This window comes from Vulpes lagopus, chromosome 8 (assembly GCF_018345385.1).
Source record: "Vulpes lagopus strain Blue_001 chromosome 8, ASM1834538v1, whole genome shotgun sequence".
In the NCBI taxonomy this organism is placed as follows: Eukaryota; Metazoa; Chordata; class Mammalia; order Carnivora; family Canidae; genus Vulpes; species Vulpes lagopus.
In genome coordinates this window covers 114,219,030-114,363,208 of record NC_054831.1, presented here as the reverse complement: position 1 = coordinate 114,363,208, position 144,179 = coordinate 114,219,030, and the positions used below count along the sequence as shown (strand labels likewise).

General features: G+C 41.5%; 2 protein-coding genes and 2 pseudogenes across 4 annotated transcripts; 3 read left to right on the top strand and 1 right to left on the bottom strand.

Annotated features, from left to right (window-relative positions):
• Positions 1–17,698: 17,698 nt before the first annotated feature.
• On the bottom strand, positions 17,699–20,778 carry LOC121497799 (annotated as a pseudogene).
• A 21,911-nt stretch (positions 20,779–42,689) lies between these two features.
• CNEP1R1 (CTD nuclear envelope phosphatase 1 regulatory subunit 1) lies at positions 42,690–62,416 on the top strand. Of its 2 annotated transcripts, XR_005989615.1 has the most exons (7): positions 42,690–42,818; positions 43,905–43,976; positions 47,089–47,162; positions 51,307–51,416; positions 51,542–51,596; positions 57,074–57,296; positions 62,203–62,416. XR_005989615.1 is itself a non-coding variant. In XM_041768113.1 (6 exons), exons 1-6 carry the CDS (start codon positions 42,794–42,796, stop codon positions 57,113–57,115), a joined length of 378 nt encoding a protein of 125 aa, XP_041624047.1. In that variant the 5' UTR covers positions 42,690–42,793; the 3' UTR covers positions 57,116–58,440. The 2 variants fall into 2 exon arrangements, 1 of the variants encoding a protein (XP_041624047.1); XM_041768113.1 differs by lacking the exon at positions 62,203–62,416 and having other exon boundaries at positions 57,074–58,440.
• A 4,405-nt stretch (positions 62,417–66,821) lies between these two features.
• On the top strand, positions 66,822–68,040 carry LOC121496465 (annotated as a pseudogene).
• Positions 68,041–76,286: 8,246 nt separating this feature from the next.
• On the top strand, positions 76,287–118,077 carry HEATR3 (HEAT repeat containing 3). 2 transcript variants are annotated; one of them, XM_041768048.1, is made up of 15 exons: positions 76,287–76,444; positions 76,563–76,735; positions 78,413–78,500; positions 80,715–80,827; positions 82,803–82,912; positions 85,918–86,058; positions 88,391–88,668; positions 94,043–94,133; positions 94,247–94,404; positions 94,682–94,764; positions 95,689–95,825; positions 102,922–103,010; positions 109,035–109,178; positions 113,045–113,221; positions 116,902–118,077. In XM_041768048.1, the coding sequence occupies exons 1-15, from the start codon at positions 76,307–76,309 to the stop codon at positions 117,022–117,024; spliced, it is 2,043 nt and encodes a 680-aa protein (XP_041623982.1). In that variant the 5' UTR covers positions 76,287–76,306; the 3' UTR covers positions 117,025–118,077. The 2 variants fall into 2 exon arrangements, with proteins under 2 accessions (XP_041623982.1, XP_041623983.1); XM_041768049.1 differs by lacking the exons at positions 76,287–76,444; positions 76,563–76,735; positions 78,413–78,500; positions 80,715–80,827; positions 82,803–82,912 and adding an exon at positions 82,149–82,568.
• The last annotated feature ends 26,102 nt before the right edge of the window (positions 118,078–144,179 follow it).

Genomic DNA, 144,179 nt, shown 5'->3' with positions numbered 1-144,179 from the left:
ATAAAAAAAAAATCTTTATAAATAAATAGATTTGTAAATCTTATAATGATAAACAACTTGTGTTCAGTACATATAAGGAACTCTTACAATTCATTAATAAAAAGAAAAATAACCGAATTTTAAAATGAGCAAAAGATTTGTTTTTTTAAAGATTTTATTTAATGAGATGCTTGGGTGGCTCAGCAGTTGAACGCCTGCCTTTGGCCCAGGGTGTGATCCTCGAGACCTGAGATCGAGTCCTACATCTCCCTGCATGGAGCCTGCTTTTCCCTCTGCCTGGGTCTCTCATGAATGAATAAACAAAATCTTATAAAAAAAAAAAAAAAAGAAGAAGAAGAAGAGAAGAAAGAAAGAAACAAACAAACAAACAAGATTTGGCAGCTGGGTGAGAGATCTACTTATCTTGTAGCTGCCCAAGACACACCTTGTATCTTAAGTTCTTTTGCTTACTATACCTGTCACTTACCAATCTGGAGTGGCTCACCTTTCTTTGGTCTCTCTCTACCCTCAACCTGTTTCAGATTATAGCGAGAAACTCCAAAGGAGCTTACAAACCAACATTTATATAATTATGTTCCATTTATATGAAATATACAGAAAGTGTGAATTCATGAAAAAAAGAAAAAAACAGAAAGATCACTGGTTGCCTAGGGTGGACTGGGAAGTGAATGAAAATGGGCATGGGGCATCTTTCTGGTGTCACAGAAATCCTCTAAAATGACTGTGGTAATGGTATTATGTAAATTTACTAAAAATCATTAAATTTTGGGCAGCCCTGGTGGCTCAGCAGTTTAGCACTGCCTTCAGCCCAGGGCCTGATCCTGGAGACCCGGGATCGAGTCCCACATCGGGCTCCCTACATGGAGCCTGCTTCTCCCTCTGCCTGTCTCTGCCTTTCTCTCTCTCTGTGTCTCTCATGAATAAATAAATAAAATCTTAAAAAAAAATCATTAAATTTAAAATGAGCAAATTATGTGATATGTAAATTCTATATCTCAATAAGCTGTTTTTAAAAGGTGAGCTCAGACTTCTGGGTTGGACAGTGAGGGACAATTTGGTCAGATAGGTGTTCTGCCATAAATAAAATTTCCATAAACTAAACAAGTGAAATCTACAATTTCTAGATTTTACTCCAATAGGATTAAAACACCGCACATGAAAACCACAGAACAGGGATCCCTGGGTGGTGCAGCGGTTTGGCACCTGTCTTTGGCCCAGGGCACGATCCTGGAGACCCAGGATCGAATCCCGCGTCGGGCTCCCGGTGCATGGAGCCTGCTTCTCCCTCTGCCTTTCTCTCTCTCTGTGTGACTATCATAAATAAATAAAAAATTTTTAAAAAAAAGAAAGAAAGAAAAGAAAACCACAGAACAGGATGGTCGTGATAGCCTTTGCAACTCCTTAGAAGTATAACAAAAAAATTCTATAGCTGTCAATTGACAAATATGTAAGGAGGAAACAAATTTTCCCACCAGGAGCTCCTGAACAGGGTCATACCACAGGTCAGCCTTGCCACGGGAACTAGCAAAATAAAACCTCACCCTAGGAACTACCCACACTAGTGGGTAGTGAGAACGCAATGGCGTTGTCAACACTTAACTAAGACCAGAATTAGAAAACCAGCACTGAATTGCAGGTAGCCTCTTTTTTTTTTTAAATTTTTATTTATTTATTTCTGATACTCACACAAAGAGAGAGAGACAGAGGGAGAGAGGCAGAGACACAGGCAGAGGGAGAAGCAGGCTCCACGCACCGGGAGCCCAACGTGGGATTCGATCCCGGGTCTACAGGATCGCGCCCTGGGCCAAAGGCAGCCGCCAAAACCGCTGCGCCACCCAGGGATCCCTGCAGGTAGCCTCTTGTCTGCTCTTATTCCTCCATTATGGCCTAGCCAAGGCAGCAGGCATTTACCTTGCAAAATAGGTAGCTTCTTGGACCCTACTGCCCCCTAGGACTGGGACAAAGTTGAAATACAGAGATGACCCCAAAAAACGAACGAACCAACCAAAAAACCCAGAAATCTCAGTTTGGAGCTTTCAAGATTCAATTCCTTCATGAGTCGCATTTTTTAAATTCAAGTTTATTTAAGTATTGTCTACACCCAAAGCAGGGGCTCAAACTCAGAATCCCTGAGGTCGAGTCACATGCTCCTCCTACTGACCCAGCCAGGCACCTTTCCTTCAAGAGTAACACTAAGCTTAACTGATTTTTTTCCCAGACACTGAGCTCCCCAAATAAGACCCAACCATGCCAGACCCGCTCCAATGCGCCTTTCGGACTGAAGGCGCAACCCTGATCACCCCTGTACTCCCAGCCCGGGCAACCCTGGCTTCAGACTCCCCCACTCAGGCAACCAGCTTGGTGCAGGGAATACAGGGCGAGCAAGTGAGCGCGCTGCCCTGCCCTCCCGGGAATAATCTATTAACCACGAACATTATGGGATCCCTGGGTGGCTCAGCGGTTGGGAGCCTGCCTTCAGCCCAGGGCGTCATCCTGGGGTCCCGGGATCGAGTCCCACACGGGGCTCCCTGCATGGAGCCTGCTTCTCCCTCTGCTGTGTCTCTCATGAATAAGTAAATAAAATCTTAAAAAAAAAAATTAACCAAACATTAAACAGCCAAAAACGGTTATTAAATAATCCCTGAAGCAAACTTACAACTACATATGGTAACGGGCAGGGGAAGCGGAGGCGCTTTGGAAATGGTGCGACAGGAGACTGTGTCTGCTCTAAATCTTTATCCATATTAACTCATTTAATCATCAAAAGACCCTATACGGTAAGTTCTAGGATTATCCCACTTGGGGGATGAGAAAATGTGGGCACAGAGAGGTCAGGGGTCGCGCCCGGGGTCACCCCGCCCGGCGGTGGCCCGCCCAGGCGCACGCGCGGCCCGACTCGAGACGCCTGAGGTAATCACCTAATCTGCCCGTCGGTAAATCCCGGAGGGAAGAGTGAAGCCGGGGCAGGGCCGGCGCAGGGAGCGCCCTGCTGTCGGGCAGGACGGGCAGGGAGGCTGCGAGCGACGCGGGAGAGGCCGCTGGGGCGGCCCGGCACGTCCCACAGCAACGCGGCTGGCCCACCTGCCGCTTCTCAACTGGGCAAACTGAGGACCCTGAGGAGCCGGAACGCAGGTTCTGAGGCACCGGCCCCCCTCAGCCCCCCTCAGCCCTCCTTGCCGGAGGTGGTCAGCGGCACAGGGAAGCACCGAGGCGGGGCCCAGCCCCTGCCCTCGGCGCGAGGCACTCACCTGGCCTGACCAAGGCGGACAGCCGCGGCCCCTCAGGCGGCCTCTCAGACAGCCTCTCGCGCCTCCTCTCCAGCCTCTCCGATCCCACCTTGCCCTGCGCGCCTGCAGCCCCGCCCCCCGCAGGCCCCGCCCCCCGCAGGCCCCGCCCACAGCGCCCACAGCGCCCCTGCCGGCTGGGAGGCCGCGAGGCGCAGGCTCGCTAACTGACTTCCAGGCCCTTCTTGTGGCGTTTCCCCTTTCCTCCCTCCCTCCCTGGCTTTTCCTTTGTCTTTCAGGTTTTCAGTCACACAGTCATTCTAGTGCTCATTCTTACACTTAATAATTATGTGTGTGCCAAAAACAACAGCAACAACCCCCCCAAAAAACAACAATTAAGTGTGTGCCAGAAACTGGTCGCAGGATAAAGCAGAGAAGACACAATGCCTGTGCCCGCCAGCTTCCATTCTAGAAGAGGACAACAGAGGAGTGGCTTTCCAGCCTTGTTACTCCCAGCCCCCGTTGCGACACCTCCCTTTCCAGGACACTTACACACACACACACACACACACCTAAAACTCAAGCTCAGGCTTCATGGAGCAATACTTACCCAGGAGATTGGCAGCTCCTCAAAAGACAACCAGAAAAACTTGTGACCAAGCACAATTAACTCTGTAAGGCTTGCTGCAGTAATGGAAAACGCTAACCTTGACAATCCCGGTAGGATCTCGGGATGGAGGGACAAGGAAAGGAAATTGTGAGGTTCAGGGGGTCCCTGGGTGGCTCAGTGGTTTGGCGCCTGCCTTTGGCCCAGAGCGCGATCCTGGAGTCCCGGGATCGAGTCCCGCGTCGGGCTCCTGGCGTGGAGCCTGCTTCTCCCTCTGCCTGTGTCTCCGCTTCTCTCTATCATGAATAAATAAATAAAAAATCTTAAGAAAGGAATTGTCAGGTTTTACATGGTCGGGGGAAGAATTAGGGACTGGAGCCAGGCAGCGCCAGGTTTGAGAGTGCTTTAACATGAAGCGCTCCCGGGCGAGGTTCCCAGGCTCGAGGGAAGTCGCGCCCAGGAGTTTCCATACCTGTGCGAGTAAAAAAAAAAAAAAAGGTGCTTAGGGACATAAGGTTTTTGTGATAGGGTGAAGCAGGGTGCATGCTCTTGTTTTTGGCTGATTCTGGTGTTTTTCCTCTTTTAGGCGGGTCTCGGTAGGTCGTGAGTTGTTTGTGGCTTGAGGAGTTCCAGGAACTTATCCGGAGTGACATCTAGTGGAAGGGTGACCCCACCTATTAGCCTTAGGTCACCCATTTTGGAGAGGCCCTACCTCCGTCTGCCCAACAGAAATGTATATAGGGTCGGAGTCTGGGCTTGGGTAGTTCAAGCAGGTCTTTCAAGATAAGAAGTGATTGGGAGTCTGTGAGACCTAACAGGCAAGAAAGATGTTATCAAGAAAGCGGAAAATTTGAATTTTAAAAGGACATTTTTAGTTCCTTAAGTGTATTGGCTATCAATGAGTTTAAAAGGCTATAGAACTTCCTCTTTAGTAATATAGCTTCTTCTTGTTCTTGTTCTTCTTCTTTATTTTTTAAAGTAGGCTCCAGGGCTTTTTAGGTGGCTCAGTGGTTGAGCAACTGCTTTTGGCTCAGGGGATGATCCTGGGGCCCCAGGATCAAGTCCTACATCGGGCCCCCATGGGAGCCTACTTCTCCCTCTGCCTATGTCTCTGCCTCTCTATGTGTGTCTCTTGTGAAAAGAAATAAATAAAATCTTTAAAATACATAAATAAAGTAGGTTCCACACTCAGCACAGAGCCCAACATGTAGCTCAAACTCATAACCTCAAGATCAAGACCTGGGCAAAGATGGAGAGTCAGACTCCCAACCAACTGAGCCACCCTATAGTAAGGCACCCTGAGGCGCCCTATAGTAAGTAGCTTTAATAAATAACATCCTTCAAATTTTAAAGAAATGTTAAATGTAATTTCCTTGATATTTATGTACTAAATAAATTATATATTATAAATTTTGAAATACTTTTAAAAGATTTTATTTATTTATTTGAGAGACAGAGACAGAGAGAGAGCAAGTACATAAGCAGGGGGGAGGGGTGGAGTGAGGGGTGGAGCATGTGGGGCTCCATCCCAGGACCCTGAGCAGGATGCAGACACAACCAAATGAGCTACCCAGGCACCCCTACATTCTGAATTATTTTTAAAAACAGGGATTGTTTGGGATTGGGCAAACGTCTTGGAGTAAATTTTAGGATTAGTGAATACAAGGCAAGGATCTTAAAGCAAGTCTCAGTAAGTAAAATTGCTATTTGACAGGAATGTGTTTTCCTAGATGAGTAATCTCAATGAGATTCCTAGTTCAAGAGCCCATCCTGCAAACTGTCCAGAAAAATAGGTCTGAACAAATTCCTAAACCAAACAATTATTGATTTATAGCCTTATCTTACTGAGCACAGCATCATTTTTGCTGTATTCTACAGGTCAAAGCAATAGCAAAGAGCTCCCAGACTCAAGGAAAGGGGAACAGACCACATCTCTTGATGTTAGGAATATCAAAGAGCGTAACCATCTTAAATCCTCCACATTTGAGGGCACCTGGCTGGCTCAGTAGGTAGAACACGTGACCCTTGATCTTGAGGTTGTGAGTTCAAGCCCCATACTGGGTGTAGAGATTACATAAAAAATAAAATCTTAAAAAAAAAAAAATCCTCCACATTTGGATGATGTAGAAAATAAGGAGTCCCTTCTTCTGAGCTAAAGAAAGAAGAGGAATACAGGAGAGGCAACCCAGGTGGATTGGCTGATCATAGCCAATTAAACTTTCCTCCTGGCAGGGAAACCTAAATATAACTTTTCTTGTACTCTCTAGTGCCAACCTGGGGTCTCAAAGTTGGGCCCAATTTCCCCAAACACATTTTCCTTTTATGCAAACCACATCATAACATGAATTAAGCTGGTGTTCCTTAGGTCTTTGACTGTATCAACTTCCAAAAAAGTCATTTTCCCCCATGTTTTTGTCTCTGAAAAAGTGTTTTACCTGTTTTGGCTAGGAAATGGGAAATATTAGAAAGTAACCAGCGTATACAGCAGAATAGAAATATGCATAGTGATCGATTTTCTCTGAAGATTGGGTATTGAGTGAGCCATTTGTAACCAGCTATAATGTCATACTCAGAAAAAAAATAAATAAACCTTAAAAAAAGGTTAACATAAAAGCAATTTTCCATCTTCATATTATAGTAAATGGGCAGAGAATGAAGAGCAACATGACTAGAATAAACCAAAGATTTGAAGAGCAAAACCAGAAAGACAAGGTGGAAAGTACTCTTCATTTCATCTACTTGGTCTGATGGCTTGGAGTAGCTATTTTTCTTCTCATACTGTTTGCTTTTAGAGGAACCTGAGAATCTTCTAATTATAGCTCAATTGTCAAAGGGTAATGAATTGATAACAAAATGTGATAGATACATACAGTGGAATATTTTTTAAAAGATTTTATTTATTCATTTGAGAGAGACAGAGAGATCACAGGCAGGGGGAGGAATAGGAGAGGGAGAAGCAGATTCCTCACTGAGCTGGGAGACTGACGGAGGTTTCAAACTCTAGATCTGGACATCATGACATGAGCCAAAAGCAGACGGTCAACCATCTGAGCTACTCAGGCACCCCCATATAGTGGAATATTATTCAGCCTTCAAAGGGAAGGAAATTCTGACATATTCTGCACAACCATGACAATGTGGATGAACCTTGAGGACCAAATGTTAAGTGAAATCAGTCATTCACAAAAGGGCAAATACTATTTGATTCCACTGACATGAGGTACTTAAAGTCAAAATCATGGAGACTGAAAGTAGAATAGTGATCACCAGGAGCTGGGGAGGGCAGAGAGTTAGTGTTTAATGGATAGAGTTTTAGTTTCTCAAGATGAAAAGTATTCTGGAGATGGATGGTGATGATGGTTACACAACTATGTGAATGTACTTAATGCACCAGAATTGTACAATTTAAAAATAGTTATAAAGTATTAAAGAGTCTCTCCCTTTTATCTTCAATTAATTCATCTTTCTTGCTTTTGTGTCAGGCTAAGATCCTAATCTATATTCACAGGAAATTGTCTGCAGAACATCAAACATCTAGCAGCAATGTCCACAATAGCCAAACTGTTAGGAGCCTCGGTGTCCATCAAAAGATAAATGGATAAAGAAGATGTGGTCTATGTATACAATGGAATATTACTCAGCCATTAGAAACGACAAATACCCACCATTTGCTTCAACGAGGATGGAACTGGAGGGTATTACGCTGAGTGAAATAAGTCAATTGGAGAAAGACAAACATTATATGGTCTCATTCATTTGGGGAATATAAATAATAGTGAAAGGGAATAGAGGGGAAGGGAGAAGAAATGGGTAGGAAATATCAGAAAGGGAGACAGAACATGAGAGAGTCCTAACTCTGGGAAACAAACTAGGGGTGGTGGAAGGGGAGGGGGGGTGGGGGTGACTTAGGGGGACACTTGTCGGGATGAGCACTGGATGTTATTCTGTATGTTGGCAAATTGAACACCAATAAAAAATAAATTTATTATTAAAAAAAAAAAGAACACCAATCATCTGCAGCTTCACTAACCCCCTTTCGCTCCCTATGCAATTTGAGATCTTTTAGGTCATCTTCAAGGGTGTGAAAATTAATAAAAGGAAATATCACTAAAATAAAGCCAGGAGGCCAGAAGGGGGAGCTCTTATGCCATACCACTTGATGTCAATCACAGGAAGAATGATCAATCACAGACCCCAACAGAATAGTCACAAGGAAGAATCATCAATTTATAGGCCCCCAAAAGAAAAGACGTTCACTGCATCACCTACAAGAAATCAACAGCTCCAGCAACTCAGCCAATGAGAAACATCATCACCCTGAAATCTTGCTCTTCTCCAGTGGATTTTTGTTCAAAACAAATCCTCCTAGTTTCTTCCTTCTTCATAAAATAACATTTCTCATTCCTTTATTTGTTGTACTAGCTAGCTATGGTTTTTACTGTAGCCTGCCTGTCCAGAATGGCAATTTTTTGTGATTCCCAAGTAAAACCATATTTGTTGGTAAAATAACTGTTTAAGGACATTACATGGTGTCATAAGTGGGATCTGGAGAGGACACCACCCCACCCCCAACTCCAAGGATGGTGAGCAAACAGGTGCTGGTACCTAGAGAGCCCATTGAGCCCACTGCTTTCCTGCCCATCCTGGAGTCTGAGTGAGTAAGTCTCTCCTGAATTGCTAAGTCTACTCTCTGCGTTTTGAGCTCCCTGGCCTTTATTTGGGATCTATTTGAAGGCTCTGTCTTTTCTGAGAGTACTCGTTTGGCCTTTAGTCTGACTCCATTTTGGAATTGTACTGTTCCTATCAGAACTGTGCTGGCCTTTGGCCTGATTCCTTTTGGAAGTGGGCCATTCCTATTAAAGTAGCAGTTTAGGAATTTTTCTTTTCACTCTAGAGAAAAACCTCTAAGGGGCACCTGACTGATTCAATCAGTAGAACATGCAATTCTTGATCTCAGGGTTGTGAGTTCGAAACCCACGGGGGATGTAGAGAATACTTAAAAAAACCAACTCAACTGTAAGAAATGGGGTTCCAGTCATCAAAATGTTTTGAGGCATCCCCCTTCTGGATTCCAGCCAGTTTTATGTTTAAAAACTGTGATCCTTCAAAAAAAATAAAAATAAAAATAAAAAATAAATAAAAATAAAAATAAAAATAAAAATAAAAATAAAAACTGTAAAAAAATAAAAATAAAAATAAAAAAATAAAATAAAAAATAAAAACTGTGATCCCGGGGTGCCTGGATGGCTCAGTCAGTTAAGCACCTGCCTTCCACTCAGGTCATGATCTCAGGTCCTGGAATTGAGTCCTGTGTTGGGCTCCCTGCTCAGTGGGGAGCCTGCTTCTCCCTCTCTCTCTGCCATTCCTCCTGCTTGTGCTCTCTGGCTCTCTCTCCCTTTCTGTCAAATAGATAAAACCTTTAAAAAGGAAAATAAACCAATCAACTTTATAAAAAAAACAAAAACAAAACTGTGGTCCCTCGTACACATTTCTAAGCAAATGGACCGACTTAACCAAAAATAATTTCAAACGCCGATGCCCATTATAGGGAAATTTCAATCTGGACGAACTTATTTTTCTCCAAACCGAATTGGACAGCCACAGGTTTAAAGTTGTCAAAGCCGAATGGGATGCCTATTTTGATTGGTATTTTGAAGCTTCCAAACGTCATCAGGAATCTAAAATTGCCTCTCTGCTAAATACAATTTCTAGACTAAGTGAGGCGAACAATTAGGAAGAGAAAAAGGCTTCTGGGGGACAAACAAATCCCAAATTTCTTATGTTCCCTGGACTAAAGCTGTATTGTGAGCCATAGTTAAAGAGTTTCCTAAAGTGACTGAGGACCCCCATAGGTTTGCTGAAGAATTTAACACAGTTATTCAAACTTACCAACCCGGTTTCTCAGATTTATATCACTTAGCCCACATGCTTGCCAGTGACAGCCAAGCCAAACATTGGATGAAATTTGCCCATGGGAGCATGCTAAATGGGATTTAGAAAAACAAACCCCTAACTTTTTGGCAAAATACTAAAAACACATGCTGAAAACCTCTACTGAACAATTGCAGTAGCTTTCTCTAAACCTGTTGACTGGAACAAAATTCAAACTTGCACACAAAAATCTGAGGAACCTGTTCATGACTATTATACATCAGATTATTTTCAAAGAAAATTCTGGTCTTCCTTTAGATGTTGAATCCACTTGGGTAAGCCTTTAGCCCCATATTTATTAATGGGCTGAGCCAGGAAATTTCTTTTTGTTGAAGGACAGGGGGAAATGTGAATCTGTGTCCACTCCAGATTGAGTTAATTTGGCAAACCGGCTCACCTGCATGCTAGATAAGTCACCTAAAAAGAGAGACCACTAAAATTCTGAATTTTTAACTCCGGCAAATAGAAGTCCCTAAACAAAACTGCAAAACCTCATGATCTCTGCTGTTATTGCAAAAAGCCAGAACATTGGAAAAAAGACTGTTACCAACTTATGGTGCCATCAGCCCTCCAGCTAGCCTTACCAGTGGCCTCCTAATTCCCAATGATGGGGCTCCAGGGAACTATAGAGGATTTTCCCAATCCTCCCTCTTACTCAGGTTGAAGAAAAAAGTATTCGGATTAGGAATGAATCTCTCTGTGTCCTTATTGATACCAGAGCTACACACGCAGTGCTTAACCCCACTGCTATACAGCAAGCCCTGCCTCAGAATATTAAAATATTTCAAATAGTAGGGGTCTCTAATAAACTTCAACCCTGAATCTATTACCCCTCCTTTTTTAAAGATTATATTTATTTATTCATGAGAAACAGAGAGAGAGAGAGAGAGAGAGAGAGAGAGAGACATAGAGGAAGAAGCAGGCTTCCTGTGGGGAGCATGTTGTGGGACTCAATCCCAGGACCCCAGGATCACAACCTGAGCCTAAGGCAGACATTCAACCATTGAGGGAACCCAGGCACCTCTGAACCTATTCCCTTTTGATTAGGCTGCTTAAATTACCCATCCTTTTCTCCTTAGTTCCTTTTTCCCTATTTTTTTTGGACAGAGATTTCTTAGAAAAATATCATGGTAGGGGATGCCTGGGTGGCTCAGCATTTGAGCATCTGTCTGCCTTTGGTTCAGGGCGTGATCCAGGAGTCCCAGGATCAAGTCTCACATTGGGCTCCCTGCTTGGAGCCTGCTTCTCCTTCTGCCTAGGTCTCTGCCTTCCTCTCAGTGTGTCTGTCATGTTTAAATAAATAAAATCTTAAAAAAAAAAAAAAGAAAAATATCATGGCAGAATTTATTTCTCCCAAAAGGGGGAAATAATTCTAGAAACTGACAGAAATAATTCTAGAGAGATGCCTAGGTGGCTCAGCGGTTGAGCATCTGCCTTTGGCCCAGGAGTCCCAAGATCGAGTCTCACATTGGGCTCCCTGCATGGAGCCTGCTTCTCCCTCTGCCTGTGTCTCTGCCTCTCTCTTTCTCATGAATAGATAAAAAGAAATCTTAAAAAAAAAAAAAAAGAAAAAGAAAGAATTCTAGAAATTTTATTACTAGAAATTCTAGTAATCAAAATAGCCAAGTAGGTGAATTAAAGGATGCTTCAACATTTTTTTATTTGCTCTATCTCTGACAGCACTATACTCGAGTGGGAGACACTGATCATGTGTCTTTACCGGATAAGCTACGATTCTCTTTATGGGAAAAATATCAACTGCTCTTGGTAGAATCCACAGTGTATCTCCCATAGATCATTCAAAACCTCTTCTAGAACTAGTCAATACTCCATATTAAATAAAGAAGCCTTTCACAGTACCAAGCCCATAGTAGAGGATTACAAGATTCAGCGTCCCATTATTCTCTGCATTCATCCCTGTAACATCCCTATTTTACCCGTGAGAAACCCCAATGACTGGGGATGAAGTTTTGTCCAGGACTTCCAAGTAATAAATGACATAGTTATCCTGTGGCATCTCCGTGTTCCTAACCCCCACCTGCTACTGTTATCTTTCCCACTGAAAACATTTTTTTTTTTTTACTGTAATTGATCTACACAGGGCATTTTTTAGTATTCCAGTTGGTTAAGTAGAGTCAGTCTCTTTTTGCTTTCACCTGGGAAGAACAGCAATACATCTGCACAGTGATATCTCAAGGTTTCAGAGTCCTTACTTTTCACAAATCTTTTTTTTTTTTTTAAGATTTTTAGAATGCATTTCTTTGACAGAGAGAAAGAGAGAGCACAAGCAGGGGGAGCAGCAGAGAAGGAGAAGCAGGCTCCCCACCGAGCAGGGAGCCTGATCCCAGGATCCTGGGATCTTGACCTGAGTGGAAGGCAGATACTTAACTGACTGAGTCACTGCAGGCATCCCTTTTCACAAATCTTACAAGCTAATCTGCATGACATAAAATTTTCTGCAGCCTCTATTTTGTGCAATGCATAAACTGCTTCTCTGTTCCACTTTTCGAACCTCTGCACCAGAAGACAGCATCCACCTGTTAAACTTTTGGCCTTGGGGCCCCTGGGTGGCTCAGTTAGTTAAGCATCTGACTCTTGATTTCAGCTGGTCAGGATCTTGGAGTCATGAGATCAAGCCCTGTGTTGGGCTCCATGCTCAGCAGGGAGTCTACTTCTTTCCCTCTCCAACTCCCCCTGCTCATGCTCAGGCGCTCTCTCTAAAATAAATAAATAAATAAATGAAAATGGGATGCCTGAGTGGCTCAGTGGTTGAGTGTCTGCCTTCTGCTCAGGGCACGATCCTGGGGTCCTGAATGGAGTCCTTCATCTGGGTCCCCACAGGGAGCCTGCTTCTCCCTCTGCCTACGTGTCTGCCTCTCTCTCTGTGTGTCTCTCATGAATAAATAAATAATATCTTATAAGTAAATAAGTGCTTGGCTTTAAAAATCACATAAAATCTCCAAGGAAAAATTGAAGTTTGCTCAAGCTTATTTTCTTTTTCTTTTTCTTTTTTTTTTCAAGCTCATTTTCAACAATTAGGGCACCTGATTTCAAAACAAAGGTTACATTTGGAGACAGGTAGATCTCATGGTATCCTGAACTTCCTTACACCTAAAACTAAGCACTAATTATGAGGTTCTCTGGGACTAGCTGGCTACTGTAGAAACTAGATTCCAAACTTTTTTTATGGCTCAAGTTTTCTACACTTTACTAAGAAACAGCAAACCTGACCCCGTTATTTAGAAAGACCGGGATGACATAGCTTTGAGGGACTTTTTTTTTTTTTTTTGGTAATACTTAATTTATTTATTCATGACAGAGAGAGACATAGGCAGAGGGAGAAGCAGACTCCACACAAAGAGTCTGATGTAGGACTCAATCCCAGGACTCCGGGATCACGCCCTGAGCCAAAGGCTGACACTCAAAAAAAAAAAAAAAAAAAAAAAAGTCTGACACTCAACCATGAGCCACCCAGATGTCCCAGCTTTTGGGGACTTTAAAGAAAAGTCTAATTAAAGCCCCCTGCCCTTGGACATCCTCTCAGCTCCTATTTCCTTTTCTTTTTTAAAAGATTATACTTATTTATTCATGAGAGACACACAGAGAGAGGCAGAGACATAGGCAGAGAGAGAAGTAGGCTCCCCAGGGAGCCCAATGTGGGACTCAATCCCAGGACCTGAGGATCACACCCTGAGCCAAAGGCAGACGCTCAACCACTGAGCTACCCAGGCATCCCTCCTATTTCCTTTTCATATGTGAAAGGAAAGGACATGTCCTTGGGGGTGCTCATGCAAAAAACCGTGAGACCATCATCAATCCATAGGGCATTATAGCCAAGAACTGCATCCTGGGGCTCAGGGACATACCCCTTGCCTCAGAACCATTCCTGCCACTGTCCTCTTAGTTAAGGTGACTGAAGAAATTGCCATGGAACCCCTTTTAACTATCTTTGCACCCCCTGTAGGAGAAGCCCTCCTACATTCTCATCACTCAACACTTTGCAGCCAGTCACCTCACCTCCTAAGACATCTTCCTACTAACTCCTCCTCCTATAACTCTTCTTGCAGCAATGACCTCCACCCTACTATTCTACTCCCCTCCTCCACAGATAAGACCCTTCATGATTGCTTAATGCTGACAGTTCACAATTTGCCTCCCCATGACAATATATAGAAAATCCCTCTAGCCACTGCAGATTCTTCATGGTTTACTGATGGATCTTTTTTGTTTAAGATTTTATTTTTAAGTAATCGCACCACCCAGCGTGGGGCTCGAACTCACAGCCCCGCGATCAAGAGTTGTCATGTGTTGCACTGACTTGAGCCAGCCAGGCGCCCCATGATGAGTCTTATTTAAAGGAAGAAAATGCTAAATATTGTGCTGGGCCTGCTATTCCAACTTTTTCTGATGTCATTGAGGCAGTATATTTGCCTTTGGCTGCATCAGCCAATGGACTGTGATATGCCTTCAAACTTGTACCTCAGACAAAAATAAAACCACAGATGATTATACTGATAGTTGATATCCCTTTGGGGTAGCTCATCACCTGGGAATGGTATGGAAATTGAGGTTTCCTTACTTCCAATGAGAATAAAATTTAAAATGGCTCCTATATCCAAAATTTATAAGATGCCATCATTTTGCAGATACCATAATTTTGCAGGCTGCTCTGGCTATTATTAACTCTCCTTGGTGTTGTACATGTAACTCCCTGGAGGCCAAACGAAACCACCCCACTGATATATCCAGCCAAAATTCTGCTCTCATGGAAACCAATAGTCAAACCTCTGTCAGGGTCCAGAGGGATGTTCTCTCAAGTGACAATTTGAAAAAATTGGCAAAGGCACTCAACAATTGGCCCCAGAAAAGGAAAAACAATATTGGAAATCCAATAAATGCTGGTTTAATAAAAAGAGTGAACTCTGGTTTGGAGTTCTTTTAGGTCACCAGATGGTCTGCAGGTGTGCTCAGGCTTTGGTGCTTTCTTTAAATGTGCCATGCAAATCCAAGAGTCTAGTCCCAGGAATTTACCATTCCAGCCCTTCCAAAAATTCTAAAACGCCCACTACTGACTACTGTATGTGCATTAAACCACTGGTCCACTGACAAAATGATAGCATTCCTCAACCAGTAATGATGGAGAAATATTAATAAGGTTGCAAAAAGTGTCCACTTCTCTTGTCCCACCTGTCCAAAGTCTAATCCAAGGAAATCTCTTCAATCTGCACCCAAACACGTTGAACTGCCAGTGGCCCATTCGAGGTTTGTCAAATCAGTTTCATACAGCTATTCCCACCTTGTGGAAATAAATGTTTCAGTCATTGGTCCAAAGTTTCACCTGTAAATGGGCCATGGCTGCTTCTGTGGATAAAATTCTGTTAGGGCAGCCCTGGTGGCTCAGCGGTTTAGCGCCACTTTCAGCCCAGGGTATGATCCTGGAGACCTGGGATCAACTCCCAAGTCGGGCTCCCTGCATGGAGCCTGATTCTCCCTCTGCCTGTGTCTCTGCCTCTCTCTGTGTGTGTGTGTGTCTTTCATAAGTAAATAAAGTCTTAAAAAAAATTAAAAAAGTAAAATTCTATTAAAAAAGACTATATTTAACTGCGAAACCCCTCTTGCACTTCATAGTGATCAGGGAATTCGTTTCCTGTGAATTCATCCATAGTGATCAGGGGATTCAGGTGCTTCAATAAATCTGTGTTGTTCAGCCACTCTTACAATACTTTCACTGTACATACCATCCTTAATCCTCAAGTTCAGTTGAATGTGCTACTGGCACTGCTAACACTCAATTAGCAAAATTTGTAGAAATTCTCCAAATACTTTGGCAAAAGCATTGCTGTTGGTCCTTCTAAATCTCAGATCCACCTTTTTTGGAACTCACAGAGTCTCATCCTTTGAGACAGTCACAGGACGCCCAATGCACTTGGTCCCTGCCTCCTTTGAGCCACAGCTGATAAAAGATACACTTCAATAGTGTCAAGGCCTAATTGCTTTTTATAAAATAACCATGCTGGGGTGCCTAACTGGCTCAGTTGGTAGCACATGCAATTTTTTTTTTTTTTAGTAGCTTCCACACCCAGCATGGAGCCCCATGCGGGGCTTGAACTCATAACCCTGAGATCAAGACCTAAGAGTCAAACACTTAACTGACTGAGCCACCCAGGCACTCCTAGAGCATGCAACATTTGATCTCAGGATTAGGGAGCCCATTTAAAAAAAAATGTTTTGACAGAACAGTCTTTTTACAGCACGTGCTCAGTAAATGGAGATCTTAAAGCATCGTATCTTGCAATCTGAAGATTTTATCTATTAAAAAGGCACCTCCAAAAGACTGTCTTCCACTTCAGTGTCAAGGCCCCATCAGGTACGGCTAACCAATCCTTGTGTCAACAAATTCCAGGGACTAGACTCTTGGATTTGCATGGCACATTTAAAGAAAGCACCAAAGCCTGAGCAGACCTGCAGACCATCTGGTGACCTAAAGTAGTTTTCCCAGAATTGAAGATATTTGATCATGGGGGCACCTGTCTGGCTCAGTTGGTGGAGTATACCACTCTTAATCTTGGGGTCTGGAGTTTGAGATCCACGTTGGGGATAGAGGTAACTTGAAAAAATAAAATCTTCAAAAATGAAGACATCTGAGAAGATGACATATGACAAGATAATTTTCCCAAAATGTCAAGAGCAGAGTAGTTACAAAGTTTAGGATTCAAAGAAATCTGTCTTTTTCATCTGGACTATTAACTGATTCTGGGTTTTGTTTGTTTGTTGATTTGTTTTAAGATTTCATTTATTTATTTGAGAGACAGAGAGAGCACGAGTTGGGGACAGAGAGGAGCAGCGGGAGAGGGAGAAGCCGACTTGCTGCTGAGCATGGAGCCTGATGATCCCAGGACCTTGAGATCATGACCTGAGCCAAAGGCACCCTCTGATTCTGGGTTCTTATCTAAATTCATAATTTCTAAATTTACAACTTTGTAGGCTATATTTTTGATGACACATTTGATTCTAAACAGTTATTTTGAAATAACAATACTGTTAAATGTCTTTGAAGTTTTGATGTTTTACAAAAAGTTCATCAGCTATTACTTCATGTTTATACCTGCACTATATCTTCCTAAATGCACTCACTTAATTATTTTTGTGTGCTTTTACAGTACCCACTATTCTACTTTCATGGCTGCTTTAAACAGGGACTTCTAGGAGATCTGCCTGGAGTCAGAGGGAGAACTTTTCCCCTCTAAGTCAGGAAAAATGTCAATAAATATTTTCAATTGGCTACTTTCAGACCCTGGGTCTTGGCTTAGAACCATCATAAAATTAGGAATTGTAATTACTTTGTGGGGGGGGGGGGCGGGTTGTGGGTTTTTTTATGTAATTACTTTTAATTCTGTACATATTGCCTCTCAAACTTCTATAAAAACTGATGTACCCAAGAAGATTATCTCCAATGCTTACGATCTTGATAAATATGGACAATATATAAATAAGTGCCTGAGTTCTCCCTCCTACCCCTCCTTGTTGCACAAATATGACAGTAGGTTATTTTTTTTCATTTATGTACTTTTGTTTGCTAAAGTTTATAACAGTATACTAAAACTAAATTTTAGAGACACTAGATATCATTAGTTTGAATACCATTAGCTTATTATAAAAGAGAGACATGAAAATTATTTACATGGGGGATCGCTGGGTGGCTCAGTGGTTTAGCGCCTGCCTTTGGCCCAGAGCGCATTCCTGGGGTCCCGGGTTTGAGTCCCACATCGGGCTCCTGGCATGGAGCCTGCTTCTCCCTCCTCCTGTGTCTCTGTCTCTCTCTCTATGTCTATCATAAATAAATAAAATCTTTTGAAAAAAAATTATTTACATGATGAAAGATTTCATAACTTCACTGAAATAGGCAGCTTCATTTCATGCTATTTTAATAATGATTTCAGTCCACATACTTCCCGAGAATGTTACCATCTCTAAGATGGTAGAAATAATCCTTGTCATCTAGAACTACTTTGGTGCCTCCATATTCTGGGGGAAGAACATTTATCCCCTACTTTCACACTAACTGGTTCAACCTCTCCACCCTTTCCTTTAGAACCTAATCCAACAGCTACTACTGTTGCTTGCAACACTTTTCCTTGAGATTTTTCTGGAAGCGTAATACCTCCTTTGGTTACAATTTCAGATGCACTCCTTTCAACTAAAGCTCAAAGAGGGGAAGAAACTTCCTAAACGCCTGCCCTGCCAGGACTCTGGCCGCTGCAGTCTGACCCTGCTCTGGAGCAAAGAGTGACAGGTTCCTAATCTGTACAATTTCCCTCCAGAACGGACATGACACCCAAGAAAGGCCCTTCCTGGCACCACAGGACAAAAGGCCAATTAAGAAAACATGACTCTTGGGACAGCCCGGGTGGCTCAGTGGTTTAGCGCTGCCTTCACCCTAGGGCGTGATCCTGGTGACCCGAGATCGAGTCCCACATGGAGCCTGCTTCTCCCTCCTCCTGTATCTCTGCCTCTCTCTCTCTGTGTCTATCATAAATAAATAAATAAAATCTTTAAAAGAAAAGAAAACATGACTCTTGATCAGTGAAAAATCTTGACTAAAAAGGGGAAATGTGAAAATTAATAAAGGGACCCCTCACTAAAATAAATTCATGAGGCCAGAAGGGGGAGCCATACCACGCAGTGTCAACTACGGAAAGCATCATTAAGCCCCCAAAAGAAAAAGACACACATTGCATCTCCATCAAGAAATTACCCCAGCAACTCGGCCATTGAGAAACTATCATTACCTTTAACTTGTGCTTTTCTCCAACGGATTTTCACTCAAAACAACAAATTTCAACTTTCTCCTTCTCCATGAAATAATATTTCTCTCCTTTGTTTATTGGGCTAACTGATGGTTTTTGCTGTAGTTTGCCCTGAAATGCAATTCTCTGCTATTCCCAAATAAATCCATTTTTGCTAGTTAAATCATTGGCCATTTCAATTTTTAAGACAACAGGGCTTTCCTACTGTCACTTTTTTAAAACAATATGTTTTATTTATTTATTCATGAGAAACACACACAAACAGAAGGCAGAGACACAGGCAGATGGGGAAGCAGGCTCCACGCAGGGAACCGACGTGGGACTCGATCCCCAGTCTCCAGGATCACGCCCTGGGCCACTGAGCCACCCAGGCTGCTCACCTACTATCACTTTTTAATCAAATTTTTGCAGTCAAGCACCTAACCAACACATGAACCAATTGGTATAGATCTAGGGGTGCCCGGCTGGCTCAGTCAGTGAAGCATGTGACTCTTGATTTAAGGGTTGTATGTCTGAGCCCCACATTGGATGTACAGATCACTTAAAAATAAAATTTTAGGGCAGCCCGCGTGGCTCAGCGGTTTGGCAACGCCTTCGGCCCAGGATGTGATCCTGGAGACCCGGGATCGAGTCCCGGGTCGGGTTTCCTGAATGGAGCCTGCTTCTCCCTCTGCCTGTGTCTCTGCCTCTCTCTCTGTGTCTCTCATGAATAAATAAATAAAATCTTAAAAATAAATAAATTAAATAAATGAAATTTTAAAGGGGCACCTGGGTGGCACAGTTAGGCATCTGACTCCTGGTTTTGGCTCTGGTTGTAATATTGAGCCCCACGTTGGGCTCCGTGCTCAGCGCAGAGGACTCTCTCTCCCTTCACCCCTACCCCCGACTAAAATAAATAAATAAATCTTAATAATAAATAAAAAATGAAATCTTAAAAAAATTTTAATACAGATCTGAAAGTCTTGGACTATATGGCACCAATATAGTTTTCTTTTTCTTTTTGTAACTTTAACCTTCTATTCCTCCAGCACTTTGAATACAACTGTATCCTTTAGTGTGAGTTTTTAAAATATTATTTTTAATTGTAGTAAAATATACATGATATAAAATGTACCACAGTTGTTTTTTTTTTTTTTTTTTAAATTTTTATTCATTTATGATAGGAACACAGTGAGAAAGAGAGAGGCAGAGACACAGGCAGAGGGAGAAGCAGGCTCCATGCACCGGGAGCCTGATGTGGGATTCGATCCCGGATCTCCAGGATCGCGCCCTGGGCCAAAGGCAGGCGCCAAACCGCTGCGCCACCCAGGGATCCCCTGTACCACAGTTTTTAAGTGTATAGTTCTGGCCCATTAAGTGTGTAACCACCACCATTATCCAGAATACTTTCCTTCTTATAAAGCTAAAACTTTATACCCACTAAATACTGAGACCCCATTTGCCCCCATCCCTGCCGCCTCTGGCAATCACTGTTCTACCTTCTGATTATACGGATTTGATACTCTTAAGTATTTCATATAAGTGCAATCATACAGTCTTTTTGTGACTGGCTAATTTTATTTAGAATAATATATTCAAGATTCATCCATATTATAGCATGTGTAAGAATTTTCTTCTTTTTTTTTTATTTTTAGATTTTATTTATTTATTCATGAGAGACAGAGAGAGAGAGAGAGGCAGAGACACAGGCAGAGGGAGAAGGAGGCTCAATGCAGGAAGCCCGATGTGGGACTCAATCCCGGGCAGGATCACGCCCTGGGCCGAAGGTAGGTGCTAAACCACTGAGCCACAGGGATCCCCGAATTTTCTTTTTAAGGCTGAGTAATACTTCACTGTGTGTAATGGACTGAATGTTTGTGTTTCCCTTGCCCTGGCCAATTCATGTGTGAAGCCCTAACCACCACTGTAGTGGTTATTTGGAGATGGGGCATTTAAGAGGGTAATTAAGTTAAATGAGGTCATAGGGTGAGGCCCTGATCCTATAGGATTAACGTCCTTATAAGACATATCAGAGGGATCCCTGGGTGGCGCAGGGGTTTGGCGCTCCCACGTCGGGCTCCTGGTGCATGGAGTCTGCCTCTCTCTCTGTGACTATCATTAAAAAAAAAAAAAAAGACATATCAGAGAGCTCACTTTCTCTTTCCTAGCTCCTACCCACCCACCTTTTTCCTAGTGCTATGTGCACGTGAACACCGAAGAAAGGCCACATGAGGACATAGTGATAAGGCAACTGTCTGAAAGAGAGTTTTTGTTTGTTTGTTTGCTTAATTATTTATTTATTCATGAGAAACACAGAGAGGAGAGAGAGAGAGAGTCAGAGACACAGGCAGAGGGAGAAGCAGGCTCCACACAGGGAGCCCGAGGTGGGACTCGATCCTGGGTCTCCAGGATCATGCCCTGGGCCAAAGGTGGCATTAAACCACTGAGCCACCCGGGCTGCCCTGGAAGAGAGTTCTTATCAGGAACAAAATTGTCTGGAGCATGAGAGCAGACTAATCAGACCCATGTCCATCCTCTTTACTATGAACTTTCTTTTATAGACTCTCACAATAAAAAGTGATATAAGAGATAGTAATCTGGGCACCTGACTGGCTCAGTGGGAAGAGCATGTGACTCTTGAACTCAGAGTTGTGAGCTGGAGCCCCATGTTGGGTTGAAAAATTACTTAAAGGGGGCCTGAAGAAAAAAAAATTACTTAAAAAAATAAAACTTTAAAAAGAGAGAGAGAGAGTAATCACACGGCAATGTTGTAATAAGGAAGCTTTCCACAAAAGAGAAAAAGTTTCAAATCTGATCACATCATCAGAGATTCCTAAAATGGCTCCCATAAGGAAATAGAATGATCCAATGGAAAAAAAAAAAAAAAAAAGACAAGCTCAACATTTAGGAACTCAAAAAGAGAAATCAGGTCCATTGTCCATTGTGAGACATACCTGACCATCAATGTGGCAGAGATCTTATAGGAGTACACTGTTTCCTGGTTGCAAACCTAAAATTGCCATTGAGGAGGTCTCAGTAGATTTTGGTAGAACCTCCAGAATTATTGAAAGTCAGCTCCTGAAAAGATCAGCAGAAAATCTGTTGATCAAGCACAGCTAAATGTATTGTGAGAGATGATACCAGCTTGATAGTCTTAGCAGTGTCTCAGTACGGGGTGGACAAGAAAAAATATGTATGTGCCTTGGGGTTATGAGCTCCAGTGATTCAAGGCAAGACTTTCAAAGGAGGAACTGATTGCGACATGGCAAAATTCAGAAATGAAAGTTTAGGATTGCTAACCACACGAGGTGGAGATTTGGGAGGGAGTTGTGTAAGTATTGATGGATGAGTGAGCTATTGGCCCACGTGAACAAACTATCTGACCAGACAAATGGACTTCTAGGGATTTCTTGAAGCAAACGGTGGGGTTCTTTATTAGTTTACAACCTTATCTTCTTTTTTTTTTTCCTTTTTTTCCTTTTTTTTTTCTTTCTTTTTTTTTTTTTTATTTATGATAGTCACAGAGAGAGAGAGAGAGAGAGGCAGAGACACAGGCGGAGGGAGAAGCAGGCTCCATGCACCAGAAGCCTGATGTGGGATTCGATCCCGGGTCTCCAGGATCGCGCCCTGGGCCAAAGGCAGGCGCCAAACCGCTGCGCCACCCAGGGATCCCTAACCTTATCTTCTTGATCAAGCTTTTCCAGCAACAATAAACCATGTGGCCTCAATTCTCAGTCTTGATACTCAAGCCATACAGATGTAGGGGATTTTAGCTTTCACCTTGATTATATGTGATAGATACCAATATATTCTATTTTATTTTGTCATTTGTTTTTTAAATTTCTACTCAAAAAAATTTTTTTTCTAAAGGTTTCATTTATTTAACAGAGAGAGAACAAGCACAAGCAGACAGAGCGGCAGGCAGAGTGAGACGGAGAAGCAGACTCCCTTCTGAGCAGGGAGTCCCATGCGAGACCATGACCTGAGCTGAAGGCAGATGCTCAACCAACTGAGCCACCCAGGTGCCCCTCTACTCAAATTTTTTTATTGCTGGGCCAAACCCACTACATTCCATAACTCATAGTGGGTTATAACCAGTTACAAAGCATCAATAAGCTAGATAGAACATTTCATTCTGTAAGCACTCTGGAAAAAAAGAGGATATTATGATAAAGTGTGTAGTGGGTTAACAGCACACCCCCAAATTTATGCCTACCTAGAAACTCTGAATGTGACCCTATTTGAAAAAGTGTCAGGGTGCCCAGGTGGCTCAGTCAGTTAAGCATCTGCCTTTGGCTCAGGTCATAATCCCGGGGGTCCTGATAACAGCCATAGCCAATGAATACCAAGGATAGCCAGCAGCCCCCAGAAGCAAGCAAAGACGTGGGAGAGATTCTCCCTCAGAGTCTCCAGAAGGAAGCAATCCTGCCAATACCTTGATTTTGGACTTCTAGCTCCAGAACCATGAAAAAATAAATTGCTGTGGTTTGAACTTATTCAAGTTTGTGATAATTTGTTATAGGAGCCCTAGGAAATGAAGAGAGATATTATAGATGGACAGGAAGACTTTTCTGAGGAAGTAACTCTTCAGCAGAGTTTTGGAAGAAAAGTTGTCAGTCTTTTGAAGGATGATGGAAGAGATACAGATAAAGAGAACACGAAATGCAATAGGTCTGAGGCTGGACCGGCTTAACATGTGCCGGGAGCTAACAGAAGGCCCAGTGCACCTTGGGGACAGAGAGAACTCTTGCGGTGAAGAAGAGCAGAATGTGAGGAAAGAGCATTTAACAGGAGAACTTGGCCTAATCCAGGTCAGGGGTAGAGGTCAAGGTGTGTAGAGGAACAGCTAAGAATGAGCATTGTGGGGAAGAAGTGAATTCCAGCATGTGTAAGGGCCCTGAAGCAGAAAAAGCAGAGATTTGGAGGAACACATACTCAGCATGATTTTCCCTAGACCAGACTCAAACATGCCCAAACCCACCCTCAAATACTACTGAAGAGGGCCTGCGTCTCTGTTAGGTTGACTGGTGATGCGGGTGACAAAGAATTACGCCAAGAGTAGAGCAACAAGTGAGACAGAGTTTATTCACTCTTCAAGAGAGGAGAGGGGCCCAGCCATCTTAGAAAACTGTCAGGCTGGGCCTTTTAAGGGTGTGAGAAGGTTACAGCTGCACCCACAGTGGGGTGTAGGAGGTGTGGGGAGGGGGATCGATTCCTGGCAGGGGAGAGCCGGAGATGGCAGTTTTTAAAGAGGCTCTGTCCAGGATGTGGGTTGTGGTCAGGCTAGAGAAGAATATGTTTTGTAGTTGGGGCCTATTTCCCAAGAATGTAGGGCACCCTAACCTAGAAAAATAAAGAGGACCAAGTGCAGACACCTGTTGAGTCTTGCCTGTAAGTATGGCAGAGCGGGCTTTGAATAGATTCCTTTCAATCTCTTACTCTGTAACTTTTTAGGAGCTCAACATGGCAGTATTTACCTGGCAACATTTAAATGGTTCATATTCCTTGAAACAGCAGTTACGTTGCTAGGAATCTAGTTCATATAAAAGTTTATATGAGAGGTGCCTGGCTGGCTCAATCAGTAGAGCATGCGACTCTTGATCTCAGGGTTGTGAGTTCCAGCCCTGTGTTGGATGTAAGGATAACACACCTGGGTGGCTCCGTTGGTTAAGCATCTACCTTGGGCTTGAGTCATAATTCCAGGGTCGAGACCTGTGTGGCTGGGAGTAGGGGTAGGTGTTCCTGCTCAGCAGGGAGTCTGCTTCTCCCTCTCCCTCTGCTCCTGCTCTCTCTCTCATTCACTCTATCTCTAATAAATAAAAGAAAATATTTAACAAGAACAGAAAAAGGAGGTGCCTGTGTGCTCAGTTGGTTAAGCATTTGTTCACTTCAGCTCAGGTCATGATTTCAGGATTGTGAGATCAAGCCCCATGTTGGGCTCACACACTGGGCATGGAACCTGCTGTGGGTTGTGGTCAGGCTAGAGAAGAATATGTTTTGTAGTTGAGGCCTACTTCCCAAGGATGTAGGGCACCCAAACCTAGAAAAATAAAGAGTTAGGACCAAGTGCAGACACCTGTGAGTCTTGCATGTAAATATGGCAGTATTTCTCTTTCTCTCCCTCTACTCTCCACCACATGGCAATTTAAGAAAAAAGTTAATGTGAAATATATAAAGATATATACATGTGTATATAAGTATGTAGATAATAAACCAAATTAATCATCACATTCATGAACATATATCTCATTTATGTTTATATATATGTTTATATATATGTATGTGTATATAAGATATATGTTCATGAATGCGATGGTTAATTTTCTGTATCAACTTGGCTGGACCAAGGTGCCCAAATTCTTGATCAAACATGATAAAATTAACATTTAAATTTATGGGCTTGGGTCACCTGGGTGGTTCAGTCAGTTGAGCATCTGCCTTTGGCTCTGGTCGTGATCCCAGAGTTCTGGGATCAAATCTTGCATCCAGCTACCTGCTCAGTAGGGAGTCTGCTTCTCCCTCTGCCTCTCTCCCTGCTTGTGCTCTCTCTCTCACTCTGTCTCTCAAAGAATAAATAAAATATTTTTCTTTTTTCATTCATGAGAGACACAGAGGGAGAGAGAAAGAGAGATATAGAGACAGAGAGGTAGAAGCAGGCTCCCCACAAGGAGCCCCATGTGGGACTTGATCCTTACCCCCTGGATCACGTCCCGAGCCAAAGGCAGATGCCCAATCACTGAGTCACCCAGGCATCCTCATAAATAAAATCTTAAAAAAAAATAAAATTGGCGGGGGGGACGCCTGGGTGGCTCAGCAGTTAAGCATCTACCTTTGGCTCAGGGCATGATCCTGTAGTCCTGGGATCAAATCCTGAATCGGGCTCCCTGCATGGAGCCTGCTCTACCTATGTCTCTACCTCTCTCTCTGTCTCTCATGATTAAATAAATAAAACCTTTAAAAAAAATGAATAAATAAATAAATAAATTCATGGGCTTTTAGTAAGGCAGATTGCTTTCCATAATGTGAGTGGCCTTCACCATACCTACAGTTGAAGCCCAGAATAAAACAAAAAAGCTGGCCTCCTCTAAGCAGGAAGGAGTTACACTAGCAGATGACCTTTAGACTTACTGCAACATCAGCTCTACTACCCAACCTGATGGCCTGCCCTGCAGATTTGGGTCTTGCCAGCCTCCATAATCACATGAGCCAATTCCTTAAAATAAACCTCTCTATATACGCATATTCTGTTGGTTCTGTTTTTCTGGAAAACTCTGACTAATACAATGCACATTCACTTGAGCCTTGTTTATAATAAAGAGCAATTTCAACAGACTAAATATCCACCAATTGGGAGCTAGATAGTATCTATCTGAACTGAAATGGAAAGATTTCCATGTCATATTTTTATTTCTTTTTTATTTTTTTAAAGATTTTCTTTATGTATTCATGAGAGACAAACAGAGAGAGGCAGAGACACATGCAGAAGGAGAAACAGGTCCTCCCCCCCACCAGCAGAAAGCCCCATGTGGACTTGATCAGGATCACGCCCCGAGCTGAAGACAGAGGCTCAACCACTAAGCCACCCAGGGGTCCCTCCAGGTCATATTTTTAAATCAAGAAAGCATTTTACACAACAACTAATAAAGTATGATTCTATCCATTATTGTAAAAAAGAAAAATAGACCTGTGTATGTATAAATGGATCTGGTATACATGCAAAACTGTATAAGTAGATAGAAAAGATCATAAAGGCAGGAGCACCTGGGTGGCTCACCTGGTTAAGTGTCTGCCTTCGGCGCAGGACATGATCCCAGGGTCCCAGGATCGAGCCCCAAATCAGGCTCCCTGCTCAACATGGAGCCTGCTTCTCCCTCTCTCTCTCTGCTGCTCCCCCAGCTTGCATCCTTTCTCTCTGTCAGATAAATAAATAAAATCTAAAAAAAAAAAAAAAAAAAAAAAAAAAAAGAATCTATAATGATAGTTACCAAACTAGCAATAAATAGTGGTCACCTTGGAGATGAGGCATGGGTTTGAAGAAGGGGTGGTAAAAAGAAGCTTAAATGTATATTTCTCTTATTTCTGTATCATTTGAAGCTTTGACAACTATAATGTATTCCATATTACATTAGTGACGTGATTTTTAGAACCTATAACCATCAAAGTCTATACTCTACTACTTTTCTTTTTAAAGTAAACTATAAGCCCAGCATGGAGCTTAAACCCAGGACCCCAAGACCAAGATCAAGAGTTGCACGGTCTACCTGACTGAGGCAGCCAGCTGCCCCCTCTACTACTTTAGTAAAACCCAGCCCATTTTTACTACTTACGTCCTTTATTTGGCTTTCTTTCTGCTTTCCAAACTATAGGATAAAAGACCCTCTCTCCTTTCCTCTCTTCTTTCTTTTGGTTCTTAGACAAACATTTATTGAGTATGTATTATGTGCTCAACAGTGCACCAGATGCCATAGTGAACTAAAAAGCCAATGTCTTTTTAGTGATCTTGCAGGCTGTTAAAGAAACCAGACATCAGACAGACAGACAGACAGACAGATAGACAAATTGAACCAAGCAACTGCCAAAGACAATAGATTTAGAAGAGAAAACATGGCACTCTCTGTTTCAGTTATGAAAGGGCATAACTGAATGATTTTGAGCAGGATGTTCACAAAAGGTCGCTATAGATATTTGAGCTGGATGTTAGCCAGGCAGTGGGTGTGGAGAGTGGGGCAATAGGAAGCCTTCCCAGGAGAAGGTAAACAGTGACTGCCTATTGCAACTTCCCCAAAGTAAGCAAGAAGAACTGACCAGAAGCTCATGACACTGGCCAGTTTGGGTGAAGGTGCCAGTTTTAAAAGATAAAATTGAAGAGACAGACACAGACAGGTCCAGGTTGTGTATATTCAGGTAAGGAATTTGGGCTTTCTTTCAAGGACAATAGAAAGCCATTATCAAGTTAAAACCAGAGAAAGGAGATCTGATTTACATTTTAAAAAACCCTCTCTTGGGGCAGCCCAGGGCACGATCCTGGAGACCCTGGATTGGTCCGCATGGGGCTCCCCACATGGAGCCTGCTTGTGTCTCTGCCTCTATCTCTCTCTCTCTCTGTCATGAATAAATAAATAAAATCGTAAAAAAAAAAAACAAAACCCTCTCTTAAATCTACACTATGGAGAAAAGACAAATCGTTATTGAAGGATACTAAAGATGATCTAAATAAGTGGAGAGCTAGCAGAATAGAACCCAGAAATAAACCCATGCATATATGGCCAATTAATTTACGACAAAAGAACCAAAATGTACAATGGAGAAAGAATGGTCTCTTCATGAAATGGTGTTGGGAAAACTGGACAGCCACATCCAAAAGAAAGAAACTGGATCACTATTTTACACCATGCAAAAATCAACTCAAAATGGATTAAAGGTTTGAATGCAAGACTTGAAACCATAAGACTCCTAGGAGAAAACATAAGGAGTAAAGTCCTTGACATCAGTCTTGGCAATGATTTTTTGGGAGTTAGTGCCAAAAGCTAAGGCAACAAAAGCCAAAAAAACAAGTGTGGCTACATCAAACTAAAATCTTCTGTACAGCAAAGAAAAACATCAACAAAATGGAAAGGCAACCTATGAAGTGGGAGAAAATATTTGCAAATCATATATCTGATAAGAGTTAATATCCGAAATATGTAAAGAACTCGCACAACTCAATGGAAAATAATCTGTTTAAAAAGTGGTTAGAGGGGCATGTGGGTGGCTCAGTCAGATAAGCATCCGACTCTTGATCTCAGCTCAGGTCTCGATCTCAAGGTCATGAATTTGAACTCTGTGTTGGGCTCCACACTGGGCATGGAACCTACTTAATTAAGAAAAAAAAAGTAGGTAGAACTGGGCACCTGGCTGGCTCAGTCAAAAGGGCATGCGACTGCGACTCTTGATCTCAGGGTCATGAATTAGAGCCTCACATTGAGTGTAAAAATTACTAGATAAATGGGTAGAGGATCTGAATAGACATTTTTCCAAAGAGACATACAGATGGGCAACACTTACATGGAAAGATGCTTAACATCACTAATCTGGGAAATGCAAATCAAAACTGCAATGAAATATCACCTCATATCCATGAGAATGGCTGGTATCAACTGAATATTGAGGATATGGGGAAGATATGGGGAAAAGGAAACTCTTATGCACGACTGGTGGGAATGTAAATTGGTGAAGCCCCTATGGAGGATGGTATGGAGGTTCCTCAAAAAATTAAAAATAGGAGAGATGCCTGGGTTTTTCAGTCAGTTGGGCTTCTAAATCTTGGTTTCAGCTCAGGTCATGATATCATGGTCGTGGGATGCAGCCCCATGCCCATGTTAGGTTCCACATTCAGCAGGGACTCTGTTTGGGATTCTGTCCCTTTGCCTCTCCCTCTGCCTCTCTCCTTGCTCATGCTCTGTCTCTATAAAATAAGTAAATAAAATCCTTTTTTAAAAAAATTTAAAATAGGTGTACATGGCTGGATCAGTTTGTAGAGCATGAAACTCCTGCAGTAGTGAGTTCAAGCCTCACATTGGATACAGAGCTTACTTAAAAAAAATTTTTTTTAAAGATTTTATTTATTTATTCATGAGAGACAGAGAGAGGCAGAGACATAGGTAGAGGGAGAAGCAGGCTCCTTGCAGGGAGCCCGATGTGGCACTTGATCCCAGAACTCCAGGATCACTCTCTGAGCTAAAGGCAGATGCTCAACTCCTGAGTCACCCAGGCGTCCCTAAAAAAAATTTTTTTTAAATAGAACTATCAGAGGCGCCTGGATGGCTCAGTTCGTTGAGTGTCCAACTGTTGGTTTTAGCTCTAGTTATGATCTGAGTCTGGGATTAAGCCCCACATTGGGCTCCATGCTCAGCACGGAGTCAACTTGAATTTCTCTCTCCCTCTGCCCCATCTTCCTGCTCACTCTCTATCTCCCTCCAGAACAAATTTTAAAATCTTTTTTAAAAGTAGAATTACCGGGATCCCTGGGTGGCTCAAGCCCATCTGTATGTCTCTTTGGAAAAATGTCTATTCAGATCCTCTACCCATTTATCTAGTAATTTTTACACTCAATGTGAGGCTCTAATTCATGACCCTGAGATCAAGAGTCGCAGTCGCATGCCCTTTTGACTGAGCCAGCCAGGTGCCCAGTTCTACTTACTTTTTTTGTGACAAATTGTCACAAATCTCCAAAAAGCCTTCCCATATTTATTGAAAAAAATATTCATATAAGTAGACCCACACAATTCAAATCTCGGTTGTTCAAAAGGTCAATTGTGTACACACGCACAAACACACACACACAATGGAATATTATCCAGCCACAACAAAAGAAGTAAATTTTACTCCTTGTGATAAACTCATACAAAAAATAGATTTAGTGGTTGCCAGAGATAGGGAGCAGGAAAAGTGCAAAATGGGTCAAGGTGGGGGAATGGAATCTACAGTATAGTGACTATAGTTAACAATATTGTATTGTGTACTTGAAAGTTGATGAGAGAATTAATCTTAAAATTCTTGTCACAAGAAAAACAGAACTTGAAACTCTACATGGTGATATATATTAACTGAACTTAATGTAGCAATCATTTCACAACACGTACATATATTAAATCATTATATTGTACTCATAAAACTAATGTTATTATATTTCAATCAAAAACTGGAGAGCTTGGGGTTCCTGGGTGACTTGGTCTGTTAAGTGCCTGCCTTAGGCTCAGGTCATGATCCCAGAATCCTGGCATGGAGCCCCACATTGGGCTCCCTGCTCAGTGGGGAGCCTGCTTCTCCTTCTGCCTGCTGTTCCCATGCTTGTGCTCTCTCTCTCTCTGTCATATAAATAAATAAAATATTATTTTGAAAATAAATAATTTTTTAAGCATTCAGAAGGAAATGCTCTCCATCCTCTTGCTTTACTGATTATTGATTGATTTTTTAAACAAATATTTTATTTATTTATTCATGAGAGACATACACAGAGGGAGGGGCAGGTGCAGAGACACAGGCAGAGAGAGAAGCAGGCTCCATGCAGGGAGCCTAACATGGGATTCCATCCCAGGTCTCCAGAATCAGGGTCTCCAGGTCTCCTCCCTGGGCTGAAGGCAGCACTAAACCGCTGAGCCACCCAGGCTGCCCTGATTGATTCATTTAAAGTAAACTATGTTCAACATAAGACTCAAGCTCATGACCCAACTAAGGACCTGGAGATTAAGAATCATATGTTCTGCTGACTGACTCAGCCAGGAACCCTATATCAATTTCTTTTTAAAATATGAAATAGACGGGGATTGCTGGGTGGCTTAGCGGTATAGAGCCTGCCCTTGGCCCAGGGCGTGAACCTGGAGACCCCGGATGGAGTCCTGCGTTGGGCTCCCTACATGGAGCCTGCTTCTCCCTCTGCCTGTCTCTGCCTCTCTCTCTCTCTCTCTCTCTGAATGAATAAATAAATAAATCTTTAAAATAAAATAGAATAGGGATCCCCGATTGGAGCAGCGGTTTGGCGCCTGCCTTTGGCCCAGGGCGCGATCCTGGAGACCCGAGATCGAATCCCACGTCGGGCTCCCGGTGCATGGAGCCTGCTTCTCCCTCTGCCTGTGTCTCTGCCTCTCTCTCTCTCTCTCTCTCTCTCTCTCCCCGTGTGTGACTACCATAAATAAATAAAAATTTAAAAAAATAATAATAAATAAAATAAAATAAAATAAAATAAAATAAAATAAAATAAAATAAAAATTTTAAAATATATATATAGGGCAAGCCCAGGTAGCTCAACGGTTTAGCGCCACCTTCAGCCCAGGGTGTGATCCTGGAGACCTGGGATCGAGTCCCACATCGGGGTCTCTGCATGGAGCCTGCTTCTCCCTCTGCCTGTGCCCCCCCCCCCTTCTCATGAATAAATAAAAAAATCTTAAAAAAAATAAAAAAATATATATATATATGAAATAGAGGGGAGATTGGGTGGTTCAGTCAGTTAAACATATGCCTTCGGTTAAGTGTCCGAGTTTGGTTAAGTATCCGACTTTTGATTTAGGCTCAGGTCAGGATCCCAGTGTCCTGAGATGGAGTCCTGCATAGGGTACCCTGCTCAGGGGGGAGCCTGCTTCTCCATCTCCCTCTGCTTGCATGCCCTCTTTCTGTCAAATAAACAAAATCTTTAAAAATCAATTAACTAATTAAAGTGAAATAGAGTAGTATAGAAAATGCCAAGGTGCCTCCCCAAAAGTCAAGATAAATATATGTGTGCGTAATGGGTCAGGACATAAACACAAAGAGGAATATAAGGGCAAAAATGAAGGCCACTACTCACAAGAAACCCTTATAGGAGTGCACCAAGAGACATGTAGAAGTACTGTTCAAAATAGGAATAAGAAAAAATAAAATAAAATAAATAGGAATAAGAGAAAAGATACAGTAGCGATCAAAATGTCTATCAGTAGTAATAAGAATAAAAAAATAATGGATCTTACCTTGGATTACTAAATAGCAACAGAAATGACTGTCTCGTAGCCATATACATCGACACAAATGAATCTTAGAATTAGGACTAGGAAATAAGCAAACCAATTTGCGAAGGAGTACTCACAAGTTGATCCTATATTTGTAAAATTTACAAACAAAAGCAAGTAATAAATTGCTCAAGAATACACACACATATATATGGTAAAACTATAAAAGAAACAAGGATGGGGTGCCTGGCTGGGTCAGTCGGAAGAGCACGCAACTCTTGATCTCAGTTCAAGAGCCCAAGTTTGGGTAGAGATTACATAGATGATAGATAGATAGATAGATAGATAGATAGATAGATAGATAGATAATAGATAAAAGAAAGCAAGGGAATAGTTTCAAGCCAACAATTTTTTTTAAAAGGCCAAGTTCCCAGTAGTGTTGAGGACACTCAGGACATCAAAGAATTTGGGACTGTTCCCTTTCCTAGGTAGGGAGGTAGGCCCACAGAGATTGTTTTGTTGCCACGCTTCTTAACCTCCACATGCAGTTCTTTTAAATGTCTGTACATATCAAACATTTTGTCGTTTTTAGAGAGAAAAGTGGTCTCTTGGAGTGCACTAAGTGATGTGGGAAACAAAAGCAGAGGAAAATTTATTGAATTTCCTTCCCGCCTACAGCCCGTTGACACGCCCTTGGAACAGGCAGAGTGGTCTTCCTCGAGGGGCTCAACTACCTCCGCCCCGATACCGTGGGGCGGCGGGATCAAGGGGGACGGATCGAGGGGGACGGCTCCAGGGGCACCAACAAAATGGCGGCCGGCCCGCCATCTTGTCACCTTCGCCTCGGGACCTTCCCGCCACTAGCGGACCCGCAAGGACACGTCATCGTGGGAAAACAGGGCCTAGGCAGGAAACGGAAACCGAGCCTTACCCAACCCCGAACCACAGGCAGACATCAGCAGCTATCGCCCTCTCCCCGCGCCACCCTGCCCTTCCCCGTAGAAGCCGGCCTGTGTTCCCCGGGCGACTCCCCCGTCTCACTCCCTTGGGGGCCCAGAACCTCGCCGGAGAGCGCTTCCGTCAGAAGCTCGCCTCATCCACCTCTGCCTGGCCTCTCTATCTCACTTCACCGACCGGATCGAACCTGACATTGATACTTTGCTAGGGGCAAAAGGAGATCTTAGCCCACCCCCTAGGACCCTGTAAATGTACTTTAACACACACACAAAAATTCCTTTCAAAACTTCCTTTATCTCTACCCTCCCCAAGATATATGTTGCAATCATCCCCCAAGCATATGATCCATCGATATACATCTCGTGACTCAGATTTTATTGGACAGTAATAAATGACCAACAATAGCTAGTCCCCTCAAGGCCCTGGAAACTTTGCTCCCAAAATTCCTTACAGACTCACACTATTCCCTAACCCCCTCCCAACTTGAAAGTATATAATGGGCCACTTCTCGTGACCCCGGTGCAGCTCTTTCTGCCCACGGGTCCTGTCCCGATGCTTTAGTAAAACCACCTTTTTTCACCAAAGAACTCTCATGAATTGTTACATGGCCGTCAGCTTAGAACCCTAACATCTTTCCTATATTACTAAGGAGAATGGCCAGAGGTAGGAGAGTTCCAGAGGGAAAGAGGTGGGTAGGCAGTAGATTGGAGCCATTCCAATCGTCTCTCTGAGAAATGACAGCGGTGTGGCAATGCAAGAAGACAGATTTGAAAGGTATTTTGGAGGTAGAATGGACTTGCTGTTGGGGTATCCATAAGGAACGAAGAAAAGGGAAAATCAGTAATGACTAGCCAATGGAACGGACTCCAAACAACAGGCCCTTGCAGAGGTAGAAACTTGATATCGGATGGCACTGCCCAGGTAGATCAACAGGGAAAGAGGATGGGCCACGACTAAATGGCGCTTGGAACAACTGGTAGACCACATAAAAATGAAGAGACATTGGATAGGTTTCTGAACAGGTTAAAGATTAGCAGGATAGGCAAAACTTGAGAATATTTAGAAGAAAAAGTGAACGGTTCTAAGATCCATTCTGAAGAATGGAAATAAGGGAAAAGAAAGAGCATGAACAACTCCTAGATTTCCGGCTTAAGTAACTGGATGGATAATGAAAATATTGCTAGCTAACATTTCCATAGCACTTACTATGAACCAGGGCGGGACTTCTCTAAGCATTTTTGCATGCTTTCTTCATGCTCAGCGCTTATGCTAATCCTGTAATAGAGTTTTCTTATTGTTGTTCACATTTATTTTTTTTTAAGATTTTATTTATCTATTCATGAGAGACACAGAGAGAGGCAGAGACACAGGCAGTGGGAGAAGCAGGCTCCTTGAGGGGAGGCCGATGCAGGACTCGATCCCCAGGCCCCGGGACCATGACCTGAGCCAAAGGCAGAGGCTCAACCACTGAGCGCCCCAGGCGTCCCTGTTATTAACATTTAAAGAGGAAAAACAGAGGCACAGGAAGCTTAGGTAACTTACCTGACTCACGCGGCGGGTTAGTGGCACAGTACTGATTGGCTGCAAAAACTCTGTCCAAGGAAGAGTGACAAAACCCGTGTGTAAAGCTTAGCCTGCAGAGTTTTCCCTAAAAGTACTACTTGAAAGAAGCCGAATTCTTCTCAGGGCATTCAACCTCGGAGGCAGGGTTCCCAGGATTTCCTGTACCCACCTCCACTCACCTTCCCAGGAGGGCGTGCATGCTAATGGGTGCAACGAAAAGGAGGAGTGTTATGTTAAAAAAAAAAAAAAAAAAAAAAGTCCCTGAAAATCCCAATCACAGACTACCCCCTCTCTGAGTGGCTAACCGTTCCTAGAATGCTCTGACTTGGCATCACTTAACTTTCTTTTTTCGTAGCTAACAAAGCTATCAAATATAATGTGGCAATAGTGTTTATTTTCTAACTGTGGTAAAATACACCATTTAAGCCATATTTGAGTATACAAATGAGTGGCATTAGGTACACTCACATTGTGAGCAGACATCAAGCTTCATTCACACTTAATGCGTCTTGAGGTTTTGATATGTGCCAGGCAACTATCCTAGGCACTGAAGGACAAACCAGATCTTCACCTGGGTGCAGCTCATATTCTAGTTAAAGACAAACAATAAACATGAAATTAATAAATATGTGAATGTGATTGTACCAAGTATTGACAGGTGCAAGGAAGAGAACAAGATGGGGCAATAATCACAGTTGCTATGAACATTTACTATGTTTCAGCAGTGATATGAGGCATGAGCAAGGGGTATCCCATTGTATCCCCCACTCCAGCCCTTTGGAAATAACCTCTGCTCCATTTTGTGGGGGAAAAAGTAAAGCACAAAGAGCTTCACATTCCTCAATGAATAAGTAAGAAGAGGTGGGGAGCAAGACAATTATGGTAAAACCTGGAGGGATCCAAGGCCTCTTTAAGGAGGAAACATTGAGCTGAAGCCAATGTGCAAGAGCAACCCAAGGGCAAAATGGTTCCAAAGAGAGGAAATAGCAAGTGCAAAGGTCCTGAGACACGCATGCCTCTCAAGGAACAACAAAGAGCCTACGTGATTGGAGCCAAATAAACCAGAAAGAAGTGAAGGAATGGGGGAGGGGACAGAGGTGGCCGAGAGTCTGGTGAGAAGGAGTCACAGAGGCTGTCAGAGTCAGAGCCCCGGAGCCTTGAGAGTGATCAATTGTTCTGGGTTTGGCCCAGGACCAGTTGGTCCCCTTAGTAAGTAAACATTATTCAAATTTATGCTAAGTGCAAAGGAAAGCAATGGAACATTTTACTTAAGGGAGGGACAGGACTTCTCTGGCTACAGGCAGAAGGAAGATTAGCAGGACACAAGGCAGGAGAAAGGAAGACAGTTGAGAGGATCTTGCAATCTTCCAGGCGAGGGTGGCCTGGACTTGGGCCTCAGAGGTAGAGGTGAGAAGTGAGAAAATTTGGGATACAGTTTGGAAAAAAAGTGATGGGACTTGATGGATGGGTTTAAGGAGTGTTGGGGGAGGGGAAAGGAGAGCCATCAAAGGCGACCCACAGATTCATGGCTCAATACCCGGTGAATGCTGGGCCATTTACTAAAAGGGTGGAGATGGATAAACAGCAAGTTTGGGAAAGATTCAAGATTAGTGCATGTCCTCCGAGAGGCCTCTCTAGCCCCCAGATTGAGACAGCGAGGAAGGGAGGCTCCAAAGAACCTGGATGCCCATTCCCTTGCTCTGCGACTGTGGTTTTCCTCTCTAGCAATCTCCCGAAAGCTCACTTTACAAAAGAAAGGTCTATCTCCAGCCACTCTGAATTACAATGGGGCAAGGCCCTAGGCGGGGAAAGATGGGGCTGGGGGGGGGGTTGGCAATCAGGGAACCTTATTATTTTTTTATTAAAGATTTTATTTTTAAATGATTCCTATAACCCTAAGATCAAAAGTCGCAAACTCAACTGACTGAGCCAGCCCGGTGCCCTGAAGGCACCTTATTTGAAATGGGGCACCTCGGAAGCCTCCTAAAAAACAAGGCTCATTAAATCCATCCTACATTCCTGGCTTTCTTGTCTTGTGCAGATTTCTGTTAAGAATGAAGGACTGTTTTGGATAAAAGCAGTTTGGCTCGTGTTGGTTTTCTCCGGGATTTGCATTGAAAAAGGAAGTAAGTAAGGTTTCTGGCACAAACGAAGTGTGATCTCGCTGATTGGTTTTACCGTAAAGACCGGTTTTGGCAGAGTCAACAGTGAAGAATGTTTATAAATTAAATAAGCTCAAAAAAATAAAAAATAAAAAAATTAAATAAGCTCAATCAGTTCCTTCTGATGAAAATATATTTAAGGTATGCCCTAAGATAAAAGCTTTTTTACTTTTTAAAAACTATTAGCAAAAACAATAGCCAAGATGTATTTAAATTTACTGACCTCGCAATGTGTCCCAATTGTTTTTTAGTGTATTGGGTTAAATAAGTTGTCTCTAAGTGAAAGAGGACCACAGAAAATTAGTTCTCAGTTGATAACTCTTTACCAAAGCCTTTTTGATACATTTTCCAGAAACTGAGGAGGTAAGAGGGTCTAAGGACAGAGTAAGAAATCCTTTTGTGAAAAAGGAAGTTGCTACAGTCCGAGGAAAGATCTAATCTAATGAGAGAGCAGTAAAATATTTTTTGATGATAGTTTGTTATGTTTTTTAGTTTTAATTTAAATTTTATTTAAGTTATCTCTACACCTAAAGTAGGGCTCAAACTCATGACTCCGAGATTAAGAGTCGCATGCTCCTCCAATTGAGCCAGCCAAGCACCTGTTTTTATTTCTTAAGTCTTGATAAAATACACATACAATTACCATCTTGACCATTTGAAAGTATACAGATCAGTGGCATTAAGAACATTGACACTGTTGTGTAACTACTGCCTCTATGCATCTCTAGATATTTTCTGCCTCTATAAATTGGACTACTCTAGGTACCTTGTGTAAGTGGAACCATATAATATTTGTCTTTGTGTAACTGGCTTATTTCAGTTAGTGTGAAGTCATCAAGTTTCACCCATCAGAATTTCCTTCCTTTTTAATGTTGATTGATATTCCAAGTATATACAGTATTTTGCTCACCCTTTCATTTGTCCATGGACACCTGAATCATTTCTACCTTCTGGCTATCTTGCATCATTTTTAAAAATTATTTTATTTATTTATTTGAGAGAGAGAGAGTGCACGCAAGAGAGGATCAGAAGGAGAGGGACAAGGAGACTCGATGCTGAACACAGAGCCCTATGCGGGCTTGGTTCCACAACCTTGAGGTCACCACCTGATCCAAAATCATGAGTTGAATGCTTAACTGACTGAGCCACCCAGGCGCCTCAATTGTGAATCTTTTTTTTTTTTTTTTGAGGAATTGCCATACTGTTCTCCATAGCAACTGCACCATTTCCTCTTCTTTATAAAAATATTTTATTTATTTATTTATGTATTTATTTATTTATTTATTTATTTAACAGAGAAAGAGAGAGAGCACAAGCAGGGAGAGCTGCAGGCAGAGGGAGAGGGAGAAGCAGGCTCTCTGCTGAGTAGGGAGCCTGGTGCAAAGATCCATCCCAGGTTCATGACCTGAGACGAAGGCAGAGGCTTAACCTACTGAACGACCCAGGTGCCCCGCAACTGCACCATTTCTATTCCCACCAACAAGGGTTCCAATTTCTCTATGTCCTCAGCCACAGTTATTTGTTTAAATAATAGCAGGCGCTGGAGGTGGGAATGGAGCGGGGTTGATAATAGGATACAAATGTCTGGTTATAGGATGTATGAGTCCTGGGGACCTGATGTACACAGCGTGGCAATCATTTTTTTTTTAATTTTTTATTTATTTATGATAGGCACACAGTGAGAGAGAGAGGCAGAGACACAGGCAGAGGGAGAAGCAGGCTCCATGCACCGGGAGCCCGACGTGGGACTCGATCCCGGGTCTCCAGGATCGTGCCCTGGGCCAAAGGCAGGCGCTAAACCGCTGTGCCACCCAGGGATCCCGGCAATCATTTTTTTTAAGAGTTTATTTATATGTTTTGTTTTAGATTTTATTTATTTATTCATGAGAGACACAGAGAGAGAGAGAGAGAGAGGCAGAGACATAGGCAGAGGGAGAAGCAGACTCCATGCAGGGAGCCTGACGTGGGACTTGATCCTGGGACTCCAGGATCATGCCCTGGGCAAAAGGCAGGCGCCAAACCGCTAAGCCACCCAGGGATCCCCCTGGAGATAGATTTTTGAAATTCTATCTATAAATCCAGGTTATATGGTGGTTTGGACCAGAGTGGTTGCGGTAGAAGTAGTGAGAAGCTGTTAAAGTTTAAATATATGTTGAGGGCAGAGCCAACGAGGTTTGCTGTGATCTGATGTACCATGTAGAAGAAGAGAGAGAGAAAGGTCAATAATAACTCCAGTTACAGGTTTGGAATTGATCACTTCAACAGCTCTTCTATGAACTCATCTCTGAAATGAGTTTGATGTATATCCTTGGGCTCCAAGCTGTTGTATTATTATAGGTTTTTAAGTTGCACTCCTGAACTATAAAAGGTGTAGTGCCAGACCCCCTAGTAAAATAAAACAAACTTCAGCTGTTGTACTGGACATCCCTCTTCAGAGTGGATCTTCATCTCCTCAGTGATGATTTCAGAGTCTGGTGTTTTATCTTCTGTTTTACACTGAACTCTACCCTTACAGAGGGCAGGAGTTGGTTGTAGATATCTTTGCATTCCCAGTTTATGTTTTATTTTACTTTCAGGCCTGTTCAGCCTGAACATGTATTCCTTTTTTTTTTTTTTTGAACATGTATTCCTAAAGTACTTGTTGACTATCTTCTTGCCAAATCTCATCGATAAGATGTTTTTACAAATCTATACTCTTTTGTCTCCCCAGTACCTTGGGTTCCCAATATCTTAACCTGACTATGAGGTCCATTTTCCTCTTTTCCTCCTATACTGCCTCCTAGCCCCTATAATCCATACATGTAGATGCCAGTGTTGAGCTAGAATGTGCACCCTTTCAAAGACACGTTTCACACTTACTTGAGTACAGTTGCAAATGAAAGAGGAGAAGGAGAACCCAGGAGACAGTCTTTGGTCTTCTTTCTGTTGTCCCAAGCTCTTGCCTCTTGTCAGGCAAGCAAAAGACCTGCAATTCGAAGGTCTCTTTTTCTTTTCTCTTTTTTTCTAAGATTATTTAAGCAATCGCTACACCCAACATGGAGCTCGAACTCACAACTCAAGATTCAGAGTTACATGGCTACAACCCCGACACAGTAGTATTTGTGCCAATTTCTGGTTGGAATGGTGACAACATGCTAGAGCCAAGTGCTAACATGCCTTGGTTCAAGGGATGGAAAGTCACCCGTAAAGATGGGAATACCAGCGGAACCACACTGCTTGAAGCCCTGGATTGCATTCTGCCACCAACTCGTCCAACTGATAAGCCCTTGCGTCTTCCTCTCCAAGACGTCTACAAAATTGGTGGTATTGGTACTGTACCAGTGGGTTGAGTGGAGACTGGTGTTCTTAAGCCTAGTATGGTGGTCACCTTTGCTCCAGTCAAGTTACAACTGAAGTAAAGTCTGTTGAAATGCACCATGAAGCTTTGAGTGAGGCTCTTCCTGGGGACAATGTGGGCTTCAATGTCAAGAACGTATCTGTCAAAGATGTTCGTTGTGGCAACGTGGCTGGTGACAGCAAAAATGACCCACCAATGGAAGCAGCTGGCTTCACAGCTCAGGTGATTATCCTGAACCATCCAGGCTGAATCAGTGCTGGATATGCACCTGTGCTGGATTGTCACACAGCTCACATTGCTTGCAAGTTTGCTGAGCTGAAGGAAAAGATAGATCGTCGTTCTGGAAAGAAGCTGGAAGATGGTCCCAAGTTCTTGAACTCTGGGGATGCTGCCATTGTTGATATGGTTCCTGGCAAACCTATGTGTGTTGAGAGCTTCTCTGACTATCCTCCTCTGGCCGTTTTGCTGTTCGTGACACAAGACAGACGGTTGCTGTGGGTGTCATCAACGCAGTGGACAAGAAGGCAGCTGGAGCTGGCAAAGTCACCAAGTCTGCCCAGAAAGCTTAGAAGGCTAAATGAATATTATCCCCAATACCTGCCACCCCAGTCTTAATCAGTGGTGGAAGAACGGTCTCAGAACTGTTTGTGTCAATTGGCCATTTAAGTTTAATAGTAAAAGACTGGTTAATGATAACAATGCATCGTAAAACCTTCAGAAGGAAAGGAGAATGTTTTGTGGACCATTTTGTGTGTGTGTGTGTGTGTGTGTGGCAGTTTTAAGTTATTAGTTTTTAAAATCAGTATTTTTTAATGGAAGCAACTTGACCAAAAATCTGTCACAGAATTTTGAGACCCATTAAAACAAAAGTTTAATGAGAAAAAAAAAAAAAAAGATTGAGAGTTACAAGCTCCACCCACTGAGTCAACCAACCTCCCAAATGGTCTCTTTTGAAGTCAACTTCACAAAGCTCCCACTTATCACTTATCAAAGTTTTGTACTGTCTTATTCATCAGTCTGCCTCACACCTTAACTTCCAAGGATCTTACCCAAGAAAGCCTATAATATAACAGAATACCAACCATTTTCTAAGCGCTGCTGGATGCCAAAGGAAAACATGATGAACAAGACTGAGAGATGGAAAAAGTGGAGCATTGAGCAAGAAGTGAAAATGGATAGTTTGACTTTAGTGTTAAATTTATTATTTATTTCTCCCTTTAGCTCACTGTGTGGCATGACTTAGTTCCTTCATACAACTATCTTTATCTGAAAACAATTACTTATTTGCATGTTATTTTTTTATTAAAGATTTTATTTATTTATTAGAGACACAGCAAATAAGAGAGAGAGAGAGAGAGGCAGAGACACAAGCAGGCCCCACACAGGGAGCCTGATGCTGGATTCGATCCTGGGTCTCTAGGATCACACCCCAGGCTGAAGGCGGCGCTAAACCGCTAAGCCACCGGGCTACCCGCCTGTTATTTTTTTTAAAAGTAAACTCTAGGGATCCCTGGGTGGCGCAGTGGTTTAGCGCCTGCCTTTGGCCCAGGGCGCGATCCTGGAGACCCGGGATCGAATCCCACATCAGGCTCCCAGTGCATGGAGCCTGCTTCTCCCTCTGCCTATGTCTCTGCCTCTCTCTCTCCCTCTCTCTGTGACTATCATAAGTAAATAAAAAAAAAAAAAAAAAACTCTATACCTACCACCATGTTGGAGCTCAGGACCCCAAGATCAAGAGTCACATTGCTAAATAAATAAATAAATAAATAAATAAATAAATAAAAAGAGTCGCATTACTTATTTTCATGTTTATCGCCTGCTGCAATAGGATGGGAATCTCCTCTATCTTGCTTATAACTGTATCCTGATAAAATACAGTGCCTAGAACATCATGCAATAGTTTTTTTTTTTTTTGCAATAAATAGTAGTATGAATGAATGAATGAATGACCATAAGGAAATGAACAAGAAGCATTTTAACTATAAATGTAGTTAATACGTTGCAGATTTTTTTTTCAAGTTCTAGGTATTTGGGCTCATACTTTGCCTTCTTTATGATTTATGAAAGTTGGTAACTTTCAGAAAGTTGGGTAATGTGAGAAAAAAGTAACCAAGGGAGGAATGCCTATTTAAGGATTGGGTTATTTATTTTATTATTTTGTTTTATTTATTTAATTTATTTATTATTTATTTTTATTTATTTATTTATTTTGGAGTTGGGTTAATAAGGAAGGAAAGAGGTACTCTAACCTAAATCCATTATTTGGCTTCTAGTTAGTTCTGTATCCTCTTGAGTCCTGGAGGAGAGAGCTAGCTCGTTCATTTCTCTGTTCCGCGTCAACAACCCGAACACTGCCCGGAAGGTGAAGGGCGCTCAATAAATATCTGAAGAATCAAAGAACCAGGCAGGAAAACTAAGAATGGACTGACGAGCGAGCTGGCTCGGAGAGGCTGCAGTTCCTCCCCGAGGCAGGAGGCGGCGCCAGCGTTACAGCAGCCCGGCCGCCGGCAGTTCTTGGTCCCTCCGGCTGACCGTCCGACGCCGGGCCCCGAGGCCGGTGCATGGAGCTAGCCAATAGGAGCTCGTCTTAGTTGCGGGGTCGGGCAGAGATGCCCAATGAGCGTAGCGGGTGTAAGCAAGGGGCGGCGCGACGCGGAGGGGCGGAGGGAAGCGGTTAGAGGTGGGAGTTGGCGCTGCGGGCCGGGCGGGGGCCGCGGAGCTGCGATGCGGACGGGGCCGCGGCAGTGACCGGAGCTGCCGCCCGACATGAACTCGCTGGAGCAGGCGGAAGGTACGGTGGGCCTCCTGGGTGGCCCGGGCGCTTCCCGGAAGCTGGAGGGGCTCCGGAGGGGTTGGAGTCGCGGAGACCCCGCCCCGGGGAGAGGAGGCCGCGAAGGATGGGCCGGGGGCCGCGGGGAGGCGGGCGGGGGCCGGGGGACCGGGGGGAGGCGGGAGGGCCGGGGGAGGCGGGCCGGGGGCCGGGGGCCTCGAAGGATGGGCTGGGGGGCCGGGCGCCGCGGGGAGGCGGGCGGGCGCGAAGGGTGTGCCGGGGGGCCGGGGCCCGGGGGGAGGCGGGCCGGGGTCAGCGGGGAGGCGGGCGGGCGGGCCGGACGTGGGTGGGCGCCCGGGAGCCCCTCGCGACGCCTACGTTTGCTTTTTATTCATTAGCCAGCGTCTTGCGTTTTGCGCTTTTGCGTGGCCGTCGTTTGCTTGATTTTATTGCGGTGACCCCGGGAGTTGCACCGTCGTTCCTGCTGCGGCTTCTGGTCAGCCGCCGCGTCACGGCCGTGCGATCGGGCTCCTGAAGTTAGAAGGCGCGACCGCGGGATGGTGGCCCCGCCCGTCGGCAGGTCCCGGCGCCGCCGCGGCCACCTGTGACCTGCGGGGGGGTGGGGCGCCTTTCCGCAGCCCCCCGCAGCCGCGTGGGAAATGCAGAAGGACCCGACACCCGGCACAGCCCCTAAGTAAAACCGGGCGCTAGAACTCGGAACGGCAGACCCCGTCGGACTCCGCCGTCAGGGCAGACGTCGTGCTAACGGACAGCTCTGGGCCCCCGCAGGGTCACTCGACCTGGCTGGGCTCCTTTTGTGGCACCCCCAGGGTGCTGGCTCTCGGCGCTGCCGCGGCCGGTCCACGCGGCACGTTACGAAGCTCCTAAAAGCGGAGCAGTTTCCTTATAGGCGAAATTGGAGTCAAAGAAACCTGATGGTTTCGTCCCGTACTCAGAGCTGTCCTAGGAAGCGAAGTAGACAGTGCAGAGAAACGTGTGAGCTGCTGTGTGAAGACCTGAAGCAGTTAGAGTATATCTGAAACGTCATCTTAAGAGATTCAAACTAGTCAGAGGGGCTAATTGGAAAATTGAAATCTTTTTACCTAGATCTCAAGGCTTTTGAGAGAAGACTTACAGAATATATTCACTGTTTGCAACCTGCCACTGGACGTTGGAGAAGTAAGTTCTTGAATGTTTTTTCTTTTTTCTCCCCCAGGGAAAATAAACCCACAATTGGCACTTTTATCCCTGCCTAACAATGATTTGCTTTTGTGTAAGAGTTTTGACTAACAAATGCTTTACTAAACCATGAGATTTCCTTTGTTTTAACGGTTTTAAATTTATTTGACTTTGTAAACAATGCATCCTAAAGAAAAAAATTTTTTTTAAGATTTTATTTTTAAGTAATTTCTACACCCAATGTGGCGTTCGAACACACAGCCTTGAGATCAAGAGTCAAAGGCTCTACGGCCTGAGCCAGCCAGGCACCCCCACCAAAGAAATCTTTAGGAAAAGGAACGGCCCATGCTAAAAGAACATATATTTTGTATGGTTGGGTTTTCATTTTTCCATTAAAATATATACAGTTTTTTAATTAAATATTACATATTGATAAATGACATGTGATTTCAGGAACTTGTTTAGCAGTTTTGTTTTGTTTTCAAAAGATTTTATTTATTTATTCATGAGACACACAGAGAGAGAGAGAGAGAGAGAGAGAGAGGTAGAGACACAGGCAGAGGGAGAAGCAGGTTCCATGCAAGGAGCCTGACGCAGGACTCCATCCTGGGTGCCCAGGATCAGGCCCTGGGCTGAAGATGGCGCTAAACCGCTGAGCCACACAGGCTGTCCTGCTTAGCAATTTTTAAATTTGCCTACAAACTTTTGAAATAAAGTTCTGTTAAGGAAAATCATATTTTTTTTCCCAAAGGTTTTTATTAGAGAAGGAGAGAGAGAGCGCGGGCACCAGTGAGAGAGCAGAAGCAGAGGGAGAATCAGGCTCCCTGCTGAGCAGAGACCTGAGATGCTGGGCTTGATCCCAAGACCCTGAGATCATGACCTGAGCAAAAGGCAACTACTTAACTGACTGAGCCACCCTGGTGCCCCAAGGAAAATCCTATTTAACATATACCTGCCAAGGTTATGAAATTACCCTTGGTCGATTTTAGTAGAGCATGATTGTATTGCTTTGCAGTATATCGTAGAAAACAAATTCACGTTATAACTGTCTATTCAAAATGTCGTGACTACTATAAAATATGATTTGAAAGAATTGAGATGATTGCTCAGTGGAAATACTTAGGAAATGCAAGTGATGACCTTAGCGAACAAAATGTTTTGCTAACTTGTGTTGGGACCAGTCTTAGTTTCTTGGATGTGTATGATTGAACTTCTTGTCAAAAGAGAAGTACAACAGCACATGTTGAATACGTACTTTATTTCACAGTATAATTCAGTTTGTGGGACCAAAGAGCACTATTGAAGTTAGGAACTTTTTTCTGTGTCAGGATTTTTTGTGATATTTTTCTTAGATCTATCTGCAAAGTTTCATTCATATGCTCTGAGAATTCTGATATGTCAGAATTTACAAAGAGTGATTTTTTTCAGATACCTTGGTTTAGGGAAGAATCCTCCCAAAACCTTATTTCACTACTACTTGAAAATCTTTTAAAATGATCCAGTGGTATCTCATAAAATATAAGACAGTGAATTTACTTTACTTTTTCTGTGATTCATGGTCTCAGTGGTTACATATAAATCAGCTTGGTTAATGTACCAATCAAAAGTATGTGTATGAGGTCCCTTCCAGTGAGTTTGAGTTTGATTTTGCTTCATTTTTCAAAAGAACAGTCTGTGTAGTGCATTGCTTATTGGAAACACAGCTTTATGAGAAATTGAGTTTAATCTGAGCTGAGAATGTAATTTTAAAATTTTGATTGTGTACTTAAATACCTAAAATGAGATTGTTTTCCTGTGATTTGCCTCTTCTAAAAGAATATCACTAGGACTTCTAGGTTAAGTTGCTTTTTGAATCTTGATCTTTATGTTTTAAAACTGTATGTGTCCTAACTGAAGGACAGTAACTTAATACCCAGAATGTTAACTAGGACTTGGTGCCCCTTTATTATTTTCTAGTAGTACCATTTATTACCTTTTTAAAAATTTTTTTAAGATTTTATTTATTTATTTGAGAGGGAGAGTGAGCAAGGTAGAGAGAGCACAAGTGGGGTGGGGGAGCAGAGGGAGAAGAAGGCTTCTCGCTGAGCAGGAAGCTTGATGCAATGCAGGGCTCAATCCCAGGACCCTGAAATCATACCTGAGCTGAAGGCAGACAGATGCTTAACTGACTGAGCCATCCAGGCACTCCTAAGATTTTACTTTTTTTTTTTTTTTTTTTTTTTTTTAAGATTTTATTTATTTATTCGGGAGAGACCGAGAGAGGGAGAGGCAGAGACACAGGCAGAGGGAGAAGCAGGCTCCATGCAGGGAGCCCGACACTGGACTCGATCCTGGGTCTCCAGGATCATGCCCTGGGCTGAAGGCAGCACTAAACCACTGAGCTGTCCAGATTTTACTTTTTAAGTAATTTATACCCAGCATGGGGCTCAGACCTACAACCCTGAGATCAAGAGTCACACGCTTCACCAACTAAGTCAACCAGGTGCCTCTATACCATTCATTCTTATGTTTTGCTTAGGATCTATTTAGAATTCTTAAAATAATTCTAGCTTAGTGGGGAGAAAAACTTTACTGAGCTCTACTGTCAGATTTCTACCCTGATCTTCCTTTAAGTCTCTGAAGAAAATCTGGTACTCCACATTCCTGATCACACCAACGGATGTTTAACTCAATGCAAGCAGTTGTCTTCCAGCAAAATCCTCTAGTCAGACAGTGCGTTCATAAAAGAGTCTTTGTTTGGTTTGTTTACAGTAGAAAATGAGAGGTGTTTTTTTGTTTGTTTTTTGTTTTTGTTTTTTAATTTAAATTTACAAGATCTGCAAAATCAGCACAAAGCCATCCAAAGTTCCTACGGCTTTTGATTTCATAAATCTTGGTAAGTTCTGACTGAAGTAATAATAGGGACAATATCATCCTCAATTACTGAGGTTCACAGTATTTAAAGAGAATTCCCGAAGGTCATACAGCAAGTTTCTTAATTCCTCAGTCGAATGCATTTTCCATTTAATAAAGTGCTGCATCCTTTGGCTGTCATTTATTAGGAACTGGTGGTATTAGTATAAATTTATTAACAGCTTATTTCCTTACTAATTTCGTGTTTATCTTTCATCAGTGCTTCTTATAGTGGTATCTGTCTGTACAGCTACTGGTGCCTGGAACTGGTTAATAGATCCCGAGACACAAAAGGTAGAAGTTTTGATTTAAAATCTTTAATGGATTAAATGAGATAATGTAGCAGTGCTTTGTTCATTGTAAAGTATTACTCAGATGCTTCCTATTATTACTAGTAGTGATATTGAACAGTATATTAAATATATGCTTTATATTAATTTGATTAAGAAAAACTTTGGCCACTGTAGATAAGTATCTTTTACAAGGAAAAATGCGTGAGAAATAACACTATGCTACTTCACATTCATTTCTGAACTTTTTGCATATCATTTTACATATGCCATAGTCACACATTTTTACCTATTTCAGTGTAAACATTGTCTTTATTCTCCTTTGTCCATTTAGTATCGTGTGTGCCAGCTTTAGAAAATTGTAAAATACCATTTTCTTCTAAGACTAATTTTTGGTAGGACCTTTCTTTATCCCACAAAGCATTTGAGATGACTTTGCGGGAGACCTATGATAAAATAGCAAAATATTAATGTAATAAAAAGTCAAGATGGTGGATAAGAGACAATTAGACTAGAGGGTCAAAAACAGGAAGGAAACTGGGTCACAGACAAGGCCATGTGGGACACCACACTTGCCCAAACTGAGTTATAAATTAGTCTCTGAGTTACCTGATCAATAAAGTCACCGTTCCATGGTTTTTCTACTTTGTGAAAAGAACACATGTATGAGTTCCATAAGCTAGCAAAGGTTTTGTTCTCCACATTTATCTCAAAAAAATTTCCTGCCTGAAATTTAATATAGGAAACACTAAGAGATCTCCCATTGGGCACTGTACAAGAACATCCCTATACCAAATGCAATAAAAAATTTCATAATGTTATTTCTCGAAGCATCCTTTGATGAAATCTGATAGCATGTTTTTCAGAATTCTACTTCTTTCTACTAACTTGTGCCTTAATTTCAAACTGAGGTGTTTGTTTGTTTTATTAGAGAAACAGTAGTCTCTAATTTTTCAGTGAAGTTTTTTCCCTTGGTGCAGCTTTATTTAGGTAATAATAATAATAATGTCATTTTCTTAAATCTTAAACCCACATCCTTTTTAAAACTGTAATTAGGTAGACTATTTCCAGTAGCTTTATTTATAACTTGTTAGGTTATACAGAAGAAAAACCTAATAGCAAAGCTTTTGTCAGCAGTCCAAATGGCATTTCAGGCAGCCAGGGATTTATTTAGCATGTAGTCTCCCTGACTTAATCCATTGGGGTGGAGCTATAAAAGAATAGGAGGTAGGGGAATTTGGTGATGGAATTTTGCATTAATAGAAGAGTTTTTATGGCAGATAGGAAACTCTCTTGTGTGTTGATTTATAAAAGTCTGATCTTAGGGCTGTGCTTGGTACTCATCTTCAGGGGAAGAGTAAGGAGGCTGGCGAGAAGATTGAAAAGGTCTATCTTGGGAAATGAATCTGACTTCTAATTGGGAAAAATATAAGCTGATTTCAGCTAGTTGAGATCTTAATAAAACACAGAATTAAATGTAATTTGAAATAGGCCCAAAACTCTGTAGTTAATGTAATTTTCTAAATTAGGTGAGAATATAACTATTAGCCTAAGGGTTAGCTCTTTATTTCAGTATTTAATAACCTCAAAGCTGATAGGGGTTTTAAACAGCAATTGTTTCTGTAGCAAGAGTTGCAGACTCAAAAGCCAGTGCATGATGACTATCTGGAAGAACCCAAGGAGAGAAGCAACAGAGCAAACTGGAAAGCACATGAATGCCTGATCTAAAGGGGGGAAACTGATACCTAGATGTAGTTGATTATTGCCATGGAGGAAAGAAGGCTGATGTTGACGGATCTAATTAAAATTAACACATAAGACACTATATGTGCTTACACTGTGCAGGCCATGTGAAATCTAGCTGGCCTTTGGGAATTAAAGGTTTAAGAAGACATTCCTCTGGAATATTAACTTTTTTTTCAGAATTTCATCCTTCAGGGAGCTTCTTCCCTCCTGATGTTTTCAGCCTCTCGTTTCTTCATTTGACAAATTTATTTAACCGATAGCATGCTGGGCTAGCTACCTGGTGCTTTTTATAAGTTTAGCTCTCAGTCTTGAAATATGTACACATCTCTTGGTATGAGAGTGGAGTATCGATGCCTCTGGCTTAATTCTGTTGCTCTCATTTAGTTCCTGGTCCATCTGATTTCTTTTTCCAGACTCTAAACATCATCTCTCCTTCAGTCTACAGTTCTGTTCCCCAGCCTTCAGTGCCCATTCTTGTTCCAGTCCTGGATCCTGGACCCTTATCTCCACCATATTCATGTTGTCTTGTTTCTTGCCATCATCTGATTATGCCCAGATCTGAAATCAGTTCTTTGTTTCTCTTAAACACTCTTTTTTCCTTTTCTTTTTTTTTCTTTTTTTAAGATTTATTTATTTGTTTTAGAGAAAGAAAGAGATGAGCAGGGGAAGGGGCAGAGGGAGAGAGAGAATCTGAAGCAGACACACCACTGAGCACGTGGAGCTCGATCTCACAACCCTGAGAATATGACCCGAGCTGTAACTAAGAGTCAGACACTTGACTGAGTGAGCCACCAGCACCCCCTTTTAAGTAATCTCTGTACCCCATGTGGGCTCAAACAACCCCAAGATCAAGAGCCACATGCTCTTCTGACTGAGCCACCCAGGTACCCCTAAACCCTCGTTCTTTTTTTTTTTTTTTTAATTTTTTTTTTTTTTTATTTATGATAGTCACAGAGAGAGAGAGAGGCAGAGACACAGGCGGAGGGAGAAGCAGGCTCCATGCACCGGGAGCCCGATGTGGGATTCGATCCCGGGTCTCCAGGATCGCGCCCTGGGCCAAAGGCAGGCGCCAAACCGCTGCGCCACCCAGGGATCCCACCCTCGTTCTTTATAGATAGCTACTAATCATCTTTCCCTGCTTGAGTGTCATCTGGCCATTTAAATTTCAATAGCTTTGGGCAGCCCGGGTGGCTCAGCAGTTTAGGTGATTCTGGAGACCCGGGATCGAGTCCCACATCGGGCTCCCTGCATGGAGCCTGCTTCTCCCTCTGCCTGTGTCTCTGCCCCTCTCTCTCTCTCCTCTCTGTGTTTCTCATGAATAAATAAATAAAATTTTTTAAAAATAAAAATAAAATAAAAAATAAATTTCAGTAGCTTCAAAACCACTCATTTTTTGCTCCCACAGAGAGGGAAGGAGGGATGAGTCTCCACATAAGAGGAGAGAAGGAATATGGTAGCGTCTATGCAGATGCAGCAGGAGATGGTTAGATTGGGACCAGGCTATGAATGGCAGAGTCTACCCAATTCTCATAAAGAAGCTTTTTAACAGGGAGAGTAACTAGATCACTTTTGTGTATTCATTGACTTCAGATCAGAGACCTCCTTCATCTGCACTCATTCAACAGTATTGGTTGAGCACCTATGTTTGCCAAGCACTGTTTCAGATGTTGGGAAAACAGTGATGCACATGACAGCATCTCTACTGTTGTGGAACTTAATCTTGTGCTTTTATATATGTATGTATGTATGTATGTAATCTTTACGCCCAACGTGGGGCTTCAGCTCACAACCCTGAGATCAAGAGATATATTCTACCAACTGAGCTGGCCAGACACCCCAATCCTGTACTTTGTTTTAAGTTTTATTTTTGTTTTGTTTTGTTTTGTTTTTTTACTAGTCTCTATACTCAAAATCAGTCTTGAGCTCAAAACCCCGAGATCAGGAGTCACACATTCCGTTGAGCCAGTCAGGTGTCCTAGTCTTGTGCTTTTTAAATTGCTTCTTATCAGGAAGGGTTCAGTAAATATTTTTGGTAGGATGTTTTGATTTTTTTTTTTAATTTTAAAAATTTTTATTTAAATTCAGTTTGTCAACATATAGTAAGTATAACATCCAGTCTTCATCTCATGTGCCCTTTGGTTTTTGATTATAAGAATGAATTTGTAATGGTTCAACTCTTTGGAATGAATAGAGGGAACATTGCTATATTATTTTGCTACATTAAAGATATGAAACATTTCTATTTTTATGACACAGCTAAACAACTGGGATTGTTTTAAATTATTCAAATCTTCATATTTCAGATGATCCAAATGTTACATATATTTATGCACAAGTGGGGAGGTAAGAATTAGTATTCTGAGATTTTAAACATTTTTATGTTTCAAACTCTTCTTTTCCAGGTGTCTTTCTTCACATCATTATGGAATCACCCGTTTTTCACCATTAGCTGTATCACTCTAATAGGCTTGTTCTTTGCTGGAATACACAAGAGGGTTGTTGCACCATCAATGTATCCTTTATCAGAATTGACTTTTATTCTCTGAGTAAAATTAAAGCACCTTCTTGATCATCTAGATGTTGTTTTAAAAGCTTATTCTTCATATGATAAATTTTCCTTTGACCACGTTTTTTCAGTATAGCTGCTCGATGTCGAACTGTATTAGCAGAATACAATATGTCTTGTGATGATGTGAGTATTGCTTATATTAGAAAATTATACATGTGCATGAAAGGACTGAAATCTTTTGGCTTAAATAAAGCAGACTTTGATAAGTTACATGGATTAATAGTGGAAATATTCTTATAGCATTGATCCTAATACCCATGTTTACATCTCAGAAATTGAGGTGCATCTAATAATCTGTAGTATCATACAGTTCAACTGATAGAGTTGACTGTAATTTTTTTTTTAAGTAAGCTCTATGCCCAATGTGGGGCTTGAACTCATGAACCTGAGATTAAGTCATATGTTCTACCACTGAGCCAGCCAGGTCCCATTTTGATCTTTCCTAATGATATAAAATCATAACGTGTGTTATGATTGAAGTCATCTTAAACTATATATAGAGTGGTCATTATTGGCTAAAAATGGCTTGTTGGGTGTTGGATTTGTAAACTCTAATGGTACTCTGTATGTAGGATTTTATTTTATTTTTGTTTTTTTAAAGATTTTATTCATTTATTCATGAGAGACACACACACACACACACAGAGAGAGAGAGAGAGGCAGAGAGAGCAGCAGAGGGAGATGTAGACTCCAAGCAGGAAGCCCGATGTGGGACTCAATCCTGGGACTCTGGGATGATACCGTGAGTCAAAGGCAGATGCTCAACTGCTGAGCCACCCAGGCGTCCCTAGGATTTACAAACTGACCGTGTTTTTAAAATTAATAACATATAGGCATTTTAAGATAAGAGTATGTCACAGATTTGATTTGCTTATTTATAAAGGTATTTTTACCTTCAGTTAAAAAAACTATTAAATAACACCTAGTTTAGAAAACTAGAATAAAGAGCAAAAAAAAAAAAAAAAGATACTAAGTCAGGGGGCCCCTGGATCAGTGAAGAGAATAAAGACTAAACACTTTGATTTTTTTTTTTTTTTTTTTTTAAGATTTTATTTATTCATGAGAGGTAGAGATACAGGCAGAGGGAGAAGCAGGCTCCATGCAGGGAGCCTGTCATGAGACTTAATCCTGGGACTACAGGATCGCGCCCTGGGCCAAAGGCAGGTGCCAAACCGCTGAGCCACCCAGGGATTCCCCCCCCCCCCCCACCCCGGTCCCATGAAGTCTTAAATATATTTAAAAAGACAACTCATCCCATAATTAAAGCATTAGAAGAAAATACAAATGAATATGTATTCTGTTGTTTTTTTTTTTTTTTAATTTATTTATTTATTAGAGTGGCACATGCACACACATTAGTCAGGGGAGTGGTACAGGGAGTGAGAAACCCAAGCAGAGTCCTTGCTGAGTGTGGAGTCCCAACACAGGGCTGGAGATCACAACCCCAATCAAAACCAGGAAGTGGACGTTCAACCCACTGCACCACCCAGGTGCCCCAAGGTGTAGATCTTGGGGTAGAAAAGCTCCTTTTTAAGACCCAAAACAAAAACACTGCCATGGAAGAGTTTGGATACCTTTAATTGAACCAATATTTGAAAACTTTGTACACCAAAAGGCAAGAAAGTGAGCACTGATGAGAAGTATTTGTGTGGCATCTGGCTGGCTGCCTCAGTCAAAGAACATGTGATTCTTAATCTCAGGGTTATGAGTTCGAGCCTCACATTGGGTGTAGATATTACTGGAAAAAAATTTTTTTAAAGAAGAAGAAAATATTTCTAAGATGTCTAACAAAGGATAGAAACCAGACCTACTTAAAATTTTTTTAAAATAGTAAATTTGAAAAGTGGGAGGGCAGCCCGGGTGGCTCAGTGGTTTAGCGTCACTTTCAGCCCAGGTCGTGATCCTGGAGACCTGGGATCGAGTTCCAAGTCAGGCTCCCTGCATGGAACCTGTTTCTCCCTCTGCCTGTGTCTCTGCACCCCTCCCCCCCCATATCTCTCAGGAATAAATAAATAAAATCTTTAAAAAAAAAAAAGTGGGAAAAGTAAATCTTAACATAGATGTGGGAAAGCAAATAGCCTCATTTGTAATTGGGGAAATGCACAATAAAACTGAATTTCCGTTTGTCTTACCTATCTGTCCCTGACATAAGTTAAAACTTCAGTACAGTGGGACACCTGGTTGGCTCAACGGTTGAGTGTCTGCCTTCAGCGTAATCCTGGAGTTTGGGGATTGAGTACTGCATTAGGCTCCCTGTGGGGAGACTGCTTTTCCCTCTGCCTGTGTCTCTGCTTCTCTCTGTGTCTCTCATGAATAAATAGATAAACCTTTAAAAAAGAAAACTTCAGTACGATGGTGGAGTAGCACTCCCATGCTCTACTTGATGAGAATATATTGCCATGTTGGAAAGCAGTTTTCATCATTCTTATAAAACGAAAATTTGGCATGCCTCGTAACCTAACCATTCTACTTCTCCCCATCTACCTTTGGTACCCCTACCTTTGGTGGGAACCATCACATTTCACATAAGGAGGCAGGTATGAGGTAGTAAGTTGCAACATTCTTGGTAGTAGGGAAAAAATGGAAACAGGTTTTAGGTTTCTCAACAGGGACATGGTAAAATAAGCTTTGTATAGCCACATCATAAGAAACTATGGTAAATCTATAAATTTGGACGTGCAAGGATCTTTCAAGACATAATGTTAGGTACAAGAAGGAAATTATTAAACAATACACTCAATTTGGTATCTTTTTTAAAAGATTTTTTTCCCCAGTACTGTTTTCTTTTTAATTCCAGTATAGTTAACTAATATACAATGTTATATTAGTTTCAGGTGTACCATATAGTGATTCAGCAGTTCTGTACATCATCCCATGCTCATCATAACAAGTGTACCCCCCCGGCCCCATCACCTATTTCACCACACCACCACTGTCCCCCACCACCTCCCCACTAGTAACCATCAGTTTGTTTTCCATAATTAAGGGCCTGTTTCTTAATTTATCTTTTTTTCTTCCTTTGCTTTTTTTTTTTTTTTTTTAAGATTTTATTCATTTGAAAGAGAGAGAGCGCACAAGTGAGGTGAGAGGCAGAGGGAGAAGCAGACTCCCCACTGAGCAGGGAACCCAGTGCGGGGCTTGATCCTAAAACTCATGATCATGACTTGAGCCGAAGGCAGATGCTTAACCAACTGAACCACCCAAACGCCCCTGTTTTTTTCTTAAATGGCACAATGAGTGAAACTCTACAGTATTTATCTATTTCTTTTTGGCTTAGCATTATAGTCTCTAGCTCCATCTATGTTGTTGTAAATGGCAAGATTTCATTCTTTTTTAAATCTAAATAATATTCCATTGTGTTTATATATGTATATATGTGTGTTTTTTATGGATGTATATATATATATCTTCTTTATCCATAAAAAAGTTTTAATTATGAAAATTTCCAAACAAAAAAATAAAGAGTATAATGAATACCCACTGGGCAGTGTCAACAATAATCAGCTCATGGCCATTCTTATTTCATGTGCACCCCTGCCCACTTTTCCTCCATTAGATTTTTTTTTTTAATTTTTATTTATTTATGATAGTCACACAGAGAGAGAGAGAGAGGCAGAAACACAGGCAGAGGGAGAAGCAGGCTCCATGCACCGGGAGCCCGACGTGGGATTCGATCCCGGGTCTCCAGGATCGTGCCCTGGGCCAAAGGCAGGCGCCAAACCGCTGCGCCACCCAGGGATCCCCATTAGATTATTTTGAAACAAATCCCAAGTGGTATGTTTTACCCTCATATTTTAGCACATTAGAAATACCAGATTTTTTTTTTTTTTTTTTTTTAAGATTTATTGATTTATTTGAGAGAATACAGGGAAGAAAGGCAACAGGAAAGGGAGAGGATCTCACTCAGACTCCCTATGAGCACGGAGCCTGACACAAGTTCTTTTTATTATTTGTATATGGGAATGTAAATCTATAGAACACAATCTGGAAGGATTCATGCTAAAACTGGTTTCTTCTTTAAGAGGGCTAGAATTTGAGATAGATGGAAAGGATTTTAACTTATCTATATTTGAAAATTGTTTTAATTTTTTGTTTATTTTTTTAAGTAATCCTATACCCAACGTGGAGCTTGAAGAAGTCATATGCTTCACTGGCTGAGCCAGGCAGGCACCCTCATATTTGATTTTTTTTAAAGATTTTTATTTATTTATGAGAGACAGAGACACAGGAAGAGGGAGAAGCAGGCTCCCCATAGGGAGCCTGATGTGTGATTTGATCCCCTGACCCTGGGATCACACCCTGAGCCACTCAGGCATCCCTAGTTTTTTAATAATGAGATTACATTAATATCATATTTATGTAGTTTAATTTTAAAATAGATTAAAACCATGGATAAAACAAATGGGGTCTATTCATACAGTGAAATATTGTATATTTTATATCAAAATAACAGTATAAAATAGTACAAATTACTGAAACATAGTAACAGATGAATGGCAGAATTACATTGAGTGAAAGAAGTAGATGCCAAAGAACACACTCTGATTCCATTTGTTTAAAGACCACAGACAGGCAAAATTTTTGGGAAATGGTTATGTCTGCATAAGGAGTGGGGCTGCCATTGACCAAAAAAGGGCCTGGAAGGACTTTCTGGGTGGTGGCTGTGAGTGTATATTGTGTGTATATTAAGATTTTTGCCTAGTTAACATATAGGCACAGGGAGAGGCAGAGGGAGAGAATCTCAAGCAGGCTGGGCACCGAGCACAGAGCCTGATGTGGGCTCAATATTGTGACCTGTGTCAGAATTAAGAGTATGACATTTAACTGACTGAGCCACTCAGGCAGTGGGTGTATATATTTCTTAAAACTTGTTAAACTGTATGCAAGGGTTAGCATCTTACTGTATTTAAATTATACCTTAATAAAACAGTGAAAAAAAAAATAGCATCAAAGTTCTACCTGCATATCAAGGAATTACCAAAAAGAAGAAGTCCCCTGAACAGCAGTGTATAAGCATCAGTGTTCACTCCAGTCATTTGTTTACATTTTTATCTGAAAGTAAAAATTTAGTGTTGGTAAAGGAAAAATGTTTAGGGACACCTGGGTGGCTCAGCGGTTAAGCACCTGCCTTTGGTCCAGGGCGTGATCCTGGAGTCCCAGGATTGAGTCCCATATCGGGCTCCTTGCATGGAGCCTGCTTCTGCCTCTCTCACTCTCTGTGTCTCTCATGAATAAATAAATAAGATCTTTTAAAAAAAAAAAAAAAAAGGAAAAATGTTTATGCGCGAGTACGTTTATTTTATAAACTTCATTTGGCAAGGAGCATAGATTGGTTTATATACATTGGATTGATTGCCTGATTTATAGGGAAGCCAGTGGACCGGGGAGTTCATCAAATACATTGTTTTAAAGTAATGAAGATTTTCGAAAGAAAGCTCCACACAAAACTTTGAGAACATAACTGTTAATTGCTTAATCTTGATTGAATATAGAGAGGTGTTCTGGTACCTTTTAAGTGCACTTCAAAGTTTATGGATAAGTGGTGATTTTTTTAATGGAACTGATTACTGAAAAAAAATTTTTTTTCCCCATTTTTACAGACAGGAAAACTCATTTTGAAACCCAGGCCTCATGTTCAGTGACAATCTGCACTCATTATTATGGGACCTAAAACAGCCTTTCTTCAAATAAGTGATACAGCAAAAAGCCATAAAGGATTCCTTTTACAGTTGGATATATGAAGGTCACAGCAACAACTGACAAGAAGTGTGCAATATTTACTCAGATGATCTTGATGATGATGACTCACGTCCTCCATGCTTGGTACCTTTGATTATCTGTGTTACAGTATTAGTGTCACTTTAGTACTTCAGACCCTGCAGAGACTTTTGCAGATGAAGTATGTCTGTATGTTACTAAGTTAAACTTAGAAACAGAACCTCATCCAGTTTTTATAACGTATTTTTGCAAACTACTGTAAATAGCAAATCAATGCCAATGTCAAAGAGGGAAGCATTATGTGGACATTGTTCTGCACCAGTATCTTATGAGCATCTGTTTGCCATCCCCACGGCTCTTCAAAACCAGCTATCACACGTAGCTGTGCCTTTCATTCTCACACCCCTCTGTTTTAATCATAATGCAAGAAAAACATCGGATTGGGCATAAACTGAGGAAGACTCGTCTCCATTAAGAAATTATAAGTAAGAAATTATAGATGTTCTGAGAAACCATTTTTGTTAAACCGGATAGTGAACTTCAGCCACTCTTGTGGTAAATGTTTCCAGTTGGTTGTTTTCCTTCAATGCTAAATATACTTTATATTTTCAAAATAATTTTAAGAACACTGCAAAGGCTTCTGAATATATAAGTTTAGTTATAAATTATGTGATGTCTGGGAATTTGATAGTCCTTGTTTTAGATAATTGGATCTTATGCCGTGGTGGACGTGCTGTTACACTAGTGTTGCACGGGTGTAGTTGATCAGCCGATCCATCACGGGGGTGACTTGGGAGCGGCGCCCCAAACCAGAGTCTACAATTCTCACTGTTCCGAGAGTGTTAATGACATACTGTGTATGCATCTTAGCCACCTGTACTATAATTGCCCTTAATCTTAAACTATTGGGATCGCTGTAAATATTTTAAAGAACTGGAGGTGCCTTTTACCTGTTTATTAGAAGATTTTGAAAAGGTTTAAATTATTTCATGAGCAGTCTTTTAAATTCCACTTAACATAAAACTGAAAATTCACTCACAGGACAAAAACTTTTTAACAAGGCTACCATTTAACTTAACTGTGTTCATCTTGGCTTTCCCATCTATAAGATTTTATTCTTGAAACTGCAGCAATAAGACCCTCTGCTCCTACAAAGTCATCAGAGGGTATTCTATATACTCGGCACTGTTTGATTTTCTGTAAATTTTGTAGGTAAATATGTGCATAAAAATAAATACTTTATATATAATTAGTGATCGGGCTTTTTTCCTTTATTCATGCAAAGTCTAACGCTTAAAAATGTTAAAAACATACCGCGTGTGTCAGAAACAGCCTCGTTCCAAATGAGAAATCTTTAACTCTGTCTAGTAGAGCAAGTAGCAATTGTAGATATCAGTTTATTAAGCTATGATTACCTTTAATAGTCCTACTCATCGTTGTGTGATGACATTTGCCTCCTAATCAGGAAATGCAGGTTTCCTCCATTGTGCTTTATAAATTTAGATTGACCATTTCCTCTAAGAATATAAAGTAGAAGAGGGATTTTATAGGTCCTTAATCCTTTTTGGAGTAATCAACTACTTTGAATATTTAATGAAAGCCTTGACTCTTCTCCCCTAGAAAAATACACCTGTGTGTGTACATATACTTTGCATGCATTCAAAGATTTCTTGATGTTAGACTGCTTGGAATCTGATGGCTCCAAGAAAGAAACTTCTGTTCCAAAGATTTTTCATCCCTATACTTCTAGCAGAACAATTCATTTGCCAAAAAAGTCTGCTCTGGTTGAAATGGACAAAGAATCCTTATTTGGTTAGCTTCTCTTTACCACCACCCTTACTCTCTCATGTCCCCTTCCGCACTATCTAGAAATTACTGGTTGAGTCCAGCCAGAGATTACAAATGGAGAAGATAATCTTCGGATGTTTAGAGTGTCTTCATTCTGGCTCTCCACAACTTATTAAAGACAGAACTAGCACCAGGATCCAAGTCTCCAATTGAAAAGATGTTTGTTTGTGTGTTGAACTTAATTCAGGAGCCATTAGAATGTGATAGTTAAGAGTGTGGATTCTGACTCCAGACTGGATTTGAATCTCAGTTGTACTGCTTGCTTGTTTTGTAACTTTAGGCAAATTATGTATTAGTTTCCTCATTTATGAAATGAGTGTAATGCCAACCATCCAGATTTATATCATATGCTACAGAGTCAGTGCTCTGTAAATCTAGTTGTTAAACCAAATCCTAAAAGTTAGAAAACAAACAATTCCCTGTTGGAACTTTACCCAACATCAACATTTTAATTGAGGAAATTCTGCTTATCTTTTGAACCAAGCAAAGTCCTAAATAGTGGACTAAATGGAAAGAGAAAAGATATTTGGCCCCTAATGATAAGAAACCTAAAATGGTTCTAGGTATTTAACTTTTAAGCAGCGTCACTGAAAACATCAAGGCTTGTGATTCCCTATTACTGCTGTTGATTGAAGAGCTCTTTCCTCCTTTAGGAATGGACTCTTGGGGTAGCCCAGGTGGCTCAGCGGTTTAGAGCCGCCTTCAGCCCAGAGCCTGATCCTGGAGACCCAGGATTGAGTCCCACATCGGGCTCCCTGCATGGAGCCTGCTTCTCCCTCTGCCTGTGTCTCTGACTCTCTCTTTCTCTGTGTCTCTCATGAATAAATAAATAAAATCTTTAAAAAAAAAAAAAAAAAGGAATGAACTTTTTTTTTTTTAAGATTTTATTTATTCATAAGAGACAGGCAGAGACATAGGCAGAGGGAAAAGATGTGGGACTGGATCCCGGGACTTCAGGATCATGCCCTGAGCAGAAGCAGACCCTCAACCACTGAGCCACTCCAGCTTCCCTAGAACAAAATTCTTGATTGACATTTTCTTTCAGTTTTTTTTTTTTTTAATCTCTACACCCATGTGGGACTCGAACTCACGACAAACTCAAGTCACATGTTTTTCACACCATGCCAGCCAGGCACCCCTGGATTGATATTTTATGCAGACTGAGCTAAGAATCATTGTAACTGATGGATGCTCTGCCCTCATCATTGACAGTTCCCGTCATTTCTTCCTGCTAAAACCATAGAAACTCGAGTTACATTCTTCAGTTTCATTTTTCTTTTATCCTCTAAAAATTGGAAGAGCATCTTGTCTGCATCATGAAACATTTTAAAAGCACATTTTTAGTGTATGATGGTTACACAAGTCCTGATTGTGTGAGAGACAAAAGTGAAAAAAGTGTCTTACTGGAAAGTTTTAGGGGTGCTCTTTCCTCACTTTTGCAGACTGCCATTTATGTGGCAAGTGCTTTATTGGGTATGAAGGTATAGAAAATGTCTGAGGAAAACTTTGCCCCCTTGGAACTGGTGGGGGAATACAGACCATTGATCGAGGAATTAGCATATGGTATAAGTGCTATGAAAGTTAAAAGTGTAGATGCCCAGAGGAAGGGGGTTCAGCCCACACTGGGCTCTCTAAAGAAGTTCTTTCTAAATGGGTCTGAAGGGTCATGGGGGACGGTGGGGGGTGACACACAAGACAGTTTTTGAGTGTGGCCACAGCATGGAGTTTTGGAGAAGGGTCATGGTGAGAGATGAAACTGGAAGTAAGTAGGAACTGGGGGTCAGGAGTACTGTGAGGACAGTGGGAAGCCACCAAATGTTTTGATAGGGAAGTGACAACTGGATTTGCACTCGATGATAGTGACTACTGTAGACTGAAGGGACATGGCATGGGTAGGCAGTTGAACTCTATTTCAAGAGCCCAGTTAGGGGAACCAGAGGAGGGAGTAGGAGCTTTTGGCAGTCACATGAGTGATACCTAGTGGGAGGCAGAGATGGGTAGCACTTGAGGATGAAGCCTACCACCCCTTCCCATCCCATGTAACCTGTTACAGAAATAAAGATTCTGTGATCACCAATGTTTGGGAACTATTATATCCTCCTCTTGGAGATTCCCTACGCTCCAAAGTTTATTAAAAACTCTGAAGAGGGCAGCCCGGGTGGCTCAGTGGTTTAGCACCGTCTTCAGCCCAGGGCCTGATCCTGGAGACCGGGGATCAAGTCCCACATCGGGCTCCCTGCATGGAGCCTGCTTCTCCCTCTGCTTGTGTCTCTGCCTCTTTCTCTCTCTCTCTCTCTCATGAATAAATAAATAAAATCTTTAAAAACAAAAAAAAACTGAAGAAGTCCTGCAGTAGAGAAACCTGTTTCTGCCTCTGCCATTTTGTGAAACAGCTACTAGCATTCACCATGGATATTTGGATATTTAGCATGGTTTCTGTCTCGTCTACCAAGCTCCTGTTGAGTACTCTTGCCGGGTTTGGGGATTAGTAGCCAAATCAGTCCTGCTTCTCCCAGACAACTTAGAAAACTTCCTTGACTCCTTTGCATTTGGGACGTGGTCATGTGGGAAAGCTGTAAAACTTCCTGTTGCAGGGTGCTCTGTGGTGCTTGCTGGTGATGGCACAGTTTCATCAGGCCAGTTTGATGACATGAGTTTGGGCATTTATTTTTCTTAGTCTTAGGCTGGTCTCTCTAGACCTCCCCAAAATTCTCTGAGATACCCAATGTCCTTTCAGTGATACGTTTTTTGTTTAACCAAAGCTGGCTTCTCTTACTTGCAACTAAGACCCTGACCTACACAGAAGCAGTGTTCCCAGGAGCAGACTTTGAGGAAAGTTAATCTATGTAAGGGACTAGGGCACTGCTTCAAACCAAGCATGATGTCATCTGTCAAGTTAGGGAGCTTCAGGCCATGTGTAGTGGAAGAGCACCAGCTGGCAGGTTGACTGGTCCATAGTCCTGGTTCATCCATTAGCCACTTGGGCCGATGACTCATTCTCTCTGAACCTAATGGTCCTCATTTGGGCCTATTCATAGCTGTCTTGCAGAATTGTCATAAGGACTAAATGAAATTATGTGTGTAAGATATATAACATGTTGGGTGTTTTTATTACAAATGAATTTTATTTTAAGTCCTTATTCTGAGTTCTTGTCATATGCAGATCTTCAGTACCCAAGAGCACTTGGCAAGATGCTCAGTGACTATCCATTGAATGAATGAATCTTGACTTTGGTTGAAATTGGGTTTGTGGAGCACCTGGAGAGCTCAGTGGTTGCACATCCGCCTTTGGCTTGGGTCATGATCCTGGAGATCTGGGATGGAGTCCAGCATCAGGCTCCCTGTATAAGGAGCCTGTTTCTCCCTCTGCCTTTGTCTCTGCCTCTCTGTGTCTCTCATGAATAAATAAATAAAATCTTTAAAAAAAATTGGGTTTGTACATAATTACACTAAATCTTAACTTTTCTTACATAATTTGCCTATATAGTTTTAGGAGAGGTTTTCTTTCCTTTTTTTTTTTTTTTTTTTTTTTTTTTTTTAGATATCTTATTTTTAAGTATTTTCTACACCCAGCATTGGGCTTGAACTCACAATCTCAAGATCAAGAGTCACACACTCCACCAGCTGAGCCAGCCAAGTACCCCTGGTTTTGGGAGAGGTCCTTAAATGCTAAGATTTTTTTCCCCCCCTGCGAGGGAGAGAGAAAAAAAGCAGGATCTCACAATCCTGAGATCAGGACCTGAGCCACAATAGTTGGATGCTTAATCAGCTGAGCCACCCCATTGCCCTACCTTTATTTTTTTTTTTAAGTAAAGGAGCTGGGGCTGTGTTTCTGAAATTACTGTTTTTTTAATTAAAAAATTTTTAAGGATTTTATTTATTCATGAGAGACAGAGAGAGGCAGACACAGGCAGAGGGAGAAACAGACCCCCTGGAGAAGGAGCCTGATGCAGGACTCAATCCCACTACCCTGGGATCATAACCTGAGCCTAAGGCAGACATTCAACCACTGAGCCACTCACGTGCCCCATAAGTTATTTTTTTATTACAGTGTGTTTAAGATGTAGTGTTACATTTGTTTCAGGTGTATAGTGTGATTCGACAATCTGCTACATTACTCAGTGCTCATCAAGATAAGTGTACTCTTAATCCTTTTTATTTCTCCACTCATTTCTCTTGGCAACCACCAATTTGTTCTCTGTAGTTAAGTCTGTTTCTTGGTTTGTCTTTTTTTTTGTTGTTTCGTTTCTTAAATTCTACATATGAGTAAAATCATACGGTATTTGTCTTTCTCTGACTGACTACTTAGCATTACATTCTTTAGCTGCATCCATGTTACAACTGGCAAGGTTTCATTCTTTTGTTTTTTTGGTGTTTTTTTTTTTTTTTTTTTTTTTTTTTTTTTTTTGGTTTCATTCTTTTGATGGCTGAAATATTCCATTATGTATATATACCGCACCTTTATCCATTCATCAATGAATGGATACTTGAGCTGGCTGCTTCTGTAATTTGGCTATTATGTTTATTATGCTACAGTAAACATAAGAGTGCATGTATCCATTTGAATTAGTGTTTTTGTATTCTTTGGGTAAATACCCAGTAGTGTGATTGCCAGATGATAGGGTAGTTCTATTTTTAACTCTTTGAGGAACCTCTATTCTGTTTTTCAGAGTGGCTGCAACAGTTTGCATTCCCACCAACAGTGCACAAGTGTTCCTTTTTCTCCATATCCTCACCAACACTTGTTGTTTCTTCTGTTTTTAATTTTAGCCATTCTGAGAAGTGTGAAGTGTAGCTCATTGTAGTTTTGATTTGTATTTTCCTGATGAGTGATGTTGAGCATCTTTTCACGTATCTGTTGGCCACTTGGATGTCTTTTTTTTTTTTTTTTTTTTTAAGATTTTATTTATTTTATGTGACAGAGAAATCCAGAGAGCACAAGCAGGGGAAACAGCAGAGGGAGCAGGAGAAGCAGATTCTCCACTGAGCAGGGAGCCTGACTTGGGGCTTGATCCCAGGACCCTGGGACCATGACCTGAGCCCAAGGCAGACACTTAACCGACTGAGCCACCCAGGACCCCCACATGGATGTCTTCTTTGGAAAATGTCTGTTCATGTCGTCTGCCCATTTTTTAATTGTATTATTTGGGCTTGAGGAGCTTATTTGTTTTTGTTTTTAAAGATTTATTAGAGGGCAGCCCAGGTGGCTCAGCGGTTTAGCGCCACCTTCAGCTCAGGGCATGATCCTGGAGGCCCAGGATCGAGTCCCACATCAGGCTTCCTGCATGGAGCCTGCTTCTCCCTCTGCCTGTGTCTCTGCCTCTCTCTCTCTCTCTCTCTCTCTCATGAATAAATAAATAAAGTCTTTTAAAAAAATAAAGATTTATTAGAGAGAGAGAGAAAGCTAACCAAGGCTGGGGGCATAGGGAGAGACAGTCCTCAAGCAGACTCCCTGCTGAGTGCAGAGCCTGATGTGAGGCTCAGACCCAGGACCCGGAAATCATGACCTAAGCCGAAATTAAGAGGTGGCCGCTTACCAGACTGAGCCACCGAGGCGCCCCAAGCCTACTCAAAAAAAAAAAAAAATCAGGAGATAATATACTGTAGTTACTAAAAACCATCTGAAGCCTATGTAGGGTCAATCGCCTCTGTGTCATTTATGAATCTTAGGCAAGTAACCTCTCTGTACTCCGTTCTCTCATCTAACGTGGGTTTATCCACATCTCATAAGATTGTTGGTGCGTTAAATAGCTTATACATGCAAAGCTCCTGGAGCAGTGTCAGGCACAAAGCAATGGCCCAGTTAAGTATTTCTGTAGGACACTCATTCCACAAATAGGAAATGGAACTCCTTATAATCACTGATGAATCTGGGGAAGTGATCAAAACATAAATTCTATTGGCTTTTTTAAAAATCTACTTCATTAAGGTGGATTTACAGATAATACTTTTTAAAATACAGTTTTTAAGCACAGTTTGACAATTTTTTTAAAGATTTTATTTATTTATTCATGAAAGACACAGAGAAAGAGGCAGAGACACAGGCAGAGGGAGAAGCAGGCTCCATGCAGGGAGCCCGACGTCGGACTCGATCCTGGGACTCCAGGATCACACCCTGGGCTGAAGGCAGAGGCTCAACCGCTGAATCACCGGGGCTGTCCTAACTTAGGTATTTTTCACAGTGTTTTTGTTTATTTGTTTTGTTTGGAGCCAAACAGCCAACAAGGTAGACAATAGATTTCAGGGACAAAGATGTAAGTATCCCACAACACAAAATTGATCTGACTCATTTTAGGCAATGACCACTAGATTTCAGCATTTAAAAAAGAAAATCCCCCCCCCCAAAAAATCCCATACTTAAAAAAAATTAATAAAAGGAGCACCTGTTTGACTCCGACAGTAGAGCATGCAACTTTTGATCTCAGGATTAAGAGTCTTACCTATGTTGGGCATAGGGCTTGCTTATTTAAAACAAAATCAGGGACGCCTGGATGGCTCAGTGGTTGAGCATCTGCCTTTGACTCAGGGCATGATCCCAGGATTTGGGATCGAGTCCCACATCGGGCACCTGCATGGAGCCTGCTTCTCTCTCTGCCTGTGTCTCACTCTGTGCCTCTCATGAATAAATAAATAAAATCTTTAAAAAATAAAAAATCAAAAGAGGTGCCTGGGTGGCTCTGTCAGTTTAGCTTCCGACTTTGGATTTCGGCTCAGGTCATGATCTCAGGGTTATGAGATTGAGCCTTGGCCCCATACTCAGTGGGGCCCCCTGCTTTCTCTTTCTCAAACAAATAAATGTAAAAAATGTTAAAAAATTTTTTTTAATCTAAAATACTTATTCTCTACTTGAAGAGATTAACCTGGTAGTGCAAAATAAATAATTGAAAGTTTCTCTACATTAGCAATTGGTGTATTTTTGTCACTAATTTTTTGCTGTTCGTTAAATAGGTGAAATGATAATTTAACTCTGAACTTCTTTTTATTTGTTTTTATTTTTAAAAAGATTTTACTTATTTATTCATGAGAGATACACAGAGAGACACAGAGACATAGGCATAGGGAGAAGCAGGCTCCCTGTGGGGGAGCCTGATGTGGAACTCATCTCTGACCCCGGGATCACAACCTGAGCCAAAGGCAGGCGCTCAACCACTGAGCCACACAGGCATCCCTTATTTTTATTTTTTAAAGATTTATTTATTTTAGAGGGGGGAGTACGCATGAGTGTGGGAAAGGGCAGAGGGAAAGGGCAAGAAAGAATCTCAAGCAGATTCCCCTGAGCATGTTGCCAGAGAAGGGGCTTGATCTCATGATCCTGAGATCATGACCCAAGCTAAAATCAAGAGTCAGACCTCAACAGACTGAGCCACCCAGGCACCCCAAGTCTGAACTTTTTATAGAGAGACTATATATTTATTTTGCATACTTGCAACCATGATTATTTAGAGTAGACCTAGCTTTGCATATTTTAATCACGTTTTACCCAGATTCCCTGGTCAATTTGTAAACTTTGTATACTACTTGAAATGCATAAAACAGCTGTCAGTCATTTAAAAATTTTTTTTCTTGCCTCCATTTTTACTTGAAAATTGGGTAAATCCTGATTTCGATTTGGAATGGAAGGTAATGCAAAAGCAAAAATGTGTGATTGCTTACATTTTTTTTTAAACCAAAGTGATACTAGGTTAAAATAAATAAAACAAGCCCTCCCTTTCTATCCAGCTGCAGAAAGAGCACACAAATAGTCATTTCTGGGAAATGGGTGCTCACTTTGTGGGTGGCAGCATGGAGTTGACTAGTGGGACTGCTGAGCTGGTTTCCAGGGAACTGGTGTCTGTGGCACATGCTCTTTCTCTCCTTGCCAGGTTTTACTTCAACGATCCTGATATTGAGATGGCTTGGGCATCTCAAAGCAATGCAGCATGCTGACATCAGCTATAAGCTGATTTCATCAGTTGACTAACAGTTCCTGAAACTCACCAGAGTAGATGACCAAATCTATTCCAAGTTTTGAGAAAATTTTGAGAAACTCAGGATCAATGGGTTGGACTCAGAAGAGCTCAAATCAGAATCAGTTAAAGAGAACTGGAGGCCATTCTGTGTGACGTTTGACAGAACTGTAGAAGACTAACTATGGTCCTTTGCTGCGACTGGATTGTTCTCTGGGCTACATTGAGCAAAAACACCATCTTTGCTCCCAGGATACAATTTTTTTTGCCATTGAAATTGCTTGAACTAAAAAATAAATAAAATAAAATAAAATAAAATAAAATAAAATAAAATAAAATAAAATAAAATAAAATAAAGAAATTGCTTGAACTGGGAAAGCTATAAGAAAGTTTACACCAGTGTTCATGATAAAAAAAAAAGAGAGAGAAGGCAACCATGGAAGAGAGAAAGGAGCTGACAGGAGAAGAGCAGAAGAAAAAGCCACAGAAAAAAAGTTGAAAACCAACAAAGGAAAAGAAAAAGAAAGAAGCCAACGAGGAATTGAACAAGAGTAGTGAAATAGTCATGTAAGTAGGCAAGGACTAGCACTCTAGAAGCTGTGACTCAACTAGGTCTATAGATGCTACTTGCACGGACCCCTGTGGTTAAGTGTATGTCCTTGTGCAATTGTAAGATCTGCAGAAGGACATCTTTCTAGCCTAATAATCAAGAGCTACTCTGCTTATTCTTTTGCATGAACTGGCTTAAAGACTATTAGTGGGGTCTTAGTTGATTGTTTCTTGGTATAATGTTTCTTGGTTCTCCCCACTAGTCAAGTAAAAAAATTTACACATAAATTTGGTTCCTAAAAAAAGTAAAAAAATAAAATGAGCACTGAAACACATTAGTAATCTTTGGATGACCCAAAGCTAGCCTTGACATGCCCAATGAAAACCAGATGGGAAGGTACCAGGTCTTCTCTGAAGAGCCAGAACTACCTTGGCTGAGAGGGAGTTCAGTGAGACCCAAGCAAGGGCAGTAAGAAACTACCAACAGGGAGGAAATGCTGCCTGCCTGGGAACAGAGAAAATACTCTGCGATATTAAATGGGCTGATTCAGAGGGAAAAAAATTTTTAAGTGGAAAGTTGTTTTTTTTTTTTAAGATTTTAAAATTTAGGGCAGCCCTGGTGGTGCAGCGGTTTAGCACTGCCTGCAGCCTAGGGCGTGATCCTGGAGACCCTGGATCAAGTCCCACATCAGGCTCTCTGCATGGTGCCTGCTTCTCCCTCTGCCTGTCTCTGCCTCTCTCTCTCTCTCTCTTTCTCTCTCTGTCTCTATGAGTAAATAAATAAATCTTTAAAAAAGATTTTTAAATTTATTTATTCATGAGAGACACACAGAGAGAGAGGCAGAGACATAAGCAGGCTCCCTGAAGGGAGCCCGATGCGGGACTTGATCCCAGGACTCCAGGACCACGCCCTGAACCAAAGGCAGATGCCCAACTACTAAGCCACCCAGGCATCCCTTAAGTGGAAAGTTTTATAAGAGTTCTACAAATTGAGATGGCTTTACTATATGACACTCTTCTGCTACAAATAACCTGCAAACAACATCCAAAGCTATCCAGATGAATGACTACTGACATTAACAACAAAGTATCAAAAAACAAAACAAAACACAACAAACTATCAGCTGCTGATCCAGACCCCCAAGTCATGGCAAGAGTCCTAAATCTTACAGCAGAGCCTTTGGGGCACCAAGTGTGGCCATTGACCAGTGATAGGTGAGTCAAGGGATAGCAGGAAACGGGGGCCACATCGAGGAGGGAAGAATTATACTGTATTTCCTTAGAAAATTTTTCATGGCTTAAAAAAATTATACAAATACTATCTGCTCATTCTAGAAAACCCCCCAAAATAAAACAGGCCAAAAATCAGATTAAAAAAAAAATTCTCCTTTAATTCCACCCAGAAACCAACACAAGTGACACTTTGATAGGTATACTTACATAGATACTCTGTGTTTTGGGGCAGCCCCGGTGGTGCAGCGGTTTAGTGCTGCCTGCAGCCCAGGGTGTGATCCTGGAGACCCGAGATTGGCTTGTCGGGCTCCCTGCATGGAGCCTGCTTCTCCCTCTGCCTGTGTCTCTGTCTCTGTCTCTGTCTCTCTGTGTCGCTTATGAATAAATAAAAAAAATCTTTTTTTAAAAAAAAAGATAGTCTGTGTTTTTCCAAAAATGAGATTATACTATATATCCTGCTTTTTAATCTGCCTCTTCACATCACAGCACCTGGTGAACACCTTTTTTACCCTAAGAATAAATAGTCAAAGGATGATGTGCAACAAGTTAGAAAATTGACTCAGATAAACATACTAAGTATGTAGTAAATATAGTAAACATAGTCAGTTCCTTAATGAAGAACCCAGGAGGATGGTGAAGCTGGTTTAAAGGAGAAACAGAAATGTATATAGTCAGTGAGGAAACATTCACTTAACTAAGATTTTCCTAGGTTAGATCTCAAATTGGTGACGTTCTCCAAGGCAATAATGGAATTGTATCCTTTGAGGTTATATTTTCTACTGGACAGAAATAATTTGTACCTCAAGAGGACAAAATTATTTCTTATTTACTAATCTATAATTCAGTCTCAAACTTCAAAGAGTCTAGGCCCGCAAGTAAGCAGTCACTTGACAAAAGTACATTTTTCTAGTGTGATGATTCTCAACTGAGGGCCATGTTGCCTCCCAGGGCACATTTGGCAATGGGCAAAGTCACGCTTGGTTGTCAGAACCAGGGGGATGCTACTGGCATCTAGTGGGGAGAAGTCAGGGTTGCTGCTAAACATCCTACAATGTACAGGACAGTCCCCATGCTAGTCCAAATGGCAATAGCAACTACCTCTACCCATTAGATGCCAGTAGCACCGCCACAGTTGTGACAACCAGAATGCCTCCAAGACATTTCCAAATGTCTTTTGAGGGTCAAAATTATCCCCAGTTCAGAGACATTACTATAGGACTGTGCTGTACAAAATGGTAGCTGCCAGCAGCATGTCGCTAATTAAGTTGAAATGAATTAAAATTGAAAATTGAGTTCTTGGGCAGCCTGGGTGGCTCAGCGGTTTAGCACTGCCTTCAGCCCAGGGCGTGATCCTGGAGACCTGGGATCGAGTCCATGTCAGGCTCCCTGCATGGAGCCTGTTTCTCCCCTCTGCCTGTGACTCTGTCCCCCTGCCTCTCTCTGTGTGTCTCTCATGAATAAATAAATAATAAAATCTTTTTAAAAAAATAAAATTGAGTTCTTTAGCTACACTAGCTACACTTCAGGTGTTTTATAACATGTGTGGCTAGGGGCTACCGTACCAGGCAGGACAGAGAGCACTTTGATTATGGTAGAAAAGTCTGTTGGACAGCACTGCCTCAGAGAAATAATCCTTTGATAGAACTGCTAGATATTGACCCACTATGACATTTAATAAAATATTTAGTTATTTGCTTTCCTTATACCCAAAATTTGGATAACTTTTTTTTTAAAGATTTTATTTGAGATAGAGGCACAAGTGGGAGGGGGGTGGCAGAGGGAGAGGGAGAAACAGATTCCCTCCTGAACAGGGATCCTGACTTGGGGCTCCAACCCAGGACTCTGGGATCATGATCTGAGAAGAAGGCAGAGACCCAGCTGACTGAGCCACCTGGGCGGCCCTACAGTAACTTAAAAAAAAAAAGATTTATTTAAACGGAATGTGAGTAGGGGGTGGGGGGGGGAGAGGGAGAGAGTGAATCCTCAAGCCAACTCCTCACTGAGCGTGGAGCCAATGCAGAGCTCTGTCCCAAGACCCTGTGATCACCACCTGAGCCAAAATCCGGAGTTGGCGGCTTAAGCAACTGAGCCATCCAGGTGCCCCTACAGTAACGTTTATTTATTTTTTTTAAGATTTTATTTATTTATTCATTATAGACAGAGAGAGAGAGAGAGGGAGGGAGGGAGAGAGAGAGAGAGAGAGAGAGAGAGAGAAAGAGAGAGAGAGAGACAGGCAGAGGAAGAAGCAGGCTCCATGCAGGGAGCCCGACGTGGGACTCGATCCTGGGTCTCCAGGATCACACCCTGGGCTGAAGGCAGCACTGAACCACTGAGCAACCCAGGGATTCCCTACAGTAATGTTTTAAAACACAGCACAGAGGTCTAGCGCTAGATGGAGTATAAACCCCACGGCATCAGGGACCGGTCTTAGCTATCACGTTATTCCTAGTACTAGTGCAGTGCCTGACACACAGTAAGCATTCAACAGTGGATATCTGCTGAATGAATGAATGAACAAATGAAGTAAGTGGAATTTCTGATGGGCAGCAGACCCCTTTGCATGACTTTCAGGTTGGCTGTCAGCAGTTACCCTATACAGAGCTTGGGAAAATCTTGAGGACCAAATGGGAGGTCAGCAGCAAATGTGCCTCTCCCAGGCTCTGACACCTGCTCTGGAGGCACTCAACATTCAGTTTTCCTTCCAGAAGGCCTTTCTTGAAATAATCTGTGTAGTTTACAGCCCTCTGATATTTCGAGGACCCGTAAAGCATCTTTGTAAAAGGAGAAACTGAGGTCTAGGGAAAAGAAGCAACCTTCCCTTAATTATATGGTCCGCTAGAGGTGGATCTAGAGCTAGAGGCCCAAGTCTGATTATCTACAGATGGCTTTGCCAGCAGCGACATTCCTGTAGATGACTACTGAGTTGCTTTATGCAGGGCCAGCTGAGGCAGAGGGCAGTAACCACGTGGAGAGAGTGGATATCTCAGGGACTTCTATCAGCTGAGTCCCAAACACAGGTAGTAACAGAGACTGGTAGTGGCCCCTAACCTCCATGGAGCTTAAAACCTAGTGAGGGGAACACACATGCATATTTTGGATGATATTTCATAGACAATCCTAACAGATACAGGGCGCTCAAAGAACACGTAGAGTACTGGGACAGGAGGGAGGATGACGATAGTAGGAGAGGACCTGTGGTACAGCCATCTTTGTAGTGTACATCTCCTATCCCACCATGAATTCCTAAAACTCAGAAGAACTATAAACATATCTGAGACTGGGATCCCTGGGTGGCGCAGCGGTTTAGCGCCTGCCTTTGGTCCAGGGCGCGATCCTGGAGACCCGGGATCGAATCCCACGTCAGGCTCCCGGTGCACGGAGCCTGCTTCTCCCTCTGCCTGCTTCTCCCTCTGCCTGTGTCTCTGCCTCTCTCTCTCTCTCTCTCTCTCTCTCTGTGTGTGTGTGTGTGTGTGTGTGACTATCATAAATAAATAAATTAAAAAAAAAACATATCTGAGACTATGTACCAGGAAAACTGAGATGATTAATGACAGGGTGTGCTAGCCATACAGTTCCCCAGCCCCAGCTAAGGGAAAGTGCAAGGGAGTTTCTGGGATACCTAAGGAGCTCCTGGACAGAAATGATTTGTTGGAAGCATGTGCCAGGGTACTGTGGCAGCATGGGGTATGCTCTGTAAAAGTCTGAATCTGAGTCTACATGGCTCAGTCATGTCCCTATCTGAGACTGTGAAAGATTTTTGAGAAATAGAGATCAGAATGTTTTCTTCAGGAAGATCACAATAATATGAAGGGGGCGAAACAGGATTCCCAGGAATCTGGGAGAACAGCTAGCTCCTATTTAAGACGTGTGTGACCAATAATTGATTATAAGCATTTTTATTGTCTCAAGGGAAGAGGCTTTACTCAGTCTAATTCAAAAATTCCCTCTTGACAAAAGATAATTTGTAGGAAAAAGGGATTGTTGGAAAATCATTGCTTGACTGGATTTTTAAAAAGCAGCTGGTTATGGATTATTAGACTAGTTAAAGGTCACCGGGCTCCTCCTAAAACTGCTATCTCTGTGGTTCCCAGAAGGGATCTTGAGCTCATTAAATAAAGTTTATCATTCATTTTAACAGAAATGCTCATTTCTCCCAGGAAAGAGTAACTAATGAAAACAGATCACAAAGTCCTCCCTAGCTAAGATTTTGGACCATTTTTTTCTTGTTCATCCCCACAGTGAGAGAAACAGCAGGAATATATATATATATTTTAATCTCCTGTTCTGTCTTGATGGCATGCCCTACTCTTTCCTGATTATGTGGTCACTATTTATTCAAGAAATTGCATGCCTATTCTATGCCAGGCAAGCCTTGTTGGGCCAGTGTTGGGAATACAGTGATTTGTGTAAAGAACAACTCTTGTCCTCACAGGGTTTGGTGTGTGTGTGTGTGTGTGTGTGTGTGTGTGTGTGTCTGAGTATTATACACAAATTTAAGAGGTGCCTGGGTGGTACAGTCCGTTGAGCATCTGATGCTTAGTTTTGGCTCAGGTCATGATCTCAGGGTCATGAGATTGAGCACCATGTCAGGCTCTGTGCTCAAATAAATGAATCTGGGTGGCTCAGTTGGTTGAGTGTCTACTTTTGGCCTGGATCTTAATCCTGGGGTCCCTCTCCCTCTGCCTCCCACACCCCCTTCTTCTTAGTGCTTTCTCTCTCTCAAATAAATAAAATATTTTTAAAAAATAAATTTAAATTGTAACTGTAATTTTGAGCTGTGCTTTGAAGGAGGAACAAAATAAGCGCAGTATCAGGGGAGACCTGTCTCCGACTTCGAAATCAGAGGAGATACCTATGAAGAAGTGACACTTGCAATTCACCAGGACTGAGATGGGGACTGGGCCTTTTCAGGGTCCTTCGGCTGAAGACATATCGGCCCTATGGAGGGTGGCTAAGGGGCAGAGCCCAGGAGGTTATGTAAGATGAAGCTGGAATCTGGCCTCGCTACTTCAACCTGCTACCTGGTAAGATTTTGATATTTATTTATTTATTTATTTATTTATTTAAAGATTTATTTATTTATTTATTTATGATAGACATAGAGAGAGAGAGAGGCAGAGACACAGGAGGAGGGAGAAGCAGGCTCCATGCAGGGAGCCCAACATGGGACTCCAGGATCGTGCCCTGGGCCAAAGGCAGGCACTAAACCGCTGAGCCACCCAGGGATCCCCTTGATCTTTATTTTAAAAGAAAGGGAAACCACTGAAAGGTTTTAATCAAGGGAGTGATTATGAGAAAGATGGAAAGAATCACTCTAGGTATTCTATGGATAAGCAGGGTAGAAAAAGAGAGAACTGAAGCCCCTGTAGTCAAGACAAGAGAAAACAATAGCTTGGACTGGGGAGATGGCAGGACAAAAATGACCAAATGGAGAGATGCAGGAAGTAAAATCTACCAATATACACTTGGAGCTCCAAATTTTCCTTGTACTTAAAGTGGTCTTTTTTTTTTTTTTAAGATTTTATTTATTTATTAGCACACTCACGCAAGCGGGCAGCGGGGTAATGGGACAAAGGGAGAGGGAGGAGCAGATTCCCCGCTGAGTAGGGATCCTGATGTGGGGCTTTATCCTAGGACCCTGAGATCATGACCTGAGCTGAAGGCCATGCTTCACCAACTGAGCCACCCAGGTGCCCCTTAAAGTGGCCTTTTATAGGTCAGAAATTTTGTACAAGCTTAGCTACACCTCTGTGACTATTTTCCACAATATGCTATGGTAATTTTATTTCCCTTACTATACAGTACACTCCTTGAGGGGAGGTTGCCACTGGGGAGAACTCTTCTCCCATACAATATTGACCTGAAAGCTCGGAGCTTTGGGAGGTGCTCAATATCTCAATATGTACATGTTTAATTGTAAAGACTACAGAACCCGTGCCTGAGTGGCTCAGTCCGTTAAGCATGTGACTTCAACTCAGGTCATGATCTCAGGGCCCTGGGACTGAGCTCTGAGTAGGGCTCCCTACTCAGAGAGGAGCCTGCTTCTCCCTCTCCCTTGGCCCCACCACTGGTGTTCTCTCTCACTAGCTATTCTCTCTCTCTCTCCCAAATAAATAATCTTAAAAAGACTACAGAAGATCCTCCTGTACAATAACTTGTTTCTGTACTACACTATAATTATTCAATTATAACTAATTATTCATATAATTATATATTTAACACATCTCTCTCTAAACTGTAAACCCCCTAAAGACAGGGGCCAAATATGTCTCGGTTATTGCCTTATTCCATTGCCCAGAACTGTGCATGGTGCTCAGTAAATATTTGTCAAAGAATCTTTTTTTTTTTTTTTTTTAGATTTCATTTGTTTACTCATGAGAGACACAGAGAGAGAGAGAGAGAGAGAGAGAGAGAGGCAGAGACACAGGCAGAGGGAGAAGCAGGCTCCATGCAGGGAGCCCCATGCGGGACTTGATCCCAGAACTCCAGGATCATGCCCTGAGCCAAAGGCAGATGCTCAACCGCTGAGCCACCCAGGCATCCCAAAGAATCATTTTGTTGTTAAAAGTTTCAACCAAACATTTATGTAATACTTATTGTGGGGCTGTGAATGTTCTTAATACCTAAACACACTAACACATTTAATCCTTAGACCAACTCCATTAGGTATGTATTATTGGTGTTCCCGTTTTTACAAATGAGGAAAACCAAGGCAGGAAGATGACCTTGTTAAGGGAGTCCGTCTTATCAAACACTGATTTACATTGGGGCACTCGGGTGGTGCAGTGGGTTAGGCCACCCACTCTTGGTTTCGGTTGGGACCTGATCTCAGGTAGTGAGACTGAGCCCCCTGTGGTCAGGGCAGAGTCCGCTTGAGACTCTCTCCCTCTCATCTCCCCACCCCAAATAAACAAATCTTAAAAAAAAAAAAATGTACATTCATTCAAAAACATTAGCTGGATTTTTGACTGTGACAAGGAGCTGTACTAGGCCTGCAAAATAATCGTGGTTAAATAATTTTGAGCACCTACAAACTAAGTATGTCAGGTTTGGTTTTATGTGCTTTACACGGGATTAGTTAAGCCTCACAATAACCTTGCAAGTTAGGTATCCTCAATCGCATTTGATTATTATGGAAATAAAGGTTCCGCAAGGCTCAGCAACAGCAAATGCCACCAGCCGGCGGGAGTCCCATTAAATTCCTGCCTCTTCCTTCCCAGGTTATAAACACAGGACCCCGCCCCTTGTCCATGTCTGGCCCCGCCCCTTCGTCCAGGTCTGGCCCTGCCCCCTCGTCCAGGCCTGGCCCCGCCCAGTCGCATCACGCCTGCGCACTCCCCGCGCCTGCCCCTCCGCCCCGCCCACACGCGGCGCGCCTGCGCACTGCGTCCCCATGTGGGCTCTGGCCGTCAGCCGGGCGGGCTGAGCAGTGGCGCTGCGACCGCTGCGCTAGCAGGACCCTGCCCCCCCCCCCCCCCATTCAGCGGCGTCCTGCTGTTGCCCTCTGCTCTCGATCTTTCCCCCGTAACGCACATCGCCATGGGCAAGAGCCGGACGAAGCGCTTCAAGCGACCTCAGTTCTCCCCTACGGGCGACTGTCAGGCCGAAGCGGCAGCGGAGGCGAACGGGACCGGGGGAGACGAGGACGACGGGCCTGCGGCGGAGCTGCTAGAGAAGGTGAGGCGGGGGCCGCGAGGGGCGGGTCTCGCGATGAGCCCCGGGGTCGCGCGGCGCCCCCTGCCGCGGCCTCCGCGCCTGCGCTCTGCGCCGCCTCTGACTTGCTCCCCTCCTGCAGCTCCAGCATCCGAGCGCCGAGGTCCGCGAGTGCGCCTGCGCGGGGCTGGCCCGGCTGGTACAGCAGCGGCCGGCGTGGCCCGGCTTGGCGCGGCGGGACGCGGTGCGCCGCCTGGGGCCGCTGCTGCTGGACCCCAGCCTGGCGGTGAGGGAGACGGCGGCCGGCGCGCTGAGGTGAGCGGAGCGGGGCGGGGGGTGGCGGTGGGGGGAGTCGCGGTGGCCAGCCAGCGCCCGGCGGGTGCCACGCAGTTCCCTTGCCTGCGGCAGCTCCGCACGCCCACAACTGCCCAGGGTCTCCTGTTTGCAGAGCGGGGATTTGAACTCAGGCTGCAGACTCCAGAGCAGCCCACGCCGCCCGAGCCACACGCATTCCATCTGTCCGGTTGGCTGCTTTAGCTGCAGCAGCCATCTGGCCAACAGATCCCCCCCGCAGAGCCTCACCTACTTTAGGCTCTCTCCAGGAACCCTCCAGAGTCCCGAGGTTCCGTGAGCTCTCCCGGTGTACGTGGCAGGCGTCCCAGGTGCAGGGGGTTGGAGCAGGGCGCCGAGATCCCTGCCTTCAGAGAACCCATGTTGATGAGACAGGAGACTAGGAAACTGGTAAAACAGGTAATAGTAGATAGTAGGAAGTGCAATGGAGAATACCAAGAGGATGATGAGCCGGAGGTGGGAAGTTTACTTTAAATTCTGATCTGTAGATGACACTTGATCTGATGCATCGGAGCCAGACAAGAAAATCCAGGGAGAAAGCATTCCCGGCAGCGGGCACAGCAGAGAAGTGAGGCAGCAGAGGGCTTGGCATGGTGAAAGCACAGAAAGATTAGTGTGGCTGCACAGAGTAGACGTGGGTATCACAGGACATGGGGTTGTAGAGATGGACAGGGACTTGGTGGTAGCGCTAAATAGGGCCTATTTTGAGCAGGAGTGGCCTGATCTAATTTACCTTTTGAAAAGGCTACTCTGGTGGCTGTGCAGAGAATGGACTGTAGAGGGGGTAAGAGTAGAAGTTAATATTTGCAGTTCTTGCAGCTGTGTTACATTATGTTTCATTCACTGATTTAGCAAGTATATTTTGTGTACCTACTATGTCCTCCAGGCAATGGGCTAGGCTGTGGGCATGCGTCTGTAAGCAAGACAGACACAATATCTGTCCTTAGTGGATCTTACAGTATTGAGGAAGACTGGCATTAACCAAATTAATCACACAAGTGTATAATTACAGCCAATGATAATTATGGAGGGTGCTATAAGAGGATATAACTGGGGATTCAGGGGAGAAAACCATAAAGGAGGGATGGGGATTAGCCACATGCTGGAGGAAACTGCATGTAGGAAGCCCTATCCTCTCCCTGAATCTTAGACATGCTGAGAACTCCTGGAAGGTTGTGGGGACAGCTGATTCATCTCCATATCTTCAATGCCTGGCACAGTGCTGTGCACTCAGAAGGCAAGCAAGCAGTGTCTTCCCAGTTAAAATTCAGTTAATCCACAGTTGCTTGGGGGCCTGTCATTCAGCCTTACCCTTGCTGCCCTTGAAGTCTTGATCCCAAGAAAAGATCCCATCGTATAAGATGATGTGATTTGTTTGAATTAACTAGAAATCGTCTTCTCCCCTCTATTGCCCCTGTAGCCACATACCTGTGTATTATCTCAGACTTCAAAATTAAGTTGTTAATGTAGAGAAAGGATCAGAACAGATGGAAATCTGTGGATTGGTTCTGCAGCATCTTACAGAAATAATAAGCAGTTTTCATCTGGAAAACCTTAAGTACAGGTAGAAATTAATTTGAGAGCTTAAAGTGTTTTGTGACATGTGCTCTGAGAAAAACATATTTTAAATTCTTTGTGTAGAAATCTCAGTGCTTGTGGAGGTTTTGAAGTTTGTGATGACATGGTGACTAAGGATATCATGACTCCTCTGGTTGCACTGCTGAAAGAGGTATGTGGTTTTTAGAGCATCTTCGTGGTAGTTTTTAACTGTAGCTTTTTGTATACACACTTAGATTTCTTTAAAAATATTTTATATATTTATTTGACAGCGCACAAGCAGAGAGAGCTACAGAGGGAGAGGGAGAAGCAGGCTCCCCACTGAGCAAGGAGCCCAAGGTGGGGCTCAATCCCAGGAATCTGGAAACATGGCCTAAGCTGAAGGCAGATGCTTAACTGAGCCACCCAGGCGCCCCCACACTTAAAGTTTTTTATTTTATTTTATTTTTATTTTGTTTTTTAGGGCTTTGGTATTAGTTATTTTGTCTTCCTCCAAACATTTCTATGGGAATTTGATTTCTTTTCCTAGAAACACTGATTTCTCATCATTAATATCAATCTTATTTTGTTTTTCCTATATTTATATGCTAATTGGAAAAGACCTTCCTAATACTATAGACTAATTCCTTTAGACCTTAAATTTTATTTATTTTTTTAAAGATTTTTATCTATTCACGAGAGACACACAGAGACAGAGGCAGAGACACAGGCAGAGGGAGAAGCAGGCTCTATGCAGAGAACTGGATGCGGGACTTGATCCCAGGACTCCAGGATCACGCCCTGAGCCAAAGATAGACACTTAAACCTCTGAGCCACCCAGGCCGTCCCTAGACCTTAAATTTTATAAATTAAAATAATTAGTCTTTATGGATTGCTTATTTTTGTGTCAGGTGGTGTTTTATGTATTATTCAGTCCTTTTTTTTTAATAACAGTTCTTTTTTTTTTTGTAAAGATTTTTTAATTTATTTATTCATAGAGACACACAGAGAGAGAGAGGCAGAGACACAGGCAGAGGGAGAAGCAGGCACCATGCAGGGAGCCCAATGTGGGACTCAATCCAGGGTCTCCAGGATCACACCCTAGGCTGCAGGTGGCGCTAAACCGCTGTGCCACCAGGCCTGCCCAATTATTCAATCCTTGCAGCAGTCTTATTTGAAAGGTGGTATTCCTGTTTTACAGATGAGAAACCTGAGGCATAATTTGCCATGAAGATTACATTAAATTTTGAAATTTAGTATCATCCCAACCTTATTGCATGATGTAGTTTAGGGATTAAGTTCTCTCTTGGGGCACTTGGGTAGCTCAGTCGGTTAAGTGTCCGATTCTTTTTTTTTTTTTTTTTTTAAGGATTTTATTTATTCATGAGAGACACAGAGAGAGAGAGGCAGAAACATAGGCAGAGAGAGAAACAGGCTCAATGCAGGGAGCCCGATATGAGACTCAACCCCAGGATCACACCCTGAGCTGAAGGCAGACACTCAATTGCTGAGCCACCCAGGTGTCCCATAAATAAAATCTTTAAAAAAAAAATTTTTTTTTTTTTTTTACTTAAATCTTCATAAAGAATATCCACTTTTGATGAAAGGCATCAATCTTATTCTGTTTAGAGCATTGGTTCTGAACTGGTGGTGATTTGCCCCACAGGGGACATTTGACAATGTCTGGAGACATTTTTGATATGAGGGTAGGTGTTGGTACTGACATGAGGTGGGTAGGGGCCAAGGATGCTGCTATACATCCTACAATGCACATGTCAACCCCCACAACAAAGAATCGCCCGAAGTGTCAGCAGTGCTGAGATTGAGAAGCCCTACTTTAGCGGGGACTGTGGCTTGTGATCGAGGGCCAGTACCGCAGTGGTACCAGCCACCAACTTTGGAGCCAGAATCCCTGGATCAGAATCCCAGCTTTGAGTTTGCTAAGCTACTGCTTCAGCAATCTGTCTGTACCTCAGTTTCCTATTTGTAGTGGACGATTGGGAATAATAGTTCATCTGCTTCACAGGTGTGTTGTCAGGATTAAATTACTTAAAGTGCTTAGAGTAGTGTCTTCCACATAGAAGGCACTGTAGAGACAGTAGTGCATGTCACCTTTCTGTGTCTGATTTATTATCTTTATTGCGTTAGATGAAATACATTATATCAATTTTAAATTTTAAAATGTTAAATGGTTTGTATCCAGTTTGTATAGTGACTTGTGAACTTCAGCTGTATTTCTTGCCAGAAAAGAGCAGGATTGTGGGAAGTGTACTGCTTATGAGAATTTGATGAGCTCGTTAACCACTATAATTGCTGATGTTTAGTTTTTGTGATTCTTCACTATCATTAGCCTTTTTGTTTAATTATTCTTTTGAACTAGAGTGCTAATCATGATATTTGGTTACAGTGTAGTGCTGGCCTGGATTCAAATGAGATGTCTCCACAGGAAAAAAAAGATCAGAACAGAAATTCTATTGAGAACATAGCCAATGAGGCCATGAACGTGCTGTGGAATATATGGTAAGAAATAGCCTCTTGCTACAGCACCACTCAGGTTACTGCTTTTTCTGTTAAACTGCAGCCTCTGTTCTCCTTGGTGGGCCCCCCGTACCCTGATGTTAATGCTTGGTAGGAGGTAGTCTCAAGTGACCTAAGATCACCCCTCCCTCCTAAGCGCATCATTACATCTTTCTTTGCTTTAGAACTCTTCTTTCCAATCATTGCTGCTGACAGAAATAAGAGGAATCGTGGTCATTATCACCTGCTGCACCCCGGCTCTCCCCCACTACCTGCATAACCTTAAGCAGTCACTGTCTTAAAGCTGGTCAGGCCTTTGAGTGGTAGCTGCTTTGGCCTATGAGATGAATGAGACGGGGGCCACAGCCCTTGGCTGGTGCTTTACTCCTCTACCCTGGCATTGACTGTTTGACAGGGAAGTAGATGCCTAGGAAGAGCTCCCTTGGCCCCTGTAGGAAGGAGGCCATGCTCTTGATGATGGTGGTGGTGGTGGGCTGAGTGGGCTTGCTGTTAGGAATGGAAATGCTAGAAACAGTACCTGGATTTACTTGTTTCTACTCAATTTTATGTCCCACTTTTCTAGCAGGATTCTACCAATTTCCTTATTTTCCAATCAGCAGTGATGATAACTTCTGACATAAAAAACACAGGTATATCTTAGAATGCAGGACTAAGTTGGATCCTGAAAAACTGCCCACATAGCCGTCTGAACTTGCCTGTGGTATCATTTCAAACTGGTGCATGCATTCCATTAGAAGAAGTGGAGAGATCAGATTTGAGAAGGTGACATTTGAGCGAACTGGTGGGCACATTTTTCTGTGCACCAGATGACTTTAACTTATTTAATTGTTGGACTTAGAAATTTAAAAAAAATCAAAAAAATTTTTTTGAAAAGAGCCTGTAAAAGTACTCTCCATACTCACTTTCCTGAATGCCTATGAGCCCTGTCTATATCATTTCCAGTTGTCCTAGCTCTTCACATTTTTGTTTTATACTTCATATTTTAAATTGTATATATCATGCATATGAATATATCTGCAGGTACCTTAACGCATGAATGCCTTATCTTCCTGACTATACCTGAATTTCCTGTGGGCATCTTGAGAGTAGGCTCATAGTGTTGTAGTAACCAAATAGGTAGACAGACAGGCAGAAAATACTTTAGATAACCGAATTGAATTTTATAATTTAGTCAATTCTGTTTAATAATCTGGTCAGCTCTTTTAGTGTATCATGTAAATGTGATTATGAGAAATATTCTCCTCTGGAAACATGGATCAGATTATTAAAATCAGCTCTTTTTACCCTATATTTGGTATGTATGTTTATTAATAACATTCTTTTTTTATATTAATAACATTCTTAACATTAATTCTTTTTTGTTAAAAGTGTAATTTCAAATGTATTATAGTAATTTCTCTTTTGCAGACTGCAAGTCATGCTTACTGAAATTATAATAGCAGTCTAGAAGGAATGTATAAAATTAGTTTTATTTTCTTTTAAATTTGTGCTTTTTGTATGATAACTATAGAGGTCTTTTATCCTTGCTTTAACTTACTGTTACGTGGTAGAAGGAACAGTAGGCTAGACTTTAGGAACCACCACTAACAAAATGTGTGATCTTTGGATAGATCACTTCACCTTTTGGGGCCTGGATGTCCTTATGTATAGGGTGAGGAATAGAAGTAAATGATTTCTAAGATGTCTCCTGGCTCCAGCCTCATAAAGGAAACTGACATTGCAGGTAAGGGATTGGCTAAAATGTTCTGTGATAGAAATAGAAATAGAAAGCCAGTTTTGTTTATGTGCAGTGAATTTGAGTGGGCATCAGTTTCTTCATCTATAAAAATGGCGGGTGTTTGACTCCAATTCTTGGGTTCTTTTATAAAGCCTAATTTATCTTTTCATGAATTTCTGTGGTTGATTTCTTAATGTTCAAATGTGAATAGTAAAACTTTTTTTTCCCCCTTCAATTTAGTGAATGCAGTAGTAGAGCAGTATCTATATTCAACAAAGAAGGGTGTTTGGAGATTGTATTAAAGTATTTAAGTAGGTTTTCCACCAATGTTGACCTGGCTATTTCAGTAGGTAAGTGAAGAAAAAGTGATGATTTATTAAGTATGTGTGGCCTTATTCAAAAATTTTTATTCCAACACAGCGTGTTTATTCTACAGAAGTGATTTTTTTCCCCTCATGTAAATGTGTAACTGAGTTATGTTTGTTCTGAATCTTTTAAATAAATCTGTGATTAATATTTATATAATTTTCCTGCTCTTCACTCTGAAAGGGAGGAAGGTAATTATGTGAGCAGGTGCGGTTTCTAGTATATTACCATCCTTAGAAGGCTTTATTAATTCTTGAAGCTTTCATCTCCCATTTACTGAGAAACAGTAACCCACAACCACCTGGCCTCTGAGCCAAAGTTAATTGGAATCTAGACTTATTTAAATGTCTTGTACCACTGTCTCATACTCCCAGCAGAAAACGGGTAACCTGTGCTTTTTTTTTTTTTTTTTTTTTTTTGAGAGGAACATAAGTGATTGAAATTTCACATAGGCCTGCTTCCCTTCTATGGGAGAGGGAAAGTAGAGCCTGGCAGCTTCAGCTGCCTTGACTCCTTCACGTTTTCTCTGTGTGGTATGGAGCATAGGGAGCCATAGTGGGGAACCCTTGTCCATTTGGAGAGACAGACTGGAGGCTGTGTGGCTCAACAGAACTCTGGGGAGGTTGGAGAAATCATTGATGAAAAACATTTCGTTTCCTCCCATTATAATGGCCAGGCATCCAGCTGTCCTTTTATTTAATTATGCATTTCTCCTGGCATGGACTAAGTGTATTCCCTTTACTGATGCTTCTCTTGACTCTAATATATACTTTTAAGGGAACAGGAGAAAAAAACAGTGGAATGAATACTACTGGGAAAAATTAAAAAATTAGTTTCTCAAAATGAAATCTTTGGCAAAAGGGCGATTTATGAATAAATGTGGATTTTAAAAACAGTTGAACTAGGAAATTGGTAGGTGGCTTTTAATCTCAGAAGACGGTTTTTCTTTACAATTAAGGACATTCACAAAAGTTAGTTAATAGCTTTTATTTTTTATTTAAAGATTTTATTTATTCATTCATGAAAGACAGAGGCAGAGACATAGGTAGAGGGAGAACAGGCTCCATGCAGGAAGCTGGATGTGGCACTCTGATCCCGAGACTCTGGGATCACGCCCTGAGCCAAAGGCAGATGCTCAACTGCTGAGCCACACAGGCATCCCAGTTAATAGCTTTTAAAAGAAAAACTTCACTTCTGTTTTTGTATCTTTAGTCTTGTAGATTTATTTAAAATTTATTTTTCTCTAATAAAAAAAGGATTAAAGTAATTTTGCATTGTATAATGTTTTCTTTCTGCATTTAGCTAGATTCATGAGTTTTTATTTTTTATTATTTTATTTTATTTTTTGATTCATGAGTTTTTAAACAAGTGTCAAATTACTTTGTGTTGAAAATCAAGGTTTACATACAGTAAAGTGAACTTCTGAGATTCTGTCATATATATTAACATGGCTTTCTTAGGTCTTGTCTTTATGGTAGCAACCATAGTTTCTCTTGGCTTTTTGCTAAAGTGAATTTAATCAGTCTCTTAATGAAAAAAATTACATTTGGATATATGCGTGTATGTGGATTTGTATACAAATGCATTTGGGGAACTAAACTAGATCACAGCAGTAGCATGTATTTTGACTAATTTGGATGGGCATGGATCAGCTGTGAAATTTTGAGACTGGAAAGAAATGGATTTGTTTGGAATACACTAAGAAAAACACATTTGGGCTTGGTTCCTCTTTTGTGCTTTAGAGATTTTTCTGTCAAAGTTGTAAGGCAATCCCAGTTGTTTTGATACTTTCAGTTAATTATTTCTGATCTGCAAAGTGTAATCCATGGTCTTGTATTAATGCAAGGAAGGAGCTAAGCACTGAAGAGATCATAGCCATCTCTTAATTTACTCATAGTTTTATGTAAAATACTTTTTTTTCTTTTTTTTTTTTTAATTTTTTTTTAAATTTTTTATTTATTTATGATAGTCACAGAGAGAGAGAGAGAGGCAGAGACACAGGCGGAGGGAGAAGCAGGCTCCATGCACCGGGAGCCTGATGTGGGATTCAATCCCGGGTCTCCAGGATCGCGCCCTGGGCCAAAGGCAGGCGCCAAACCGCTGCGCCACCCAGGGATCCCAATACTTTTTTTTTCTTAAAGGAATACTGCTTCACCAGAAATAGCCCTAACTTTTAAGATCATACTGAATTTAAAGGAAGCCAGAATGTCCCCAAGCCTGCTAAGTGTTGTCCCTGTGCTGGCCTTTGGCCCCCAGACTCTTTGTTACTAGTCCCTGATACATACAGAAATTGAGGAGAAACCTTTATAAATGTTCATTAATAATTCCACATTGTCACAACATCTAAGAGCCTTTTAAATTGATTTTGTAAAAGAATAATTCTGTAAAGAATTAGAAATTAAAAGAAAAAAATCTTTCATTACACTGATAGTCTGAGAAGCCACATTTGCATGTACCGTCCTTTAAGTAAAACATACCTATTTTACAAAAGCCACCTGTGTCTGAAGAAGTTATAAACATACAAATGTTTAGTTGGAACTAGAGGGTATCATGCTAAGTGAAATAAGTCAGTCAGAGAAAGACAGGTACTATATGATCTTATTCATAAGTGGAATTTAAGAAACAAAACAGATGAACATAGAGGAAGGGAAAGAAAATAAGATAAAAACAGAGAGGGAGGCAAACCATTAAAGACTATTTACTGTAGGGAACAAACTGAGAGTTGCTGGAGGGACAGTGGGTGTGGAGGATGAGGTAATTGGGTGATGGGCATTAAGGAGGGCACGTGGTGGAATGAGCCCTGGGTTGAATACTATATGCAGCTGATGAATCACTGAATTCTACCACTGAAACTAATAATACAGTATATTTTAACTAAATTGAATTTAAATACAAAATTTTTAAAAAGTTGCAAATGTTTTCTGATGAGTTAAATTGTTGTAAATTATCCTAGCAGAATTCATTTGTGTCTTAATTTTTATCTTTATAGCATATTGTTTGCAGACAGTGACTGAAGATAACCCAGAGCTGCTGAAATCTTTCAGTGCCCCAGCATTGCATGTACTGGAATCAGCAATGCTTTCTCCTGTCACTTCCATGGACTACATTCTATTAAAGACATTGGTGGCAGGTAAAATTTAGCTATAGGCAATAGTGTGCTTTTTTAGTAATTTGTAATGGGTAGAGATGGATTCCAAAATTCAATCATTCATTCATTTTCACCACATCAGGACCTTCTGTGCTTATATCTGTACTGAAAGTTGTAATATTTATGTGGAGATCCTTAATTCAAGAGGTTATGCAGGGCAGCCCTGATGGCTCAGCGGTTTAGCACTGCCTTCAGCCCAGGGCCTGATCCTGAAGACCTGGGATCGAGTCCTGCGTCAGGCTCCCTTCATGGAGCCTGCTTCTCCCTCTGCCTGTGTCTCTGCCTCTTTCTCTCTCTCTCTGTGTCTCTCATGAATAGATAATAAAATCGTAAAAAAAAAAGAGGTTATGCATAGTTGTGGAGCCTTCTAGAATAGGTTTCTCTTCAATTTAACAAGTTACTGTCAACAGATAAAGAAGTGCTATTCTCAAGATCCTCTCTTCTGAACCAGTGAGTTCAGAAAAGGATTCTGGGCATCTAAGACATGACCACTCACTTTTTTTTTTTTTAAGATTTTATTTATTTATTCATGTGAGACACCCAGAGAGAGAGGCAGAGACATAGGAGGAGAAGCAGGCTCCATGCAGGGAGCCCAATGTGGGACTTGATCCTGGAACTCTAGGATCACACCCTGAGCTGAAGGCAGATGCTCAATTGCTGAGCCACCCAGGCATCCCTCTCTCTTGGGATTTATATCTCCTAGATGTAAAGATAAGAAATAACCTGGTGATCTGTTGAGTAGTGGGTAATTTATATTTTTTATGTATATATCTTCCTCTTGCCCTTGCAGAGGTAAGGTCTTGAGTGCTATTGATTTTTAAAGTAGTGAAATACATGTACCATAGACTTTACCATCTTGGCCATTTTTGAGCATACGGTGATGTTAAGTACATTCATGTTGTTGTGCAACCAATCTCCAGGACTCTTCATCTTGCAGAAGTGGAACTCTGCACACGTTGAATAATTCTCCATTTTCCCTTCCTCACACCCCTACTTTCTGTCTCTATGAATTTGACTATTTTAGGTGCTTCATATGAGTAGAATTATATAGTGTTTTTCTTTTTGTAACTGGCTAATTTCAGTTGTTTTATTATTTTTAAACTTTTTTGTTTTGTTTTGTTTTCAAGTAAGCTCTACACCCAACGTGGGACTCAAACTCACAACCTTAAGATCAGGAGTTGTATGCTCTACCAACTCTAATTCATTTAGTATAATGTCCTCAGAGTTGTCCATCCACGTTGTAGGGTGTGTCAGAATTTCCTTCCTTTTTAAGGGCTGAATAATATTCCACTATATGTATGTGTCACATTTTATTTAACCATTCATTAGCAGATGGGAACTTGGGTCAGTGGCTATTGAGTAATGCTGCTGTGATTATGGGTGTACACATATCTGTTTGAGTCCCTGCTTTCTTTTTTTTTTTTTTTTAATTTTTTTATTTATTTATGATAGTCACACAGAGAGAGAGAGGGAGGCAGAGACACAGGCGGAGGGAGAAGCAGGCTCCATGCACCGGGAGCCTGATGTGGGATTCGATCCCGGGTCTCCAGGATCGTGCCCTGGGTCAAAGGCAGGCGCCAAACCGTTGCGCCACCCAGGGATCCCTTATTTTTTTTTTTTTTTTAATTTTTTATTTATTTATGATAGTCACAGAGAGAGAGGAGTCCCTGCTTTCAATTCTTTTGAGTTCATATCCAGGATATATTTTTATTTTACAGTGGCTTTTTTGTTGTTGTTGTTGTTATCATCTATTTACTTAATAGTAGCTTCTGTTCTCTTTTGATAAATTAGCAAAAAACCAAGAACCTACTCTTTGGTTTGTCCATGAGACCTTGGAAATTTAGTGCATTTCATTCCTCTCTTGGAATATAAGAAACTGCCTAGAGGGCAGCTCAGGTTAAAATGAAAGAATGAAAAAAATAAAAATAAAAAAAAAATGAAAGAATGAGGCAACTTCATTTGTCATTTCATGTGAAAGTTGATCAGTATTCTCTCTGTCTGTTGCTGTGCGGTGTGTACGAGAGGCATTGTTTGTCAAGGAAGAGAGGTGATTATGCAGGACTGTAATAAAGGGAGCTGCCTCTGTGCAAAGCTTGCTTGCTTTCTTTCTCTTTTTCTTTATTTCTTCCTTTTTGACATTTAATAAAAATTGAACACAGGCAGAGGGTTTGAGATTTCTTTTTTTGAAATTACACCTGAGCTTAAAAGAACCAATCTTGCAGAAACTGTATTTTTTTTTTTTTTTTTCAGAAACTGTATTTAATACAAGCTTTCACAGGCAAGTCCTTTGTGCTTATGTGCATTTTCCCCTCAGGCACAATTTGGAACCTAAAGGACATTATTCCATCCAAGAGTCAGGCAGAAATCATAAATGCCATACTGAAGATCTTGTCTGAAGTTCTGGACTTGGATGCTGGTGAGATAGTAATCCGAATGCAGGAGGCCGAAAAGCAGAGGTTAGAAGCCGCTGCAGAGACAGAGGACATACTAGGGAGAGCCAACCATGACACTTTGATGGAAGATGATGAAATGGAAGAGATTCCGCACAAAAGAAAAGTCAGAAGGAAAACCTTCATTTCAGATTTGCTTCCAGTAAGTCAGATTGATGCTTGCAAGCCTTGATTAATATAGCTATTTTCTTCCAATAAGTATCCTAAGCTTTGTAGAACATTGTCACAGTACAGTTAATTATAAAGTGAATTTCATTTTATTTATTTATTTTTTTTTAATTTTTATTTATTTATGATAGTCACAGAGAGATAGAGAGAGAGGCAGAGACACAGGCAGAGGGAGAAGCAGGCTCCATGCACCGGGAGCCCGACGTGGGATTCGATCCCGGGTCTCCAGGATCGCGCCCTGGGCCAAAGGCAGGTGCCAAACCGCTACGCCACCCAGGGATCCCCTTTTTTTATTTTATTTTTTTTTTTAAATTTTTTATAAAGTGAATTTCAGTAAAAATCCATCATGTTTCCCCATTGGCTCTCTTTGCAATGTTAGAAATCTATTCCCAAAGGGGGAGCAAACATCTCTTGTCTAAAATGAGACTTTTCCACAGAAGATTTCCAAGAGGGGAGAGACCAGTACTTTTGGGACACTTGAGAAGCATTCAGTCATCTTCCTAACTCCTATGTCTCCCCCTCTTCATTTACACACTCTCCACCAGATTGTCTTCATACTGAAGGAGTTTTTATTTTGCATTCTTGTCCCTTTTATGTTAATGTTTATCCTTATCAAAATAGCAAGCTCAGCCCTCATTAGCCCACTACTGCTGAGCAGAGAAGGTTGGGTGCTTGTGAGAATTGGTGGTTTTAGGGGTCACTGACACACTCGTGTTGGTGTAAAAGAGCAAGCTCAGGTGCAGGGAAGGGAACATTTCAGCAGAGCAGGTCAGCAGAGATGGAGCCATACTTTGGGAAAATGTTCCCCCCAAGGAGGAGTGCAAGCAGTTGGGAAGACAGGAGGACAGCGACTTGGCTCTATTCATTCAGATGCACATTTTCTGTGTTCCTGCTGCGTGCCAGGCACCGTGCTGAATGCTGACACGAGAAGATGATTAAGACATTTTTCTTGTCTTCAGGGACCTTATCTGTCTTAGGAGGACAGACACATAATTAGGACATGTTACAATGCTTTTGCTAAGAGCAGGGTAGGGCTGTGCACAGATTTCTGAGGGAGTGGTTTGCATAGAGAAGCACGCTGGCTGGATAGCCCTGATGGGAGAGGAGAAGGAAAGATTGTCAGAGAAGGCTTTGTGGACAGAACAACTAGCTGCCTTGAAGGATGGTATAGGAACAGTGTGGTGAAAGCAGGTTACTGTCATTAGGTGGTCTAGTGGCAGAGAGATGGGTTAGGTTGCTGACATCTTTTGGAAGAGAGATGACGGAGTCTGACCTGGAGGAGTACTGGTCCTTTCCTCTCAGGCCTTCTGCGGTTCCAGGTTCTCTCCAGACCCACATACGGTGAACTGAGCCTGACAGCTGTCTTCGGTCAGGGTTTTGACAAGTTTATGCCCAATATAAGAATTCTTTAAATGGAATATACCTGAAAATAGACATAACGGTATCCTACTTTTCTGGATTCACAAAGTCTTGTAAAGCATGAATTGGTGGTATTTTAATGAAATGAAAATGTTGTAGTTAGAAGTGTTTTCCAAGCCTCCGTGGATAGATAGCTCTTAGGTGCATAGCATCATGTTGAGTCTGGGGGGTGCATGTAAAGATGAAGAGGCTGCCTCATCCTTGAGTTGCTTGCAAGTCAAAGTTGCTTTGGAATTGTAGCACCCCTTTTGGTGCGGGCAGGCATGTTTGAACTCCAAATTTAGTCCTTGTTCTGTAGTCTGAGTAGAATTGAAAATCAGTAAGACAAGGTAGGCAAAGGCAGAGCTGTGAGTCTTATCCTCCCAAAGGGGTATTTCTGAAGAACCCTAGCAATATTTTCTCTGCAGTTGTTACGGGAAGGGTAAGTTACAGATCTGGGACAGACGTGGTTCCCCCCCTGGGGAAAGGCAGGATGTGACGGATTAGGGCTTGGAGGCCCTGTGGCGGTGGCATGGCACGGATTGTCCCAATTAATTGATGTGTACAGTGTTTGTGCCGATTTCCCATCGGTGGAACTGGAGAGCGCAGTTGGGCTGTTCGGGAACTCTGAAGTATCTGAAATCCCTTGTGGGGAGGGGGAGAGTGGCACTTTTGATTTCCGCCCCCTCTTCAGCCTTGCTTTCCAGGGTGAAGGTGAGGACTGCAAGATGAGGTGGCATGGGCAAAAAGTACTGATCATTAACTGTTCAAGCATTTACTTTCCTTCATATTATTTAAAAATAGAACATTGGTGCTTATAAAATGCAGCATTTTCTCATAACAAAAGCTTGCTTTTTAAAGTCTGTTAGCATAGCTGAGTAGATCGGATTGATTAACATGCGGGTCAGTCAGCCAATGTTTAAGTGCCAGTAGGGTACTGGACATCATGCTGGTATGTGCCCAGAATACAAATGTAATGGAAGGCTCTGGTCTTTCCCACTGTCCAAGGGCTGGTGCAGGAGGCCTTTGGAATCAAAACCTTTAATTGGATTACTTACGAAGGTATAATCACAAATATGTAAAAGAAAGAACCAATCCAGGTTGTTATTTTAACATATGCAGAAGAGGAGTCACTCACCCAGCTTCCACGGTTATCAGTGATCAAATCATAGTCTGTTTTATTTCGTCTCTTTCCCCTTCTCCTCTCCCCTCTCAGCACTGAATAGTTTGAAGCAAATCTCAGACGTCATAATATTTCATCGAGATTGTTTCTTTATGATTGTTTGATGACAATAAGGAGCAGGAGAGTTTTTTTTTTTTTTTTTTTTTTTTTTTTTTTTTTTTAAGGAGAGTTCTTTAAAGAAGTAGAACTTAATTTCAGGGTTCTTCTGAGCCAGGTTTTCATATATCTCAAGAGGATGAGAGCTCCACAAGAGCTTGTCTTTATTTAGCTTTGAGTTGACGCTAATAATGTTTTCTTGAATATCATACACAAAGCAGATAGGAATAATTTTTATATATGTTCTTCCCAGCAGTAAAAAAAAATACAGGGATTCCTAAGCTACATCTTTTTATTTATTTATTTATTTTTTTTTAAGAAAGAGAGGGGAGAGCACAGGCAGGTGGAATGGCAGAGGAAGAGGGAGAAGCAGATTCCCAGCTAAGCAGGGAGCCCAATGCAGGCAGGGCTCAATCCCAGGACCCTTAGCAGATGCCTCACCAACTGAGGTATCCAGATGCCCCTCAAGCTACATCTTTTAAATGAACACTTTGCTTTAAAATACATTTTATCAAAAATAATTATCTTTTAGTAATTTTATTTTAAATTTATTTTTATTATTTTATCATTGCTATTGATCTTAAGTAATTTCTGCATCCATCTTGGACCTTGAACTCACAATCTCGAAATCGAGAGTCACATACTCTACCAACTTAGCCAACCAGGTGCCCCTATTTATTATTTTTTAATAATTTTGAACACACAGGACACCTGGGTGACTCAGCGGTTAAGCGTCTGCCTTTTGGCTCAGGGTGTGATCCTGGAGTCCTGGGATCGAGTCCCACATCAGGCTCCCTGCATGGAGCCTGCTTCTTCCTCTGCCTAGGTCTCTGTGTGTCTCTCATGAGTAAATAAAAAAAAACCTTTAAAAATAATAATTTTTTTTTAAATTTTTATTTACTTATGATAGTCACAGAGAGAGAGAGAGAGAGGCAGAGACACAGGCAGAGGGAGAAGCAGGCTCTATGCACCGGGAGCCCGATGTGGGATTCAATCCCGGGTCTCCAGGATCGCGCCCTGGGCCAAAGGCAGGCGCCAAACTGCTGCGCCACCCAGGGATCCCTAAAAATAATAATTTGAACACGGTTCAAAGTGGGAGTCAGATTGTTGCACAAGAAGTTGCTAGAGGATTATAGATCAGCGTGAACATTCTGGAAAGGAAAATAAGGACACATCACAGGATCTTTAGATGTTTCTTTGACCCAGTAAATCTGAGGAAATGAGATATCCAAGTAATCTGAAATATTCCAAATTAGTGTATTTAATGGAATATTGCACATGCATTAAGAAGACAATTAGAAGCTTGTTGAGACAGAAACATTCAGACAATAAAAGATACTTTTTTTAAGCCTATACACTATCTGAATATCAATGTAGCTATTTCACTTTTCATAGGTAATTTAAGAGTTAAGGTCACATAAATTTCTACAACCCGTTTTAAGACTAGTAATTGAGAAGTTCACATTAATTATTCCCATAATTAATATGGAACGTTCCAGAAGAAAGTTCTCCCCTTTCTTCAGTTTATTTTTATTTTATTTTTATTTTTTTTTAAGATTTAGTATATTTATTTGACATAGCACAAACAGTTGGAGAGGGAGAAGCAAGCTCCCGCTAAGCAGGGAGTCCGGTGCAGGGCTGGATCCCAGGATCCTGGGATCATGACCTGGGCCCAAGGCAGATGCTTAACTGGCTAGCCACCCAGGTGTTTCCCCCTTTCTTCAGTCTTAAATAAATGTTTTAATTTTTAATTTTTAAAAATATTTTACTTATTTATTTATGATAGACACACACATAGAAAGGCAGAGACACAGGCAGAGGGAGAAGCAGGTTTCCCGCAGGGATCCTGATGCGGCACTTGATCCCAGGACCCTGGGATCACGACCTGAGCCAGAGGCAGACGCTCAATCACCGAGTCACCCAGGTGCCCCAAATAAATGGTTTATTGCTGGCTTCAGAGAAAGCCAGGAAGCAAGCCTGTCTACACCTTAGCCAAGCCTTGTTAGTCATATAAGGGCTTGTTAGTAGTTCTTGTTAATGCAGTCTTTTCCAAGAAGATGTCTAAGCATCTAAACGTTAGTGTTAGAGCAGCCCCGGTGGCCCAGTGGTTTAGCGCCGTCTTCAGCCCCGGGGTGTGATACTGGAGACCCGGGATCGAGTCCCACATCAGGCTCCCTGCATGGAGCCTGCTTCTCCCTCTGCCTGTGTCTCTGCCTTTCTCTCTCTGTCTGTCATGAATAAATAAATAAAATCTTAAAAAAAAAAAATAAAAGTGTTGTGTATAAGTGCCTAGTCTCTGAAATGAGCTCTTGTTTTAATCTTAGTGTGCTGAGCTACTTCTTAACAAATTAGATTAAGTTTCAGGGTAATTTCAGTTCACAATTCCTGAGTATTTATCTCTTCTCCCCAGCTAACTATGCAACGCTTAGAGGATAACCATGTAGATAGATGGAAGCCCAGTTAAGAGTGGCCTACTGCACAGTGCCAAGAGGAATCATAATGCTTGTTTGTACTTCAGCACATTATGACTTTTCTTCTGGCTACCCCATCCCCCATGCACTCTATTCCAAGGGTAAAAATCATGTAGTAGGCTCTAAGGACATTCATGTGATAATATTTTCCCAAACATTGATAGTTGGTTGTTTGATTTATTGATTTATTTATTTTTTAGCCCACTGACAAGGAACTGAGAGAGAGCATAGCGTTATTGACAGCTCAGCAGACTGCTCTGGAAATTATTGTCAACATGTGCTGCAGTGAAGGTTTGTGACCAGTTTATGGTTTACGTTTAGACATTCTCCCTCTGGGCTGAAAGGGGAGCTTCCATGAGGATTTTTTAAAATATTCAGTTATATGTGGTTTGCACTCTTCCCAGATCCCTCCGATGATGAGTGGGAAGAGCTTTCTAGCAGTGATGAGAGCGATGCATTTATGGAGAATTCCTTCAGTGAGTGCGGTGGGCAGCTGCTGTCTCCCCTCTGCCTCTCCCATGAGGTTCACACTGCTTTCACCAACTACCTCATCCCAAAGAAGGTAGTCTGTTTCAAGTCTAGCTTCATATTGGAGCATGGGAAGGGCTTAAGAGAACTATTCGCCATGTATGCAAAAGAGATTTACTCTCACTTCCAGACTGTAGGTAATTGGTAAACAACAAGTTAGAACTAACAGTAGTGGGAGTATGCTGAAAAGTAGATCCTTCCCAAGCCTAACCATTTCATTGAGAGGTAATATGTTGGGACTTGATAAAGGGATCATGTAGAAAACGACGCTACTCTTTTAACCTTTGCTTTACTGCCTTTCTTAAATCTAGATTTTTGAGAAAACTGCCTTTCCAAACAGCACTGCAGTTGACTTATGTTCTAGGAGTCCCACTTGGAAATCTTTGGTTAGAAAGTAAGAACTTTTCTGTTTTCAAAACTGTTTGTCATTATGTTATTACATGAAATGATGGACCACTAACTAAAAGATACTGACTCCCCCCAGATCCAAGAGTTCTATTCCTATGTATATTCCCTAGAAAAATGTGTGCCTATAAGCTCTAAGGCATGAGAATGTGCATAGCAGTGTGTTTCCAGTTGTCCCAACCTGGAAACAACCTCAGTGCCCATCAGTGGCAGAATGGAAAGGTAAATTTTGACGTAATCCCACAGTAGAATACCTAAAAGCAGTAAAAACAAACAAACAAAAACAACCTGAACTAGAAGGTTGACAAGAAAAAGAAAGCAAGGCACAAAAGAATATATACACCGAGATTCCTTTTTTATAGAGTTCAGTAACTGGCAGCAGTATTTTGTTTCAGGACACATACTAGGTGGTAAACCTATAAAGAACAGGGAAATGTTTACCATAAAAGTCAGGATAGTGGTAGCCTTTAGGGGTCAGAGAGGCGGGATGAGACAGGGAAGGGGTATGTGCACTGCGAGGGTGCTGAGCAGTGTTTATGATTTTTTTTTTTTAGCAGTGTTTATTTTCTAGGGGCACCATGTTTGCTTTATAAACTGTTAAATTCCGTATATGCTTTGAGCACTTATGTGTGTCCTGTTTCATAACTCAAAGTCGTTTTGCCAATGCTGCCATGCGTAAAAATTTTTCTAAAGCAGATTCCTTATGACTCATAAGTGAGTTGTGCCTCAGGCCCTGAGTGCTCAAGCAATTTGATTAGGGAGATAATCAGTTCACCTTAAGATTCTTTGTTATAGCCATACACCTATGTACAGGTATTTCCAGTCAGAGCCCAAAGCTTAGGTTAAAAGCAAATACTGAATTCTGTTGGAATACTGTTAGAGAAACATCACATTCTTTCCACTTCCTTTCCAGAATGAACACTATTCAGTGCAGAGCCCTCGTGTGTCTCCAGAGTCTTGTCTCCCTCCTGGATGTGGACCATCTTGGGGGCCCTGCAGCCCTTCAGACACTTGCACAACATCTGTCACAGCTGCTTTTTTCTCAGCCAGGTAAATATTTAGGACTCATTGTGAAAGACTATTTGGATCAAGCAGAATTTTGAAGGCCCAGGAACTTGGACTTTGGCATTTTGCCGTGTTTGTCATCCAACCTGCAGAAACCTTTCCCAAGCAGGAAGAGTCATATTTATAGTTGCCAGTGGCATAGAGTCCAAACAATATATGTAAGCTAGTTTATGGGCTATACTTTTATTTTTTATTAAAATTGCATTATGTCAGGTCAATAAAGCTGAATCACAAATATCGTAATATCATAAATATTAGATATTTGGTTAATTCTCTAGTCTTTTTCCTTTTTTTTTTTTTATTTAATTTTTATTTATTTATGATAGTCACACAGAGAGAGAGAGATAGAGAGAGAGGCAGAGACACAGGCAGAGGGAGAAGCAGGCTCCATGCACCGGGAGCCCGACGTGGGATTCGATCCCAGGTCTCCAGGATCGCGCCCTGGGCCAAAGGCAGGCGCCAAACCGCTGCGCCACCCAGGGATCCCTAGTCTTTTTCTTCTTAAAATAAAACTATTTCATTTACATTTGGATAATCCATGGATGTATTACAGAATTCACAAGTTATTAGAGGATGTAAAGCAGAAAGCCTCTCTCCTTTTTCTCATACCATCCAGTTCTCTCCCAGAATCAGTCACTGTTACCAGTTTCTTGCATGTTCTTCCAGAGAGATTCTCAATATAAAAATATGTATCTGAGTTTTGTTTTTTTTTTTAAGATTTTATTTATTTATCCGTGAGAGACACAGAGAGAGAGAGGCAGAGACATAGGCAGAGGGAGAAGCAGGCTCCATGCAGGGAGCCGGATGCGGGACTCAATCCTGGGACTCCAGGATCACACCCTGAGCCAAAGGCAGAGGCTCAACCGCTCAGCCACCCAGGCATCCCTGAGTTTTTTTTTTTTTTTTTTTTTTTAAGATTTTATTTATTTATTCATGAGAGACAAAGGGGGAGGGAGGTGCAGGCAGGTTCCCTGTAGAACAGGGAGGCTGATGTGAGACTCAATCCCAGGACCCTGGGTCATGACCTGAGCTGAAGGCAAGACACTTAGCCGACTGAGCCACCCAGGCATCCCTGTATGTGTGTTCTTAAGTCAAATTGTAGACTACTAGACAGAGTACTGTACTCTGATTTTTTCTAATATGTTTCTTTCTTTAAACACCTTTGTTTGGTAAAAGGTGTTACCAGGATCTCTCTAATATGAATTACTTTCATTTGTACACAGAAACCTAGAGAGATAGCATACATAGGTAACTATTCTTTCTAAATGGCCTGGCTGTACAAGTGTTAATGTGTGCTACTCTAACAGATTCTCATAGTTTGTGGTAATAGAATCTCATTTGACTTGGCCACATCAAACTATAGCAACTCAAACCAAACCAAAGAAGAAAAACTGAGAGGGAGGGGGAAAAATAGTATTTTATGTAGTAAAAGAGAATTCTCCACATTACGTCCCAGCATTGCATGTCTGCATCGATGGTAATTGAGAGATAAGAATTGGCTGCTCTCAGCTCCCCAATTTCAGAGTGTCTAGGGAGTTTTTGAGGGTAAATTTGAAGATATTTAATATTTGGTTTCTGCACTAATTTTAAAATTTAACCACCAAATAAGCTATAACTTAACTGTGTTACATTCAGTGTAGTGTTCATATATCTCATTGTAAACTATTTATTAAACTTATTCTCTTCTCAGATACAACATTAAGTCAAGAGTTGAAGCTCTTAAGTTGACGCCTGGCTGGCTCAGATGGAGGAGTATGTGACTCTTGATCTCAGGGTCATGAGTTTGAGCCCCACATTGGAAGTAGAGATTACTTACATAAATAAAACTAAAAAAAAAAAAAGTTGAAACTCTTAAAAGATCAAAATATGGCCATTTTTGACTAAATATAAGCTTTTATATAGATATTCATTTAAGAGTTCCTCCCCAGTTTTTTTTTAAGTTCTTTTTGTTTTTAAGTAATCTCTACACCCAGTGTGGGTCTCAGACTCAGTGACCCTGAGATTAAGAGTCACATGCTCCTCCATCTGAGCCAGTCAGCCAGCTGCCCCACTCCCTAGTTCTTCTAGAAATCTTTTTTTTTTTTTTTTTAAGATTTTATTTATTTGAGAGTGTGAGCTTGAGCAGGGGGGAGGGGCAGAGGGAGAAGGAGATGCAGGCTCAGTGCTGAGCAGAGCACCCAGGAGCCCCTACTTTGCACTCTATCAAGTTAATACAAGGTGCTGTGCATTTAATAGTGCATGTTTTAGAAGTTCTAGATCAGGGGTGCCTGGGTGGCTCAGTAGATTAAGCATCTACCTTTGTTCGGGTCCTGATCTCAGTGTCCTGGGATGGAGCCCCCATGTCAGGCTCCCTGCTCAGTGGGGAGCCTGCTTCTCTACCCACTGCTTGTGCTTTCTCTGTCTCTCTTTCTCTCAAATAAATAAGTCAGTCAGAATACTGAGATTCTTAAAAAAAAAAAGTTCTAGGTCAGTTTTTAAAAATTAAGTAAAGATTCAGATGCCCGTACATAGTTATTGTTCTGTCTCTATTGACCTTCCAGCATTTGTCAGCAGATGTAGTTTTCCATTGATCTCAGGCTGTGCATTCTTTAGCTGGTGTGATCATGAGAAGACTGTGCCCAGCCACACCTAAGACAGGATACAGGCAAGACTGGGCACGCTTTGGCTACAGAGCTGACTTGGTGTGAGCTGGCCTGATAACTGTATCTTTTCATTGGTCCCCCAGCCATATAAACCAGGCAGAGATATGGATGGCATGGAGGGCAGGGGACATGGGAAAGAGGATGTTCTATCTGACTTTTGCTGACATTCTGGCTCCCACCAGCACAGCCCAATATCCCATGGTAGAGGACGAGGAGGGCTACTCTTGCTCAGGGCCACTCCCATTCACCCCTTCACATGGGCTCTCCCTGCTGGGAACTGGGCCAAATGGGGTTGTACATAGCCAGGCCCCCAGGGGAGCAAGCCTAGCCTATCACTACTTCCAAGACCTGCGTACCCTGAAGGAATCCTGTCTGCCCTACTGGCAGAACAAACAGCCATTTTCCTGCTCAGTGGGGAGCTCCAGTCAAGATACCAGAAGCTCCATTTCCACCCCAACAATTAGAGTTCGTTTCACTTGAAGTAAAGCTCACATACTTTGTCCCACTGCTGTACAGAAAACACTTGGGTATGTTTCTCCCCTTTCAGCTGGCTATTTGTGGTTACTGATGCTTGCACATTTATTACCTGGAAGATCACAGGAAAACGATACCAGCTTAGCCTTGGAGAAATCATGGAAAGTTTCTGAATTGTGGGAAAATATAATTAAACACTTTAAGTAAATTCCAAGTTCATAGGTATTGTTGACATAACCTTTTCTTATCAGATTGAAATTTTTGATAAAGGATAATTGCTTATATTGAGAGATGGTATGCTAAAGTTCCTTTGAAACATTGAGATTTATTAAATAACGTAATCTTGTGGGTTTTGTGTGGATGGTGTGAACTGTTACTGGAGAATTTTCTGGGGAAGATGGGGTCAAATTTCTCTAACTTTTTGTTACCATGTTTGAACATTAAGTGTATGAGGATCATACAACTCTGCCTAACTTGCTTTATTTTTAATGCTAAAGTACAGTTGTGAAAAGTTACAAAATTTGTGATACTTACACCCTGTGGCTGACATCAGAGATAAAAGGAGAACATTGTCAGTGAATCAGATTCTGGTCCTTCCATTCAGTATGTTAATACCTTTGTCTCCTTTGTTAAAAACCATTAATCTTCAGATCATCAAGAAAATTTTAGGGATGCCTGGGTGGCTCAATGGTTGAGCATCTGCCTTCAGCTCAGGGCATGATCCTGGAGTCCCAGGATCGAGTCCCACATAGGGCTCCCTGCAGGAAGCCTACTTCTCCCTCTGCCTATGTCTCTGCCTCTCTCTGTGTCTCTCGTGAATAAATAAATAAAATCTTTTAAAAAATTATAGCGATGTTTTGTTTTCAGATTGGGTCAGTCAATCATTTGTTCCATTACTTGGGTTCCATAATCATTTAGGGTTCCCTGTTTTCCCACATTTGGGGAAGTAGAAAGCTCTTTTCACTACAATTAGAATGATAGTAGCACCCATTCTGGGATGTTTCCTGTTCTCTTCTAGGATATGGAAAATCAACCCGAGAAAGACACTTAAATAGAAATTTGCTGTTTGATTACCTGTGGGTTGGCTACCTACCTGCTTTTACATGTGCAGCAATTCTTAAATGCTGTACAAAGTTGTTGAGGGGAAAGACATTTTCGCCCACCTTCTTTTGCTTAACTTCTGTTGATATTAATTTCTTCAACAATACCACATGGGTTGACCTTCTGAGAATTTGTCAGAAAGGCAGCATAATTTGAAGTCTCTTTCCCAAATTTGGATACATGACTAGAAATGTGAATTCAATAAAAATCACCCGCATGTTTTCCTTAATTTAGGTAGAGTATGAATTACACATAATATAAAATAGTAACGTGGTTTAAATTAGGGTTTTGAATCTAAGGTAATGGTTACTTTTCTAAGAATGCAAGACAGAAAAAAAATTGTTTCTGAATGTGTTCTAGTTCATATTGAGTTATTCATGATTTTTTTTTGTTTTTTTTTTTTGTTGGTTTATGTGCAGTTGGTGAATTTCTAGAGCTATGCTTAATAGCTCTAATCAAATTCAAATATAACCTACTTGCTAGAGCCAGGGTGACTTTTTGAATTTTAGTAGCAACAACTTCACACCAATTTTTGAGTGGCTTTTGGGTGCTAGACTTTATGAGCTAGGTATTATTACCCCACCTTTCTGATAAGGAAGCTGATTTGAGGAACTCCTTTGGGGCACTCATTCCTTTAACACATACTTCTTGAACACTATGCCGTGTACCACTCTAGGTCCAAGGGATATGGGGGTAAATGAGCTAGGCAAGATCATGATGCTCATGGAGCTTACAATCTCAGACAAAGATACAATGTAATTTCATCTAGGAAGAAAATAAAAGGAGATGGGTTCGGTGGAAAGGGCTCTCTGAGAAGGTGACGTTTGAGCCGAGGCCAGAAGGAGAGGTCATACAACATCAGAGGCAGGATTCCATCCCAGGTCTGTCTGATCCTAAGGCTATGCTAGTATCTCTCCTGTAAGATTTACGGGCATTCCCTACTTCAGTACATAATGTATATATGATCATGCGAGGCAAAAAAATATAATAAGCTTTGATTCAAGTATGTGCAGAAGCCACATCATGCTCAGGTAGGCAGCCCCAAAAGGGGCATTGGAATAATTATAGGGCCCCAGGCACTAGAGAGCAGAAAGCCAAAGTATCTATCTCATCCCCAAACTTTGTGGCTTAAAACAACAATAATGGTTTTTCTCATGGTTTCTATAGGTCAGGAATTTAGACGGTGCACAGTGGGGATGGTTTGTCTCTACTCCACAATGTTTAGGCTAGGGGTTCTCAACTAGGAGCAGCCCCCTACACACACACACACACACACACACACACACACACACACACACACACACACACACACACACACACACCGTACCCTCCTCCCCCACAGCATATTTGGCCATGTCTGGGGGCATTTTTTCTTGTTACAACCTGGGGGTTGTTACTGTTATCTAGGGGGTAGAAGCCAGGAATGCTGCTAAATATCCTACAGTGTACAGGGGATCCCAAAGAATTGTCTGGTCCAAAATGTCCATAGTGGCAGGGTTGAGAAAACTCTAGCCTAGGGCTTCTGCTGGAAAACAAGAAGCCAGAACTGTCTGAAGTCTTCAGTCCCATGTTGATGGGTGGTTCATAGGGGCTGTCAACCAGAAAAAGTGACCTCGCCATGTGACCTAGGCTTCCTTATAACACGGTGGCTGAGTTCCAAAGGCAAGAGTTGAGAAAGAGAAGAGAGCAAATATATGTGAGTCAGGTGCAAGTCATGTTGTCTTTCCGTGACCTAGCCTGTCATGTTCATGTGTCCTGTTGGTTGATGTCACAAAGTCCCCCCAAATTCAAGGGGTGAGGAAATAGACTGTTGTGGTTATTTTTGGACAGTATTATCTACCACAGCAAGTTCATCGCTTTCCCTTCCCACCTCAGGGGTAAGAAAGAAAACACTAAAAATGACCAGGAATGGGAAGGGGAAGTTGGATCAGTAAAAACTATAGAAGACTGAAACTGTGGAGGTGTAGTGGTCCAGCCCTATGCAAGCAACAGCTCTTGCCTAGGGAGTGCGTTTGGGTTGTTAGGAAGCAGTCTGATTTGGGAGACATCTCCATGGGAGGTCTGCCCAGTACCATGATAGCAATCTGTGAAAAGCTGAATTCTGTCTATGAAGCTACCTCAGGTGTATCCCATGCTAAAAAGCCAGTTAAATGAAAATCCAGCATCGGAAAGGCAAGGACTGTCTGTAGAATGTGCCCTTGTTAGGGTTATTTCAATTGTGGATGTCTTTTCAAACTTACATATACAGTCCACAGGGGGCTGTTGACTAGAAGTTTGGGCTTAATGTCAAAAATGTTTTAATTAGGGGATCCCTGGGTGGTTCAGCAGTTTAGCACCTGCCTTCAGCCCAGGGCGTGATCCTGGAGTCCCAGGATGGAGTCCCATGTCGGCCTCCCCGCAGGGAGCCTGCTTCTCTCTCTGCCTGTGTCTCTGCCTCTCTCTTTCTCTCTGTGTCTCTCATAAATAAATAAATAATATCTTTTAAAAAATGTTTTAATTAGAATAGCATGTATAATATTTAACAGGCTGTGTTTTGATTCCATATCTTTTTCTACAAAAAAACTTAGCATAGGGATCCCTCGGTGGCGCAGCGGTTTGGCGCTTGCCTTTGGCCCAGGGCGCGATCCTGGAGACCCGGGATCGAATCCCACGTCAGGCTCCCGGTGCATGGAGCCTGCTTCTCCCTATGCCTGTGTCTCTGCCTCTCTCTCTCTCTCTGTGTGACTATCATAAATAAAAAAATAAAAAATAAAAACATTTAAAATAAATAAATAAATTAATTAATTAATTAATTAATTAATTAATTAATTTTAAAAAACTTAGCATAGAGGAAGACGAATTTATATTTCATTTTTGTGTTTTAGATTTTGCTAAGCATGTTGACTTTCTAGAAGCCATAAGTAGTGCCTTGAGGGCCCTCTTGCAAACTATGGCCTCCAACAACATTTCTCAGGTAAGATTTTTAAGAATTTTTATGTGAAACTTGCAAAGATTCTGTATTATGGAGGCAAAATTCATTATTTAACTGTTTTTTTAAAAGTGTTTATTTTTCTTACAAGAGTAATATATGATCCTTGTAAAAAGAAAGCAAAAATGCTTAAAACAAAACGTAAAATATTTTGCTTCTTCCCACCACCATCACACACGCAGGTTTGTTTTTTTTATTGATGTGATATAGTTGGCATATCTGTTAGAAATATTTTCTCTGAGTGTCATTTGTCTTTTTCTGTAACATTTTACAGAAATTTTCAAGCATGCCCACTGATTCCACAGTGATCCCTCAGCATCTCTATGTGATGGGTGGTTTTCCACTTTTTTTAAAAAAATTTATTCATGAGAGACAGAAAGAGAGAGGCAGAGACACAGGCAGAGGGAGAAGTAGGCTCCATGCAGGGAGCCCAAAATGGGACTCGATCCCCAGTCTCCAGGATCAGGCCCTTGGGCTGAAGGCACTAAACCGCTGAGCCACACAGGCTGCCCTGGTTTCCCACTTTTATTCTTTTTCTTTTTTTATTATTTTTTAAGATTTTATTTATTTATTCATGGAGACACACACAAAGAGAGAGGCAGAGACACAGGCAGAGGGAGAAGCAGGTTCCATGGAGAAAGCCGAGGTGGGACTCCATCCCGGGTTTCCAGGATCACGCCCTGGGCTAAGATGGTGCTAAACCACTAAGCCATCAGGGCTGTCCTCTTTTCTTTTTATTAAGGAAATTTTCAGATATCTCTAAAACCAGAGCTAGTAGTATGATGAACCACAAGTGTCAGTGAGTTGGCAGCGTCCTGGCATCTAGCATTCTTTTTTTTTTTAGGCAAACATCCTGGCATTCTTGTTCCCTTCATCTCCCTTATACTTTTGTTTTTGTTCCCTAGATGACTTTAAAGCCAGTCATGTTACTTCACCATAAGTATTTTATTACTGCTTCGTTATGTGTCTGTGACAGAAAACCAGAAGTAAAAAACCAGAAGTACCATTACTCCCAAATCAACAGACATTGCTTAATTATCAGTTGATATGCAGCCTGAGTTCAGTTTTCTGATTGTCACAAAAATGTCTTTTTATTTGTTTTGTTTGAATCAGAATCCAAAGAAAATCCACACATTGCTTTGATACTTTGGTTTCAAAAAAAATTTTTTAGTGGCTTTAGTGAGATTTAATTCACATACCAACCATACACTTCACCCATTTAAAATGTACAATTCAATGGCTTTTAGTATATTTACAGATTCTTAAATCTTTTAATTTAAAACATTTCCCATACCAACTCCCCTTCTCTATATTATTTATTCATTGAAGAAGCTGTCATTTGTCCTGTAGTTTTTCCCATTATGAGATTTGGCTGGTTTCTCAGGATAGTATTGTTGTGTTCCTCTATTGTCCATACATTCTATAAACTGGGAGCTAAGTCTAGAGTCTTAATTAGATTCAGGATCAAATTTTTTGGCAAGAATAATTCATACTGCTATATATATTTTCTACTTTTACATCACAAATTATATATTTTCATAAATTTGTGATGTTAAGATTAATTAGTGGATTTGGGGAGCCTAGGTGGCTCAGTCAGTTAAGTGTCTGCCTTCAGCTCAGGTCATAATCCCGGGATCCTGGGATCGATCCCTGAGTCAGGCTCCCTACTTAGCTGGGAGTCTGCTTCTCCCTCTCCCTTTGCCCCCCCCCCCCCCCCCCCGCTCATGCATTCGCTCGCCCTAAAAATCAATCAATCAGTCAATCTTTTTAAAAAAGGTTAAAATGGGGAATGCCTGGGTGGCTCTGTGATTGAGCGTCTGCCATCAGCTCAGGGCCTAATCCTGGGGTCCTGCCACATTGGGCTCCCCACACGGAGCCTGCTTCTGCCTCTGTCTATATCTCTAACTCTCTCTGTGTCTCTCATGAGTAAATAAATACAATATATATTTTTTTAAGGGTAAGATGGCAAGTGTTACGTTATGTATGTTTTACCACAACTTATTTATTTATATTTAGTCTAGCTTCTGTCCCTTTGCCCTGTTCTTTTGAGTAACTCCTTTTTGGGTTTATCATTCCATTGTTCTTATTTTGAGAACATAAGCAAATATGTAAGCATGTGTATTTCACCCTTTTTGCTTAAAGTAGTGCTTCTGCACCTTGCCCTGCTTTTCCCCCTTATTAATCATCATAGTAAACCGATATCTTCCTCATTTCTTTTTTACAGCTTCATGTTCTGTTACTCCATTGTGTAGGTGTTCCTTACTCATTCAACCTGTCTGCTGTTGATGGGGTTCTCATTTCCAGTCCTTTGCTATTACAAATGGAACTGCAGTGAATAGCCTTTTTTGCAGATGTTATTTTATGTTTTTGCCATTGTGTCTTCAGGATAGTTTCCCAGAAGTGGGCTTGCTGATTTGGAGAATGGATGGATTGGTGATTTTGCTAATTATTGCTGTAGTCCCCTCCTTAGAATTTGAGGCATTTTGAATTTCCTCCAGCAGTGCTTGAGAGTGCCTGTTTTGCTGTAGCCTTACCAACAGAGTTATGTTGTCAGGATGTTGGATTTTTACCAGTTTGATAGGTGAGAAATTTTATCTCAATTTTAATTTGCATTTCTCTTATGACGATGAGACTGGATGTCTGTATGTGCTTTAAGGGCCTTTGCATTTTTTTTCTGTAACTGTTACTGTTCCTATCTTTTGCCAGTTTTGCTCTTGGGTTGGTGGCCTTTTTCTTCTTTGTGTATAAAGGCAAATCCTAGGGCCTTGCCCGTAGTCCACTGTAGCAGAAACTTTGAGGGGACCAGTGATCTATATTTTAACAAGTTCTCCTAGTGACTGGCATGCACACTACATTTGGGAACCAATGTGCTAAACCATCCTTGCTTCTTCGTTTTTAAAATCTTTTTTTTTTTTTTTAATTAATTTTTATTGGTGTTCAATTTACCAACATACAGAAAAACACCCAGTGCTCATCCCATCAAGTGTCCACCTCAGTGCCCGTCACCCATTCCCCTCCAACACCCGCCCTCCTCCCCTTCCACCACCCCTAGTTCGTCTCCCAGAGTTAGAAGTCTTTATGTTCTGTCTCCCTTCCTGATATTTCCCAACATTTCTTTTCCCTTCCTTTATATTCCCTTTCACTATTATTCATATTCCCCAAATGAATGAGAACATACACTGTTTGTCTTTCTCCGATTGACTTATTTCACTCAGCATAATACCCTCCAGTTCCATCCACGTTGAAGCAAATGGTGGGTATTTGTCGTTTCTAATTGCTGAGTAATATTCCATTGTATACATAAACCACATCTTCTTTATCCATTCATCTTTCGATGGACACCGAGGCTCCTTCCACAGTTTGGCTATTGTCGTTTTTAAAATCTTAATCAAAATTTTGATTAATGTGTCATTAGACCATACTACCCACTTCTCTTGGTCATTAGCCATTCACTATGCCTTGGGCACCCTTTGTCCTTCAAGATTCTGGCTATTGGGCTTTATTACTCTTGGCTAGTCCTGTCATGATTCTGGGTGACTTCGAGTTCCACATGATGCTCCCCTTAGTCACCTGGCCTCGAAGTTCTTGGACCTTGCTTTGTCCAGAGGTCTGCTCTTCCCTCCTTCCCTTAGTCATTCCATAGCCACACCCTAGAGCATTGCTCCCCAAACTTTATCTTGGTCTACAGTTTAATGAGTCTATCTCTCATGTTTTACTGTCAAATACAGTATGGGCTGTTGGTGTCTAGTTTTTAGTCTTTAAAGTTTTTTTTTTTTTTTTTTTGCATATTTGAGAATTTTTTTCAAGAACATTTGACCCTCATTTTCTTTGAAATGGGAATTAGAAAACTCTATACTGTAGGGCCTATGGGAATATAAAGTATTTTTATTGATTTTTCATGATCTTCAGCAGTAGCTAACGGGATCAGTCTGACATTTTTTTTTTTTTTAATGTTTTTTTTTTTTCCTTTTTTTTAAAATTTTTATTTATGATAGTCACAGAGAGAGAGAGAGAGAGAGAGGCAGAGACATAGGCAGAGGGAGAAGCAGGCTCCATGCACCGGGAGCCCGACGTGGGATTCGATCCTGGGTCTCCAGGATCGCGCCCTGGGCCAAAGGCAGGCGCTAAACCGCTGCGCCACCCAGGGCTCCCTCAGTCTGACATTTAAAGAGAATTGCTCACAGTTAATTTCTGGGCATTCATATATATTGAGACTATAAATTCTCAGGTTGGGTGTGTATTGGACATGAGCATAAAATTTGAGAACTAGAAGGATCCTGGCTCTTTTTTTTTATTTTTTATTTTTTTAATTTTTTAAATTTATTTATTTATGATAGAGAGAGAGAGGCAGAGACACAGGCAGAGGGAGAAGCAGGCTCCATGCACCGGGAGCCCAAACGTGGGATTCGATCCCGGGTCTCCAGGATCGCGCCCTGGGCCAAAGGCAGGCGCCAAACTGCTGTGCCACCCAGGGATCCCGGATCCTGGCTCTCTAATGCTTTACAAGGAGAGGAAATCAGGGACCAGAGGTGCTGAGTGACAGCACTAGGAGTGGAGTACAACTGTCCTGCTCCCTTGTCCACTTCTCTGCCTTGTAGGTTTGTGCGTATTGGGCAGCTTACATGTGTGACTCAGGCCTGTAGTAAAGTAGCGTGCCTCTAGCATCCTGGCAGCCTTGTTGTGGCTGTGAAGAATACCATGGTTGGTAGGATTGTTTTCATTAGAAGAAATCTGGGCATATTAGCTGTTACCTTTAGATTTGGCAGAAGCACTGCAGATGATTCAGAAATGAGTTTGATTTAGAACTGTTGAGTATTTTTATATATTAATAATACTTAACATTTAGTGAGTTCTTTATATGCATAATTTAGTCCTTATAGCAACTGCATGATGACTACTGTCCAGTGTCACTGATGGGGAAATGGAGATGTTAGTGGAGGGAAGTATCTTACACAGGATTGCTGAGTGATAAGGAGAGGAGACAGGATGTGAACCCAGAATGTCAGATCCCAAACCCTTGGTCACCACACTGTGCTGCTCCTCACAGGTAATAATAGCCTGGCAATACAATACTTGAATTCTCTTGTGATACCTGCATCCTCGTGTGTGTTCAGATTAGCTTAGAATGAAAATTATCACTACACAGCGGAAGCACTCTATGATTTAATGGTTTTTACAATCTCTCATATTTACTGTAACATATACATCTCAGGGTAAGTTCTTAACTTGTATAGATTAGCCGAGTTTTATTAAAGCTACATGATTAAAAAAAAAAATAATAAAGCTACATGATTCTACTTATATTTTCAAACCATTTTTTATAATCATTGTTAAAAAGAAATTAGAATCTTTTTAGTGTGTGTACATCCGACTGAAAGTCTTTTTTTTTTTTTTTTTTTAAGATCTTATTTATTAGAGAGAGAGCAAGCACAGGGATGCCTGGGTGGCTCAGCGTTTAGCATCTACCTTCAGCCCAGGGCCTGATCCTAGAGACCCGGGATCGAGTCCCACGTCGGGCTCCCTGCATGGAGCCTGCTTCTCCTGCTGCCTGTGTCTCTGCCTCTCTCTCTCTCTCTGTCTCTCACGAATAAATAAATACAGTCCTTGAAAAAGGAGAGAGAGAGCACAAGCAGGATGGGGAGGAGGCAGAGGGAGAGAGAGAGGCAGACTCCCCACTGAGGAAGGAACTCACCATAGGGCTCGATCCCAGGACCCCGAGGTCATGATCTGAGTTGAAGGCGGATGCTTAACCCACCCAGGCATCCCCCAGAAAGTCTTCTTCAAATGAAATAAGAAATGAAGCCTCTCTTCTGGGCTAATAGCTATGTTAGATTGAATAATGACAGTGACAGGAACAGGGCTCATCTTGGTTCAGGATTACCAGCCGTATTAAGGAATGATTAGGATACATAACTTTTCTGTCATCTACATTCTGTCTGTCCTGTTGTGCATGCTATTGGAACTGATCGAGGTTAACACTATAAATACTCTCTTCTTCCTTTTCAACAGTGCATGACTCCTGATCAACTGATGACACTATGCACAGCCAGCATTCATAGTAGTAATACCGGGGTTAGAGTAAACGTTGTTAGTATTTTAGGAATCACAGGCAGCGTCCTCGCCAAAGAAGATGGAACACTGGAAACTCTTAAGGTAAAACTATATGCTTCCAACGTGAAACGTTAAATCATTAGAAACAGGAAAGGGTAACAGTTGGTATGGGATTTTTAAAAACTTCTATGTGGCAGCTCAGGTGGCTCAGCGGTTTAGCGCCGCCTTCAGCCCAGGGTGTGAACCTGGAGACCCGAGATCGAGTCCTGCATTGGGCTCCCTGCATGGAGCCTGCTTCTCCCTCTGCCTGTGTCTCTGCCTCTCTCTGTTTCTCATGAATAAATAAATAAAATCTAAATAAATAAATAAATAAAATAAAATAACAAATAAATAAATAAATAAAAACTTCTCTGAACATCATGAGAAGAAATCCTGTTGAGAAGTTGCTTACTAAGGTACATTATTAAAATATGCCCTTTGGAATGATCAAACTCTATGAATTAGGTAGACACTTGAGAAATGAGTTGCATTTTCCCATATAACTTTATTCTGGAGATACTTTGTCAGAAATAAATTTGTTTTCAGTGAAGGGCCAGGTTCAGAATTGTCCCAGGTGTCTGTCTTTGCTGTTGCAGAGACTGTATGGCTATTATATTCTCCTCCTGATGAAGGAACAACTCACCAGTTGTCTTGGCACACAGGCTAAAGTATATTCTGAATAATACCACAGTCCACTCTAATATTCTGAAAATTTTAAGCAGCAAGTACCCTAGAAACTCAGCATATTTGCTTCCAGCACTTTATCTCAGCACAGTTGCTCAGGAACTACACTGCTAGAGACACAGCATCACTAGTAACTAAAAGGACAGGGGTAGTAAAATTACCCTTCATTGTGCTAATAATAATTGCTGTAGTGTTGATTACTAATTAATCGGTAGTAAACTGAATATTAGGACTTGCTCAAAACTTTACAACATTGACTGTTTTCTTTTTGTTTTTTAAGGAGGTTCCATGCCCAACATGGAGCCCGACACAGGGCTTGAACTCATAGCGCTGAGATCAAGACCTGAGCCAAAATAAAAGAGTTGGAGGCTTGGGGTGCCTGGGTGGCTCAGTCAGTTGAGCATCTAACTCTTGATTACAACTCAAATTGTGATTTCAGGGGTGGTAAGATCGAGCCCTGTGTTGGGCTCAGTGCAGTGTCTGCTTTTCTCTCCCTCCCTCCCTCTCCCTCTGTGCCTTCCCCTGTGTGCTCTGTCTCTGTCTCTGTCTCTCTCTTTAAAGTAAATAAGTCTTTAAAAAAAGAGAAAATTGGGCACTTAACTAGACGGGCCACCCAGAGGCCCCAAGGACTGATAATTTAAAGAACCTTATTTTGAAAAGATATATACATATAATAAAAGATTCAGAAAAGAAAACTAGGAAAGAGTATATAATCAGAGACCATTTCTAAATTTCTAGCCCCCCTAGTTTGACTCTAGAGACACAGCTACTGTTACCCATTTCTTCTGTATGACTCTTAAGGATTTTTGATACATAGACCCATAAGTGAGAGGGAATATAGCTGTGTGGCTATGTATATGTATACATATACAGATGAGCATGTGCATGTTCAGTCACTTCCTGCCCCCCCAAGACTATAATTTCCAAAATTCACTTAGGAGGAGCAGCAAGTTTTTCTCAGGCATAATATGAGATTTTTGAAATATTTTTATTTAGTCACATTTCTGAGCATGAAGAAAAGTAGAAAGTACAATGAATTTTGTGTACTAGTCAAGCATATTTAATGATCACTAATCTATCATTTGCACTTCATATAGTTTCTTTGCTGGGTATGTTGAAGTATGTTAAAGTTAAAGCTAACATATTAAAGCCATTGTGTTCTTTTGCCCCTTTTGGTTCAGTATACATGTCTTAAAAATAGGGACAATTTTGGGGTACCCAGGTGACTCAGTTAAGTGTTGGACTCTTGATTTCAGCTCAGGTTATCATCTCAGGGTCCTGGAATTGAGCCCTGCTTTGGGCGCCACACTCAACAGGAAGTCTGCTTGAAGATTCTCTCTCTCTCTCTCCCTCTGTTCTCCTTCACACACACACACCTCTCTCTCTCTCTCTCTCTCTCTCTCAAATAAATCTCTTTTTAAAAATAGGGACCGTTTCTTACATAACCACCATTATCCTTAGATAATGAACTGACATTGTTTAACATGTTGTGGGGTGTTTTTTTTTTTAAGATTTTATTTACTTATTTGAGAGAGAGTGAGCATGAGTGGTGGGGTGGGAGTGGGGAGCAGAGAGTAAAAGAGAGAGAGAAGCAGACTCTCCCCTGAGCAGGGAGCCCAAAGGGGCTCAGTCCCAGGACCCTGAGATCAAGACCCAAGCTGAAGGCAGACACTTAACTGACTGAAGCACCCAGGTGTCCCCTATTTTTGTTTTTGTTTTTTTTAAAGATGTTAATTCATTTATCCATGAGAGACACAGAGAGAGGCATCGACACAGGCAGAGAGAGAAGCAGGCTAGGCTCCCTGCAGGGAGCCCGATGTGGGACTCAGGATCATACCCTGGGCTGAAGGTGGCGCTAAACCGCTGAGCCACCCGGGCTGCCCCTCCCCTATTGTTTAATATGTCTTATGAATGGTCTATCCTCAAGTGTTGCCAGCTGTTGCAAAAACATCTATTTATAGATAGTCTGTTTAAACCAGGGTCTAAATCAAGTCTGCATGTTATGTTTGGTTTGGGATCTTCTAAGCTTCCCTCAATCTGGAAACTTCTCCTACCACTACCCTAGCACTGCCTCCCACCACTTGTTCTTTTTTTCTTTCTTTTTTTTTTAAGTAAGCTCTAGACCCAACATGGGGTTTGATCTCATGATCTTGAGATGAAGAGTCACATGCTCTACTGACTGGCCCAGCCCTACTACCACCTGTTTTTACCTCAGCTCCTGGGGTCGGCTGTCTCCCAGTATCCAACCTTCTGGATTTGTCTGATTGCTTCCTTGTGGTGTGAAGCTTTGTTCCTTTATCCTCTGTGTTTTCTACAAACTGAAAGTTAGATCTAAAGGCTAGATTAGATTCAGATACAGGTTAATCTTTTTAATAAAACTACTTCATAGGTGATACTGTGTGCCTCATAATTTATTACATCTTATTAACTCTAAATACTATTCTAGAGGTTATCTAGATTACTTAAATTTAGATAAGAAAATTAAGTAGGTAATGGACTAAGAGCCAGATTGTTATTTACGTCACAGCTGGAGTTTGAACTCGCTGTTCTTAACATTTCCACTCTCCCACTAATAATACCAGATGTGCCCATCACCCTTAAGACATAAAGGGTGAAGCAGAACAGCCAAAACAAAATAAGTTTACCCTTGAACAGTTCCTTGCAGATTGGGAATGACCTGTTCATTAGCTAGCTAATCATAAAAGGATAGATGGGTGCTAAACATCATCACTGGGAAGCAGAATGAGATTTAATGTTTTTATTTTTAATTGTTCTAAAGTGTTTTTCATACAATTTTATTTTTTCATCTAATTTTAAAAGCATTTTTTTTTTTTTTTGGTTACAGATATATATCTGCATTTTAACACCATGGAGAAAGCCTTTTTGAGGGAGATAGAGGGGAAATTTTAATTTCTAAAACCAACCTTTTATAAAACCAATTATCATTTTTGTATTTTAATTTATATTATTTAGGAATGTAAACTCTAATATACTTAATTTATCTTGTTGATATTATACTTTAGGAATGTAAACTCTAATATACTTAATTTATCTTGCTGATATTATACTTGGTGTATTTATAAATATATGTGAAGTCTTTAATTCTTTCAAAGTTTTAATTTGTCTCTGGCATCTCTAAATTTTAAGATACCATGCGTGAACTGTTGCCACATTTAAAGTTAGTCCTTTTTTTGGAAACTGATGTTAGAATACTGGACAATAACAATATGTATTATTGACTCCAGACCATTGGATGCTTTCTGCTTGAGGTTGCCACCAAAGATCCCTCCCTTGTGGTGGCAGGAGAAGCCTTGGATGCCCTCTTCGATGTTTTTGCAGATGGTAAAGAAGCTGAAAGGGCCTCAGTTCAAATTAAATTGTTATCTGCTCTGAAAGAATTCCAGCCAGTCTTCAAAATGAAGGTATGTAGCTCTTTTGTGTAGAAATGCTTTGGTCTCACCATCCTCCAAGAAGGGAGTATATGCAGTTCCCTCCATACACTCCCAATGATTCATAGAGTGCTTCATCCATGGAACTGAAGAATGCTTGTTGGCTGAGTCAGAGCTCAGGCCTTTGTGTTGAATCACTGTGACTTGGGCCAAAATGGTGTGGGCAGGGTTCCTTTTCTGTAAGAGTTCAGTAATGCTAACAGTGCTTATGGAGAAGCAGTCTAGTCTGTGACCTGCAAAGCACTTTCATGTACATATAAATTTATTTTAAATCATTATAGGTGATAAATTAGAACTTGATTTTAATGTTAGGAATAGTTCCCTTTGGTGCTGCATGCTGATCTTTATCAGAGAATGTAGCTACCTTCATTTGCCCTTTTATTTTTTTGTTTCACTAGAAACATCAAAGCTAACTTTGAATCAAAAAGTAATTTTCAAGGGCACCTGGGTGGCTCAGTCAGTTAAGCATCTGCCTTTGGCTCAATTCATGATCCTGGGATCCTGGGATCAAGCCCTGTATGAGGCTCCCTGCTCAGCGGTGAGCCTGCTTCTTCCTCTCCCTCTGCCTTTTTCCCCTGCTTGTGCTCTCTTGCTCTCTGTCAAATAAATACATTTATTTATTATTATTTTTTAAAGATTTATTTATTCATGATACAGTGAGAGAGGCAAAGACACAGGCAGAGGGAGAAGCAGGCTCCCTGCAGGGAACTCGATGCAGTACTGGATCCGGGGACTCCAGGATCACGCCCTGGAGTGAAGGCAGGCGCCAAGCCGTTGAGCCACCCTGGCGTCCCCAAATAAATACATTTAAAACAATTTTTTTTTTTTTTTAAGTAATTTTCAGAAACTTGGTACCAGGAGAGAGCCGCCAGGAATTTAAAAAACAGCCTTGAATCACATTTCTGCAAGTTTAAGTTTGCCATCTTCCACTTCTCTAAATCCCATTTCTAGGGGGCGCCTGGTTGGCTCAGTCGGTGGAGCCTGTGACTCTTGATCTCGGGGTTGTAGTTTGAGCTCCATGTTGGGCATAGAGTTTACTTAAAAAACCAACAAACAAAATTTCCATTTCTAAATTATGTCATTTTGAGAAGTAAAAATATTTGTACTTTTTGCTTTTAGATTTCAGATTAAGCATTTACTTTTAAATCTTTGTCAAGAGGGATCTCGGGCAGCCCGGGTGGCTCAACGGTTTAGTGCCACATTTAGCCCAGGGCCTGATCCTAGAGACCCAGGATCGAGTCCCACGTTGGGCTCCCTGCATGGAGCCTGCTTCTCCCTCTGCCTGTGTCTCTGCTTCTCTCTCTCTCTCTTTCTTTCCCTCTCTCATGAATAAATAAAATCTTTTTAAAAAAAATCTTTGTCAAGAAAATAGAAGTTTGGATGAGAAATTAGCTTACTTCTGTTGTTTTCCAGTATGTATTTGTTTTGTTAAATTTTTTTTGAGAACGAGAATAGGAGAAGCAGAGGGAGAGGGACAAGCAGACTCTATGCTGAGTTTGGAGCCAGATGCGGGGTGATCTCATGACCCTGAGATTATGACCTGAGCTGAAACCAGCAGTCAGAAGCTTAACTGACTGAGCTACCCAGGTGCCCCCAATGTGTATTGCTTTCTTCTAACAAGCTTCTAATACAGAATTGATTGCTCAAGGAGAGAACTCTGTGATGACTTTCTAGGAGACTATGATTGTATGTCTAGTAATTTAAATTTTCTGAAGTTTTTTAAGGCATAAGAATTAGTTTTCTTTAGAAAACTAGCAACACACACCATGTACATTCTAAATTGTAGGCCCATCTAAAGTCAGTGTTGATTTAAGGACAGCAGTGTTGGTTTGTTTTTAACATTTTCATATTTTGCTATCTTATATTTAAAAATGTCATCTTAGTGGCTGACATTTATTGAGTTAAGTTTCACCAATAGGTAACTTAAGTTACCTATTATTGGGGTATAAGTTACCTATTATTATACCTTAAGTTATTGGGGAAAAAACTTGAACAGTTTGCCTTAATTACAGTTTGTTCAAACCTATAGGTTTTTTTTGTTTTTTGTTTAATTGAAATACAACTGATGTATAACATTGTATTAGTTTTAGGTGTACAGCTTAATGGTTTGATACATGTACATATTGGGAAATAATTACCAGAAAAAGTTTAGTTAAATCCATCACCACACGTAGGAGGACATTTTTTTTCTTGCGATGAGAACTTTTCAGGTCTACTCCTAGTAACTTCCAAATTTACAATCAGTCGCCATACTGAACGTTACATCCCTGTGACTTACTTAGCTTATAATTGGAAGTTTGTGCCTTTTTTGTTTTTTTTGGAAGTTTGTTCCTTTTGACCCTCTTCACCCATGTTTGTCTATTTTTTAAGCAGTGAGAGGTTTTATTGTTTATCATCAGTAAACAAATTGAGTGATATCTCTCCATGTAAAGACAGATGTGCATTAGTATTTTCCCCCCTTTCTTTTCCAAAAGGTAGCCTAATATATTCACAACCCTGCACTTTGTGTTTTCTCTTAACACGATCTCCTAGATGTATTTCCATACCAGTACATGGTGGGCATCCACAGGGTTCTTAAAGGGTGCAGGCAGGCCCTTGAAACATCTGAAAAAGGAGTCTACGTGGTAAGAAGAAAATATCCCCTATTTCCCTGCAGCTGCAGGAAAGCAGATGTAGTTAAGTCTTTAGACTGCAGAGGCAAATGCACGGAGAGGAGTTATGTAAACTATGAACTAGCAAAACAACCCCTAACCGCTGGGAGGGCTGTTCTGATTGATTTTCCTACTTAATATGCATTGCTTTGGTAATGATGTTTAATTAAGTGTTTTTCTTTTCTCAAAGGTATAAAGCCCTAATGAAATTTCTTTGCTAGCCAGAAGGGCAGCCTGTAGTTTTTCATATGAAGATCCTCTGTGAATGAAGCCACAATTGCATTAAAGACTGCCTGGTATATATTTAGCCCCAGGTTGCATTTCAACATGATACACAATGTATTTTACTAAAGAACTTCTCAAGAGCCCTGGCTCTCCAGAATTGCCCTGTGATTAGCAGCATCCAAATCACCTGGTAACTTGTTACAAATTCCTAGGCCCAACTCCAGACCTACTGAAAATCGGACACAGTGGGTGGGCCCACCAATCTGTTTTTTAACAAGCCTTCCGGATGATGCTGTTGCACACCGAAATTTGAGAATTACTGCTCTAGACTAGAGGCGAAGTCCAGGTCACATACCATAAAAGTTACTCTTTTTTTTTTTTAAGATTTTATTTATTTATTCATAAAAGACGTAGAGAGGCAGGGACACAGGCAGAGGGAGAAGCAGACTCCCTGTGGGGAGCCTGATGTGGGACTCGATCCGAGGACCCGGGGCCAAAGCCAAAGGCAGACGCTCAACCACTGAGCCACCAGGTGCCCCCAAAACTTATTCTTTTAAAGTCTGCAATTCATCCATTCTTGTAACTATCATTTTTAAAAGTTGTATAATCTTAATTTATCTTTATGGCTCACACACTGTATTCTTTTACCTTGGAAATTGAAGATCTTTCACCAAATTCTGGCAGCTTTGTTCTGAAAAGAAACACACCCCAAATCAAAGGCTTTCTTATCTAACGAAATTAGTAATATATACCAATTCACATATGATTTTTTGGCAGATACGAAAAGAAGGGAGAGGTAAATACAGTCCAGATCAGCTGTGTGTTCTCGACAATGTGAAGATGAATTTGAGAAGGTTTGTCGCTTATCAAGAAACTGTTGAGAAAAGACTGACTGCTTGAACCATTGAAAGAGAGACCAGTTCAATGTTAAAGAGTACTAAAGTGTTTCCTTTGAGTGTGTGTTTCTAAAAGTCATTTTTTAATCTCTTTATCCTGTACATTAATTTGAAGTTTATAAAAACTTCAAAACTTGTCAGAAACTCCTAAGCTCTGGGATCTCTGTGGCATTTCTAGTGTTCTCTTAATTATGTATCCAGCATGTTTTAATCACTGGAAACAATGAATGGAAGAGTAGAAACAGAAAGTAATCTCAGGTGGTTCTTCGTGAGCAACAAAGAATCTGCCAAACAATCATGTTTTCCTTGAATTTTGCAGGAAAAGAAAATGCAAAGCATTGCTTAGATGTTCTTTTAAGCAAGTATCATTTTATATTAGCTAAATCTCTAACTGAAATTATGAAGACAAGCTTTATAAAAGCTTTAGTATGGAGTATAACAATTATATTTCCCTTTTGTGCAGAAGTGAATGAGTTGCATTTGTATTCCACTATTCAGTAGAATATGCTTAGGAATTAATGAGGTCATTGTCAGCCTCTCTACAAACGGAGCTGATGAGTTACTGCTTCGTAACATCACTCCATGTCTAATTTGATATGGAATCAGAATTAGGAAATATTTTTTAATAAATAATTTTTTAATTGAAAGCTTTGTGTCTTACAAAGTCTTTATGAAAATACCAGATACCTGAGTTGTTTGCTTGGTAATAGATATTGCTTTGACTATATGTGAGATACTAAAAACGGGACTTGCAGCAGAAATCTCTAGCATTATTCTCAATGTCCTTGCATTAATGGGGTGACAGCTGGAGTAAGAGGGGGAATTTCAGTGGACTTCATTGTCTGAGAGGGGAGGCCCCTGGACCATGCATTTGCCTGATCAGAAGAGTTGTGGTTGAAGATCTAAAAATTTTTCCACACTTGATCTCAGTTGTCCTGTTAAAAGGCCCAGTACCCAGTGTAGAGCTTACCTTTCTCATCTAGTTAACATCCATCACCTCACACAGTTAAATGTTTTTCTCTTGTGATGAAAACCTTCAAGATTTACTCTCTTAGTAACTTTCTTTTTTTTTTTTTTTTTTTTTATTTATTTATGATAGTAACAGAGAGAGAGAGAGAGAGAGGCAGAGACATAGGCAGAGGGAGAAGCAGGCTCCATGCACCGGGAGCCTGATGTGGGATTCGATCCCGGGTCTCCAGGATCGCGCCCTGGGCCAAAGGCAAGCGCCAAACCACTGCGCCACCCAGGGATCCCTCTTAGTAACTTTCAAAGATTGTTTTTTTAATTTATTTATTCATGAGAGACACACACAGAGAGGCAGAGACCCAGGCCGAGGAGAAGCAGACTCCATGCTGGAAGCCCGACGTGGGACTCAATTCTGGGTCTCCAGGATCACGCCCTGGGCTGAAGGCGGTGCTAAACTGCTGAGCCACCCAGGCTGCCCTCTTAGTAACTTTCAAACATACAGTACAATATTACTGTCATTACCATGGTGTATATTACATCCCTTACTTATTTGTCTCATAACTGAAAGTTTGTGCCTTTTGTCTCTCTTCACCCATATTGCCATCCCCCGCCCCCCTTGGGTAACCACCGATATGTTATTTGTATATGTGAGCTTATTTTGTTGTTGTTGATTCCCCATACATGTGAGATCATACACAATTTGACTTTTCTCTAACTTATTTCAGTTAGCATAACATATCAAGGTTCATACATATTGTCAAAAATAGCAGAATTTGGGCAGCCCCGGTGGTGCAGCGGTTTAGCGCCGCCTGCAGACCAGGGCGTGATCCTGGAGACCCAGGATCGAGTCCCACGTCGGGCTCCCTGCATGGAGCCTGCTTCTCCCTCTGCCTGTGTCTCTGCCTCTCTCTCTCTCTCTCTCTTTCTCTCTCTGTCTCTATGAATAAATAAATAAAATCTTTAAAAAAATAAAAAAAATAGCAGAATTTCTTTCTGTCTTCTTTGTGGCTGAATAATATTCCTATGCGCACACACTACTTACTCTTGCACTTAGGTTGTTTCTGTATGTTGGCTATCATAAATGCTGCAATGAACATGAGGGATGCAGATATATTTTTGAGATAGTGTTTTAGTTTCCTTGGGATATATACACAGAAGCAGAATTGCTGGGTCATATGGTAGTACTATTTTTAATTTTTGAGGAATGTCCGTACTGTTTTCATGAGTGGCTGTACCAACTTATATTCTCACCAACGGTGCTGAAGGGTTTTCTTTTCTCTACATCTTCGCCAAATTTGTTATCTCTTGTCTTTTTGATAGTGGTGATTCTCACTAGGTGTGAAGTGGTATCTTATGGTTTTGAAAGAGTCTTCCAATGAAGAAAAGCTTCAGAGTTCTGCCTGCTTGAGATTTTTAGAAAATATAATTGTTTTCAAGGAGAATAAAATTTCCAGTTCTAGCACAGAGACTAATACCTAGTTGGTTTTTGATAAATATTTGTTGAATGAATAGATACTAGTGTGTTTCTGTTTTATTAAGCAGCCTCTAAAGCAATTGTTGAATTCAGAATTGTCCTATAGAATAGTAGAAGGTGAGTTCTTACATTGAAAATGTGCCCTCCAGGGGCACCGGGGTGGCTCAGTGGCTTAAGTGTCTGACTCTTGATTTCAACTCAGATCATGATCTCAGGGCTGTGGGATCAGGCCCTGCATTGGGCTCTGGGATGGGCAGGAAGCCTGCTTGAGTCTCACTCTTCCTCTCTCTCCGCCCCTCCCCCTGCCTACCTCCCTAAAAATAAAAGAAGAAAATGTACCATCCAGAAATTTTAGACTCTGAGGCATTGATAGTTTGGCTTGTATTGCTACATTTAATTTTGCTCTTCAAACAACAAAGATAGGAAAAGATTAAATATACTTTATGGCTCTGTTTACATAATAGCTCAGTAGATCATACGAATATTATTCATAGCACAGTATAATAGAAACTTTTTTTTGTATATGACTGTAGGAGAAAATCTGTTTTAAAAGTGTATTTTTTTGTAAATCATCCAGAATAATCCATTAGGAATATGTACTATATTAAGTGTTGAAGTATGAACTCATGTGAGATCCTTTGTTTTAGGAGATTTTTTTTTTTTTTTTAAATTTTTTATATATATATTATAGTCACAGAGAGAGAGAGAGGGGCAGAGACACAGGTGGAGGGAGAAGCAGGCTCCATGCACCGGGAGCCTGATGTGGGATTCGATCCCGGGTCTCCAGGATCGCGCCCTGGGCCAAAGGCAAGCGCCAAACCACTGCGCCACCCAGGGATCCCAGATATTTCTTAAGTATTCAACTACCATGGCATATTTGCCCAAGGAAATGAAAATCACTGCTTCACTTTTCATTTTCTTAACGTTGGGGGGGATGCTTTAAGATGGAAGCTCATTTTATTTTAAAATAGAATTTATTTTGAAATAGTCATTTAATTACATTTATTTGCAATTTTATCTTTTGCTTTTATTTAACCTTTCAAAGAAATACCTTTTGAGTTGTCAAGATAGGGAAGGATTCTTATCTCTTCAGTGGTCCTGTTTATCCGGTTATTTTTTTTTTCTTTAATACTTTCTTTTTTTTTTTTTTTCAATAGATTTTGTTTATTCAGAGAGAGAGGCAGAGACACACAGGTTCCATGCAGGGGACCCTATGTGGGACTCGATCCAGGACCCCAGGATCATGCCCTGAGCCAAAGGCAGACGCTCAGCCACTGAGCTACCCAGGCGTGCCCTGTTTACTCAGTTCTGTTCTAGGCTTGTTTCCTGCCTTTTTGAAGTTGCATAAATCAGTATCTGATTGAATTTAACCAATATTGTAGGACATGAACAGTTTTAGGACTCACTTTGCAACATCCAAAAATTCTTTATTTTCAGCAACAATAGTAAAATTGCTCTGTAGTATTTTAAACATCCACTTTTAGCAGAAGGCTCCCTTTCTCTGCCATTTTATTTTTATAAAATATGGATTTCTAGTATCTACCTACTGCATGCATTCTGTCCCCTTTAAAAGAACGTCTGTCACTGTCTCTGTCTTAATATTGCTCAGATTTAAGTAGTCTTCTAAATAGACCATGATACCAATAGATTGTCTGTTAAAAAGAAATTCTTGGTCTTTTGGATGATTCTGCCATAGGACTTAGAGTGTTGTGGCACCAACACATGTCAAGGGTTAGTTGACATATTCATGGTGGCAACAAGAGGCCTGTGGCCAAATGGTGACTTCTTTTCTGGGACAGCTTTTTTTAATCTATTTTTTTTTTAAAGATTTATTTATTTATTCATTCATGATAGATATAGAGAGAGAGAAAGGCAGAGACAGGCAGAAGGAGAAGCGGGCTCCACCCTGGGAGCCCGACACAGGACTCGATCTCGGGACTCCAGGATCGTGCCCTGGGCCAAAGGCAGGCGCTAAACCGCTGAGCCACCCAGGGAGCCCCCCTCTGGGACAGCTTCTTATTTGACCATTCCTGTGGCTGTACTGGGTCCCTGGTGCCCTGTGCCTGTATTTCCTGTCCACTTGGAGAACCTGATCCTCCTTCCCTGTCATCAATTTTGTCACCTACTCTAGAACTTTATAATAAACTTTAAAAAAATTTTTTTTATTTATTCATGAGAGACACAGAAAAGGCAGAGACTTGGCCAGAGGGAGAAGCAGGCTCCCTGCGAGGAGCCTGATGCAGGACTCAATCCCAGGACCCCAGGATCACGACCTGAGCCAAAGGCAGATGCTCAACCACTGAGCCACCCAGGTGCCTCATAAACTATTTTTTGACAGCCATGATGAGTTTTTGCTGCTTATAGCTGAAAAATCCCTGATTAATATTGTATCCTTTTAGAACTTTTTCTGGACATATCCACTTATATGTATAAGAATATACTGTTTCCAGGGATCCCTGGGTGGCGCAGCGGTTTAGCGCCTGCCTTTGGCCCCGGGCGCGATCCTGGAGACCCGGGATTGAGTCCCACGTCAGGCTCCCGGTGCATGGAGCCTGCTTCTCCCTCTGCCTGTGTCTCTGCCCCTCTCTCTCTCTCTCTCTCTCTCTCTCTCTCTCTCTGTGTGACTATCATAAATAAATGCAAAAAAAAAAAAAAAAGAATATACTGTTTCTGTATGGGAACATTGTGTTCTGTAACTTGGGCTTTTTCTTTAGCAATAATTTATAGATATATTATCATGTCAGAATTATGCTTAGGTCTAATGATAGACTTTCCTTAGAAAATGAAAAAGTACTTCATTTCTACTAGATATACTGTTGGATCTTAGTTTGATAGGTTGGGTAAAGTTTGCTTTTCTCTGCCCTTTTTTTTTTTTTAAGATTTATTTATCTAGGGCAGCCCTGGTGGCACAGCGGTTTGGCGCCGCCTGCAGCCTGGGGTGTGATCCTGGAGACCGGGGATCGAGTCCCACGTCGGGCTCCCTGCATGGAGCCTGCTTCTCCCTCTTCCTCTGCCTGTGTCTCTGCCTCTCTCTCTCTCTCTGTGTCTATGAATAAATAAATAAAATCTTTAAAAAAAAAAAGATTTATTTATTAAGGAGAGAGCATGTGCCCATGCCCGCACACAAGTGGGGGGAGGGGCAAAGGGAAATGGGGAGAGAATCTCCAGCAGACTCCCCCACTGAGCGCAGAGCCTGTTGTGGGCCTCAATCTCGGGACCCAGACTTGACCTGAGCTGAAACCAAGAGTCAGATGCTTAACTGACTGAGCCACCCAGGCACCCCTACAACAGCTTTTTTTTTTTTTTTTTAAGATTTTATTTATTTATTTATGAGACACACTGAGAGAAGCAGAGACATAGGCAGAGGGAGAAGCAGGCTCCATGCAAGGAGCCCAATTTGGAACTCAACCCCAGGACTCCAGGATCACGCCCTGGGCTAAAGGCAGGGCTGAGCTACCCAGGAGTCCCCCTACAACAGCATTTTTAAACAATCTTTTGAGTCTTCCAGTGGTTTGGAGAATTGAATTTTCTCATTTGTTGAACCTAATCCCAAACTTGTATAAAAATTAACCAGTAGAAACTATAGACCAAAGATTTTTAAAAACCTAGTACCTGTTTTGGAGTAGTAATTTTTACCCTTTTTCAGATCATCAATTTTACTGAGAATCTAATGAAAATCATAGACTCCTCATCCAAATGTACCCCATTAATTATCTTTTGTGTAACAAATTATCCCAAAATTGGTAGCTTAAAATAAAAAAATTTATTATCTCTTAATTTAAGAGCAGCTTAGCTGAGTGGTTCTTCAGAGTCTTACAAGGTTGCAGGAAAGATGTTGGCCACACTTGCAGTCAACTGAAGTCTTGACCGGGGCTGGAAGATTTCTTCCAAGGTGGCTCGCTCACATGGCTGTTGGCAAGAGGCCTCCGTTCCTCACTGTGAATGTCATCATGACATAGCACCTGGCTGCCCCCAGAATCAGTATCTGAGAGAGAGAGGAGAAAGCTAGTTTCAGAAGTGACACACCATCACTTCTGCCACATTTAATTTGTTGCAAGTCATTGAATCCAGTGCATACTCGGGGAGGAAAATTCAGTTCCACTTCTTGAAGCGAGGGTTATCAAATAACTGGTACACACACACACATATGTTTACATTTTGTTTTAAAGTAATCTCTATATGATGTGAGGGCTCAAACTTAGAACCTCAAGATCCAGAGTCTCATTATCTACTGACTGAACCACCAGGCACCCCAGTGGACATCTTTTGAAACCGCCACATGCACATACCTGCATTCTGCATCAGCAGAGTTCAGAATGTTTATGGGTTTTTTTGATTCATGCATGGACATCAGGTTGAGAATTGCAATTTTGTATTGCATTGGGGTTTTTTTGTTTTTTGTTTTTGTTTTAAAGATTTTATTCATTAGCGACACAGAGAGAGGCAGAGACACAGGCATATGGAGAAGCAGGATCCATGCAGGGAGCCTGATGTGGCACTTGATCCCTGGTCTCCAGGATCATGCCCTGGGCCGAAGGCAGTGCTAAACCCCTGAGCCACCTGGGCTGCCCATGTATTGCATTGGTTACTCTTCAAACTTTAAAACAGTATTCTGAGCAATTTTAGATGCATTTGTTTCTTAACAAATTTCCTTATTCACTCAACATTTATTACGCAAATATTGCTCCTATTTTATTTTCTTCTTCACAATGGAGCAAAGGTAGTCTTTTTTTTATATATAAGGTAGATTTTTTAAAAATTTTTATTTATTTATGACAGTCACAGAGAGAGAGAGAGAGAGAGGGGCAGAGACACAGGCAGAGGGAGAAGCAGGCTCCATGCACTGGGAGCCCGACGTGGGATTCGATCCCCGGTCTCCAGGATCACGCCCTGGGCCAAAGGCAGGCTGCGCCACCCAGGGATCCCCCGAAGGTAGTCTTCTTAAAACACGAACTTACTCAAGTTTCTTCCTGGCTTTTATGCTCAATCACTTCAATGGTTCCCGTTACCCACAAGATAAAAGGTTTAGAATCCTCACCATATCCTGTAAGTAGCATGACCCGAGGGCCAGGTTTGCCTGATAGAGTCTGGATTTGTGCCTGTTGGCCCAGCATAATTATCAATAGCATTCCATTTGACTGCCAAAATGGCCCTGGATGAATATCAAAATGAATTGATGAGACAATGTGAGATTCAGGAATGGGTGTGGGACCAGGATAGAAACTGCTATAATGGATAAAACAGACAACTGACCAGGTGGAATTTGCAAAAACGAGTAGAAAACAGTAATTTTTCAATGTTTGATTCCCTGATTCAATCACTATGGAAGAGAATATCTTTGTAAAGTGACAGGATGTCTCTGATTTACTCTCCAATGATTCAAGAAAAAAAAAATTAGAAGGAATAATAAAGCAAATAGGGCAAAAGAAAGTAAGTTGAGAAAAGGTACATGGGGCTTCTCTGAACTATTCTTGCAACTTCTTATTGTTTGAAATTCTATGAAAATGGAAACTTAGGAAACTGATATTTAAAAGGATGAAAAAGGAAATGCTCCAGTGTAGACACTGAATTATGTGGTTATCCAATCCATAACTCCTTGCATAGTCTGGTTCTGCTTGGCCCTCTGGTCTCCTGCTCTGCTCGCTGCCTCACTCAGCATCAGCCATTCTGCTCTTTATTCAGTTGCTTGAGTGTGCCATGCTCCTTTGTGTGACATGCATATGCATACCCACTGCCAGGCTTCTTTTCTTCATTTAGTTAACCCCCTGGTCATCCTTTTTTTTTTTCCTAGTCATCATTTATTTATTTTTTTTTTTAAAGATTTTATTTAGGGATCCCTGGGTGGCGCAGCGGTTTGGCGCCTGCCTTTGGCCCAGGGCGCGATCCTGGAGACCCGGGATCGAATCCCACATCAGGCTCCCGGCGCATGGAGCCTGCTTCTCCCTCTGCCTGTGTCTCTGCCTCTCTCTCTTTCTCTCTGTATGACTATCATAAATAAATAAAAAATTAAAAAAAAAAAAAAAAAAAAGAAAAAAAAAAGATTTTATTTATTTATTCATAGAGATACACACAGAGAGAGAGAGAGAGAGAGAGAGAGGGAGAGAGAGGCAGAGACACAGGCAGAGGGAGAACATGCAACAAGTCTGATGTGGGACTTGATCCCGGGTCTCCAGGATCACCCCCCGGGCTACAGGCGGCACTAAACCGCTGCGCCACCGGGGCAGCCCCCTAGTCATCCTTTAAAACTCAGTACAGTATGTGGCTGACTCAGTCAGTAGAGCATGTGACTCTTGATCTTGGGGTTGTGAGTTTGATCCCCACTTAAAAATAAAATCTTAAAAAAATAGAATCAGTAATTCTGTAGGGAAACTTTCTCTAACCATTTAGATAAGGAATCAGTGTTCTAGACACTCAGAGTGTCTTGTACCATATATTTACTCTTTCTTCATATAGCACTTCATTCTTCATTGGATTTATTGAAGCTCCCATTTTATTGTGCCAGGCATTTTGCTAGCTATAGAGGATGCCAAGGTAAGCAAATATAGTCCTTGTCTTACAGAGCTTGTGGGCTAGTAGGAGACAGATATAATCTATGTAAGATTGCAAGTGACAAGTACTACAAAGAGAGGGTACCTAAAGCTGAGGCCTCACTGGAGACCAGGGAAGACTTCCTGGAGAAGTGATAGAAGTAGTTAACTAGGAGAAGAAGCAAGGAAAATAGTTTCCAGCGAGAGGGAACAGCATCTACAAAGATCCTGGGTGGGGCCTGAGAGAGTGAGACAAAGATGAGGGGTCAGTAGAAGCTCCCATGTGGTGGGTGTTCATTGCAAGGTGTGACTAGTGAGGCAGGATGGGGTTCAGACTGCCAGGGTTTTTTAAGATGTTCCATCTGTATCCTACAAGTAATGGGAAAATGAAGTCCCTCAAGTATTTTTTAACAAAGAGGGTGATATGATCAGGCTAAAATTTTGGAAACTTCTGCTCTGGCTATGGTGTGAAGAAAAGATTAGAGGTGAGCCAGAGGAGAAGCAGGTGGACCAGCTAGGAGGTTACTGGGGTGGATTGGGAGATAGATGATGTTGGTTTTGATCAGTGTGGTGTTGATGAAGTAGAAAGATAAAACAGCAGGTGGTGATGGATTAGACACATGGGGAAAACAGTAAGATGGAGGCAAGCGTCAAGGTTGAGTCAGGTTTCTGGCTTACATAACTTGTTGGATGGTATTACCATTTACCAAAATAGGAAACACCAAAAGAGGAGCAGGCTAGGGGAAAACTGATGAGTTTTTGATTTGTTATGTATCAGATACGATGGTTTTTAGTGCAAACAACAGAAAACATGGATCCACTGTCTAAAATTGTAGTGAACTTACTGTCTCACATAAAATCCAGTGAGAGGGCTGGTTGATTCAGCAGCTCATTGACATCATCAAATATCCAGTCTCTTTCCAGTTTTAGTTTTGCCTTCTTCCACACGTAGGCTAGTTCCCTTTTGTGGTTGTAGACACTAGTCCAGAGCCAGAAAGGGGACTTTCTCCTCATTATGTCTTTCTCTGTCTTTTTAAAATATTTTATTATTTGGTAGCACAAGTTGGGGGGCGGGTAGCAGAGGGAGAGGGAGAAGCAGACTTCCCGCTGAGCAGGGAGTCCCAATGGGCCTTGATCCCAGGACCCTAAGATTAGGAGTCAAAGGTAGATGCTTAACTGATTGAGCCACCCAGGCACCCCTTCTCTTGTGTCTTTAAGAGCTGAATACCTGTCCCAGAAGCCCTCATAGCAGATCTCTGTATCAGAGTACTTACTGTTAGACGCTTTAACAATCTCAATCACCAAGTGGCTTAACACAATAAAAATTTATTTCTTACATCACAGTTCTGTGAAAGTTGGGTGGCTCTCTTGAGGATTCAAGCTGACTCTAAAATTTATCTGGAAATACAAAGGATTTAGAATATCCAAAACAACTTTTTAAAAGGTGAACAAATTTGGAGAACTTACACAACCTGATTTTAAGACTTAACTGTAAACTCTTTGACATGCTTCCACAATATTGGAGTCCAGTCCTTTTAGCCTTATGGGTGAGCAAGAGAGTGACCCAGGGATATCACTTGAAATTTTAGGGCCAAGCTCCAAAGTGGCAAGTCTTATTTCTGCCCACATTGCATTGGCTAGAACTATTTCCCACCCTAACCTAACAGCATAAGGGGCGAGAAATGTAATCTTAGTCTGTGCCCCAAAAGAGGAGCCAAGATTGGTCAGCATGCAGCCAGCCTGCTGTAGCCTCACATTATCAGCAGCCAGAATTGGGTCAAATACCTTACTTCAACCACTGATAAGGGGAATGGAATTACTGTGATTGGCTTATATTAATAATATCTGTGTGAGTCTAGATTTTCCTCCTATACTTCAATCATGACAACATATTGCAACAGATTGAATGCAAAAGCAGCACTACTGGATCCATCTTTCAGCCACAGAGGGGAGGTAACCAACCCCTTCATTGGATTTTTTTCTGTGATAAAAAAGTCATTATGATTTAAACCAGTGATTCACATTTTCTGTTACTTGTACAGAATGGATGTGGAAACCATATGACCCTCTTAATAGATGCAGGAAAAGTATTTGACAAAAACCTACCACTCTTAGCAAACTAGGAATAGGAGATTTTCTCAACCTTTTAAAGAACACCTACAAAAAACCTACAGCTAACATCATACTTAACAGTGAAAGACTGAATTATTTTTGCCTAAGATCGGAAATATGGCAAGGATTTCCACTCTGGCTACTTTTATCCAATATCATTTTGGGAATCCTAACCAGTATAATAAAGCAAAAAAGTAAGTAAAAGACATGTACTAGAAAGGAAGACGTGAGACTACCTTTATTTGCAATTGACATATATATAGAAAGTCCTTAAAAGCATACAAAAAAAGCTATTAGAATTAGTAAGTTTAACAAGAACACAAGATACAGGATCAATATATCACAGTCACATATTAGTAATGAAGAATCCAACAGAAATTCAGATAATCATATTTATGATAGCATCCAAAAATGTACATAGGAATAAATTTATAAAAGATGCACAGGATAGGGGTACCTCAGTGGCTCAGTTGGTTAAGCAGCCAGCTCTTGATTTCAGCTCAGGTCATGATCTTAGGGTCCTGGGATCAGGCCCACCATCTTGGGCTCCATGCTTAGTAGGAAATCTGCTTCAGGATTCTTTTTGTTTTTTTTTTTTAAGATTTTATTTATTTATTCATAGAGATGCAGAGAGAGAGAGAGAGGCAGAGACACAGAGGGAGGGAGAAGCAGGCTCCATGCAGGGAGCCTGACATGGGACTCGATCCAGGGTCTCCAGGATCATGCCCTGGGCTGCAGGCAGCACTAAACCGCTGCACCACCAGGGCTGCCCCTGCTTCAGGATTCTTTCTTTCCCTTTGCCCCTCCTCTCTTCTCTAAAATAAATAAATCTTAAAAAAAAAAAAAAAAAGATATGTACATTGAAAACTACAAAACATTGTTGAGAGAAATTACAACCTACACAAATGGAGAAAGATACCATGTGCATGGATTGGAAGATGACATTTCTCCCCAAATTGGTCTGTAGATCCAAAGCAATCCCAGTCAAAACCTCAGCAAGCTTTTCTGTAGAAATTGACAAGCTGGCTCTAAAATTTATGTGGAAATACAAAGGATTTACAATATCCAAAACAACTTTTTAAAAGGTGAACAAATTTGGAGAACTTACACAACCTGATTTTAAGTACAGGGATTAAAGTAAGACACAGAGATCAAAAGAACAAAATTAGGGGATCCCTGGGTGGCTCAGTGGTTTAGTGCCTGCCTTTGGCCCAGGGCGTGATCCTGGAGACTCAGGATTGAGTCCCACAACAGGCTCCCTGCATGGAGCCTGCTTCTCCCTCTGCCTGTGTCTCTGCCTCTTTCTCTGTCTCTGTCTCTCATGAATAAATAAATAAAATCTTTAAAAAAAAAAAAAGAACAAAATTGAAAGTCCAGAAATAGACCTATAATTACATGGCCAATTGCTTTTCCACTCAGATGCCAAATTGATTCAATAAAAAAATAATCTTTTTAGTAAAATGTGCTAGAATAACTGATACCTGTATGGAAAGAGACATATTCAAGAGTCAAGGTTTAATAAAATTAAATATTTTTTACTAATTCATCAAGCACATTTAAAAAAAAATTCAGTATACTTAACATACAACATCAAGCACATTCTCTTTTTAACATTTTATTTATTTGAGAGAGAGAGAGCATGAGTGGCAGGGTGAGGGGAATCAGGAGAGGGAGAAGTAGGCTCCCCACTGAGCAGGGAGCCTGACACAGGGCTCAATCCGAGGACCCTGGCTTCATGATCTGACCCAAAGGCAGATGCTTCACCAACTGAGCCACCCAGGCACCTCCATCAATCACAATCCTAAGTGCAGCTTTTTTTCCTGTAAGTGCACAATAGGGAAGAATACAATGAGTATTCGTACAGTTTGGTGCCAATGCCTTGATTCATACTAACCACCAGCAGTTTTATGAGCCAATGCTTTTGTGCCCACAGGCCAATGTGCCAACACAGCAAAAAAGGCAAGTCACATTTTAGTATTGTTGCAAAAATAGTTTTGACCTTGTGGGAACCCCCAAAGGATCTGTGGAACACACTTTGAGGACTGCTCGTCTAGAAAGAAGTAAAAAGAGAATAGAAGGAAGACTGAGACTATGCCTTGGAGAAATCTCATTTTTGGTCACCTGGCTGGAGGATGAACCTGAAGGGAAACAGAAGAAATGACCTGAGAGGTAGGAGAAAATCCAGAAAAGTAAAAAGGTAGGAAATGCGTTCAGAAGGTGGACGGGGCCAATCATGTGGAACATGTTTAGGGATCCACTGGTTTAGGGATGTAGATGTCACTGATGATGTTAGCAATCACTCTATGAAGTGATTCCAGTTTCCAAGTCAGATTGAAGGGGGCTGGACAGTGTGGGACAGGGAGGGGAAGCTTCTGGGGAAACTTGTCAAGAACAGAAAGAGACAGCAGCTTAGGGATGGAGTCACAATTGCTTGTTGACTTTCAGCGAATGAATGAATGAATTGGTGATGCACTGGATGTGGAGGACAGAGAGAAAGAAAGCCCCAGGAGGGCACTGAGTTTCCAGTTTCTGAAAATGATCAAATAATGGTCTGTTTCTTGAGATGGGAAGCTCAGGCCCAAGTTAGATGAACATACCTGTAGTTTGAGTTGAGGAAGCATTTCCCTTAGAGATTTTACTTTCCTTTTTAAGCATGTTGGTTTTTTCCCTCCTATACCTTGAAGCCGTTTACTACTTCTCTTGGTAAGAAGCATTGAGAGTTTCCAGTCTTGAGTCATACGCTTTTTATCTTCTCCCCTTTTCCAGTTAAAAGTTCACCTTAGTTTTACTACCTAACCAAAAAAGTGTTATGTCTTTATACTGTAGTAGAGTCTTGAATTTTGCTCTATTTGAGAAATTTATTTTATTTTATTTTATTTATTTATTTATTTTTATTTGAGAAATTTATTTATTTTTTTTTAAATTTTTTTTTTTTTTTTTTTTTTAATTTATGATAGTTACAGAGAGAGAGAGAGAGGCAGAGACACAGGCAGAAGCAGGCTCCATGCACCGGGAGCCCGACGTGGGATTCGATCCCAGGTCTCCAGGATCGCGCCCTGGGCCAAAGGCAGGCGCCAAACCGCTGCGCCACCCAGGGATCCCTTATTTGAGAAATTTATATCTTTAATTGAAACGATTTGGCCCACTTAATTGAGTATTTTCTTATTTTAATGAACAGAATTAACTTGAGTTATCCTTTTTCTTTCTTTTATTTTTTATTTTTTTATTTATGATAGTCACAGAGAGAGAGAGAGAGAGGCAGAGACATAGGCAGAGGGAGAAGCAGGCTCCATGCACCGGGAGCCCGACGTGGGATTCGATCCCTGGTCTCCAGGATCCCGCCCTGGGCCAAAGGCAGGCGCCAAACTGCTGTGCCACACAGGGATCCCCGAGTTATCCTTTTTCTATGCAGAGTGAGAAATTATAAGCAAGTGGTTTCCAATATTTGTTTAAATATATTTTTATCCTCCCTAATCTTATATAGGAATCCTAATTTTGAGAACACAGCTGCCCTAAAATTTTAACATTTTCAGCAATGTATGCCTGTCCATGAAAAGAAAAAATTCCTTTTGAATAAAGGAGCTTCTTTAATTACTTCCATTTACTATGAAATCAGGAAAAACACTTTGCTACTCTCATTTGTAGGGACCAATTTCTTGAGTTTATTTAACATAAAAGACAAAGTTATTCGAGTAAAATAGGAAGAAATGAAGATTTTTTAAAATATACGCTATTAATAGGAAGAGTGGATCATTTTTAGGGCCATCAGATTTTAAATTGCAGACGGTGGAACAGGTATAGGCCATGGAGCCAAAATGATTTCACAAAGCTGTTTGAAATAGTTGACTGCCTTTTTTCCTTTTTTAGTTTAAAGATTACTAACAAAGTCAGAAAATGTCTAAAATCAGCACAGTCTTTTTTTAAGATTTTATTTATTTTAGAGAGAGAGAACCTTAAGCAGACTCCATGCTGAGCCTGGAGCCCAACACAGGGCTCGACCTCACAACCCTAAGATCAGGATCTGAGCCAAAATCAAGAGTTGAGCACTTAACCGACTGGGCTTTTGGTCTTTCACCTTGAATTATAAATTTAAATAAGTTTGAAAAATTCAAAACAGGACATTTTTCATTGCTCTATTAAAAGAAGTTAGGGGGGGATCCCTGGGTGGCGCAGCGGTTTGGCGCCTGCCTTTGGCCCAGGGCACCATCCTGGAGACCCGGGATCGGGTCCCACGTCGGGCTCCCGGTGCATGGAGCCTGCTTCTCCCTCTGCCTATGTCTCTGCCTCTCTCTCTCTCTGTGTGTGACTATCATAGATAAATAAAAAATTAAAAAAAATAAAAATAATAAAAATAAAAGAAGTTAGGGGGGCAGCCCCGGTGGCGCAGCGGTTTAGTGCCGCCTGCAGCCCAGGGTGTGATCCTGGAGACCCGGGATCGAGTCCCACGTCGGGCTCCCTGCATGGAGCCCGCTTCTCTCTCTGCCCCTCTCTCTCTCTCTCTCTCTCTTATTCTGAATGAATAAATAAATATATTAAAAAAAAAAAAAGAAGAAGAAGTTAGGGGATCCCTGAGTGGCTCAGTGGTTTAGCGCCGCCTTCCGCCCAGGGTGTGATCCTGGAGACCCAGGATCAAGTCCCACATCAGGCTTCCTGCATGGAGTCTGCTTCTCCCTCCACCTGTGTCTCTGCCTCTCTCTCTCTCTGTGTGTCTCTCATGAATGAATAAATAAAATCTTTAAAAAAAATAAAAGAAGTTATAGATCCTTTCAATCTTTTAAAGTTATATTTAACTTATATATTATAAAACAGGTATTATATGTGTATGATAAACAATTAAAAAATCCCAGAAAACGTCCATGAAAAGATTTTGTGTCTTCCGTTTCCTCTCCAGAAAGTACCCCTATTGGTTTTGCATGTGTCCTTCTAGAAATGCTCTTTGCATAACAAAGCACATGTATGTGTTCTTCTCCCATTTGGGATGCAAATGGTAGCTTACTCCTTGATGTTGTTAGTATCTTAGGGATCTTTCCACATCAATGTGTACACAACTGCCCCAATTCTTTTCAGCAGCTCCACAGAATTCTATTGAAGGGTTGGAACCATGATTTAATTAGTTTTTCCATAGAGAGGGAGGCAGCCCTGCATCCAGCTCAAGAGATTAGACTCTGGAGCTAGATAGTGTGGATTTGAATCCTGACTCTACCCTATCCTCACTGTGTAAACATGGACAAATGACTTAATTTCTGTGCCTCAGTTTTCATATCCGAAAAAGGGAATGATAAATAAAGACCATGCCACTGAACAGGTTTGTTGTTGAGGGTTAAGTGGGTTAATATTTGTGAAACAGAACGGTGACCAACACATGTTAAATGCTATACAGCTGCATCTTACATTGATGGATGTCTAGATTGTTTCTAGTCTCTTGCTGCTACAGACAATGCCGAATATTCTAGTATTTGTGTGACTGTGCACAAGATCCTAGAGTTTGAATCACCAAACGGTAAAAAGAAAAAATATACTGCCTTTCTCTGCTGTATTTTTCTTCTTTAGTACTTAACACCATTTGACATATACATTTAGAACATAGTATTTTTAATTCCATAAATTGGCCCACATTTCTTCTCTTAACATTTGAAAAGAAAAATGACACCTAGAAACCTGAGAAACCTCCTGTGTTCTAGAATTTTAAAGAGGGCTTTAGAAAGAACTGAGCATCTGGAAGCTGCATGTTACATGGTGGTCACCATGCTCTTTCCTGCTGGAGATGAGAGGTGAGGGAGTCTCTGTTCCTCCCAATCTGTGGGAGGTGGCGGGGAGGGGGCTTGCAGAGTCTCTGCAGAGAATGAAAGAGGATCTGAGTGTCTGTCATATGTATAATGATATGGACAGCCAACTAAATTATGGAAGAAAAAGAAGAGGCCATTAATTTTACTTAGAAGTTTCAGGAAGAAAGATGTGGCAATGCTGCCTTGCACACATCTACCTTCATGCTTACCACTTTGGTGCATATCAGCCAGACTTCCAACTACCAGTCCCCAAATTTCCTTGCTTGCTGACTTTCTTTGGCTCCAGGGTCCCCCTTGGCCCCAACATGACAGCTCAGAAGTATAAGGAATGGAGGAAACTCCTCCCCTCCCCCACCAGAATCCCTCCATCAATGACTGGCAAGAAGTGTGTAAATACCCAAGACTCTTGCCCACTCTGTGGGGAGACTCGGAGGTCCCAGAGTTCTCCAGCAGGATTAAGTCTTAGACCTTGCTTGAAAACAAACCTTCATTGCTGCCCTCTCTTGTCTATCTGATTTCTCCTCTCCCAACTTGTGTCTCCTGGGATCACCTGCCACATAAAATGCTGGCAGTTGACACCTTGGCTCAGTGTTTGCTTTCAGGAAAACCCAAAGCAACACAAGAAGTATTAAAGTTGCGTTGTGTGTGTGTGTGTGGGGGGAATTGTGTATGTGTGTAAAAGTTTGTAAATTCATAAATTTATATTCTGGGCGTGTCATTGCTTTGTGCATTAGCCATACTCGTGGAATAATGTTTGTCAATGTGCAAGGTGATTATCTTAAATTTCTCGCCTTAGGATAGAAGAGAATTCTCATTTCCATTTCCTTCTGCAGATATCAAAAATTGCTTAAGTCAGTTTATATCTCTTAGAGAAATTAATTTGATGCTAGATTAAATTATATTTTGGTCTACTTAGGATCGGAACAATATGGTTATTTGAAATGGGAAAGCAACATGTTAAAAAATTCTCGTGGAAAAATATGATGGCACCCCCACATTTGCCATGTCATTTCACTGCCAGTTATATGAAAAGCAAATTCAAGACGGAAATCTTTCACTCTAAAACTCTAAACCCACAGATGCCTGGGTTTGGGTTCTGAGGTCCAAACATCTAACTTCAAGGCTGTTTCAAGATCTCATCTATTAGCGTGTGGATGGAAATTCTTGCTGTACTACGTGTGAAAGTGCAGCCCAATAAGGCAATTGCTAAGCTTTACCTAACAGGCATGAGATGAAATGAGATACTGGAAAATTAGAGCAATACACCCCAGTTTGGAAAACAATGTTTTCATTTAGGAGAGACAACAGGTATAAAAACTACAAGAACTTAAAAAAAAAAAAAAAAAACTACAAGAACTTGCTTATCCACACTGCCTGCATTTGTGCCTCTGAAAAGGGGAATCACCTTGATGATTGGTTGGGTAGGTCTGGGGGTTAATTTTAAAAAGTAACAATAGAGTTGTTATTAAAAGAGGTAGAATGACATGAGCTACTCTGAAGATCTTCCTCAGAGCAGTGTTTATACTGGTAAAAGATTGCCAACTAGCTAAATGTCCCTCTCACGGTGGTATGGCTAAGTCACTACAGTGTAGTCTTGTTTCTTTCTTTCTTTCTTTTTTTTTAAGATTTATTTATCCAGTTTTGCACATGCATCTGCGAGAGAGAGAGTGAGTGTGAAGGAGCAGGAGAGGGGGAAGCTGACTCCCGCTGAGCAGGGAACCTGATGCGTGGGACTTGATCCCAGGACCCTGGGATCATGACCTGAGCCAAGTAGACACTTCACTGACTGAGCTGGCCAGTTGCCCACTACCGTGTAGTCTCAGTGTGCACATCTGTACAGAGTTTAAAAAGGAGGCAAGTAGTCACATGGACTAACACTGAGAGATGTCTAAGGTCGTGGAGTGAAAAGAAAGTTACAGAAAAAAATGCACATCTGTACCTTAAAAAGAAACTATGATTTTATAAAGGTACATATGGATGTGGATCTAAGTCTGTGTGCATATTGATTTTTTTTTTTGACAGATTTTATTTATTTATTAGAGAGGGAACAAGTGGTGGGAAAGAGCAGAGAGGGCAGGGAGGAGGAGGAAGGAGAAGCAGGCTCCCCACTGAGCACAGTGCTGGACTTGGGGCTCCATCTCACCACGCTGAGATCATGACCAGCGGCAAAATTAAGAGTTCATCACTCAACTGAGACACCCAGGTGCCCCCGTGTATTGAATTTTTGTCATCACCTTCCCTACTAGATAGTAAGCTCTAGAAAGGCAGGGACTATGTTTTGTATGTTTCATTCACTGCTATACCCTCAGTGCCTTTAGTAGCGGCTCAGCAGTTATTTTTCTTCCAATAATTACTTTTATTTACTTTTGGGTGTTTGTGTATGTTCCTTTCTCTGTGGTAAAATATACATCACATAAATTTGTGTGATTTTAACCTTTTTAAAGTGTATGGTTTGGTGGCATCAAGGAAATTATTGTTGTGTAACCATCCCCACCATCCATATCAAGGACTTTTTTTTCATTTTCCCCAACTGAAACTCTGTCCCCATTAAACATTAGCTTCCTCTTCCCTTCTCCTCACTCCCCCTGCCCCTGGCAACTACCATTCTGCTCTATGAATTTAACTACTCCAGGGACCTCCTATAAGTGGAATCATATAATACTGCTTTATGACAAGCTTATTTCATTTAACATCTCATTTAACATGTCTTAGCATGTATCAGAGTTTACTTCCTTTTTTTTAGAGATGTATTTACTTATTTGAGAAAAGGAGAGAGAGAGAGAGCACACAGTGGGGAGGAGCAGAGGGAAAGGGAGAGAATCCAAAGCAGACTCCCCATTGAGCATGCAGCCTGGGTTGAGCTTGATCTCATGATCCCAAGATCACAACCTGAGCCAAAATCAAGAGTCAGGTGCTTAACTAACTGATCCCCCAGGCACCCCAGAGTTTCCTTCTTTTTTTTTTTTTAAGATTTTATTTATTCATGAGAGACACAGAGACAGAGAGGTAGAGACATAGGCAGAGGGAGAAGGAGGCTCCATGCAGGCAGCCTGACATGGGACTCAATCCTGGGTCTCCAGGATCACACCCTGGACTGAAGGCAGCGCTAAACCGCTGGGCCACCAGGGCTGCCCCAGTTTCCTTCCTTTTTAAGGCTGAATATTATTCCATTGTGTGTGGGTGTATAATGAATATTTTCCCATGTAGCTATATCTATCTATCTATCTAGAAAGACAGACACCACATTTTATTTATCCATTCATCTGTTGATGGACACTTGGGTTATTTATACCTCTTGGCTGTAAATAATGGTGCTATGAACACATGTGTGTATATATATATATATATATATATATATATATATATATACATATATATAATCAAATCTCTGATTGCAATTCTTTAGATACCCAGAAATGGAATTGCAGGATCATATGGTAGTTCTATTTTTAATTTCTTGAGAACCACCATACTGTTTTCCATAGCAGTTGTACCATATTACCTTCCCACCAACAGTGCACAAAAGTTGCAATTTCTTTACATCTTTGACAACATTTGTTATTTTCTATATTCTTTATAACAACAATCCTAATGGGCATGAAGTGGCCGATAGTTATTTTTTGAATGAACAAACAATATCTCTTAAATTAGAATAACTACTACCTGTTGCATTATATTTTAAGATATTAGTGTTATCAAAAGAATACTTACATGCTTTTGAGATACGCTGTTTTCAATAGCAAGAACATTATAGTGTCCACTTTATACAAGATATCTAACAGGCCCTAAGTCAAAATATATTGTTAAATCCAGGTTACTAATTTAATTCAGATAATGTCCGTTGTCAATGTCTATTTGTTCTAGAGATTCTACTAAAAGATCTTTCAAATCCTGTCCTATACAGTTTCATTTCTGGCATGAAATTAAACATTTAAGCACAAGAAAAACCAATATTCATTCTCAAAACATTACACATAGAATTACCTGATGGGCCAACAGTTCCACTCCCAGGTATGTACCCAAAAGAACTGAAAACCAGTATTCAAATAAAAACATGCACACAGGGCAGCCCCGGTGGTGCAGCGGTTTAGCACCGCCTGCAGCCCGGGATGTGATCCTGGGGATCCTGGATCGAGTCCCACATCAGGCTCTCTGTATGATGCCTGCTTCTCCCTCTGCCTGTGTCTCTGCCTCTCTCTCTCTGTCTCTATGAATAAATAAATAAAATCTTAAAAAAAAAAAACATGCACACAAATGTTCATAGCAGCATTATTCACAATAGTCAAAAGGAAACAGCCCAAATGTTCATTAATGGATGAATGAAAATACTAAGTGTGGTATATTCATATAGTCATAAAAAGGGATACCTATCCCACATGGATGAACCTCAAAAGCATGATCCGAGGAGTGTCTAGCTGGCTCGGTAGAGCATGAGACTCTTTTTTTTTTTTTTTTAAGATTTATTTTTTATTTTTATTTTTTTTAATTTTTATTTATTTACGAGAGTCACAGAGAGAGAGAGAGAGAGGCAGAGACACAGGCAGAGGGAGAAGCAGACTCCATGCACCGGGAGCCCGACGTGGGATTCGATCCCGGGTCTCCAGGATCGTGCCCTGGGCCAAAGGCAGGCGCTAAACCGCTGCGCCACCCAGGGATCCCTAGATTTATTTATTTATAATAGACAGAGAGAGAGAGAGGTAGAGACACAGGCGGAGGGGGAAGCAGGTTCCATGCCGGGAGCCCGACGTGGGACTCGATCCCGGGACTCGATCCTGGGACTCCAGGACCGCACCCTAGGCCAAAGGCAGGCACTAAACCGCTGAGCCACCCAGGGATCCCCTAGCATGAGACTCTTGATCTCAGGATCATGAGTTTGATCACCATGTTGGTCATGGAAACTACTTTATTATTATTTTTTTAAGATTTTTATTTATTTATTCATGGGAGACACACACACACACACACACACACAGAGGCAGAGACACAGGCAGAGGGAGAAGCAGGCTCCATGCAGGGAGCCCGATGTGGGACTCCATCCCGGCTCTCCAGGATCATGCCCTGGGCTGAAGGTGGTGCTTAAACTGCTGAGCCACCGGGGCTGCCCTGTGGAAAGTACTTTAAATTTTTTTTTTGAAAAGAGGGGCACCTGGGTGGCTCAGTCAGCTGAGCATCTGACTCAGATTTCAGCTCAGATCATGAATTTGGGGTCTTGATCTTGGGATTGTGATCTTGGAGTCGTGGGGATCAGCCCTGTGTCGGGCTCTGCGATTGATGGGGAGGCTGCTTGAGATTCTCTCTCTCCCTCTCCTGCCCTTCCCCCTGCTCATGCTCTCTCTCTCTCTTTTGTGCATATAAGTAAATCTTAAAAAAAAAAAAAAAAAAAAAAAAAAAAACAAGAAAGAAAACATTATTCTAAGTAAAAGATGCCAGAAACAAAGGCCACTTGTTATATGATTCTATGTATATGAAACATCGCAATAGGTAAATCCATAGAAACAGCAGATTAATGGCTGCCAAGGGCTGGGGAGGGGGGAAAGAGGACTTCCTGCCCACCTGGGGTGATGAAAACGTTTGCAACTTGCTACAGGTGATGGTTGCATAACATTGTGACCATACTAAATACCACTTTTCAGTAATTAAAATGGTGAAGATTTTACTCTGTGAAATTTATCTCAATTTCTTTTTTTAACAAAAGTAACATACCTCCACAGAACAGAGAGGGTGGGCAAAGTGCACACAGTACAGAAGGTTAGAAGGAACAAGTGCTTCCTCCCATGCTCCAAGTCCACTCCTCTGAGGTAATAACTGTCAATGGTTTCTTACAAGTCCTTAAAGAAAATATTGGTACTTAAGCTTTTTTTTTAATAGAAATTGGATCATATTCTACACACTGCTCTTCACCTTGCTTTTTCCAATTAATGATACATTTTAGTGATTTCTCTATGTCAACATGTTTAGTGCTGGTTTGTTCATTTTAACAGGCAGGTAGTAGTATTTTATTGACTGAGTGTACCTTAGTTTGTTTAACTAGACTCCTTTTGATGTATGCTTATATTGGCTACTGCAGACAAAGCAACTTTAAATATTCTTATTCAAAGATCTATATGCGCATATGAAAATATATAAAATAAATTTATTTTTTAAAAGATTTTATTTATTTGAGAGAGAAAGCAGGGGGAGCAGCAGAGGGAGAGGGAGAAGCAGGCTCCCCCAGTGAGCAGGGAGCCCGATGTGGGACTCCATCCCAGGACCCTGGGATTGTGACCTGAGCCGAAGGCAAGCGTTCAACCATCTAAGCCACTCAGGTGCCCCTAAAATACATTTCTAGGGATCCCTGGGTGGCGCAGTGGTTTGGCGCCTGCCTTTGGCCCGGGGCGCGATCCTGGAGACCCGGGATCAAATCCCACGACGGGCTCCCTGCATGGAGCCTGCTTCTCCCTCTGCCTGTGTCTCTGCCTCTCTGTCTCTCTCTGTGTGACTATCATGAATAAATAAATAAAATCTTAAAAAATAATAATAAATAAAATAAAATACATTTCTAAAAGTAGCTTTGCTGGGCGCTGTGGACCACATTTGTGCCCCCCCTTCCATTCATATGTTGAAGCTCTAACCTCCTTGTCTACCCTATTTGGAGATGGGGCCTTTCAGAAGGTAGCTAAGGTTAAGTGAGATCATAGGGTAGAGCTCTAATCCAATATGACTGCTGTTCCTATAAGAAGGGGAAGAGATGCCTGACTTCTGTCTCTGTCAGCATGTGCACATGTAAAGCACACAGGGAGAAGATGCCACCTTCAAGCCAGGGAGAGAGGTCTCACCAGAAACCAGCCTCGATGGCACCTTGATCTTGGACTTCTAGCCTCCAGAGCAGTGAGAAAATACATTTCTGTTGTTGAAGCCACCTGGTCTGTGGTTTTCTGTTACTACAGCTAGAGGTGACTAATGCTATATGCATTTTGAATTTGATAGCTAGGACCCAAATAATCCTCCAAAGCCTTTTCTCCACTTTGTCCTTCTGCAGGCAGTGAACAAGACTCGTTTCTTCTATATCTTCACCAGTACTGGGTAACGTACTGTTTAATGTTTACCAATCTGAGAAACACATATTTCTGTGTATTGTAATTCAAAGGGATGCATGAAGTTGAATTTTTTCCAACTGTGTGTGTGAACAATGAATTTATTTTATTCTTCCTCTCCATCCCTGGAAGCCCGTTATGTGGTAGGTACTACATAAAAGCTGGTCCAACCACAGGGACATTTCAAGAAACTTTCTTTCTTTCTTTTTCTTTTTTTCGGGGATGGGGGTCCAGAGGCAGACAGAGAGAGGAAATCTTAATCAGGCTCCATGCCCAGCACAGGAGCCTGAGGCAGGGCTCAATCTCACGACCCTGAGACCATGATTTGAGCCAAAATCAAGAGTTGGCTGCTTAACTGACTGAGCCACCCAGGCTCCCCTCAAGAGACTTTCTTATGGGGGATCCCTGGGTGGCTCAGCAGTTCAGCGCCTGCCTTTCGCCCAGGGCATGATCCTGGAGTCCCGGGATCGAGTCCTGCGTCAGGCTCCGGGCATGGAGCCTGCTTCTCCCTCTGCCTCTCTCTCTCTCTCTCTATCATGAATAAATAAATAAAATCTTTTTATTTAAAAAAAAGAAACTTTCTTATGCACTTTCCACTTTTACTTGCTATTTGCATATTTTATGAGTTGGAATGGCTATGAAAAATACAAATAAGAATGTTATTTTGGGGTTTCTCATACTTCATAGCAAGATATTTAATTCACAGTGATTTTTGGGGAATGAGCCATAGGTCATATAGTATCGTAGATGAACATAACCTTCCACTACAGTCAAATTTTCTCAACTGCCTGATCCCAACAAAATGGGTTTGAACAACTTTAGAACAGGGGTGGTTACTACATGTGTCCACAGCATATTACAAGTAGGGGCAGGAGGGGCGTGTACTCTTTGGTCTTTGAAATCTGCTGAAATAGATTCTCCTGGATCATTCTTCTTTCTTCCTTCTTACCACTTGGGAGTCCAAAGATGTGCCACCAGGACACTCTGCTCCAGGGCCTCCCAGGTGCCCCATTTGAGTTATATCCCTCAAGCCTGTCCTCCAGGTGCTTGTGTGTCAGCCGATTGGAAAAAGATGACATGTATTAACTAGAAAACACATGAACACACCCATGGACAACTGGACTGTGACCAACTCCCCTGACTTAATCATCTTTGTACCCTAGAGTTACAGTGGAATGAAGGATGGAATGTATAATGAATGGCAAAGACACCAACTGGTTAAGTATCCAGGTGTTTCCCGGGAAGGGTGTTATTTCAGCCAAGAGGGTAAGTGCAGCTGTTGATCTTCCTAGGAGTCAAAATCACGACCTTGTAGCCACGTTGGCAAGATGCGTGGCTTGACCAGATTGAACAGTCAAGCTGATACAGCCTTAGTGTCACCTGTGAGATTGTAATGCTTTATATGCACACACATACACACCCCTAATTACGATCTAAAGAGCGAGATAGAAGTGGTATCTTATAACTCACTGTTTTTCAACCATCAGTTCACAGATCCTGATTAATCATTGAACATTCATTATGGTTGTGTGTTTTCAGGTCCAGTTTTAGAACTTTGAACAAGGTCAAAAATCTCATGTTGCTGTGGTCACAGTCCCTTGCGATTACTGACAGTGAATAACCGAGTCTCAAATATTCTCTCCAGCCCTAGGAGAAATGACTTTCAGTATCTATGTCTTAAATTTGTTATGTAGACTAGTTTCAAAGCAGATTGGGGCTGCAGATTTGAAACTGTTCCACTAGCAGGGTGTCATAGTATTTTTTCCTAAGTAGTAACCTCAGCAGCTTCCATGTGTGGCACATGGTATGTGGCTTCCCGAGGTCTGTGCTCTGCTCTCTGACTTGCTTTTCCTTGCTGTATAATGGGTTCTGTCCATTTGTCCTGAGCCTGCAAATTTTTAGTTGGCTTTTTTGCACTTCCACCAAACAAATACGGAAGTTGCCCTTCACTATTTTGGCTGACAAGCCTATCAGATTGTCTAAAGACTTTAGGGTAACTCTGTAACTTAAATTACTCAAGTTTTTCTTGAATGAAATGCCTTTTGGGCTAGATACACAATAAGGGAAAACTTGGCACCCGTAGTTGTGCATTTTACCTTAGAAAAGTCCCCTGTGGCTTGGCTTACAACACATCCAGAAATAAAATTTGCCTTTCTGCTTTCTTTTGAGGCAAAGCATGATGTACACGTTCCAAACATATTTACTGCTGTTTGTAGCAATTCTCTTGTTGAATTTGCTTGCCACAAAACATACTGGAGGGGAGTCAGATGGAAATGAATAATAAACTAGGTGTTTGGACATAGAGGGCAGAGCATCAACTAAGCACCTGAGCACTCAAGAAGTGATTTTACTCTGGAAATCATTAAAATATGAAGTCACAGAGCTATTTTGTTTTGTTGGATTGTATGTATGTATTCAAGTATTAAAGACTTTGAAACCAGGGAGAAAGCCCTGATGGCCTCCGAATGGCCTTTGGGGTCATTCTTCCCTTGAAGAATAGTGGTGACCTCAGCTAACTAGTTCTATGGGCTCATCCCGTGAAACCCCTGAGGTCTGACAGCCTTCCTTCTTTCGTTCTTTCCCATCTCCTACTCCTGGCAGTTATCCTCCTGGGGTGGCTGATTAATCTGTGGCTCACACCCACACTCATTACCTAATAACTCAAATGGCTGCTTGGCCATGTCCGTAATGTTCTCATTTTTTGCTATATGCATAGGCTGAACATTTTCCAAATCATTAAATTCTACTTCCTCTTTGCTTAACAATTCTGTCTTTAAGTCATTTCTTTCTTCTCAAATTTTACTATAAGCAGCCAGGTGGAGTCAAGCCACATGTTCAACCCCTTTTTTTTTTTTTTTTTTAAAGAAATCACTTCAGTTAAATACCCAGTTTCATTGTCTGCAATTTCTGCTTTCCATAAAACACTAGAAAACAACGAACACAATGCAGCCACTTCTCTGCCACATTATAACCAGGACTGCCTTTTGTCCAGTTTCCAGTAACATGTTTCTCATTTCTATCTGAGACCTCCTCAGAATGGCCTTACTGTCCATATTTCTACCAATATACTGTTCATGACCACTTAGGGATCTCTAAGCAGACTGAGGCTTTCTCTACAGTTCTCATCTTTTCTTTCTAACCTCTAATCAGAATTACTTTTTTTTTTTTTTTTTAAAGCAAACTCCACACCCAGCATGAGCCCACCATGGGGCTTGAACTCA

Coding starts and splice junctions, on each gene's coding strand:
- CNEP1R1 (XM_041768113.1), top strand. CDS start 42,794: ATGAACTCGCTGGAGCAGGCGGAAG. Junction 42,819..43,904: donor CTCGCTGGAGCAGGCGGAAG/GTACGGTGGGCC, acceptor CTTTTTACCTAG/ATCTCAAGGCTTTTGAGAGA. Junction 51,417..51,541: donor AGGGTTGTTGCACCATCAAT/GTATCCTTTATC, acceptor ACGTTTTTTCAG/TATAGCTGCTCGATGTCGAA.
- HEATR3 (XM_041768048.1), top strand. CDS start 76,307: ATGGGCAAGAGCCGGACGAAGCGCTTCAAGCGACCTCAGTTCTCCCCT. Junction 80,828..82,802: donor AACGTGCTGTGGAATATATG/GTAAGAAATAGC, acceptor CCTTCAATTTAG/TGAATGCAGTAGTAGAGCAG. Junction 103,011..109,034: donor CCTCCAACAACATTTCTCAG/GTAAGATTTTTA, acceptor CCTTTTCAACAG/TGCATGACTCCTGATCAACT.